General features: G+C 41.2%; 17 protein-coding genes and 1 non-coding gene across 27 annotated transcripts in view; 11 read left to right on the forward strand and 7 right to left on the reverse strand.

Moving 5' to 3' along the window:
- Positions 1-3,989: 3,989 nt before the first annotated feature.
- On the reverse strand, positions 3,990-5,355 carry LOC113499563 (beta-1,3-galactosyltransferase 4-like; the record flags this gene model as incomplete). Its single annotated transcript, XM_026880077.1, has 1 exon — positions 3,990-5,355. A coding segment is annotated over one exon (915 nt), but the record flags the coding sequence as incomplete, so codon positions are not given.
- A 10,947-nt stretch (positions 5,356-16,302) lies between these two features.
- Positions 16,303-19,783, forward strand: LOC113499564 (synaptic vesicular amine transporter-like). Its single transcript, XM_026880079.1, has 8 exons — positions 16,303-16,973; positions 17,056-17,208; positions 17,243-17,395; positions 17,892-18,074; positions 18,146-18,254; positions 18,796-19,009; positions 19,081-19,527; positions 19,600-19,783. Exons 1-8 carry the CDS (start codon positions 16,784-16,786, stop codon positions 19,690-19,692), a joined length of 1,542 nt encoding a protein of 513 aa, XP_026735880.1. The 5' UTR covers positions 16,303-16,783; the 3' UTR covers positions 19,693-19,783.
- A 148-nt stretch (positions 19,784-19,931) lies between these two features.
- Positions 19,932-21,834, forward strand: LOC113499198 (outer dense fiber protein 3-like). Its single transcript, XM_026879572.1, has 4 exons — positions 19,932-20,104; positions 20,401-20,881; positions 20,953-21,055; positions 21,252-21,834. The coding sequence occupies exons 1-4, from the start codon at positions 20,086-20,088 to the stop codon at positions 21,336-21,338; spliced, it is 690 nt and encodes a 229-aa protein (XP_026735373.1). The 5' UTR covers positions 19,932-20,085; the 3' UTR covers positions 21,339-21,834.
- On the reverse strand, positions 21,825-23,126 carry LOC113499201 (39S ribosomal protein L54, mitochondrial). Its single transcript, XM_026879577.1, has 3 exons — positions 22,913-23,126; positions 22,605-22,750; positions 21,825-22,079 (listed from the first exon to the last, which is right to left on the reverse strand). Exons 1-3 carry the CDS (start codon positions 23,031-23,033, stop codon positions 21,918-21,920), a joined length of 429 nt encoding a protein of 142 aa, XP_026735378.1. The 5' UTR covers positions 23,034-23,126; the 3' UTR covers positions 21,825-21,917.
- A 506-nt stretch (positions 23,127-23,632) lies between these two features.
- LOC113499199 (classical arabinogalactan protein 7-like) lies at positions 23,633-30,244 on the forward strand. Of its 4 annotated transcripts, none has more exons than XM_026879575.1 (5): positions 23,633-23,723; positions 25,203-25,350; positions 25,438-25,506; positions 25,944-26,183; positions 29,257-30,244. In XM_026879575.1, exons 2-5 carry the CDS (start codon positions 25,245-25,247, stop codon positions 29,325-29,327), a joined length of 486 nt encoding a protein of 161 aa, XP_026735376.1. In that variant the 5' UTR covers positions 23,633-23,723; positions 25,203-25,244; the 3' UTR covers positions 29,328-30,244. The 4 variants fall into 4 exon arrangements, with proteins under 4 accessions (XP_026735376.1, XP_026735375.1, XP_026735374.1 ...); XM_026879573.1 differs by lacking the exon at positions 23,633-23,723 and adding an exon at positions 23,746-24,105; XM_026879576.1 differs by lacking the exon at positions 23,633-23,723 and adding an exon at positions 24,123-24,378.
- Positions 30,245-30,719: 475 nt separating this feature from the next.
- Positions 30,720-34,093, forward strand: LOC113499566 (WW domain-binding protein 11-like). Its single transcript, XM_026880081.1, has 3 exons — positions 30,720-33,244; positions 33,596-33,676; positions 33,789-34,093. Exons 1-3 carry the CDS (start codon positions 33,106-33,108, stop codon positions 34,091-34,093), a joined length of 525 nt encoding a protein of 174 aa, XP_026735882.1. The 5' UTR covers positions 30,720-33,105.
- A 4,128-nt stretch (positions 34,094-38,221) lies between these two features.
- Positions 38,222-40,344, reverse strand: LOC113499567 (the record flags this gene model as incomplete). The annotated part of the gene is made up of 3 exons (XM_026880082.1): positions 39,979-40,344; positions 38,629-39,318; positions 38,222-38,355 (listed from the first exon to the last, which is right to left on the reverse strand). Coding segments are annotated over exons 1-3 (882 nt in total), but the record flags the coding sequence as incomplete, so codon positions are not given.
- A 2,790-nt stretch (positions 40,345-43,134) lies between these two features.
- LOC113499568 lies at positions 43,135-51,798 on the forward strand. The gene is made up of 8 exons (XM_026880083.1): positions 43,135-43,563; positions 48,647-48,854; positions 48,994-49,105; positions 49,254-49,316; positions 49,410-49,515; positions 49,882-49,947; positions 50,139-50,192; positions 50,273-51,798. Exons 2-8 carry the CDS (start codon positions 48,658-48,660, stop codon positions 50,854-50,856), a joined length of 1,182 nt encoding a protein of 393 aa, XP_026735884.1. The 5' UTR covers positions 43,135-43,563; positions 48,647-48,657; the 3' UTR covers positions 50,857-51,798.
- An 869-nt stretch (positions 51,799-52,667) lies between these two features.
- LOC113499191 lies at positions 52,668-75,090 on the reverse strand. Its single transcript, XM_026879563.1, has 10 exons — positions 74,078-75,090; positions 64,385-64,539; positions 61,955-62,113; positions 61,475-61,612; positions 60,730-60,858; positions 54,968-55,085; positions 54,719-54,852; positions 54,525-54,639; positions 54,209-54,298; positions 52,668-53,908 (listed from the first exon to the last, which is right to left on the reverse strand). Exons 1-10 carry the CDS (start codon positions 74,102-74,104, stop codon positions 53,804-53,806), a joined length of 1,170 nt encoding a protein of 389 aa, XP_026735364.1. The 5' UTR covers positions 74,105-75,090; the 3' UTR covers positions 52,668-53,803.
- LOC113499192 (nicotinamide riboside kinase 2) lies at positions 58,160-60,244 on the forward strand. The gene is made up of 4 exons (XM_026879564.1): positions 58,160-58,370; positions 58,471-59,063; positions 59,137-59,263; positions 59,404-60,244. The coding sequence occupies exons 2-4, from the start codon at positions 58,609-58,611 to the stop codon at positions 59,497-59,499; spliced, it is 678 nt and encodes a 225-aa protein (XP_026735365.1). The 5' UTR covers positions 58,160-58,370; positions 58,471-58,608; the 3' UTR covers positions 59,500-60,244.
- Positions 75,091-76,915: 1,825 nt separating the features above from the next.
- LOC113499569 lies at positions 76,916-90,679 on the forward strand. Its single transcript, XM_026880084.1, has 22 exons — positions 76,916-77,094; positions 77,389-77,540; positions 77,726-77,868; positions 78,230-78,372; positions 78,803-78,988; positions 79,581-79,771; positions 80,016-80,184; positions 80,630-80,852; positions 81,034-81,143; positions 81,540-81,675; positions 82,057-82,240; positions 85,312-85,444; positions 85,906-86,075; positions 86,925-87,064; positions 87,430-87,572; positions 87,724-87,909; positions 88,107-88,297; positions 88,575-88,746; positions 89,101-89,317; positions 89,506-89,612; positions 89,798-89,930; positions 90,373-90,679. The coding sequence occupies exons 1-22, from the start codon at positions 77,010-77,012 to the stop codon at positions 90,539-90,541; spliced, it is 3,483 nt and encodes a 1,160-aa protein (XP_026735885.1). The 5' UTR covers positions 76,916-77,009; the 3' UTR covers positions 90,542-90,679.
- Positions 79,258-79,329, reverse strand: Trnad-guc. The gene has a single exon. It is a non-coding gene; the product is annotated as a tRNA-Asp (tRNA).
- A 6,094-nt stretch (positions 90,680-96,773) lies between the features above and the next one.
- Positions 96,774-102,474, forward strand: LOC113499325 (venom carboxylesterase-6-like). 3 transcript variants are annotated; one of them, XM_026879754.1, is made up of 11 exons: positions 96,774-96,868; positions 97,166-97,320; positions 97,606-97,745; positions 98,102-98,247; positions 98,488-98,673; positions 98,960-99,150; positions 99,433-99,601; positions 99,929-100,145; positions 100,484-100,593; positions 100,724-100,859; positions 101,523-102,474. In XM_026879754.1, the coding sequence occupies exons 1-11, from the start codon at positions 96,811-96,813 to the stop codon at positions 101,689-101,691; spliced, it is 1,677 nt and encodes a 558-aa protein (XP_026735555.1). In that variant the 5' UTR covers positions 96,774-96,810; the 3' UTR covers positions 101,692-102,474. The 3 variants fall into 3 exon arrangements, with proteins under 3 accessions (XP_026735555.1, XP_026735556.1, XP_026735557.1); XM_026879755.1 differs by having other exon boundaries at positions 98,105-98,247; XM_026879756.1 differs by having other exon boundaries at positions 97,169-97,320.
- A 284-nt stretch (positions 102,475-102,758) lies between these two features.
- Positions 102,759-107,500, forward strand: LOC113499326. Of its 3 annotated transcripts, none has more exons than XM_026879757.1 (6): positions 102,759-102,967; positions 103,410-103,482; positions 104,516-104,697; positions 105,170-105,316; positions 105,597-106,433; positions 106,555-107,500. In XM_026879757.1, exons 2-6 carry the CDS (start codon positions 103,476-103,478, stop codon positions 106,690-106,692), a joined length of 1,311 nt encoding a protein of 436 aa, XP_026735558.1. In that variant the 5' UTR covers positions 102,759-102,967; positions 103,410-103,475; the 3' UTR covers positions 106,693-107,500. The 3 variants fall into 3 exon arrangements, with proteins under 3 accessions (XP_026735558.1, XP_026735559.1, XP_026735560.1); XM_026879758.1 differs by lacking the exon at positions 102,759-102,967 and adding an exon at positions 103,036-103,169; XM_026879759.1 differs by lacking the exons at positions 102,759-102,967; positions 103,410-103,482 and adding an exon at positions 103,515-103,996.
- Positions 107,501-110,417: 2,917 nt separating this feature from the next.
- Positions 110,418-115,422, forward strand: LOC113499212 (RNA-binding protein 5-like). 2 transcript variants are annotated; one of them, XR_003401087.1, is made up of 4 exons: positions 110,418-110,586; positions 110,718-112,916; positions 113,340-113,400; positions 114,088-115,422. XR_003401087.1 is itself a non-coding variant. In XM_026879600.1 (2 exons), exon 2 carries the CDS (start codon positions 110,727-110,729, stop codon positions 112,914-112,916), a length of 2,190 nt encoding a protein of 729 aa, XP_026735401.1. In that variant the 5' UTR covers positions 110,418-110,586; positions 110,718-110,726; the 3' UTR covers positions 112,917-115,422. The 2 variants fall into 2 exon arrangements, 1 of the variants encoding a protein (XP_026735401.1); XM_026879600.1 differs by having other exon boundaries at positions 110,718-115,422.
- A 50-nt stretch (positions 115,423-115,472) lies between these two features.
- Positions 115,473-116,751, reverse strand: LOC113499214 (5-hydroxyisourate hydrolase). Its single transcript, XM_026879603.1, has 2 exons — positions 116,387-116,751; positions 115,473-115,629 (listed from the first exon to the last, which is right to left on the reverse strand). The coding sequence occupies exons 1-2, from the start codon at positions 116,639-116,641 to the stop codon at positions 115,543-115,545; spliced, it is 342 nt and encodes a 113-aa protein (XP_026735404.1). The 5' UTR covers positions 116,642-116,751; the 3' UTR covers positions 115,473-115,542.
- A 1,009-nt stretch (positions 116,752-117,760) lies between these two features.
- Positions 117,761-119,581, reverse strand: LOC113499213. 2 transcript variants are annotated; one of them, XM_026879601.1, is made up of 3 exons: positions 119,495-119,581; positions 118,952-119,054; positions 117,761-118,776 (listed from the first exon to the last, which is right to left on the reverse strand). In XM_026879601.1, the coding sequence occupies exon 3, from the start codon at positions 118,764-118,766 to the stop codon at positions 117,801-117,803; it is 966 nt and encodes a 321-aa protein (XP_026735402.1). In that variant the 5' UTR covers positions 118,767-118,776; positions 118,952-119,054; positions 119,495-119,581; the 3' UTR covers positions 117,761-117,800. The 2 variants fall into 2 exon arrangements, with proteins under 2 accessions (XP_026735402.1, XP_026735403.1); XM_026879602.1 differs by lacking the exon at positions 118,952-119,054 and having other exon boundaries at positions 119,495-119,578.
- Positions 119,582-126,791: 7,210 nt separating this feature from the next.
- Positions 126,792-140,248, forward strand: part of LOC113499460 (doublesex- and mab-3-related transcription factor A2) — a 21,398-nt gene continuing 7,941 nt past the window's right edge. Inside the window, exons 1-3 of the mRNA XM_026879945.1 lie at positions 126,792-128,003; positions 130,881-131,021; positions 131,458-131,575. Of these exons, the coding sequence (XP_026735746.1) occupies positions 127,899-128,003; positions 130,881-131,021; positions 131,458-131,575 (364 nt within the window). The 5' untranslated portion in view covers positions 126,792-127,898. The remainder of the gene's footprint in view (positions 128,004-130,880; positions 131,022-131,457; positions 131,576-140,248) is intronic.

Raw genomic sequence — 140,248 nt, forward strand, 5'->3', positions numbered from 1 at the left:
CTGACTATTTTTCGTTCTGTTTTTTTTATATCACTCCTACATATCTGTATCATCAGAACAGCATCAAATTTTTTTAATACAATCTAAGATAACTTGGAAAAAAATAATTTTTCTCAATTTTTAATATTTTTTCTTAAGAATTATGGAATTTCGGGCCACTGTATCGAAAAAAAATGTTCTACTCTGTGGTAGCCCATTATCTTTAAAACTTGCCCATTTAATGCAGATTCTAAAATGGTATAATAATCACCAGTATCTTTACAAAGCACCAAGTTATTGCTGTTCGAATCTAAAAAGAGAATTGTCATACAAAATTGATTTTTAAATTAATTTTTTTAACACTGCTGTAACTAATTTTAAACTCAAAGGGAATGCAATTTTCCTTAAAATTTGATCGTTATGGGTTGGTTGACACAATAAAATACATTAATATTTAATAACATTTATTTTAAAAATTTACACAAGATGTTCAAAATGGGCTCCTTCAGCTGCTATGCAAGCTCTACATCTTCTTATAAACGACCGTTTTAATCGATTCGCAAATCTTGCTGACGATATATCGTCAGCAGCCGAACGTATGCTTTGTCGTAGCTGTTCAATTGAAGTTATTTCTTTTTTGTAAATCTTCTCCTTCAAGCAGCCCCAGTAAAAGAAATCGAGTGGGTTTAAATCTGGCGACCTAGGTGGCCATAGTATTGGCCCTAGACGTCCTATCCACCTCTCTGGATAGGTCTCGTTTAAATATTGCCGTACTCTTACCGCATAATGTGCGGGGCAACCGTCGTTTTGAAACCACATGAAAATGGTACGGGTATAATTCGAGCCGTTTTAATATGCGATGTACCGTCCTGGTTGACATGCCAGCACGACGAGATAACACACGAACTGATATGCTGGGATCTTCGTTCACTATGTTCAAAACTGCTTCATCGTTGCTGATACGCGGTCTTCCTTCACTCGCACCGCCCACACCGCTGCCAGGTATTCTGCCTTCAGAGTATGCATTGTGTACTCGAATAAAAACTCTGTAATCGGGGTGGCGATTGTTTGGATATCTCTCCCGATAAAGTGCAGCTGCTTGGTTAGCATTACCTCTATATTCACCATAAATGTAGTGCATATTGGCATATTCTAACGGTGTGTAACGTTGAGGCATTGTCGCCGAGCGCCAAGTCGTCAGTAACAATATCACAGGTTAAAACTGTCTAAATCACTGAGCAAATCACAGTCCAGATGGAAACAGCAATGTCGTCGAGATCACTCAAAAAACAAGTCCAATACACGGGCAAAACGGAGTCCAGTAAGAAAAGCAGTAAGTCACAAATAAACAATAATAACAGCGAGGAACGAGATACGGGTGCGTGCGTCTAAGTCCGAGAATGTTAGTGCACTGAAGGTCGCATTTGCATAAAATCATAGACCGTCTCTTTCTTTCTTACAAAAAAATGTAATCTGTCCACTAGCATTGTAATAATAACTCTTTTGTTTATTGAATACGACTAGGATTCCAGGTAGTCGTCCATTAAAAAATAGGTATTTGGGTTGGGTGCGGTGAGTTTTTTATTACCTGAATCGAGTTTTTGCACCTCCATAACGCCCATAACATGATTTTAGATAATGACATTACTGTTTTTTGTAAGTAATAACAGAAGCAAGAGAATAATTTTAATATCGTTATTTTCAAAATTAAGACCCATGTAGATTCAAAACACTATAATATGGTGCTTTGTTAAGATACTGGTTATTATTATACCATTTCAGAATCTGCATTAAATGGGCAAGTTTTAAAGATAATGGGCTACCACAGGGTAGAACATTTTTTTTCGATACATGGGCCCGAAATTCCATAATTCTTAAGAAAAAAAATTTTAAATATGAGAATAAGTATTTTTTTCCAAGTTATCTTAGATTTTAATAAAAAATCTTGATGCTGGTCTGATGATACAGATATGTAGGAGTGATATACAAAAAACAGAACGAAAAATAGTCAGCAATAGTAGAAATGGCAGCTGATTTTGTATAAGCAAGTACGAGTTTTATTGAAAATATCAAAAATATCAATAATTTGGTCATCCATGGGCATAATCTGATATAAGTTGGGGAAATGATAGATGACTATCTGGCCAGTCGACACTTTCGGGGTTATCCATTATTTACGCCACACCCTGTATATATGTTTGTACGTAATCTGTATGATAAGTATTAATATTTACTAAAACGTATATTTGTGTTGTTTCAGGTAAAAAAGAAACAAAATATTAAAGGAAACTGTCCCAGTAAATAATTACAAATTACCCACGTGCTATCACTACACGACACTGGCAGAAATTGATGTAAAGAACAGCAGATAGCCATAAAAAAAAATTGCTTTGTTATGTTTATATCTTCCAAAATGTTGTTGAGTTATTGCTTTGTGTGTTTAAATTTTCCAGAATTGCTGTTCGTTAGTCTCGCTAAAACTCGAGAACGGCTTACCGATTTGGATAATTTTAGTCTTGAATTATTGGAAGCAATCCAGAGAAGGCTTAAACGGTAAAAAAAAATCAAATAATAAAATTGCCGGGAAAGCCTTAAAACAGTCCTTTTCTTTCTCCCTTCTGTAAGGTTTTATTAATTTTAATCTTAAGTTTATTGCTTTAATAACCGGCCGAGACGGCCTAATAGAACATCTTATTGTATGTGTAAAAAATAAATAAAATGATGAATTAGACTCACACATGTCATTTAAATTTATGTGCTTAAATTGAAAAAAAATTGGTAATTTTTTAAAAAAAGTAAAAAATTGAATATCTCGAAAACCGTTGAGCTTAGTATAGGGTATTTCATAGTAAAATCAGCAGAAACGTTGCAAACTACACGCCCTTAGCGGATCTAGGTCGACTTTTCCTGTAACCTTGTATATGTTGATGCACATTACACACGAGAGAGTAAATTTAATAAAATATGTATTAGTTATATTTTTAATAAATTATGTATGGTTGGCATCAGAATTATAGCAACAATTATTATCAGGGACAGTTTACTTTCAAAATCATTTAATAAGCTAAGCTAAGCTAATATTGATATTATGGAGAATACGAAATTGTTTTTCCGGTGACAAGTTGGCAACATTATATAAACGCATACATTCATGTCTTATACTACGTTGTTGTTGTCTCTCTTCCATCTTTTCGCCCACCAATATAATGTTCGTAGAACAAAGTTGACAGACCCTGGTCACTACTACGAATAGTTTTATTCATTTTAAATAGTTACTTATGCACAAAAAGTTGGTAAAATCTATGAAAAACGAGTAGAATACACACTGTTGACTAATGTTGACAGTGTTGACACAAAATGTACTATGAGTTGACAAGTGACCCAATTTTGCCACATTGATTGCGATATTTTCGATTTATAGTTTCAGCTGTCACGCGTCATTTCAATTTTAATGTTGTTGTTTTGCTAGACATATACGGCATACAAATAGAACTTGAGAAAACATAATTTTGTAGTGTAATAGAACTCTACTGCGATTCTGAATTGTATTTCAGAGTCACAGTAATCAGAATGCTATACAATGATAGGTACATTAACTTTTTGACAATATGGGTTTTTTTATTTTAGATTATTACAATTTTATTTTGGTTATTTACAGCTTGTCCTTTACTGTAGACTACTCTGTACTGTAGTCGCGCTATATTCTTTAAAGCATCGCATACCTCACTGGAGGCAAGTCTAGGGACAGTGGTGAAAGGTGTGAATCCAGATGGTGTCCATTGTAATTTGTCATTCAAAAGGTGCTTACTTGGTAGACAACTGTGTAAAACAATCACTTTTCATTTTCATTTTGAAATTACTTATAGCGGGCAGCGCGAATGTTGTTGTCCCTCGCGCGCTGTAGATAGATAACTACTAGAATAGGACCAAGTCAGAAATTTGTTTGGATCCCATACTACTGTTGTTAGTTCAACAAGGATTAAGGAGGAGGGGACAATAAAACAAATACCTTACAACGTACATACATACTACAGTATATTTACATCTGGCACAACCTGCACGCACAGTTAATCCGAATAAAATACTTGTTCAAGGTTTATCGATCATAATGGCGTCGCCCCCGCGCGCGGAGCGGGACGCTCAGGCGGGGCCGCGGGGCCGAGGGACCCGGGGCCGCGGGCCTGGGGTCGCGGCGCGGGGCCCGGGTCGCCCGCAGGCCGCGCGCCGGGCGAGGCGGCGACTTCCTGCTCAGGCTACCCCTTTGTACTTTATATACAAAACAAATCGATAAGTACACCTACCGAAGCGGGAGTCCGCCGTGAGCGATCACGTCTCTCAGTATGGCACGCGGCTCGCAGCACGCACGCAATAGCGTGGCCCGCCGGGGACCGAATATAAAAAATATAGTTCCGTAAAAAAAACGTAATAGAAAAATAATATCAGTATGGTAAGTCGGGGCGGCTAGCTGGCGCACTTGGTCTTGCCGTCCAGCAGCTTGCGCCAGAGGTCGAACTGCTCGTGGTAGCGCACCATGTGGATGGCCAGGCCTCGCTGCACGGCGCAAGGGTGCGCGGCCACCTTCTTGTTGTAGAACTCGGGCGCGTGCAGCCGCCGCAGGCCCAGGCGCGCCGCCAACACGCCCGTCACGAACACGTCCTCCAGCCGCACGTAGGGCTCGCCCGGCGCCGCCTGCAGCAGCGGCCGCACGCAGTCCGCCGTCAGCAGGTAGGCGGGGCCCGTCGCGAAGTCCGGGAACACGCGTCCTGGGAACTGCAGCGGCGACACGTAGTACTTGGACTTGGTGGTGCGCTTGGGCAGCGAGCGCCTCACCACCTTGCCCCAGATGGTGCGCGTGGCGTTGACGCGCGACGGTGCCGCCGCGAACTCCAGCAGCCGCGGCACGTTGATAAACATGTCGTCATCCGTCTTGAGCAGGCGCGGCGCGCGCGGGCAGTACGTGTCCGCCCACTCCAGCATGGACAGCGTCTTCAGCGTCAGGTTGGAGTAGGTGTCGAGCGAGCGGCCGACGATGACGTCACCGTAGAGCGCGTCCTCGGCGGCGATGGCGGGGCGCAGCGCGGCGGGCGGCGCGCCCAGCACGAAGGCGAGCGCCACGTCCGCGCGCGCCGCGTAGTGTCCCCACGTGAGGCGCACGGCGTCGCGCGCGGCCGCGTGGCCCGGCGCCGACGTCACCAGCACCAGCAGGCGCAGGCGCGCGCCCAGCGCCGGGCACAGCTCGGGGTGCGGCCGCTCGTGGCCCGCCTCGTACACGTCGCGCGTCAGCAGCACGCGCGGGTCCCGCCGCGCAGTGGGCGCCGCCGCCGGGGACGCGGGCGCCGCGGCCGCCGCCGGGGCGGGACCGGGGGGCGCCGCCGGGGCCGCGGCCGCGGGCGCCGCGGTGGACTCTGCTGCGGCCGGCTTGGCGGCGAGCGCCGCCTCGGGCGCGGCGGGTGCGGCGGCGGGGGCGGCGGGCGCGGCGGGTGCGACGACGGCGGCCGGCGAGCTGGTGTTGGTGTGAGGGGGCGCGGTGTGCGGGTGCGAGGTGTGCGGGGGCGCGGGCAGGGGCGCGGGGGGCGCGGCAGGCGGCAGGCGCGCCAGTAGCAGCAGCAGCAGCGCGCCGAGCGCCGCCAGCGCCGCGCAGTGTGAGCGCCGCACGTGGCCCATGTCGCCCAGTTTACCGCCGCGCCGCACCACACAGCTCCTGCAATGTTACAACGAGTTCGTTAGTCGACCAGCAGAGAATTGTCATCACGAAAACTGTTAATGGTCCAATAAAAAAGATAAAATAACAAGTAGGCAGAGGACATCATTAAAGAGTATAACCTGATTTATATTTTCAGGCATCGACGGCCCATGGCGTGTAAGTAATCACTGCAAACATAAAAACTGTTAGTAGTAACACTCAGACGCACAAGTGAACTAAGAACAGCAAATAATAGAGGAAAACTGATCAAGTCCCATATCTAACAAGCAGCTTGATAAATCCATCCACAATGGGTGACCCTTCTAGCGTTTCCGCAAACACCTTCAGAGTGCTATTGCTACTTCCCCTCAACATGCGTACCACTGCAGGCGCTTTCTTGCGCATGATCGTGATATAATGGTCAGAGTGCGCAATCGCGAACATCCAGACGCAGTGTGGTGGAAGCCACACTACCACCACTGTAGTAGTACTGTGGACAGCACCCTGAAGGCGTTATTATATTGAATGCGCAGTGCGCTGTCTGCCTTTTGGGTACGATTAGCCACCCATAGCGTGTGTACTGAGGTACCCGTACTTATAAAAATATCTACATGACAAGGGCGTACTTGTGACATTGAGCCATAGAAATCTGCTGGCTTTTATATTCTTATAAAAAAAAGACTCCCTCACTAAGGAATTTAATCCTTGTGTCGCGGGGTGTTTCACAAACATACAATTCACATGTTCTAAGACACCCAGACTCGGAACAAGCATTTGTGGATCACACAAATGTTTGTCCTACGCGGGGATCGAACCCGCGACACGTCGCGCACAGTGGGTTTGGCGTAGTGACCTCAACCACTTGGCTATCCGTGCAGTGCTCGTTGCTTATCAGGCTTAGTATTAAAACGAAAAGTGGCCTCCACACATTATAACGTACAGAGAGATACGCAGTTCGCCGATACTCTAGCATTTGAATTATGCCACACATATTTGAAACGAGATTGAAAACGCTGTTCTGTTACGAGAGGTCCATATTGTAGATAAGTATGACGTTATGCAATGACCAAATACTCGTGGTTAGTAAGTTCGCAGGCGGTGATAAGATTAACCACGGCACAATACGCGTGCGAGCTAATCAAACTAGGAAGTGGCGACTGTTGAAGTGCGCTGGTCTCCGCCGGCAGCTGGTCGCAACTACTTACTCGTACCGTACATGTACATACACGTAAAGCGCGGGGTCGCGGGGCCGCGGGGCCGCCTGAGGTCGGTGTTAATTGTCAACGTGATGTAAGCAGCGCCGCGCCATCACGAACTCGTTAAGTAAACCTCAAGTGAAGGTCTCTCGTGATGGAGATGCGCGCGTTGCGTCACCGCTCAGCCGCTGAGCCGTACCTGTGGGCTGTGCCCGTACCGACACTACTGACGACAGACGCGGGCGGCGAGGCGTGTCGCGAGATAGAGTTACAAGAGCATGCATCAGACGCAGCGGCGCAGCATCAGAGCATGCACTTGTACTTACACTCGCGATCGGGGCCCACCGTCAGCCGACACGGGCCCGTCGCCTGCTCTCTACGCCTGTAGCCTAGCGTAACACCGTCTGGACACCTGTGAGTGACTCCTCACGGAGTGTCACATTCGGCGTACGTTGCGTACTCAAATAAGTAAGACTAATGATTTTTGAATTGTAAACTAATTTAACTGGCCGTTAACGTTGTTATTGCATGCCTATGTAATATCGTATGTCATGACAGGCCATGGACAAATACAACATCAGTTTACCATATTATTTCAATATTTGTAGAAGTAAGGTGATCATAAAGAGTGTACTTGTACGCAGGCGCAGTGCGCGCACAATTTACACGATTATGTAAAACATGCGGCGACGTGCGCGCGTGTGAGTATGCGCGCCCGCGCCTGCACGAGTTTACTGTCGGTGCCTGCCACTGACACGTTCAACCTTAAAAGTCGATGACGTTGGCAACATCAACACTATCTGAATGAGTGTGACCTTTGTCCGGGTTCGCAAGAACCGCAGTCCCACGTGACGTCACGATACACGTCGGCCCAAGTAAAGGCCGCAACCTGCGAGATGTGGCCGTGGGCTGAGATAATCCACTCACAGTTACTCAAAGCACTACATATACGCCGAGAGCACACGCTTTAACACTACACTTAATTTCGACTGCTTTTAGATAAAATTATGGCAACTGTGAGTGGGATAGCACCACGAATACCACACATTAAATTAAATTCCTAACATTATACATAAAATACATATACATGGCCTGCATGTTGGGTTATGCCAGCAAGCCGCACAACGCAAGCGGATGCGCACGCGCACTCTAGTTCATAGTGCAGGGTGAACAGCCCCGCAAGGTCGAGCGCGCCGCCGACCTCACACTGATATACACAGACACTAGACTTACGAAAACTATCCTCATTTAATTATAGACGTTAGTAGTTAGCAGCCAGACGATGCTGTGTTGTAGGTACACTAGGTACCTATATAGAAATAGAAAACTCAAGTAATAGGTGAAGTGAAGCAGTGCCTCACCGACTCAGTTCCTAGGTATGCTGGCGGCGCGCGGGCGGAGTGGCGGCAGTGGCGGTGCGGAGGGGTCAGCGTGACTCACGTTGCACATTTTTTGTTTGGCGGCAGCCGCGGCGACGGTCGAGGTAAACGAAATACTCGAGATAGCATTGAATCGAACGAAACTGATGCCGTTACACACCGCTCGAACAATCAAACATCACTGAAGTTGTCGACTTTACCACTTCAGAATAAATACTTTATCCTTTTCATTTATATACCGGCTGTGACTTCTATTTCAAAATTGATTAAAAAAAATATAAGTTAGACGACTGACTGACTGCGTCCATTAAAAAATATGGGATCTACTTACTCCGTCTTTCAGCAAGCAAAATCAAAATACGATCAGTTCCACTTCATTGTTTCAATAAAGAGACATTAAACTTGATCAACTTAATAAAATAAAAACCGGAATTGCAAACGTCGTGTCAGACGTGGATACGAGTTCGTTTGTTAAGTCCGCTAATTACATAATCAGTTTTTACACAAATGCGTTGTGTTGACACACTGGCTGCAAGTGTTGCATATTGGTTCGCATGTTTCTCAATCCCCACTGATCCAATTTTTATTTAATGTTTTTATAATGGATCTTCATCCACATCCGGTGTCTTGTATAGCATTATAGATCTTATTATTTTATATTAAGTTCATTCTTAAATGATACAAGAGTATTATAACGGGTATTTATCAGGATGATGACTTGTGATTAAGGACTCCCTTTGGACCCGAAACTAGTGCTGCGTAAACCGTTGTATAGGTAGTGTCGGTGTCAGAGTGGTCGGTGCGGCGCGCGCATGTGTGCGTGCGCGACTGTCGCACACGCTCGGCCGGTTCTTCACCCCGTACACACACACAGGGGCCGCGTGCGTCACAACACAACTCCACAAGGCCGCGACCAGACACCAGATCCTCAACTGCAGACATATCGTAAAGCAAACTCTTCAGTACTTATATGGTAACTAACTTTTTTGTTGCTTTTAATAGACAAGTTTGTTTGCTGCCAAGTAAAATATAGCATGAGGGACGGGCCGTTGTGACTAGAGTTCCTGTATGGACGATAAATAACAAAAGCACGCCATGTTATGATCGGTAAAATCCTACCTATTGTATAACATACATACTAAAACCGGGCTGAAACTCAATCAAAACCTGCTTCGTAGCGGGCGATCATCATAAACTAACTAGTTTAGCGAGTTACTTGAAGCGCACGAGTTAGTCGACAGCCGCAGTGTTATGCAGTGACACGGAAAAAGCGCGCGGCGGCCGCGGCGTGCAGCATGGCGGCACTCGCAGGAGACCCACAACGGCCACAACCGAAGTCACACGAGATATCTAACAACAGTAGATACATCTCGTCTTACTACATTACAGGCGAATAGTAGAGCTCATTCCCTCGCCCGCACTCCGGTGACACTCATGACTTAGCTAGCACACCAGCTAATGTATTTGTCAACTGACTGCCTGCTGTTCAAGGCAAGCCCTGATCGTAATCATAAAATTGGAATGAAGTAGGGGAAAATGGCGTAGTCATGGACTCTGCCGAGTATGGTCAGTATGGGGCTGTTTTATCTCCTGTCTGCCCCAGTCGAAAGAGCGGCTCATCGCACAATCTTTTAGGAAAATTTGCAGTCTCCAGGTATGTGCAGCCTTGGTGATACACGGCACATTAAAAGCAAACAGTATCGAAGTGACGATTTTCCTGAATAATTTGTCAAGGATACCTTTACATACCAGTGTCCAGCTTTCACTGATAGTAAAAATTTCAGTATGTGAAGTCCTAGAATAGTGTCTCGGTCGTTGTGGTCTCTCTATTACAAATAATAAAAGACCGATTTTTACAGTTTTATGATGTATTGGACCCTTTTGCAGAGCAGAAAAGGTTTTTTTAGATAAATATATTTTGAAATTCAGTGATATAGGTATATTTATTGCATTGTAAAATAATACTGGTTTCTTGTCGATGTTGTTCCTTAACCGAAAAGCTAGCGAAAGTGACGTTGTGAAGTTTCCAATCCGCTTTAGCCGCGGGCTATAGCCCTTTTGGTCTCGCCCACGGAAGACTTCTCAGGGGTACGTTAATAGACAGGCATCTCGAATTTAGCAGCCTTGTGAAAACTACTCGCATTAAATAATAATGATTAGAAAACAAGCACACAAGACGTTAGCGCGGCATTACACCCTGTTAAGTAAGAACTCACTCAGATGTCATAACATAAGTAGAGTTGGCATTTTAGTCTGATGTTTGGAATGTGATGCAAACATGCAAAACAAAAAATGACATCTCAACAACACGAGAGCGGGTGATCACTATAATTATTGGTTTGAAGAAATATTCTAAGTTGAAGAGAAAGTTTAGATTTGTTGATTTTTATAAAAAAAAACAGTTGTAGTTTATACTGTAGTGAACTTTGACATTTTTTTTTTAATCAACTTGTATTACGTATGGTCGATATTTATCGGCCTCAGACGGCGAGCTCAGCTAGTTCTGCACGCGCTGACACGCTGTCACGCTACCCTCGCATGCTACCGAATACATCACATGTGCACTTCCCGCGGCCTCGGTCGCAGTGCTGCCGAAACGCGACACGCACGACGCCAGCACAGCTGATTGTGACACATTTACAATGACTGACAACTTTGGAGGATGCATTACACGAATATTAAAATACAGGTGTCGGAAAAATATGCAGATACAGGACACTCAGAAAATCCGAATCACTTCTGTGTAATGTTTGTTCTGCCATGTTTTTGTATTTTTAAGCAATATCTGCCTTGTATTACATTTTTTCTAAGACTGTCGTGCTTAGTTAACATAACTTAGTTAATATTAGATGTTATTTTTTTTAAACTCCGACTCAAAAGTAGGGATGTTATAAGTAAGTTTCACGTGTCTATCTGTCTGTGGCGACATAGCTACCGAATGGATTTAACGATATTAATTGAGTTTATTTTGTATTAAAGGTAAATTATGTGGGAGTTTTCTTATACATGTTTGACAAAAACAGTAGAGCCGTTGTAAAGATGTGGAGGTGTACCTAAGTGGGGTGGAATAACTGAATGTCTGCAGGTATACTCGAGCGGGGTCTCAATTGAGAGCTGACTGAGGTAGAATATGGATGACTTAGTCCAGGGAGTTCTTAGCTTCATGTGATAACAAATTTTGTGGTGGGAATATGGAATATGCAGCCGAAGATAATATTTAATAGTGGACGAATACGGGCTGATGATGATGAATATGGAATACAGTGTGGAGTGACAGTATCAATTAGGTATCTACTACAGTTATCTCAGTCTTTCAATTCTGCTAATGATTATTTGTGACGTGGGTTACTGTCGGTTAGTTAAAATTGTTAATAGTTATTTAAGTAGCATGGATTGAAAACAACTTGGTAACAGCTTATATAATTACTTGTTTTTGAGAAAAACTGGATGATCGTGAACTTGCTTCTATAGATGAGGGTGCTGTTGTAAGTTGCACACTACAAACACACACACACACACCAGCAGTCTGTGCAGCTGACCAGGTGGCCTTACACAGGAAAGGGTATAATACCAAACATTACTAACACATCATTACGTCTTAACAATCCGTCAATATGTAGTTATTCATGCTACAATCCAAATATAAATAGTAAATAATTTTTCAACAATAATAAACACTTAATGTAAAACATTGAGAACCACTTCCATATGTGTCAGTAACAATGTAAATACATTCCGAGGGATGTCCGCTGCCTGCTGTACACTGCATACCCACCGGTACGCACAGAGCGCGCGAACCTTAGGAGAAGTCGAGAGCAGCTGTTTATTTGTATGTGACCAGCCCTGAATGGATCAACATTGAAACTGTCTAAATTCTATTAAATATAATAATGTCCTAATCTCACACTTGTAATAAAAATAGTTTCACCTTACCATAACAACTTAAACACGGATGACCTCGACCTCATTGTGTGGTGTCGCTAACACTAGTCCGTGTCCAACATTAATGTCATTATTGAAGCAACTGTTACTATATGATGCATATGTTTGGGAACAGTCCGAAGCCGCGGCGCTCGCAGCTGCTACTTAATTATCATGTAATTCACACCAAATGTCACATGTGCGGTGATGTTAACAAATAGATACAAGCATAATTTAATTTTAGACATTTGCAAAAATGTCACCTACTTTGTGGCACACTATAAACTATAGTTCCAGGTAAACAGGTGTTTGCACAGTACAACACAAGACTGACACACATCATGTTCACTCCAGCACTAGGCTGCCCCCACACCGTGGCACATGTCTCTGCGAGCAGAGTGGGCACACTACTGGTTCACTGTGTTGTGTAAATGTCCTGTGTGCCTGAATCACGAACAGGAAAAAGATGATAACTGAACCAATAAAACTAAACACTTATCAGCACATGCTATTCAAATTTAAATATTTACCTCATAGGGATGGATTTATTCTATTTAGAATCTAATTGGACTGCTGGACGGGGGCAGGTTTCGTCAGTGGCAGGTGAATATATACCTGTGCCAGGTATATTATATGAACTATGTTTTTTCTAGTTTCTTTTTTACAACCTTCACACACCACAATCTAGTCTCAAACCAAGTAAAGCTTGTATTATGAGTACTAGACAAATGATAAACTTTCTTATATATTTTTAAATACATACACAATATAGATAAATTACACCCAGACACCAAACAAATGGTCATGCTCATCACACAAACCTCTAGGAATAGAGTCAGGGCCACTAACCACTACACCAACAGGCCAGCCTAAAGTGTAGTGTGTAGAGTACAAAATTTATTTTTATTATGACTGGTGCAGAAATGCTTGAGTAAGTATGAGTTTTATAACATTAGCACACAATGGGCACACAAAGTGCGCAGTCAGGTGCATGTTTAGGAGAAGCATTGTATCAAAATATAAGTACAATGTTATGATATGATATACACCCCCTTAATGGCTCCTAGTGCATGTGTGGCATACTGCATACTGTACTTACATCAATATAACATATTTATTAATATTAAGCCATTCTGGAAACATACACTTGAGCGCTTTAATCTATACTCTGTTTGCTTAATGCGTAAAGAATATTAATCTAAATAAATGACTGATTTATTCCAGTGGTATATTAAATTTAGTAATCATTATTACATTAACAATTATTACATTTTATTTTAAAATGAAGTTTAGTAAAAAAAGTCACACCAAGAATGTTTACCTTTCTTATGAAAGTTAACAAATGGAATCAATTATTTCTGTAGTAATTAAGTCTATAACACCCAAACATTTATCAAGAGCGACAGTGTAGTTGGTCATGTTATATCATTTCAACAGCAACCAGAACAGAGCAAAGTAGATGAGAGGCGGGCTCCCACGGTGGCGGGCATCAGTAAACACAGGCATTGTGGTGATCTCACCTGCACTGAGACGAACTCCCACTGATTGTGGCACACACTCACACTGGCTTCTGTTCTATAATACTATGTCATCAGACACAAACAACACTCTACTGTTTGACTAAAAAGTATTAAATCAAGTTTAATAACCATTTCAACAACAAACAATTACTAATTCAAATAAGTAAGATTGTTAATTCGCATTTATTGATTTTAAATGACCTACTGAAAACACAATTGTTGTGTAAACACAATAGTGGGTTGACAGGTATTACAACACTGACAGAAGCGGCTGTGCCTGACCCGCCACACTGCACACTAACAACACTCATAGGTTGAGTGGCCCTGCAGGGTGTTGCAAACTACTGCTGGCCTCACTGGCATAAGAAACTCGAACTTCACAATAGTGCATCAATATAAAATTTATTACAGTTTTTAATTACCAAGTCGACAATTCAATTAACGCCAGTTGGGTCAACACGGCGGCGCATTAATGTTTTGTAAATTAAATGAAAACAGTGAGAAAGGCACGACCACTGTGTAACCGGGACATGATGACTGAGACTCACCATGGTAGTATGCAGGACGGGCGGTAGGCGATCGTCAGCTAGCGCGGCGGCCGGGCAGGGCGGGGGCTCGGGGCGACTCCGCCGCGGGCGTGCGCGCCGCTGACACGGGCGCCGGGCCACGCCACTGTGCTGTCCTTAACGCTCACACACGATCAACGGAGCAGGTCTGACTGATGGACCTACTACACAATACCACCGACCGATGACGATGACATGACTGACTGTCCGACTGGGGCAGCTTCCCACCTAACTAATTTATATCTAGTGACGATACACGCAGTGTACGTCAATCATCGCTGAAATCGATTTCGTAATCGATTCAAACTATGCAATATATTTCGGTGGTCATTTGTGTTATTGTTGTTACTATCGTAATGACAAAATTAACTAATTTATTTATTACTAAGTTCTGAAATGGGTATTTTCTAAAATTATTGTAGAAAGAAAAGTAAATAAAAAAAGGTTCGACTTCTATTGAGAAATGCTAATGTGTCAAGTGTTTTTTTTTTTAATAGAAAAGTACAGCTAAATAAGAATATTAATAATGCGTCACAAATAATTCGGAGTAATCGATTAGCTTATAATAACGTTTATGTCCTTTGGAATTTAAAATTGTGTTTAATTAAAATTGCAACTCGATTTTTCAATTACTTGTGTTGCACATCTCTTTTTCAAGGCTAGTGATGACATCTGACAGTTAACTTTGCGTTTTAAATTTCCGTAAGCTTAAATTTTGCCATAAAAAAAGCTTAAATTTAAGTTTTAACTGATATGAGTTCTTTAATAATTTACTAATACACCCTCATACACCCCTTTTAGTATTGTATGTTTTACTCAAATATTAAGTTCATAGTTCTCTATAATTACCTATGGTTTAAATTTAAGATACGAGTTCAAGGAAAATCTTTTTATAGTAATAGTCTAGTAAGAAACGAGATTATCGACGAAAACATTGAAATCTCTCGTATAATTAAGTCAGTTCCTGGCTCTAGCTTGAACTCTTGACGCTAAGGCATAAACAATACATATAATACTGGCGCTAAGGTGTCTGTTTATCCTGTTATTAGTGTCGCTGATTTCAACAAATGAAGCTTTTGAAATAAATATAGTAAAGTCTACCTGCTGCCTGTCAACTAGACGCATCTTGTTGTCCTCCGCATCACTGAGACTTTACCAAAGTGGTCAACGGCCTCGGAAACCGCGGTATATTGCAGTCGTAGTACATTTCTCTTCGCGCGAGCATTATTGACATTATCCATCGAGCTCTTGTTGCTGTCGGGTTAAGCTGTCTTAGAACCCTAAGGCCTAGCACTTGACAATGACAATAGACCGGACGGTTTGTCTTTGTTGCCTGAGAAAAGCGTAGACATCTAAACCTACTTATATTATGGAACGGTCATGTTGCAGGCATGAAAAATAAAAATCTAAGCATATAAATCTGTAAGTTAGACGGATTGCGGATTGCGTAGACAGTAGTTAAATACCTACGTATTTAACTTGAACAGTTCGAGTTCGTTTTGCAAAAAAATTAAAAACGTAGTAATGCCTTGCTTTTCCACCTGTGGACTAGTGTGGACACGACGGTTGTCACGGCGCGTGGCGCACGGTCGCAGCTGCTCATCTGAAAAAATCTTTTGGAAACTTGAAGTGGCCCAAAAACAATCCATACGAATGTCATAAATGCGAAAATATCTGCCTGTCTCGCTTTCAGGCCAATATTACCTACTGAACCGATTCAACTGAAATTTGGTACAGTCGCCATCAGATATAGGTACTGTAGCAAACAAGGTGACCAAATTCTTCTGAACAATTTCAAATGTCAATAAGTTCTATACGCTACAAGTTACCATAAATATCTGAACATTTATTACCTCACTAGCTGTAGCCCGCGACTTCGTCCCCGTGGGTAGAAGATATAAGTTATGATTTATACCTGCCTTGTATTTTTCACATTTTCCATTGTATCTTCGCTCGTATTAGTCGCAGCTTGATGGTATATAGCCTAAAACCATCCTCGATGAATGGTCTATTCAACACAAAAATATTTTTTCAATTTGAACCAGTAGTTCCTGAGATTAGCGCGTTCAAACAAACAAACAAACTTTTCAGCTATAAATATTAGTATAGATTAACAAATGAGCAAATACTTTCTATACAAACTACAAACCAAAAATAACTGAACACTTACAACGTTGTCGTACGAGCCTGAGAAAGGATATATATAGACTATTTCTAACTGAAAGGAGGGTTGTAATTGGGATATAACAGGATTATGTATGCAGGGGCGCCGGTCGCCCTGGCTCCTATAATCGAACAGCACCTCAGTCAGGTGGATACATTGGCCATGTATTGTGTGTCAACGCTGTCATGTGAGTACTAATCCATCGCTAGAACATCGAGCCACCAGAGGGGAGCAGGGTGTGGATCGGAAGCACGAGCCAGAAAATTGAATCAGGAAGTGCACACGCGCCGCCGGGCGCTGATTGGAAATGTATCGAATCTATTATCTGTTGAGAACAGACGCGACTTATGGAACTAAATTGCGGGCGAGCCGGCGATGCGGTATTCGCAAGCCGGGCCCTCTGGGAAGCAGACGTGTCTGTGTGCATACTGTCACTTTATAACTTCATACTTGAGTGTCCCCAGCACCACAATGCAGGACGACGAGGCATCGTCAAGCGGCGCCATCGCCTTCGCTCTTATATATTTTACCTTTTTTCTGGATAACGTCTTACTCACTGTATTAGGTCTGTTTTACCATTTAAGCCCAGTTTTAAGTACAAAGGCGTAATTACGACGGGGTCTCCTACATGTGTGGTGTTTGTGCAGTTCCGATAATCCCGGACTGGGTCCGCGGCGAGTCGCTGGAGCTATGGACGAAGCAGGACGGGCCGCTGGCCAGCATGCTGAACCACACGGTGCAGCACATCGCAGATGAGGACGCAGGTAGCCAGGTGCGGCGGGCGCGCGAGCAGCGGGGCCCTCACTAGCGGAGTGTGTGTGTGTGTGTGTGCAGGCGGCGCGTCGCAGGCGGTGGTGGGCGCGGTGCTGGGCGCGAAGGCGGCGGCGCAGCTGCTGGTGGCGCCGCTGGCGGGCGCGGCCGTGTGCCGCCGCGGGCCCGCGCCCGTGCTGCGCGCCGCCACGGCCACTCTCGCCTTCGCCGCCCTCGGTACTTATACTGCACACTCCTGTCCCAAATTGGGACAGTGGGACTAGCTCCAGTTACCAGTCAGTTGAATCGTCTGGCCATGTTTTATTAATCTGAGTTTAAAAAGAAGTACTCTCATCGCTGTTTCATATCATCTACCCGCTAACGTTTGTGCCTTGGAGCTGACAGTAGTCGTGACAAATGATGGCTTTCTGAGATCACCAAAATAACATACGATATAAAAGAATAGCGACCTCGGATTCGAGGTTTAATCATGTATGTTATTATTAAGCCAACAATTAAATAATTAAGCGACCTCTCTGTTCAAGGATAGTCAGTATAATTAAGCAAGACAAATAATATCTCGCTTACTGGGATCGAAAATCAACAAACGTACAAAATTAAATCCTTGACAAAGAACACCAATACCTTTACCACGTCATGGTCAATTGCCGTTCATACTGATACCGGGAACTGCTAGCGCGCCAGTTGCTGTAAGAGTATGTGATGGGTGCAGTGTTCGTGGTGTCGTGCGGCGGGCGCGGCTGGCGCGCGGCGCTGTGCGTGTCGCTGGGGCGCGCGGCGCAGGGCGCGGGCGCGGCGCTGGCGGGCGTGGCGGGGCTGGCGCTGGCCGCGCGCTCGCTGCCGCCGCCGCACGCCGACCGCGCCATCGGGGCGCTGCTGGGCGCCGTCGCGCTCGGTACGCACATCCCGCTAGCACACACACACACACACACGCACACATACACTGAGCATCTCGCCTGGTCGCAGGCGTGCTGGTGGGCTACCCGTTCGGCGGCGCCACGTCGGCGCTGTGGAGCCGCGGCGCGCCCTTCCTCGTCATCGCCGCGGCGCTGCTCGCCGACCTCGGTGAGCTCTAGCTCTATTCTCTCCGCACATCTACTCCACGAAGTAACTTGTTTCTGAACTATTGTCTTTGTCTTCTAGCCCTACAGTATATATTCTTGGATAAAGAGGAATTCAACAGAGTGAGTTTTGCATTGTATGAATTTGAAGTGGATTTTGTTTCAATTGGGTATATTTCTTAGTTTTTATCTTAAATTGAAAAGTGTATATTGCATCTTTTTAACTTAGCACATTATTAGATTCATTAGACCACTGTCGTGCTATCTGACTGAGAGATGCTTGAGAGAATTGAACAGAAATTAATTTATTGAAAAAAGAACAAGTGCAAGCCGTCCCGGGACTTCTAGCAGGTATGAAATATAGGAAAAAATAACTAAAGATAAACCAACGAAATTAACAAAGTTGTTACGCTACGCAAAGCAGTTACGCATGGCGATTCGCCTTCATCGTCATCTGAACCGATGCATACGTATGCATCGGTCCAGATGTTTTACGTCCACAAAAAAGTTGCTGCAATGTCTAGATATATAGTGGTGTAACACGCGGCTCAGTAGTTCGGCTGGTGTGTGGTGTAGTAGCGTGTGTCGGCAGGGGATCGGGCCGGCGAGCGGCGGCGGGGCGGGGGGCGCGGGGGCGCGCGCCCTGCTGGCCCTGGCGAGGCGCGGGTCCGTGGGCGCGTGCGCCGGCGCCGTGCTGCTCACCACTTGTGTCATGGCGTCGCTGGAGCCCTGCTTGCCGCTCTGGATCATGCATAAGTTCCATCCACAGGTACCACTCCGCCTCGCTCCGTGTTACAGGCATCGAGTGAACTGTTTGGAGAGATGTGCGTTGTTGTGTAGCGCTGGGTGACGGGCGCGGTGTTCATCCCGGACAGCGCGGGCTACCTGCTGGCGGCAAGCCTGCTGGGCGGCGCGGCGCGGCGGCTGGGCGCCGAGCGCGTGGCGCTGGCGGGGCAGCTGTGCGTGGCGCTGGCGGCGCTGGGCGTGCCGCTGGCGCGCAGCGTGGCGGGGCTGGCGCTGCCGCACGCGGCGCTGGGCGCGGGGCTGGGCGCGGCCGACGCGGCGCTGGTGCCGGCGCTGCTGGCCCGCCAGCGGCCGCACGCGCCGCACGTGGCCGCGCTGCTGCAGGCCGCCTCCAGCGCGGCCTACGCGCTGGGCCCAGCGCTGGGCGGCCTGGTGGCCTGGTGGCTGGGCTTCGAGACGGCCATGCGCGCGCTGGGCGTGCTCAACCTGCTGTACGCCGCGTACCTGTACCGAGCGCTGGCCGCGCACCCTCTGTCCGAGCAGGTCTGCCGCACGCCTGCCTCCTGACCCTGACTCCTTGCGGGGTCTACGTCTACAGTCACTTGTGTTCCGCAGTGGGGCGCCGGCAGCGTGGAGGAGGACAGCGACGCCGAGACGGAGGGCGCCCCGCTGGCCGCCGTCACCCCGCACTACGCCGCGCTGCAGTAGCCGGTTCGCCTACTACCTCCACTAGAGATCAGTTACTACCCTGTTTTGGAAAATTATTCCGATCTAAAATACATGAATTGAAATGAACTTATTTGCTGTTTGTATTGTAGACACTCAACTCCCTTGCCCTCGACACACTTCACCCTGTACCATGAGCTCGCCCCCCCCGACCACGGACTCCCGTACTCTTTCATACCTACGCGTCCTTGTTGCTGTCTGGGTGACGCGAGTTTCGACGTTTGAAAGTTCATTTGTTTATAACACAACTGGTCATGGCCGACGGATCCATGTCAAAATTACCGTAGTTAGTTATTTTACAAAGCAAACCACCAAATTCAATGTGATCAAATTTTTGTGTTACAAACTCAAACAATAAGGAAATAACTCCACACAATGTCCAAAAAACCGTTGGGTAAGTAATGCAGAACATGACTAGCCAGTCTCCTAGCGCAGTAACCTAGTACCCAGAGAGTATGTGAGCGCGTCTGCGCGATGAAATGCCTTGCTAACAGTCCGGTCGCTGCGTATATAGTCCCAGCACCACGTAGTTATTCAGGGGGTTGCCAAAGGCCTATTGTCGCACGTCGGTGATGTGACGTGATGTCGACTAAGAAATCTTGATACAACTTGCAACCCTTACTCCTGCCTGCTATGACTACATCGACACACTAACCATTCAGACAAGTCAGTTAGCTAGTGTGTGTGCAGGCCCCGGCCCGGGCGCCTACCAGCTGCCGACGACGGTGGGCTTCACGCAGCACGACCCGTCGCGCTACCGCAACCCCATGTACTCGTTCGGCACGAACGCCGGCTACCGCGTGAAGGGGCTCGGCCCGGGGCCCGCGTACCGCATCGAGCGCGTGACCCGCGACGGCCTCATGTCGTCGCCGGCGTGGAGCTTCGGCGCGCGCTTCGCCACGCGCTCGACGCTGCGCACGCCGGGGCCCGGCGCGCACGCGCCCGAGCGCTGCCCGCCCATGCGCGAGCCACGCGCTCCCGTCTACTCCATGGGCGCGCGCCTGGGCTTCGGCCTCAAGCGCGTGGGGCCCGCGCCCAACGCCTACGCGCTGCGCCTGGGGCCCGGCACGCCCGCCTACACCATGGGCGCGCGCGTCGGCTTCATGCCCAAGGCCAAGTCGCCCGGGCCCGCCGTCTACTTCCAGCGCGACACCAACGTCTACAAGTGCAAGTGAGTACCGCAGCCTGCTGCACACACAAAGCTATCGCCACACACACTGACCGACGACCTCTGACCCGCAGGCAGCCGGTGTTCTCGCTGGGCGCACGGCTAGAGGGCGCCGGCAAGGCCACGCGCACACCGGGCCCCGCCGCCTACCCGCCCAACCTCTACAACACTAAGAAGGTAGCCCCTCGCCTGAGCGCTTATACACCTTATTATAAGCTTTAAATTTATCCAGTCGGAACATGGTGGCCAAAATTACCAAATGCCTTAACGCCAGCACTGGTTTCGGTCGTTGCCGATTAGAACGCAATCCACGACGATGTGAATTAAATTAAGTCAGGTCATTTCATTTTCATAAGTGTCGGTAATGTTTCAGAACCCGTACTCGTACTCGTTCGGCACGAAACACGGCGACTACGCGCCGCCCATGATCATCAAGGAGGACACGATGGACTGCCTGTAGCGAGCCCGCAGTCCGCAGCTATTGGCTACTAAGTCGACAACAATGATTTACATCAACTTGGTGAAATTGTTTGACTATATTGGAAGCCAGTGCTGCCATCTGCCGTAGCAGACGCGCCGCCCACATCACGGTACACTGCTGCACTTGTGAGTGATGTCAATGTATACGTCCAAACGTTTACGCCAAAAAAATCGTATGGTCCAGTCCACGTGCTGTTGCTGGTGTCGTGTTGTATCGCGTGACCTCCGCACGTCGCGGAGTGCAACTAGTCCAGTTTTGTAATCGAATTGATTTTAAAATTCGAGTGTGTTTTTATCATCTGCGGTTGATATTGTTTTAGCTATTTTTGTATTCTAATGCTGTTTATGAAAGTTATTAATTGTAAATCATGTTGTAGTTTCTTACATTGTCTACAAATTTTCTAGCCTTGTAAATTGTTTTGTGAACAGTTTTGATTTGTAATCTTGTCAATTAATATAAATCATATTTTTGAAAATGTGTTTATTCACTAACACTAACTTTATACACTAGTTAGACGCCTATAGATACAAAGTCCTTGCTCCTCCACTCCAGTCCACACTAGAACTTCCTCATGGAGCGCAGCTTGTTGGTGCGGCGGATGCCGGCGGCCCGCACACGCAGCCAGTAGGACTTGCTGGCCGGGTCCAGCTCCTCCAGTGCCGGCGCACGCCCCGTGTTGAGGCTCCACAGCCACTCGGGGTATGCACTGTCCTCTTGAATCTACAAGTTGCCAGACACAAACACAGAAATACCCTCACATTAAATACTACCTTTGAACTTGTATGGTGCATCAGATATTTCTCAACCTCATTGATGCGGAGCATGTTGATTGGTATGAGTGATTCATGTTTTAGCCAAATCCGAACATTTTTGTCTGATTATTTGACTAATGCAATTTACATTTTAATGAAACTAAAGAATGAAATTATTTCACAAGTTGATAAAATATGGAGTTGTCAATTATCTCATGATATAAAATTAATAAATAAAAATTGATTACATGGCAGTCTACTCAAAACAACAATTAAATCCTTATTTCATTTATGTCTAAAGTTTAGCTAAGACTTATTGGTGTTCCTCAAGGCAAGCCTTACCTGAAGGTGGACTTAATGGTTGAAGCTCTACTTTGGGCTTTACCACACCAATGGTTTTGTGCCATGAGTGAGTGAACAGATATATATTATAATAGAACCACTGAACCACTGATAACTAGGCTGATTGTATGTCCTGGACAGTTGTACCAACCTTGACATCTTCCCCGGTAGTGTAAATGTTGGAGCCACACACATACTTCACCAGCTTCTCTGGGTCCGTTTCCACCGGCATCTCTTTCTTCTCCATGGTGCTGAGCTTACCCGCCTTCTTCTTACCCTTACCCAAACCCATCACACCTACAAATCAGGGTAAATGTATTTTGAGAATCCTTTTGTAGTGGAAAACAATCGAGAATAGTATTATATAATCACAGTAGAGAACACAACTGTGAAGACAAATCGTCGTACTTGTAAGAACAAGATCAAAACAACGACAAAAACTAGCGAATCAGGCAATACCTCCTGCAGCAGACGTAGTTCTTTTTATGGCGGCATAACTAGTAGCTGTCGTGTGCAACTGAGATGATTGAACAAAGAGTCGAAAAGGTATTAAGGCTCGATTTAAAATTTCTAAATACATAATCGCCTTTTTATAGTTAATAATTCGGTGACTCTTATTTACAGGTTATGAGGTTAAGTTTTAGTCAAGTCAATTTGACAGTTTGCTTTTGACAGCCAGAAACAGAATACAAATTAACCTTACATTCCTTACTGACAGAAAGCACTCACGGACAGAGTTATTTATTTCAAATTAAAATCAAATATATTTTTTTGCTGACTTAAATATTTAGTTTATTTCTTTGCGTTTCGAAATCTATTTGACGGACTAAAAACTGGTTGAGATTTTTTTTGTCAAATATCACATTCTTTCAATTCTTTTTTTTACGTTTAATCTAAAGTGATAATATTTAATATGTATATTAATTAAAAACTACACTAAGACTTAGGTCGCGATTGAAAGGCCAATATTGCCAATAATCATCTAGCGAGAAATGTAAACAAATATCGAAAACATGGCGGCTCACGCTACTGTGACTTAGAATCAGGTATTTAATAACTAAAAACGATATGGGCAGGGAAGTATATGAGAACGAATAAATTTTCGAATTAAAAATGTATAAAAAAATTTACTTCTCATCACTTCATGAACAATAAATTTGACAACCTGTCAAGAACTTAGCGCGGGGCCTTGGCGCGGGGAGAGTATTTCTTTCTTTATAGTCTGTGTGTGTGGTTGTAGTTTGTGATCGATAGACTCCTGTATACATAGGTATGTCAATATATAATGTTTTTACGTATTCTTTACAAATTCTCTTGATTTGCAATATTACCCAAATTATACATTCCTCAAATATGCTTGATTATACACATTGGTTTAAAATCTAATCGTAATATATAAAATATTTTTTGTTTTCTTTGTAAAGTTGGGAAAATCCAAATACAATGAACTCAATGATGTGTGTTATGATGTCGTGAGTCATTAGAGATAAGGATTCCAATATTTGTCAAAACCAGTCGACTGGCGAGTGGCTGTGCGAGTCAGTCGAGAAGTGTCTTTAGAGCAAAGTCTTTAGTGCGGCGCAGTGAGTTAATGTAAAATTAAGTGATCAGTGATGTTCAACCCGAATGATTTTAATGAGGACGAGTTCAAGGTAGGTGTAGAGTGCAGGCGGGCTGAGGCCGCAGTTGACCAGTGCGTCACACTCGGACAGCCCCATCAGGTTATGTCTGTTCTGTGCCCCGCGGTTGACGCTGTATTGTTATCTTGTTAGTCCAACAAATTTATAAAGTACACTTTTTGATGAGGAAGTGTGACAATCACAAAAATAATTCATAACTTATTTATTGCTAACATGTTGTGTCCGTGGTGGTGTATGGTTTAGAAATACAGTGGTGTAGTGTCGTGCAGCAGCCAGTGAGCCTTAGTTAGTCCCATATTCTGTAAATTAATGATAAACCCGTTTTTGCATGATTGAAATTCTGCCCCCTACTGAATTTCCAATAAAATTATTGTGTTGGCCAAAATGCATGAGAGAATATGAACAGTGTCAATTGAATCCAATTTCCATTCCTTCATTGGACATTGTAAATAGCAGAATTGGGCCCTGGTATATATCAGCAATAAATAAGGCTGGGTAAGAAGAAGAAGGTGGAACCAAAAAATGGACAAATGCCAAAAAAAACCACTTTACTGTTGAACCCTTGAAGCTCTACTCACACTGTTTTATGGTAGTTTAATGCAGATTACCAGCTGTGGGTTGGTTACAGTTATTGTTTAGGTTACATTTTTCTTTGAAACTGGTTTACTGTGTGCATTACAAATGTATGGTTCTTACATACATTCAATAACTTATGAATGTGGGTAGACTTTCTGACCGGGACTTTTAATTATAGTGTCACATGTCATCAGAAATATTATCTCTGAGCGCACCTCATATTTATTGACAATATGCAATCTCTAACTGCTGCATAACATCAACAAAGTAGATAATGGGTTTTATAGATTTAGATCTGGCTATTTAATTTTCATAAAACATAATGCAGGGGAATGATGTCTATTAATTATTATATATCAAATCAGAAAAAATAATATGAATCTTTTCATTGAAACTCAATCCTTTATTGCATGCAGGACCTCAATGTAACCTACTCTTCATCATCATTTGCTTAAAACTCAAGTGCCAACTATACACAAGGGCCTGATTAATGTTTTGTCTATTCTGGTGTTAAATAGTTGTGTGTCATGTAGGAGCACGAGTTCGTGGCGGTGACGCACAGGCCGATTTGGATAATGCAGCTGGTGGTGGGGCTGGTGGTGCTGGTGGGCGTGCTGGTGGTGCTGGCGCTCATCTGTCGCTGCTGCTGCCGGAGCGGCTCGCGCGGCCGCGTCATTGCGCGTGAGTAGCATGTGTACGATATAGTAACGAGTAGTGTACAGTACAGTGCAGTAGGCCGCGTACTGAGCGTGTGTTGTGTGTCCGCAGCGCCGCCGCTCAACGAGGACGGCACCGCGCCTTACCCGCAGCAGCAGTACACCGCCGCGCTCTACCCCGGTCAGTGCACACACACACCCACACATCACACACAACACCCATCTAAAAACATAGATAGCCAATAGAGTAGGGATTTGTTTTATAATATAAGAATACTTACTTCAATACTCATCAGATTGGAGATGTAGCCCTCAAAATTATATTAATAAGGCCTGTGATAAGGCCATGGCATACAAACAGATTCCAATGTGCATCTGATTTTTGTACCTAACTCATATTATGGGTAAGCCGTTGTTAGTGCATGCCTCCTTGTTCAAGGATGACTCATAGTAGGTATACATATAATGTATGATAATGTTATCGGTATCAATATCTCATTGATCAATTACTAATTATCAAAGTCTCATTAATATGATTAGGACGATATTAATACGATATAGAGTGCTATTATGTGTCATCAATGTACCTAATTGTGATGTGTTTTCATGTACGTACAGCACAAACGGTGACAGTATTACACACGGGCACGGCGGCCTACCCGGCGGCTGGCGCGGCCCCGTACCCCAGCGCGGCCCCTTACCCCAGCGCGGCCCCGTACCCGAGCGCGGCCCCGTACCCCGCGGCAGCCCCGTACCCCGCGGCGGCCCCCTACCCCGCCGGAGCGCCCTACCCGACGGGGGCGCCCTACCCGACGTCGTCGCCCTACCCGCCTGCGCCGAGCGCGCCCGACGCTAACGGTATGTATGCTGTCAAGTTGTTGCACTATCATCGTGACAATGACCCGACGTGCTTCGGGACTTATATTGCTTCTTGAGACTTCATTGACAGTGTGTGGAGTGGCGGCGGCACCACTCTGCTGTTGCACAATTTCCTCGTAAATGTCGTCACCGCGGCCATTCTGTCTATTGATAGCACTCCCGTCACCGCGGGGGCTTTAATCTTATGAATCACCTTTTATAAACGTAGGACTTTATCTTGATAATAAGGATTACAGCATTTCTTTCTTTACATAGTTTTCTTAAAATTAAGCGTAACTACATTGCATACATAACTGTTAATCGTAATATTCGTAAGTCATAAACATTCTGGTCGGTATGCTAAAGCTAAACCTTAGGGATAATTATTTGTATATTTGAACCACACATTTAACCTACATAGAACATCCTGTAAGGCTGCCGTACACCGTTAGCTCTCATAATGTCTCATATCCCAAACGGTTCAGACGGATGTGTAGTATTGTCTCGAATAGCTTAATGAAATACATACACACAATGAGACATTTAGGTGCGTTTGTTTGTTTCGCTAGAGGCAAACAATATTTATGCGCAAAGTTTGTCAGTATTTAAATATCAAGAGATTAGTATGAGCTGTAGCGCCGGTAACGTGACATGTCCGCGGGTCTGTGCTATCTCGCTGTGTTATCACATCCGGCAGAACGCAGTTTAATTAAAGATAGCAAGTACCAACACTGGGGCACGTGGGTGGAGCCTCAGGTACCTACTGCTCATGAATGACGAGAGCACAAAACAGACTCACTTGCCACCACAGCCTTGAGGGAGGTCAGCCCTCATTATATGTCGGTGTCGAGAAGATACCACCTATCCAATAAGGTCACATGACGTCATGCCCGAGCACAACAATAAATGATTTAGTGACAGTAGAGTGTCGATTACATACCACAATATATTATTATTGTAGGCGCGTTTTATAGCCCCAGTTGTATCGGTATTTCCGGCGCATAAGGAAAACCCCAGTGCGTTGCATGAGCAAGCCGGCCCGACGCTTCCAGCGCGACCAGTCGCCACTCGGACACTACTGATGTGTGATGACATCACAAACCTGTTGCGGGATGAAACACTCACTGATTGAGTGTTGACTGGGTGAAACAGACGCACCAGCCTGCCTTGTGACCATCAGATAGTCCCTTGCTAGTCTCTTTTGATTTGCTTTATATATCACAAACAATTTACCTCGAGTACCTGGTGGGAGGATGTATTTGATCACTTTTATAAATATAAAAAAATTTGCTAGTCTTCAGTGACTACGCGACAATTTTACATAGAGACACTTGGATTGAGGACTGCAGGCTATGGGTCAACAATCAACATGCGAAACATCAACACGCCGGTAACGTTATCATAATCGATTAGTTACTTGGTGCTTATATCTACGTATTGTACAAATTGATAATGATGAACGTCACCCAGTATCCGGTACAGAGACATTAGAGTATGTCATCATGCACTAATAGCATATTAATAGTGTCACTCTCGAGATCGTTCTAGATGCCACTATACGGTAGAGGGTATAGAATAGATAGTAAAACATGAGGCCAAGTTGTGTATAGGTCCAGCGAACCCGCGGCCAGCCAAACCTGACTGAGTGTAAGGTTCTGCTTAGGTTTCCTTATTGCAAAACTGAATTATGTTTAAAAAAATACGACTCCTGCAGTAAGGAATTTAATCCTTATGTCGCGTTTACAAACATACAAATCCAGACTCAGAACAAGCATTCGTGATTCACACAAATGATTGTCCTACGCGGGGATCGAACCCGCGACACGTCGCGCACTGTGAGTTTTAAGGTAGCGCTGTTGATATAGTCTGAAATTATACACGTGCATCACATGAAGTGGACAACGGCGTAAAACATTAGTAGAGAACTTTGACGCAAGCCGTTACTGCCATCTCTGTACGTAGCGTTGCCAGGCGTCCGGATAAAGCTGGACATAGTTAGGCTTTTTGATTGCATGTCCGGCTAAAATAAACGGTGTCCGTCTTGTCCGGCTTATGTTAGGCTTTTTACGATAAGTAAAATGATGAAGTTATTTTTTTTTAGTTAAAAATGTCTTATTTGTTCATAAATGTTTAATTATCTTGAATTTAATTTTATTGTTCAACTCAAAGAGAAAAAGTTTTTTATTTTTTTAATAAATCTGATTTTACATAAAAAAATGGTCGTACCTAAATCCTCAATAATATAGGGTGTCCGGCTTTTTTAACCAAATGTCCGGCCAAACTGGCTGGTCTGTCCGGCTACTAGGTTTGGCGACCTGGCAACGCTATCTGTACGGTAGACGATAACAGGTCTAGGTAAATATTTGAATCTTCCAACGAACAGTTCCGTAGAGTCAGCGCTCACTGGATGTTTGTGTCTGGATTAGTAGTCGCGGCTAATAACAGGTGTATGTAGTTCGTGATAACACTGATAGTCCATGTAGCAACTTGCAGCAGTAACGAAGCTTTCTGTATATAAATACGATTAATGGTCTAGAAACTAGGTCCTAAAATAGTTGATAATCTGTATCTACGTTAAGTAGTGATCTTCAATTGCACTCGGGCAAATTTTGTATATAATTTAATTGATGTGTTTGTATATATTTTGTAACGTGGGTTTGCTTGTGTGTGAAGCTTTCCTTGGGATCGCGCCGCCCGGCTGGAGCGCGCAAGGTGGGTGCCGCGCCTCTCTCGCCACACGCTAGCTCATATACCATACAATTTGAAATAGTCTGCCTTTGCGCTATAATAGTGTGTGTGCGGCGACAGTTGTACGTAACGATGTGCGAGTGTCCGTAGCTCGCAGCCCCCGTGTTTTTAGCCTGCATGACTCCCAACTCCAAACTAGATATTACCTTTATCCGACTGTACTTGTTGTTAGCATGGCTTCACGTTTAGTAGTTTTAGTACGTATGCCCTTTCCTTGTAGATGTGACATCATTGTGGTGTGACCATCCTTGACCTTGTAGGTGTGAAAGTAGATGTATAATGGGTGTAGTGTTGTAGTATTGACTTGACTTGCGTGATGTTACAGCGTGCCCGCCGTCCTACGACCAGGTGATGGGCACCAAGCAGCCGCCGTACAACCCGCACGCGCCGCAGTAAGCTGTCTCTCTCGCACACTACGAGAGCTCCCTATGAGAGAGACACAACACATGTCGGTCGGGACCCTCCACGCGCGTGACGTCACTCTGGAACCGTGTCGGACATGAGTGACGTGTGACACAGAGTGCTAGTCGGGAGGGCCCATTACTGTGTGAAGACATACTCCTATTGTTTTATACGAATTTATGATTTATCAATTTGCTTACGAAACAAAGTATTTCCGAATTGTTTTTTGCGGGACCTGACCCCGTCAACTATCAATACAGATTTATATTTTTTTGATAATTTATCATAATCAATGTAATAAGTGATATAGATCTCAAAGTTTAATTCTTATTGTTATAATTTTATCTACATACAATGTAATTCATGTGTTAGAAAATTAAATCAATTATTTCCGCTGAAGCTGCACCAACTCGAGTCAGTGTTTTTCCGATACTCTGAACTAGAATTAATAAAACCGACTGATTGCCTCGCAGTTGGTGCAACTCTAGTGAATAGTTGTAATTTACGAGTACATACTTGATACATAGCTGTACCTGGCAGTGTTTGAGAGTCGATCAGATTCCACGTGAGTAGTGCTGTCCCACGTGACTGTAACTGTAAGGTTGTCAGACATGCTCAGTTTTGTGTAGACTCCCGAGAGTAGCGCGAGCCTGGCGAGTGACTGTACCTGTACTTAACTAGTGTAGTATCATCTGTTACGTACTGTAGTGTGTGCGACTGTGCGACTGTGCGACTGCTGTTGTCTTCCCTGTTCCGCATGTATGCAGTACTTTACAACGCCCTCGAGGCATTTCTTAAACAATTTATATTTACATCTGAGTGTCTATAATATTCAAGTATAATAGGTTATCGAAATGAATGGAAACTATAAAAGACAAAATTGGGAAAGACGAGTCGCGTGTACTGAACCGGATTCTGAATGTACATAGTAAACACGCGGCTGTGTGTGTCTGTGAGAGATTAGTGTTAAGTATACAATGTGATATGAGAGCCGGAGAGATGTAGTACATTATATTATAACGTGTAATAGATAGATGAAATATTTAAATATATTAAATATTACCTTCCTCGTTCGAGATTTTAACAGATTACTATTATTTACATCAGATACCTAATTATATTGTAAGAATACTGTATTTACTCCGTATAAGTTGAGCTTTATTCTGTAAGTGCTGAGGTGCATTTCGTCAATGATAAATATTTTTTATTAAGTTTGTAAGTGTTCACCAATTATATTTAATTTTCTTACAAATAAAATGCGTTACGCATGTGTTTGGCTTTTACTTCAGTATTCCTTAATATTATTTAATAGTTGTGGATTGGATACGTTGGCCTCTCTAGGCCTATGAAACGGGCCGCATCCCGACGTGTCTCTAGCCCCTGTAGTGCCGGGTGCGGTCCGTGCGGTATTACCCTAGAACCCCTAGACTGCCTAGACCATCGACAGCTTTACATTTTAAATTCAACCGACCTCAAATCTTGAACTACTTCCCTCACTATGGATAAAATTCCACTTTCGTTGGATATGTGTCGGGTAAGGTACCTATACTGTCAAGTTGGTGCCATCTGGACAGATGGGGTCACTGAAGGGTCACTGTGACTTACTTGTCATACAATGACATGTAGTGTTCGGAAAATGTAACTAGTCTTCAACCTAGACTATAAAAACTAGGATCTTCTGGTCTTTAACGTATGTCCTAGTGTGCCACAAAAGTATAATGTGTTATCTGTTGCATTGCCTGAGGGGGCAGTGCCTGCAAAATAGTAACATTTTCATGTCTCTTTGAAGTTCGATATCTTAACGTCAACCCGCAGCAAATGCACAAAGATAAATCCAGAAGTCACGGGATATGGAATGTTACGTTGGATTATGATTAAAATTTTCCGCCTCCTTAATTTACTTAACACGAAAATGGAATTCTTTAAAAGGAAAGCGGGAGTTCGACTTTACATACTGTGGTTCGCCTGCTGAGTCAGAGGGTCAGTCAACCAGTGTTAATTGTTTACCCTGCCCTAAGACCCCTCCCATGCCTAGTTCGAGTTGGTCCGAAACGGAAAACTTGTAATGAAACAAACCTCGGGACTCAAACCCCGCAGGGTTCGTCCATAGCAAATGGTGCCAAAACGTAGATATATTTTATATTGCTCGGGCTGAAGGCTTGTAAAGTGCGCTCAGGGTAACCGTAGATACCATTAAAAACAACTGCTCATACAATAGCTCCTTTCAAGACTTTTGAGGCTGTGCCAGGTGTTAGGCTTCTGATGAGGTCACGCCGCGCGCGTGGTGCCTATGTCGTGTTGTGTAAAGTCCTCGCGCATGTGCAGTGCGAGCCGCCCGCGCGACGCCGCGCCGCCGTCTGTGAGCCAGGGCTGCCCGCACACTGAACTGAACAACCCAATATCAAAACAAATGGATTTAAAGAAAGGCACTCATAGAGTGCCACTCCCATTAATTGGGTAAGTATAATCATAATTATGGTCTAAGTAGATTAAAATTTTGGTATTACGAAGAGAAAGCCAACAAAAAATCATGTTTTGTCAGACCTACCTGACTACCTGTTTCAATATACTTCAAACCCAAAACTGGATAGATGAGTGCAGATTACCTATTATTATTATTATAAGGGATGTGTGACCTGTGAGGTCACTCGCCCTGGCCGGCGAGTCCGCGGGAGCCGGGCAGCCCTGCGGAGGGAGTCCGCAGGCGCCGGAGTGTCGCGCACTTGTTGCGACGGCGCGACTCTCATCTCCGACACCATTACTGCTGTGTTCCAACTACCGACACACACCGTGTAGTAATATGTACAACCTATACACTGTACAAAAATAAAAGCTACATATCAATATATTTGTTACCTCCTTATCCATTGATGATATGATTTTCGGAAGAGTTGTAGCTAAAATTAGTATAACATGAAAGAAAAATACAATTAACGAGTTTGATAACAATAATTAGCTGTTGTCAAATTTAGATTTTGTCTTAACGCTGGTCGGATTACTTGGGCATAGCTTAGTACCTACATGAACAGTTGCGAAAGTTTCGTGGTCGCTTAGACTGTCACTACTGCGTAGCACACAGCCCGACACAGTGTGGCAGCGTGTCACGCGTGTCGGCGAGACAGGCGGCGGCACGTTAGCGAGATGTCCGCGCGACAAACGCGAGTGCGACCACGCCGGGCCCGCACTCCACACTTGTAGTTACCATATGAGTGACGCGGAGCATGCTGGCAAGGCGGGCGCCATCTCTCACTAGCTGAGGGCTCACGTGGCGGGCTGCACGAGCTTCACACAGACCCCAGGGTGAGTCGGGGACTATTCTACAATATTAACACTCTCCTGCACCTCTGAGAGAAACGTTTGTACTCGTATTTGTATTTATGGAGGTTCGAAATAGTGGTTACGTCGGTAAATCCTGTGGACTGGATTATTCAGAGTATTAGATCGATTGAAGCTCCCAGTCGGAGCAGCACCGTCCATGTAATTAAATTATTGTCACTGGTAGTCAAAGCGCAAATCACTAGTGTGTTAGATGATAGCTGACCACATCGAAGTGGTTTGTACGGTCTAGGTGTGGTGGAACCACCGCATTGAATAGTTTTCTAAATAAAGAATCGTTTTCTGCAATCCTCAGGCGCACGTTTCTTGTTTCGATGAATGACTCATTGCAAGTACAGAAGAGCGCAATGAACTTTCAACTTGAAATAGCTCCGGTTGTAATAGTTAGTGTCCTGAGCACGTACACATCCTGAGTTGTCCCCGTCAGCGCGGCGCTATGGGAGTGCCGGCGGGCCCGCCGAAGGGCGTGCGGCGCCCGAGCCACGCCGCCTACTACGTGGCGCTGGTGGGCGTGTTGTCGCTGCTGCTGCTGCTCTGCCTCTACTTCTTTTACTACTTCATCAAGAAGGTCAAAGGTGGGCTCACCTCGGCATACCATTTCCCTATGTCATTAATTTGACTTTGTTAGCTTTGCTTGCAATCTCTGTCCAAAGTGGTGCCTTGTATTTTTACCACTGTCTGTGGCATCGTAGTCGTCAAAGATCAAATCGAGAACTAAAGAAGAATAAACTGATAATTTTTTTACTGTTTGTAATGTAAATTAGTCGGATATTTTTTAGCTACCTACGCTTGATAAAAACCATCCACAAAGTGGACTGTACTCCACTTTGTGGATGGTTTTTTACACCCTAATATATAGGTATTATGTAGCAAATAAAGCCTAGTAGAGTACCTACCATACAGAATGCCGCACCGTATGCTTTCAGAGCTGAGTTCTGCGGAGTCGCTGTCTCTGCCGGGCACGTCGTGCCGCCCGCCCGCAACCACCACATACCCCGTGCAGCCAGGTACGATCGCCGCTTGGTACACAGATTATAAGCAGCCATAAAGCAAGTATTTCTCTGTGAAGCCCGCGTGAGGACATGGAAGTGTGTTGATGTTTGTGTGATGTGGTTGCAGTGGTCCGCGACAGTGCGACGGCGATGGCGAAGCTGTGCCGCGCCGTGCCCGCGGCCGGCAAGGGCGACACCGTGTTCCCCACGTCCACCTCGCCCGCCGCGCTGCGCACCGACACCGGCGCCCCGGCCGGGCCTCCCTCCGGCCTGCCCCCGGGCCTGCCCGCCGGCCTGCCCGCCGGCCCGCCTGCCGCCCCGCCTGCCGGACCGCCGGAGCCGGCTCCCGCGGGCGCGGACCCCCCGCCGGACAAGCCGCCACCCGCGCCGGTCGTGCCGGTGGCCGCGACGGTTGAGGTCGCCGCACGGTAAACCTCGCTCGCAGTTTTCTTGTGTAGGGTTGACTGGCTTGGGATCAAGGTAATAATATCCCTAAAAGTCTGAATGCGAAGAGTAAATGGCGGAACTTAAAACTTTTATACAAGTATATTTAAACTTCATGTCGGCATTCCTCGAATATTTTTAATCTAGGCATGACCAATTTCCACTAAATGTAATATTCGAGAGAGCCGAACTCGTGGGAAGCTGCATTTATAGGCCGGTGCTTCAAATGTTAATATTTTTCTTCATTAATGTCTGAATACCTCTTGATACATATAAAGTAATATAAGCAAACTTTTGATAATGCCTTGTTACGTGTTTACAGCCTTGTTGTCTATACATACATATATGTCTATTACTATGTCTGTAGATATGCTATATAGCTAGTTATATCAATTTACTATATCAATATCTCCTTTTACAATGTGTATCCCCTTTTATAAGAATACTTACACTTATAGAATTTTTCTACGATTGTTATTTAACCTATTTGCGAAAATGTGATTGTGCCTCGTAATCCAATATTTTCATATTTCTATGTCGATAAATTTGACCAATAATATAAGTACCTACCCAAAATAACTTGTCAGGAACTTTAACATTTTACCCGTCTTTATTCAGACTTTTTAATGAAATGAACAGTTTTTAAATAAAAGAAGGTCTAAAAATTTGTAAAGAAGGTATTCGTTTCGTACGTATTTTTGTTTATAACTTATAAAGTAACCGTCATGAGAAGCTATAAATTTTGTAAACAAGTGTTCAGGAGTTCACAACATTTGGACCAACAAAAAAAATGAATTTGTTTAAGATTTAATAAATTATTAAGTAACAAATATTAATTAACATAAATATTATTTAAGAATAATTATTCGTCAGATTCAGATGTTTCCATTTCTGTGTCAGAATCAGTGACATGTATCACGAAGCTGTCTACAGTTTTATCAATCATCTCATCGATTTTGGAATAAAAATTATCTTCTTCCTTGATAACATGCTCCACACAACGCTTCCAATTTTCCGAAGTAATCTGCTGCAGTCCCTCTTGTAATAATTGTTTTACCTCGTCAAATTTAAAATTTGTATTTTTGCATACATGGGAATTGTTGGTAATTGGCCATTTAAAAAGAAACTGTGAATTTTTTTCCTAATTACGGATTTATCAAAATCGTCTACTTTCTGATAAAATTTAGGCCTGTCTTTAGACTTGATAGGTGATTTTATTCCCTCTTCTGATTTATATTCTTTTAATATATTATACACAGATGCTATGCCAATTCCCAAAATCGATGCTGTTTTTTTATTTATTTCGGTTTTGTAGGGATATTCATTCGATGGCCAATTTTCTTTCACGTACTTATATACGTTGATCACCATATTTTTCTCATTAACCGTAAAGCTCGTCACCTGTAAAAATCACCGGTAGTCACTTGTCACACGAAGCTCAAGCTATATCTCCAGGTATACCAATTAACCTAACCAATTACTTCACAATTTAAAACCTACTTCTAATATTAACCTTAAGTTTCCAAAGATTAGCGCGTTTGAACAAACAACTCTTTCTTTTTACTTATTATATATTTTAGATAAATTGTATTACGCACCTTTTGACGTTTTTTTCGTGGCGAATTTATTTCCTTAGATGTACTGGCTACTGGCTCCATTATACGTAATAACAAATAAAATTAACGCAACAATTAAAGTAACAACAATAAAAAAGTGATAACGAAACAATAACAAAATTAACAATAACAACCAGATCCGCGATATATGCAAAGCAATGAAACAAACTCGTACGCATTCGAAACTCGAATGATGCGTTTATTTCAAAATGGCGTCCCGATAGTTCACAATCCCTGCGACGGACGCGTTCCGGTACCAAGAAACACAAACGATAGCGCTTTGCGTCGTTAAAATATGATCCGACTAAATTAAATAGGTTGTTACTTTCATATAACCCGTCTATATTTCATGTCGATTGAATATGGTCAATTTATTATTATCTCGCAGTATAAAATGTTTACTTAGTAAAAGATGTTTGTTTACATAATTTATAGCTTCTCGTGACGGGTACTTTAGATGTAGTAAGTTACTGTGTAGTAGCAGCTCGCGGCGCCGAGCGGGGACCGTCCAACACGTGCTGTCGATGTCGTTGTGATCTATTCGGTACATTTTGTTACAGTATTATGATAATATATGTTAGTACATTATGTAAGACGTGTTAAATTGTTTATGTCTGTATCCCTTATATTTATAAAAATGTAACAACTAGCTGTAAGTAAATGTAATTCAGATAACTCTACATTTTATAACGTTTGCATTGGTAATGTGTACGGATGTCGCATTTCATATTTTTATACATTTGTATGGCTTGATATAACATCGTGTCTTACAATGGGTATATAGGGTACTGCCGGGCGCCTAGTAGTGAGTCTTGAAGGAAAGTTGGTGTCGCAGAGTTGCGGTTCTCTTCCACAAGTGAGATAGTAAAATGTGCCAAAAGTACGTATCGTACATTGCTTATTGACCAAGCTTGGTGTCTGTATCAATTTTTACTGTTGTTAATAAATCAAAACTTAAAACTAATATTGTTTCTGTTCTTTTACCAACAATGTTCCTACATTTGCACCAATAGTACTTTTGATCAATAAAATAAGGTTGGGGAATTGTAACAAAAACAATAATACTAATATAATAACTAAGAAAATATATTGTGTAGGTATTAAGTATAATCTCCACTCGCAGATCACAAAATCTCTCTTTACTATGGACATTTGTGACAACAAAAAAATAATTTATGTTAAAAATGATAGGTACCAGGGAAGGAAAGGATGAAAACAAACTCCACAGAAATCGGTAACATATGAGTTTATTAACACGAAACGATTGTCTAGAGATAATAATTGTTTAAGTAACAATAACAGAGTACCTACACAGTATGTACACGTAAAGCTGTCGGCGAGACCCGCGGGCCGCGAGCCGCGTGGCAGCGGGTAGCGGATGACAGCTAATTGACAGTAACTAATAGAGGTAAGTATTTGTTCTACACTTTATTCTTTGGCCCACCAACACATGCACCCGTTAAAACACATGTCCATATAAAAGAAATAAAATACTTTCGTAGATAATTGTTGTATTAATTTGACCACTGCAGTCATTTAGTTAGGCAGTTACCGGGACTGCTTGCACCCACATAAAAGGTACTTTTAGGTACCTACTTATAATTACTCTCACTTCACGTCACATATTATTATATACAAATAGAATTCTGTTATATTTATTTTTACCGAATCAAGTCAATAGCGCCTTTCATACATAGCTATTAAAATATATTGGAAACAACATTTTTATGAAATTCCTTGTCTTACGAATACATAATCTCATACATTATTAACTATTTAGGTAATTGATCTTAACTGTAAATATAACATCGCGGCACACGGTCTGAGTCACTGGCTCTCAACCGCAAGCTTAACATTTTATAGACGCAAAGCTTAAACAGACAAGTATCATAAACATGTGTTTATTATAGTTTAAGTGACGACTAATTTTCGCGTCACTTTCTTTAAGTTTGGAAATATTTGTCAATTTTATACATTTATATAGATCATCACGTCTGCGATCGCAGGCTCATAAAGTGAAACCGTTCAGAGACCCCGTTAATCAATTGTTTTTCATTTCTATTACACGCCTGCTTGTATCTTTGCCAGTAGTTCGGTGGTGCCGATTGGACAACAACTATCCATTGGTGTCATGTCTTCACTCTATGGCAGCACTAGACATGAAGCCCGGGCGTGTGACGCGTCCCTGGCGTCTATATGGCGGTCTCCTTGCGGTCGTGCGCGGCGTAGTGCTGCACATCTTCGTAAGGAGGCGGCCGCTCCTCCGCCTCCTCCAGCTCCAAGTCCAGGTCGCTCTCTGCAACGTGAAGATAATACAATCGGATGGAAAACATTAAACTGTACTTCAGATAGTATGCTGGAAAATAGTTTGACGAGATTTAAATGATAAGCGTTCTCTTTCGCGTCATGCACTTTGCCACAGCTCACCTGAGAAGGCACCCGACTCGGGCCTGAGCGTGGGCGCTAGTATGTCGCCGTCGCTGGCGAAGCGCGGGCGGCCGGGCCCCGCCAGCGCAGACCCGGGCAGCGCGCGCCCCCGGCCCCCGGGGCCCGCGGGGCCCGCGTGCGAGCGCAGCTCGGACAGCGTGCCCTCCTCGGCGAGATAGCATGCACCGCCGTCGTAGCCCACGGGCTCTAAACCCACACACACATGCCAACATATACACACACGGTAGCAGGAAGCATGCTTCAACATGGCTCTTATGAGAAGCTTTCTGTTGAAAATAATGCGGAATATAGGCTTCACGATTTTTAAAGTCACAAAGCGTTATAATTTCATTGTTATCTGTAGTGAATGCATCATTCGTTGCGATTTTTTGATCATTAATAGGTATTTAGGGAATTTGCAAGTATAGAGAGATATAGCACACATAAAGGAATTAATTCAACCATAAGAGAAGTACGTACCCACAGAGGGTGGCGGGAACACGGGTCGGGCGGCGAGGCTGGCGCGGGACTCCATGGTATGGTGCGTGGCGCCGGAGCGGTCGAGCTGCTCGAGGCGGTCCAGCTGCTCGATGACGTCATCCATGCAGAAGCCGAGCGCGCGCGGGTGCGGCTCGTCCAGCAACACGCGCGGTACCTCGCGGCTGCGGATGGATTCGTTGATGCTCTGCTTGTCGTCCTTGGCCTTGTACACGACTGATGATTTCGCGTGGAGGTCGTGTTCTATCTCCTCCTCGTCGTGACCCTCGCCGATATAGAAGTTGGAGGCTTCGGTGGCGTCGTCGTCCTTGATGTCGGTGGTCTCGTTCTCCTTTTTCCCGCGCGAAGACTTGATGTTGGAGTGGTGTTTCTTGCAGGGCGCAGTGCTGGCGCTGGCGCAGTGCTCGTCGCTCTTGTCGTCGAGGGAGGAAGACTCGGGCGTGGCGTGCGGCGCCTCGGGGCTCTCGCTGGAGAGCGAGTGGCGCTCACGCTGCGGCTTGAGCGGGATGTACAGGTCCTTGCTGGAGCGCTCCCAGTCACGCCGGTGGATCACCTCGTCGATGACGGACGGCGCGGAGTGGTAGCGCGCGTCCAGTTCGCTGCTGTCGTGATTGGACTTCCGACGCACTATCTCCTCGTGGCTGCGGTGAGCCGACAGGGGTTTCTTGTATCCTAACAATGGGACCAGATAGTTACTATATGAAATTATGAAGAATTGTGAAAAAAGTTAACTTAAAATAATTTATTGCAGAACATTAGAGGTCATCGTACTAAATGAATCAATAACAAAGTCAGTTCTCATCCTGACGATATGGTAATAATTCTCGTAAACTTTTGGCTGAGTTTCAAAATGACGTATCAAGTAGGTCAGTCAATGTAATGCTTCAATCCTCTACACTCTACCCGGTCAGTAGCTTTACTGATTGCCAAGATATGGCAAAAGGCAAAATTTATTACCCCTAAGTGTTCAGACAGGGGGCGAAGACGGGCCGGCTGCTTAAATAAATTAAATGTTAGGAGTTCAGATAAGATGATATAGTAATATTGCAGCAGTTTACCAGTGTTTTACAAGGACAAGGACAAGGATAAGGACCCTACCCACCATTTAACGTGCCTTCGATCACACAGAGGAAATGGTTATGACAGATGACCCATTCACACGGACCGACCGTATCAAGCGTAGCTTAACCTGTGATCGATAAACTTGTCAAGTACAGTAGTAGTTTAGCCAATAGCTTTGCTCTTAGAATAAACATATAATGTAGCTGGTACAGCAGACTGTAGGTTCAGTTGTTTAGTTTGTTATGTTAAGTTATGGGAGACGCATGTTACCGGAGGTGCTGGGCAGGTGCAGGGACACGGCGCTACTGCCGATGCGGCGCCCGAACATGTCGCTGGAGCGGCGCCGCGACCCCGACTCTGCAACATGTCTGGGCTACAGCCAGCTGTCATGGTATTGGTCCCACGTCGGGTGCCAGTTAATATAAAAACATGTCTGTAACTTGGGAAAATTGTATATGTGTAAGACGCCGCTCTAGCCTGGGTAAAGCGCCCTCTCATCTCCCACAAAAACACCAGAACGGCTTCAAGTTCACATTCCAAATACTTTTGAATTGTATTACAAACTATGTTATGTGCGTACTGACCGTGCACATGAGCGAGGACAGGCCGCTGCGGGTGCTTTCCGGACGCGCTATCTGTAACAAAATCATCACTTAAACAATAAAAACGTATTCCAAACCAAGTTTGAATGAAATAAGAAATTATGTGTGTGAGGGAAACAGTTTTCGTTCATTTATTTTCCCCGACAGCAGAAACATGGTAGGATCGTACCCGTGTCACATGATGTACACTGGCCATCACCATGGTGCACTAAGAGCACGATGAGATTTGTACTCCGCAGGGTTTGGACATGAGAGTTATTTAAAAGAGCTATTTATCAAGACAGGTACAATGATTTTTCAAGGGCCTGTGCAGCTTGAACGTGATGCTGTATGGGTACTGTACGTGTGTGTGTGCGCGTCAGACCTGAGCTGGCGTCGTCGTTCCAGCAGCAGAGCCAGCACAGCAGCAGCAGCGGCGCGCACAGCTCGGCCGCCAGCACGCCGCCCGCCGCCGCACCCGCGCCCGCGCCCGCCATGCCACGCGCTCTAGCTTCAACACCTGGTAAACAACTGACTCTTGGAGGAACCCGCATCGCTTCGACCACGGAAAGATCATTGGACGTGCTTGATGCCTCTTAATTTGGTCTATTACTTTGTCAATTATCTATTGTAGAAGCTTTCCTTCCGACTTCCAGAGAGTATGCAAAACTCATATGCAACTAATTTGGAAATCACTCCAGATACTGAATGTTTCTGTTTTAAGTGCAATTGGGCCATTTATTTTTTCAACTTACTAACTTGAACTAATTAATTGGTCTGGTCGTCATGAAAATTTCAAATTTAATACACGATGTATGTAGGTATTTTTCGTATAAAATAATGAACACAATACGTACCTGAATTATTCTCAAGGAAGTCTATGAAGAATGTGACATTATTCAAGACATCAGCTGATGTGAGCCTGGCTGTCGACGATAATTTCCTTCCAAAAAATAACTCCAAAAATTTTGCGAAGCTTTTTGTGAGTAAAAGCTGACCGTATGATGGAGACCCGGTATTTGTAAGTGGAGATGTTGAGTGTGCCCCGCGTGGTGTGTGTGCGTGAGAGGCGAGCACTGGCGGAGTCTGCGAGCGCGGGATGTTTACCACAGCGCCGCGCGCCGAGCGGCGACAGCGCGCTGCCAAACTCTCGCTGCGACGAGAGTAAAACCCAGGCCGGCGACACACCGGGACCAATCTGTTGAGTATTGGCAACCTTCTTTTTTCAATCAAAACCTTTGTATGGATTTTTTTTTTCTTTTGCAGAAAAAATGGAGGAAAATTTATTTTATTTGCAAAGTTACAAAGAGATGGTAGGACAAATACTTTTGTTTTTATTAGAATTAGATATAGGGCAAAAATAATTAACAACTTGTTAATTAATAACTTGTTAATTATTTTTCCCCGGTATCAACGATTTCTCTTTCAGATCACTGTAAGGTGTGTGTGGTTGCTCCCGGTGCGGCCCGGGTGGCGGCCGCTGGCGCCGGAGTGTCGCGCGGCATCGATCCCGCGCGCCATCGATTGTCGCCGGCTCCCGCACATCTGATCACGTACCGACCCGGTACTCCACGCTACACACTCATAATAATACAGTCGAGATTGACCACGACTCTTCTTTATTGTAAATTGCAAAAATATTTTTTCCGTGTTTCAAAGATACTTAATTTCTGATTATTTCATTTAAATATGAAAAAGGGTATATAGATAAGTCGTATTATACTTCATATGACCGTTTCCTTTTTCATTTCTGAAAGATTTAGTGAAAAAAATTGATGTAAGAAAGAATTAATCGAAAAGGGACGAGTGAAGAGTCGTAGCATTACCGTAGCACTACAGGCGTAGCCAATCGTGGGGAAAAGTTACGAGTGCTACGAACATGAACATTTCGTAGCTGTATTAACACGGGAGTAAACCTGAGTCAATTCAATTCAAATTCTTTATTTCTCTCATATTATTACATTACATAACTAAATTACATGCCCCGCAAAACAGTTTACACGGTTTGACTGCGGTTACACGGTTTGACTATCCCATTGTATTGTATCCTATTAGATTGTAGCCTATTAAGGATTTATTAGTACACTTGTAAGATCGCAGCTTGTCTGAGCATGTAGCAGGCCTATCTATACATGCACGGGGCATATGCGATGCTCGGCTGTGAGGATGACATCAGCTAGCCCGCTATCGATGAGCGGAATATCCCACATCGCGTGGCTGCCTGTCGATAAGACTTGGAAAGGGAAACGTGAGGGGAGAGCTGAGAAAGGGCTAATTGGTTATGAACTTATGATTTTAACTGTGTTTACAATACGAAACCGAATTATTAAAATAATCCATGCTACTCCAATGCAAGCTGTCCACATGGTAGTTAAGAGTTCCACAGTATTAATCGTCAGTCCTCTGGATGCTAGCGTGTAGCTCATCGTCAGCATAGCGTCGTTCACATTATTAATAATATAATCTGACAGCTATTTGCCCTCATTAGTGTGAATAGTGCGATTTATATCTGCTTCGTGATGTACCTACCTATTTACTCTGCTTTGGTAATTTTGCGCATTTCACCCATTTGCACAAATGGGGTATGAAATGTAGAGAAGTTTAAATAGTTATATTTTGAATATCCCGATGATTTAGATGTAATCTTGTATCGTGGTATTGTAGGGTGTTGTTTCGTCGCACTAATAATAAAGTCTGTAATTTCTTGCATTGGTAAATATTTACTACAGGTTTCCTATATTCCTATGAAAAGGAGGCAAATAGGTAAGTATGTCATGGACACAATCTTTTTTGGGATATCAAGGACCACAATGTAGAAATAATGAGACAATACTGTCTTCGTACATGTGTTGGATTGAACGGATCTTACAGTTATTGCTATGCCCTTGACCCATTGTGTGGTGCCTAGTGTCGTGCGGGCCGCCCTCAGGTCGCAGCTGCAGGGAGAGCATCTCATCAATGTGTGATGCGGACTGCGGTCCACTTTCTCCCGTGGTTCTGGCGCAGGCCACGCGGCGGCGGCGGCGCTAGTGTCGCGGTCGCTCCGCGCATGCGCCCGACACACCCTCCGCCGCTGTTTATTTATCCGCCGCCAGTCTCGGGCGCGCCGCGCGCCGCGCTCACATCGTCAGCTCTCACACATAACATCTAGCTCGATGTTCCACGCGATATGCTTCTGTGATTGCAGTGCGCTGTTCAGATATGTGATGTAAACACTCTGTATAGGTGTCGTGTGTGCTGCCGTGCTATACTCCTCTGTGGACAACTACCATTGGTGAGTGGCGTTGTGACTGTTGTGGCTTATTTATGAGAATTGATTGGGTGACCTTGACATGACAGCACCGAGTGCGGATGTCGCTGGAATCACAACATTGGTTCCTTAGTGCAAGATGCGACAGAACGATACTCCGCCGATTCCAGGAACGATTACCTTAAGAAAAGCAAGCCGAGTGACGAAACCATGGCTTCTGCAGAAACAGCTTAGCTATGTATAGGATAATAAAATAACATATGGTCAACAAATACACTCTTGGGGTATTCATACAAGCACCTATACGCACACACGAAAAAGAAAAATAAACCTCCTTGCAAATGCTTTGAGGAAAGTAAGTTTTAATGGTGTTTACATACTACAAAGAGGTAGGCACATGCAGTAACTCTTATGGTAATTAAACACACATACGGAATGAGGGTGAAAAGATGTTGCTTGCTCATGGTAGCCACACTGGGCAATATGAGTGGGAACTGTAAACCTGACCTCTACAAGCTAAAGGCAGGATACTTTTTAACAAGGTGATTACTCCCAAGTCCTGAAATCTAGCCTCATTGTATATCGATCGAGACGAAAGCTAACCATACGTGAATTAAATAACTTGTTCATCTTATTGTTAAAAACTTCTTTTTGATGATCTTTTCTTCTTGATTTTGAGTTATCCTCAATGAAACAAAACTTGACAATTGAACTAGTTTCGAGTCGTTAACAAATTCAGCTATCTGTTGTTGTTTACGTATATTGTAAGACAACATGAGAGAGTAACACGCGTACGGTAATCTGGCTCGTTTAGTAATGAATCACGCAGTTATGCAACCCGCGAGCCGCGAGCCCGCGCTGCGCCGCTGCGCTTGTTGCCATGCGGCCGGCGCGCGGCGCCCACGCGGGGGCTACTGCTTTGTAAACGGTACCACAACAATACGACCAGTTCGCTCGCCGACTAGCCGGTCCACTTACTACTGCAATACTTGTCTCAGATATTGCAATATGTCAATCAATATACATACATTTCATACGACAGGTATTATTTTAGTCCAGTCAAAATAGGCATTCCGATTTTCATAAATTCACATAGAGCTGAGAATTGTTGCGGGTCTCATATACCACAAGTTATGAGAAAAACAAAAAACCCACGATGGTTAAATTTTCAACCCCCACAACTTTTAAATGGAAGAAGGAATTTCAACATCGCTTTGATTGGTGAACAAAAATAGTTAGGTACTGTGATGAATTTTCAATCCTTTAATGGTCAAATTCATGCAGATTTCAGTAGCAATCTAGAGTCTTATAGTTTAAGACTGAGTTAGAAGGGTCTCCGGTAACATCTGTAAGTTGGATTCTCAATAGGTTTTAACATGGTCAAGTAGTAAACGGAATCTCTCACGATGCGAAGTGCCGAATATTTATTATGTATTTTTGACGATATAGTCGATCACGACTAAGCCGGTAAAATCTTTCCACATTCCCAAACAGGAGACCGATTAGAAATCCTGATAACCTCCTTTTTAGTTAACAAACTATTCCGCATAGAGCACATAACGAGCTTTTAATTATGAACACATTGATGAAGCGCGGCGCTGAGCTTGCATAAAGCGCCGCCTAGTTAGCCTCGGTCGCGTCACCCTCCCTCCATCTAGTATTTGCGTTGCGGTTTCCATGGACACACCTGCCCTGGCGGACGCTTGTCGCCGTCGCATGCTCACACCTAATCATTACACTTACAATCTAAAAAAATAACTGTAGTGAGCATGATAATGAAAAACTATAAAAGTAGAGAAGCTTTAGAAGCTCCATGTCAGCAGTTCACATTAGGCTAATAGATTGTACCGACTCAGTCCATCTCACTTGCATATGGACTAATAAAGGAGCCCGATTAGTATCGTATGCTTCCGGGTACTGGAATTAGCGGCCGCGGTTCAAAGATTCCAACAACGTCGAGCTGAAACTGTGTACCTTTCATGAGATACTAGCTGTGCCTCGCGAACCACTAATAGCAAAACAAGTCAAGTCAAGTCGAGTCTCAATATACGATGTCCTGATACCGCCCTCGTGTACTACTGCTATTGCCTGTTCTCCTGGTGCACCCTAATGTACTTATTTCTACCTCCTCCTACCTACTACCTCCTACACCTACCTGCCAGTTACGTTTTTTTTAAGCCAAAATGTAAAAAAAAAATACTTAGTAAGAAAATTTCGCAAATGTTTCTAAAATTCTACTGATTGTATTACAATTTGCTTAACTTGTATGATGTTTACTTATCAGAATTTCTTTTATTTTCGTATTTGTTCATGTAATCCGAAATACTTAATAACAAACCTATTACTTAGTTACAAAATGTAAAGTTAAACATACGCGAACAATTTGGAAGGAAGAATTCCTGTTGCTTGTGGAGCGACTCAAGCGAGTTACACTTCTCGGTAAAGTTATTTAACTAATTACTGTTCATTATAATACACACTTGAGTTTCTGCATTCATCAGATTCTCCTAATATTTGCATAATTACATTACAATTAGATCTCTTAATATTAATTGCTGGTAAGAGGCGTCATTTCTTAGAACGCCTTCCGTTGAAAATTTAATGAAATGAATAAACATTTCGTAACTATAGTATCGCGTTCATTAACGGCTGAGTCGTCGGGCAGCTAATGACGGTTCGTTACTTAATGTTGTGTTAGCCACAGCCAACAATATCAGTTTTCATAATCACCCATTAAGGTGACAGACGTGGTTTGCTGCACTTCATGTGTACACCAAATCTTTTGCTCTTTTACAATCAATCATTAAGTAGTGTTGTACGAGTGCGATTAGAAATCGGCGTATGTGTGGAGGAAGCCACCTCGTTATCCTGTTGTTCCGATACAAGCCGTCACGCGTCTAGTTAACTATTGTGCATTTGTTCAGTTGTGCTTTATTTGGAATCGTGTACGAGCCGAAATTGTAGTGTCAGAAGAAACGTTCTGAACAGCGGGATCGAAATAATCTGGAGCGTAAATTGTACCTACCATAGGAAGATGGTAACGCGTCGGGGTAAGTAAAGAAGATTTAAAAGTATGTGATTTGAAAAGTTGGGGAGAAGAGACGCTGTAACCTGGAGGTTCTGAGCCCGAACAACCCGAATCTAGCATTTCGAATTAACATTTTTTGTCCATAAATATCGTTATATAAAGTAAACACGTGGACTTTAGTATAATGGCGCCATAATACGTTATCCTATGTGAACTTTTGGGATTCTTTATTACAACCAACTTAGTCGTAAAGTTCTTCTAGACCTCCAGAAAATATTATTTGGATTGGTATTCATGCACGCATGTGTATAGAAGATACGAGAAGACTGTTTACAAACACAGACGATCAGAGCAAACTACGTAGTATCAAGAAGGCTGCTGTAATAACTTGAAAACCATCTTCGCATTAATGCCAATCAGAGGGATACGTTACAGTAGTAAAGTATTTAAGTATGCCGATATATTAGTATCGGCAGTCTGACACATTAAGTCACCGAGCGTGCCCTGTCGCCGACGTAACACCGCGTAATGGTGAAGTGGACCAAGTGATGCGATGTGTTACACCACTCACGCGGAACATGAGGGCAGCAATGAGCGCGCGCCGCGACCGCTCTGGCATGGTGTTCATGAAACAATAGATAGAAATAATAGGGCAACAAGGTATATAATTACCTAATTTAGGATTCATAATTTCGCGACCGAACATATTTATGTTCGGAAACTCATAACTTATTTGAAATAAATAAATTGAAATTTCTGGTGAAGTGTTTCTTGTTCACTAGCAGAACAATGGGTATCGGTTTTCTTTGGGATAGTTACTTGTTTGAATGTAGGCAAACACGCAGCTGGCGGTGGCCAGCGTGTACGAAGGGCAAGCGGTAATGAGATTACATCTGCCCTATATATCTTAAGCTTGAGTCGCAAGGCTGCACTACAGTTGCAGCACTCAACGACAAAATGTACTTAATATAGACCGAACCTCGTGCACAACGTCTGTTTGTTTTTTTTCGGCCAGATCGCAGGCGTTGATTGCAAGAGGACTTTTAAGCGACACTTTACAATCCTAAAGCTACAGCAAGTATTTCTAAAAAGCTAACTACGTTAGCAACAGAAGAGCTTTGCTTACGGTCTTGTAACAGCAAACAGCAACTGCTTTGTTTATCACATTTTTTTTGCCAGTAGTTTGGCACATTCGTACCACCTTGAACTAGGAACGGGCAGGCCAATTTTACTTTACTACCATTTACGATGTTTTGTATTGCTTCTGCTCGCTGAATCAAACGCTCCTTGGAGAAGAGCAAATTATAATTATTGAAATTGACACCACTTCATGTGCGAACCATCGTGTCATCGTTTAACGAGCTCTAATTCAGGATATCGTTTTATGTTATTTAGGAATTGGGAAAATACTTGACTACTCAGCACATTTGTCCTTATTTATGTTGTTAACAATGTGCTGGATTTCTAATGCAATTGATAGCCCCGAGCTTCTTGCAAAACTTGGATTTAATACCCCCGTAAAGGCTATGCGGCATCATACACCTCTGAACTTACCACTTGTGCCATCAAATTACCGGCAGAATACTTTTCTCTGGCGATGAAGCAAGACTTTAAACTTGGTTTATAAATCGCATGACTTTGATATTTTCAACGCGAATTTGACATCAATGAGACGGTTGCTAAGCTGAGATTTTTTTCTTAAATATCAAGATTAATTTAACCTGGTAGTATTGTACTTTCTCTTGCGTTTCTTTGTAATATGAATTGTTTATTTTGCTGTCCACATTAATCTAATAATGTTATACAATAGTTTAATAGCGAAGACCTATAATTGGCTGTATTCCGCCAAACTTGCTTTTTATGTTCTTTTGTAAATGCTGTTGGTCTTCCAAAACAAAATAAATAAATAAATCTCTACCAGTGCTATAGATGTAACTGCTTAAATATAGATGGTAAATCTAAAAGCATTGATGGACATAGGATGCTTTTGCTCAGGACTAGAGCAGACCGGCAAGAGAGAAGTTTTAATTTGTATCTGTTGTTGTGACAGAGCTGTAACGAAAACGTTTGTTGTCACAGCAAGTGTGGGCATGCAGCCGACAGTGCCGCCGTGGGCGTGGGTGACGTGGGAGCGGCGCAGCCGCGCGCGCGCGTCCCCGCCCGACTACCGCAGCCACGTGCGCCTGCTGCCGCGCGCGCACGACGACAACTTCCCCTTCTACGGCCTGCGCAAGGACAGCAGGCACTTCATCAGGTCACACGTCTTGTACACTTACCAGAGCCGACTGTGAGTCCTACGACATAACCTGGTTGTAGCTGAACTTCCGACTTGTAGAACATTGTAGAATGGCGTAATGCTTAGGCATGCCAGTGGGGAGGTACGGTGTTAGAGAAACGTTATGTGAGTATATATGTTCTGTTTGCAGACTGGATTCGCTGGGGAAGCTGCTAAACCGACCGTGGGCGGCGAGCAGTGCGCCCGTCACGTGGCGCATCGACCACTACCACGACGGCGACGCCTGGCGGGGTGACCTCAAGGTAACTGACTATAGCAGGCTTATCAAGACTACAAAAAGGTCTTAACAAAGCCTTAAACTCTTTGTGAACAGTTCATTTCACTTCAGTACCTAACGTCAAAGCGTTCTCTTTTTTCAAGTGTAGTTAATAATGTTGTCATATTCACTAGAGCTACCGTCCATATGAGCCGGTGTCGATAGTGCTGCCGGCGAGCGGGGGCGCGGTGGGGCAGGTGGCGGGCGCCGGGGGCGCGGCGGGCGCGGGCGAGGGCGCGGGGGGCGCGGCGGAGGGCGCGGGGGGCGCGGGCTGGGGGCAGGCGGCGCGCGGCTGGGCGGCGGGCGCGCTGCTGCTGGCGCTGCTCGTCATGCTAGTGCGCGCGGCTGAGAACTGTCTGCACAAGAAGCTCTTCAAGGCCATCTATTTGCACACCAGTTAGTATCAATTTCCTCCTTGTTTCTGTATGTTAGGTTATTACAGAAAGTAAGATTAACGTTTAATCACGAGAACAATATACTTAGCGCCCGTTTCACAGTCACTGATAATCCGCTATCTGGCAGATAGTTTGAAAAAATTGACATACTTTGTATGAAAAAATCTGTCACGTAATTTACCGGGAACTTATGTGGCGGTGGTGAAACAGGCCCTTAGAATCTTAACGTTCCTAAACAGTTAATAATACATTTTACAACAGACTTAAAGCATTCAAACATATGGTTCATATTTCATAAAATGACACCTATCATCAGTAGGTAGACTACTACATTCAGTAGGCCTGACTCGCAGCGTTCTGTTTGCAGACGTGGGCGCCGGCATCCACCAGCAGGAGACCATGCAGGGACAGTACATATACACCGCCAACGGAGGTGTGTGCGCACTACTCATTCATATCTACTGTATAGACTACATTTAAGCATCGTGTAAACTAGATTATAATGAGGTTTTATAGGAAAATACGTCCCAAATATATTTGCCAGAAGTGAAAAAAATATCAAAAAGTCAACGTTCGACGTTGTATTTAATATAATATCTTAAACGGTACATTTCATTATTTCAGTGAGAAGACAAGAGTCTGATGAGTGGTCCACGCCGAATGTAACAGCGACTAGTTGTAAGTGTCATTAAACTTTTAGAATATTTTTTACCCTTATTTTTTCCACGAAACTTATAATTATTGTTCTTTTTTTCCAGTACAAAATCAAGTGGTATCACTGGGGTCGCTGTCTCACCTGACAGCCGCGACTATATTCGCAGAGTCGAACTTGGACCTCCCGCCGCCGTACTCGGCGTGCGCGGGCGAGGGCGCGGGCGGGGGCGCAGGCGGGGGCGCGGGGGGCGCGGGCGAGGAGTCCTACAAGCACGAGGAGCCGCCGCCGCCGTACTCGGCGTGCGTGGTGAGCTACTCGCGCGCGCCGCCCGGGGAGCCCGCCGTCAGGATCCACCACCCGCGCCCGCGCGCGCGACACCAGCGCGCCAGCCAGCCGCGGACCAGCATCGATATCGATAACGCGCAAAACGATTTCATCGAGAGTGGACACCGATCTGTCATACTGGTGACAGATTCTCTCGATACAGGAGGCGATTCAGCGACGAGGACCGAACTAGTATTCGATAATGGAAGAATCATTGAACGGGTGTCTTCTGATAACAATACTGATGATGAGAGCAATCATGAGAGAGATGTCGATCACTCGGGCGAGGCCGGCAAGGACTACGTCGTGTACGTCAATGAAGAGGTTTCCACAGGCGCCGCGCCCAGAACGTTGCTTGTGTAAACAGCAGGAGCAGGCACGGGGACAACACAGACTGTCATTATTTTTGTATGATACTATGTAGTATAATGAATACTCATTAGAAACTAGGATAGAAACATTGACAGAAGAAATTAAATCTTAGTTGAAATTATCAGAATTGCTCAAAGGAGTAATAATAGAGATATTTTTTGATATAGTACAGTCGCTTGTAATTTTGTATAGGATCTCAATAGTAGGGTCTAAGTTTAATGTATCGACTATCGACTCTTTTAAATTGTTTAGCTGTATATCGATGTTAATCAAAATCCGTATTCGATAGCACACATAAGTTACTTGTTAACCAATTGTTAGTAAGTTATCTTTATTGATATAGCATTTGAAATAATATTTTTCTCAAATACGACTTAGAATAGAAGGCATTGTATAAATGCATCCATCAACAAGTAGGTACTAGGTAGGTAGGTGTATGTAACCTCTGTGTAGGTATAGGTTCTTGTATAATACTGTAATGACTTACCAAAGATACCTGAACTTCAGTGTAGATACACAGACCTGACGAACAAGGTAGACGGGGCTTCACGTTACCAGAATGACAAGATAACATAATTGGGTATTTGAGTAAAAAATATATACCTGTTAGACAGATTTCCAAAAAATATTGGATAGGAAAGAATTTTTCTATTATCTCATGAACGTAATTAATTAAAAAGTAATTAATTAAATTTGTTATTAAATTAAGTAATAATTAAGTTAAAAACATTGATTTAAAATCTCGTTTGACGTCACTTACAAGTAGTAAGTGACGTATACCTTCCTACTGTCAACTATGACCTACCTACTATTATACATTTTATCACCATATTTTCTTAACTGTCTAATAATGACAAAACGAAAAGTACTTATTCAATATTTTTTGGAAACTTGATTGAAGGACTAAACAGTTTTTTTGCCAATTACCTATACACATACGTATCGCTACAAAATCCAACAAGAAAAATGAATCGTTTTCTCAGTATAGTCAGTATTTCTTGTAAACAACTGTCGTGTTCTCCGTCTACCTCGTTCGTGGTCTATGTTTATTGTATACTTGTAAGATATTTTGTAATTTTGTAGTGTCCGAGGCTCACCAGATTAACACGTAGACTAGTGGGTACTACGTAGTAACGTAGGCGTCACGTAGATACGTAGCCGGTGTGTAGTAGTCTCTCAATCAATAACTTTTAATAAATCTTTGTTTAATTAATCGTTTGTTATTTTTTTCCATAATTAAGATGTGACGTAGTATTCCCTGAAAAATATAAAACTACAAAATAATAAAATATTAGGTAGAATTAATTGTATTTTGATTTTTACTCTAAGGTCCGATTTTTCAATTGTCAGATAACTTTTATCTGACTAATAAATATGGCCGTTTGACATATTATCTATATTCAACATCTGTCAAAACGTCAAATACATATATTCGTTGAATAAAAGTTATCTGGCGATTGAAAAAACGGCCTTAAATGATGCACTGCCAACGACTGAATGGCAACTAATTAGTTATTTGCGGAACAAACCATATTGATTTATTTATTAGTGATTTTCATGTTATGGATTCTGACATTGTATATCAAGAATGAAGAAGGAAACGCATCGCATCTTGTTGTCTGGTAAAACGCAGGAGCAGATATAAAATACCTTCTTTCTAGAATACATTATTTATCTTCAGGGCATTTTTTTGTTTTTCTATAGTTCAGGTTAATGCTACAAAACAACTGGGTCACATAATATATTATTATCCAACACTTGATCGTAGAATTTATCAATATCCTTGAAAAGAAAAAGCGTTCTTTAATCCAGTTCTTTATTAATACATTTACAACGATGCTTAATCTAATATATAAATAAGATTATACTAGCTTATCTTACTAACAAATATCAAAACCATGCTCCCTTACACTACACGAGAGTGCGATGTCGGGCGTCCACCACTAGCTCTTAAAGAACGGCACTCGGAGTTGTGGGAGTAAGACGGCGCGCTACGCATTGTATAGCGCCATCTCTCTTCTATAACCACCTCACCGTGGTAAGTTAAAGTGCGAATACAACTACACACATGAGTTGAAGGGAGCATGGTTGTGTAAATTTTTACAATAGTTACAAATTATAAATGCAGTTTGAGCTTTAATACAATTATTGTTCTAACACTAAGCAACTATAATAATATGTAACGAGTATTTCTACAGAACAAGCTTAGCTTATTACTCTAAACTAAGTAAGTACATAATCCATTAAATAAGGAGGAGGGATTCGGTGTTGCATTGCTAAAATTATTATTGCATAAAAAAAGTTTCAGAGAAATTTAAAATATGTAACAATCTGTACTTGATGTTTTAGAATTGAATTCTTATGTATTGGAATTCTAACTAATGATATTAAATACTAAGTCGTTAAGAGATCTCGCCTCCGTCCATATATTTTGGTACGAACATACCTAAGTACTTACTTTATTAAAAGATACAGTCTTAATGTCACAACGATTAGTAGCAGTAGCACCAAAATCTTACTCGCAAGCGATAGGAAATCATTCTTTTGTTCAAAAGCCTTTTTTCATAAGACACCTAAACGGAGGTACGATAGAGCAAGTTTAAATTTTAACTTGAACGAGTAGGTACCGCAAGATATTTCTTGGGTCAAAAAATGAAATACACATTAAATAAAGATGTAAGATGATTTATCATGTCATGTGTGCGATTCCGGGTACACCCCGATGTATAAATAATACCTCACTATCTTGTGTCGAAACTCTTAAAGCAGGACTTGCTAATATGAGAACTAGACGGCAATACCGAGTGCCTTTCATTTAAATAGCTTAAAGCAAGCTTTTGAGAGCTGTTGCAAGAAGAGAGGAATATGGAACTTAAGAAACTCTATGAAATGAGTAGATGTGAGGTGTGTGTGTGTGTGTGTGTGTGTCCCCTCGTGATTAGAGCTCAGTGTTCTGCCGGCGGCGCACGTAGCGCGCGAAGTAGTCGGGGCGCCAACACTTACACGAGCCCGGCACCAGGAACCAGTCGTAGTACAGCCGCACCTGCACACCGATATACTATAGTAACCATAGGAAGGTAAGGAAGGGCCAAACCCAACGAAATGCACGTTAGTTGAGAGGGATAACTTACTGCATGGAGACTATTCCCGAATGGAATGGGTCGCCAATGACGACAAAGATTTACATAGGGTCGACCAAATCGGAAAATCTTGGATTAATTTATCTTACACTTTCCAACAGTATTAAAGGCAAACGTTAAAAATAATCCTTAGACACAGATTTGAAATAGAGCAGAATTAGGTAGTGAATGTGAACAGTTGACTATAGTTGTGTGTTTAGTACCTGGTAGCAGCCCATCTCGTCGTGTCCGTCGCAGTGCGGCGGCTTGTCGGTGCTGGGCTCGGGCTCGGCCGCGCCGTACTGCTCGTACTCCTGCACACCCACACATAATAATATGGTTAGATAAGAAAATGAACACGCCATCTGCAGGCCCACCACTTGTGAGACTGTTGCAGTTTTAGAAGCGAGACGCTTCTTACAGAGCGTAGTGCAGGATTCTCTCATACGTAAATGTTGCAGTATTCGGGCCGGGCCGGGTTAGACTCCGCGTGTGTTTTGGGCGGAGAAAGTGAATGAGTCAGGAGGTATAGCTACATACGGGAGTGTGCTTGTTATGCCGGGGCGGGTAGTGCAGCTCGGCCACCAGCAGCGACACCCAGCGGGGCGAGCTCAGGCAGCCGCCGTCCAGGTAGTGGCAGCGGGACTGCATGCATCTGCAAACACACACACGTTAGAGCACTCAGTACGGAGAGAACATTGTGTATGTGCTGGGATGTAGATGTGAGAGCTGACCTGGTGACCTCGACGGTTTGTGTGAAGTACCCTTCGTAGGGGATCTGCACGACGTAGCGCCACACGCCCTGGTAGTTGCGCGCGAACACTGGCGTCGCGTACTCCACACGCGCCGGACAGGGTGTGGGCGGGCCCTAAGTGGTTATGCCATACAGTTAATCGATACAAACAGATAAACCTCACAAGAGGCACAACCGTCTTAAAATTTCACAAATATAAGGTATTATCACTTTAATTATTTAAACTTACCTCGTATCTATGATGAGGTGCGTTCGGTGCGTGCGCCTGTGGGCCAGGGTCCTCACGCCTCTCTACACTAGCGCTTGACTCGCTGTCGCCGTTGATGGCACGATAAAGCATGCAAAACCTAGGGATAGAAACCAAAATTTAGATGGGCTGAAGAAAACTCCTAATAATCCCAGAAATAAAATGCTTAAATATATTGTTATTGAGATAGATCAGGGATATTTTTCTGACTATTACATTTTTTTGATTCGATTCGATTAAAATACCATCTTTATTTTGTTAAAATAAACTTACTAAATAATCAATAAAATATGTGTGAACCGGAACGTATCAAAGTTTGACAATGACATTTGATAACTTGTCATTTTTGACGTTTATTTTAAAGGTTAAAGTGGTGTTATCGTGTATTTAATTACACTTATGTTTTCTCAACGAATTTTTGTATTAAAATGTCGTCAGCATTAGTGCGACAGGCTCTTGAACTCGTTGATCCGGAAGGTACGTCACAAGGCGCGGTTAAGCAACTTCCTGGCAGTAATTTATAATGAGTATGTGTTGTTAAAGTGGTATGTTGTGTGGTTACAGACAGCGTGGGTGCTAAGCGTGGAGGCCGGAGAGCTCGGCAGCGGCCGGTGGGTCAAGGTAGGTCACTGCTGCACCACGAACTATTGATAATCTAGTGTTACGTCACGCCGATGCCGGCAATTACGCGACTTTATTGCTCATATCACTGGATTAGAGTCGCTGCTTTTATTGGCAGTCTTATTATTACACAGAAGTACATAGTTCTTTTGCTTACATAATACGCAGTGTCACGATATATTCTTTTCCGTGTTATAATTTAATACAGTTTTGTTGGCAGATCACAAACATCAATTTAAGAGTAAGACTAAGAGACCTAAAGGGCCGACCAAGTCTAAAGAGGTTGTGACCGAGGAGAATATCAAGAAGTTGCTGGCTCTGTCAGCTCAGACGGTGGACACTGCGGTCGCTGACAAGGTATCCAACTAAATTCAATTATTTCACTTGATTATAAGTACCTGATAAGGTAAAATGTCATGTTTAAAACAGATCGCGGGTTGACTTTAGAAACGGGCTGCACGAATTACTGGGTGTTTTTGGTTTTAATAGATCGGCAATGATGCCCCGAGTTATAATATAACGTGTTTTTGTGCGGAAATGTGTAGTTTTTGAGAAATCTTAAATTAAAGTTTTGAGGTTAATTCTCAAAAATGAAACAGAAAATTTTATAATGTATGGCAAAAACTAGTGTTTTCTCACTCTAACCGTCATATTGAAGTGTCACTCAACTGTCAAAGAGTGTAATTACATTCCAATAGTTCATTTAGTTCATTCGCTTTTCGTTCGCGATTGTTTATGTTCCGTGTTTTCGTATTTTGATTTTTCTAAATTGTTATGATGATTATCATATAAATCGAAATTTATGTAAAATGTTGAAATGTATAAAACTAAATCTAGAACCATCATCATAGTTAACACCCCGACTCGGAGCACCCCGACATGGACAGGTTAGGTTAGAAGTGGTTGGCGGGGTCGTTGAGCGAGCGAAGCGAGCGAATAGACCCCGCCAACCACTTCGTGGTTATTTATTTTTAAACCACCCAGAAGTAGGAGCCCCGCGAAGCGGGGCTCCGTCGACCAAGCCAATAACACCGTTTTGACACTCCTAACCTCAAAACTAAATTTCAAAAAATCTCAAAAAATATACGTTTCCGCATCTTTTCCCTTTAGGGGGTATATCCTGGGCACCACCCCTCCCCCCTCCCCCCATCCCCACACTCCTATGAATGCAGCCGATTACTAAAGAATACCCGGTTACTTGATCCAGCAAACATTGCCTGTTACATATGCACACTACATAATAGGCTACACACAGACCTGTCTGTCTGAGCAGTAGGAGTCACATGTACAGCTACATTGTTAGCTTGTTCAGATTGTTCCACTTCATTATGTAAAGTGATGCATAACAATTGGATAGTGTGTCTGTGTGTGTGACAAACTGTCATAAATTGCTTCTTTGTGTTATTCCGTCAGTGAGGCTCAGTGTTATATCACCTAGTGATTTACTTTTTATCTGTAAGTTTGGTTTAATATTACTGATAAAATCACATGTTACTTGTTCCTGTGGTTTTGGTTTGGAATATAGGAACAGTGATTTATAACAAAAATGTCAAGAAAAGTGGGTATGTGCAATAATAAATATGATGGTGCTGCAGACTTAAATTTTGTACTTTGATTTGTTACTCAATAGTAAATTAGTGTAAATTATTGATGATGTCTAATAAACTATGTCAGCTTATCTGATTTTGCACTACTGTGACCTACAAATGAGTGACATTATCAGTATAACTATTTGGTTTGAGTAAAGAGGCAACAAGAGCAAGGATTTGTCAAATCATTGTTTGTTACATGATAAGATATTATTGCTGTTTATTTACACATTTACTGATGACATCAAGTCTAACAATGTTTCATCATCATGGTAATGTTTTATTATAATTTGTGAATACTTTATGATCATATTCATTGTCAGTGTAGCTGTGCATGGGAGACATTTGTTAATTTGTTACTGAAGAATGATAAGAATCATAGCTTTATGGTGGGTTGTGTCCACCGGTTTAGGACCAGAAATAGAAACAACATGGTGTGCTTATCATAACTCTTTGTTAGTTGGCTTACATCATTGCATTGATGTCGCATATAATTATAGGGATAATGAATAATAATATTATCACATTGCTTGTGTATCGTAAACATAAATTGATTTAAGGTAAATGGAACTCACGCTTGTCGTCAGTTTTAAATTTGACGAATTAGTTACGACACAAGTTCTCATAACGTTTATAGAGTTCAAAAAAATACGCGTCTTAATATTTGTGATGGTCTATCTGACGGACTAGACAGATTTTTATACTGATATTCAGTCATCATCCCAATTGAATAATTCATATGAGAGACTAAACAATTGATAATATCTGTATCTGTTGGTCAATATTTACAATTATGTACCTATAATTAGAATACAATCAGTTAAACAGACTTCAGTGTTGTGGCTGAATACATATTAATTAACAATACTGTTTGGTTTCAGATAGTGCAACGCGCGGTGAAGCGCAAGCCGCTGGCCGACACGGTCGAGGAGAAGAAGGACGATCACAAGTCCATCCTGTTCCCTGACGAAGAATCCTTCGGAAACTTTGAAAGACAACTGTTCTGCAGCTAAAACTATGGCTTATGTCTCGTGAATAAGGTTTATTGTTTAATGAAGTGTGTACATATATGGACATACCTGATGCGGTGCTCGGCAAACTGATTCTGGTGACCACCAGTACGGTTTGTGTGTTGTTAGCTTTCTGGGTCAACACTTATCCTTTTATTGACGAAGGTTAGTTTATCATAAATATTTATGTTTGACTTTATCACTTTATGTCGACATCGCCAAGCATAGTTTGTTAGAGTATGATAATTGTTGGTATTCGTTCCAGAGTCCCCTCTGTACTGGGTGGTCCCGGACCCGCAGTGGTTCCTGGTGTCGTGCGGCGCGTGGGGGCTGGTGTTCGTGGGCGGGCTCATGTGCTTCACGCTGCAGCAGCTGCGCGCTAACGTGTAGGTCGCCCTTACTCATGGGCCTGTCGCAGCGCAAGCCCAGCCCCGGGGCGGGCAGTGCGGCCGGGTCCCGCTGGGTCGTGCTGGGCATCTCGGGCGTGACGTGCGGCGGCAAGACGTCGCTGGCCAACCGCCTGCGCGCGAGCCTGGCGCCCGTGTTCGTGCTGCACCAGGACAAATACTTCTTCCCGGACGACTCGCCGCGCCACGTGGCCGTGCCCGGGCTCAGCCCGCCGCACAACAACTACGACATCCTCAGCGCGCTCGACATGGACGCCATGCTGCGGGACGCGCGCGACACGCTGGCGGGACGCGACCGCTCGCACGAGCACGACGCCGCGTCCGCGTCCGCCTCCGCCCCCGCCTCCGCGCCCGCGTCCGCCCCGCTGCGGCTGCCCGACACCAACTTCCTCATCCTCGAGGGCTTCACCATCCTCAACTACCCGCCCATCATGGAGCTCTGTGACCTCAGGTACCGCGTCACTGCCACAGACATTGCGCTCCATTCTCTTCACGACGCTCATTATAACCAGCATGTATCGCAGGTACTACTTCACGCTGGAGTACAGCGAGTGCGTGGCCCGGCGCGTGTTCCGCCTCTACGACCCGCCCGACGTGGACGGCTACTTCGACAAGTGCGTGTGGCCCGAGCATCTCAAGTACCGCGCACAGGTTAGCATTCAGTATTACTTAAACTCCCACTGTGTGACGTGCCACCAGTTTAATTGAACAAAAACTGGACCCTTTTTTCCGTTCGTTTTCTTGCTGAACCAGTAACTCTGCTTAACTTAAGCGTTGTTGTTCCCCGGCAGTTGGAGCAGGACGAGCGCGTGTGCATGTTGGACGGCACACGACAGGACGCCTTCGACATCGTCATGAACGACATACGAGCGTTCGCCGAGCGGTAACACACACAACACACACTCACACAGACATACACTCTACAGCTGAACACCCAGGCCTTGTGCACAGTGTTGATTAAATCGTTCTCGGATTATTATTAATTATTCTTACTATGATAAGTTTCTCTGACATAAGTCAAATTAGATTCGCACCATAACCCCCTTGTTAGGCGAATGTAAAAGTAATCTGTCAAATTGTATGCGAGTCGGGACTGATAACACTCATGGTTATCAATAGACCGATGGCGCATATTATTATGACGTCACACAAGTTTATCTACTGATGGTAAACGATGGTCGTATTAACATTTTGATGGACGTAGGTACGCATGCATGGAGGCAATGTATGTGAAGAATACAACGCCATCTATTATACAGTGCCTTAAACATGTTTAATATATTTTTTGTCTGTGGCGTTCCATTACAAATCAATGGTTGTATTTAGGCACTGTTTCTGTACGAATGCTTTTCTGTCGTGTTAAACAAATCAAGAGCTTTCGAAGCAAATAGTGTTTATCTTAATGTAAATTGATATTTAGATAACCTTATTTCGATATAATTTTGTATATGAACGATTTTTAAATTTGAGTCTTACTGGTGTAGATTTAACATACAAAATACAATAACTAAAATTTGTAAAAGTTATTTATCAATCATAGTTTAAAACACTCAGAACTATCGTCAACGGCACTAGATTTATATCTAAGTATTGTTAAGTTATTTACTACGAATAAATTTTGATCTATTGTAATGTGTTTACTTATTTCCCTCTTAGGAGAGCCCTTGTATCATTTACTGTTGAAATAACTAACTTACTAAAAATAATGTATTTGCGACTTTCACCGATGACTGTGTTCCTGGCTAAGCTCATCAAATCCCAGTACGGGTCAACAGATGGAATATTGTCGAGACGAAATACTTTCATATCGAGTGCGAGTGTTACAGTGTAGTACTCTGCCGTCATAACTAGAATGCGGTAGTCAACATTTTTGTGATTTTCTTTTTTTTTCAGAAATGGCATCCTAAGAGTTATATGAAAAAAAAATATTTTCAGAACAAAAAAATCACTCGAAGTATGTTATTTATGTAATGATTTCCGCATTACTTGCACTAAAACGGCTTAAATTGTGTTTATCTTCAAACGGCCATTTTGCGATTTTTGCATTCTTAGTTATGACGTCAGTACTGTTGACGCGTATGTAGGTGTTGTACATGTGTAGTAGTGCGTGTACTCACACGCCGCCGTTGTCGCAGAACTTGCGCGAGTCCCGCGCGGGCTCGGGCGCGGCGCGGTGTTGCGCGCGCGTGACGTCACCGTCCTCGCCGCTCGCCTCCTGCAGCGAGCGCTTGCTGCGCTCCTCCAGCCTGATAACACCCATGCGTACTATATTAGCAACAGCTTAACTGGTCGACGGAGATCCGTAGACAAGCCACTTTCTGAGGGATGATTTTTAGGGAGTTTCTTGCCGGTTCTTCGCCATCGGAATGACATTTCGGAACCGTGCATCTATAGTCATTACTGTAAATTTGATCGAATTGCTTATGAATTGCTTATTACATTTCGACTAGGCCTGTAGACTTCTCTTTTTCTCCAAACGGTTAACGGACAGACTTATCTGAAATGTATTGTAATGACAAATTATAGCCATTTTCATCGTCTGAAGCATTCGACGGTAAGCATTTTATTAGGTCTCCATCGCAATTCGACGAATGGAGCGATAGAGATTCGACTTGCGTTAGAAATATGAAAATGTCACTTGTACAAAAGGGTTAGACAAAAATTTGCCCAAGCCTATAAGAGCAAACTAGTGATTACACTCAGGAAGCGGTAAAGGGTAGGCGAAACTGGGTGCTGTCCAATATAATTTGACCTTCACAAAGTGCTATTTAGTAGCCTAATTTGAATAAATGACTTTTGATTTTAATTATAATTATTTTCATTCGTTGTGTTGTATAAGCTCGTGTGTGAGGTATGAGGTACCGGTTGTGTTGCAGGTCGTTGGCGTCGCGCTCGTAGTGCGGCGGCGGCAGGTGCGCCACGCGCGGCAGCGTGTCGTCCGCGCGCAGCACCGGCAGCGTGCGCGACAGGAAGCGCAGCGTCTGGTTGCGGATCACCTCGCTGGAGGGGGGACAACAACAAGAATGATAATAATATTCCACATCTCTCACACAACGCCATCTAGTCTCAAACTAAGCAGAGGTTGTATTCTGAGTAGACAACTGATAAACATATATTTCTAAATACATACATAATATAGATAAATTATACCCAGACACAGAAAAAATGATAGTGTTCATCATGCAAACCTTTGTCCTGAGTGGGAATCGAACCCAAGACCTCCGGTATAGCAGTCTGGATGACTAACGACTAGACCAACAGGCCAGTCAAAAGATGAAGTTAATCATAAAAGACATGTTGTCCAATAGATGGCGTTAGTAGTCTCGTATGTGTGGTACTGACAAGGGGTAGGGCTCGCCGTTGGGGTTCTGCCCCATGGGGTTCCGCGGGATGATGCCGCGGTTGAGGTCCCCGCACAAGTTGGCGGCCGACACATGCGGCCGCGCCGCCTCCGCCTCGGGACACGGCGACGACACCTGTCGGTAAGGTGGTGGACGGACTCTGCAACGAGATACAAGCATTTCTTTATGAAACGTAAAGTATGTCCTTAAACAAGGCCTTACCGGAGTATATGAAGGATTGCAACGCATTGCCTTACACCGACACAAAAACGCGGATGACGTAGCACGGCGGTTCAGGTTTAGTCAGTAAGAGTCTGACATTACCCGCTCCCTCCCTCCGAGAATAAAAAAGGTAGTTTCCGGATACAAAATGTCTTATACTAAATCCTATCCTAATTCTAAAATAACTACTAGCCAATACGAATTTGCATTAAAAATTTAAATAGTTATAGACTGAGATGTTTGTTATTAAAGTTCAGGTCGCTACGGCTGATCGATGTTAGCCCGATAACCTCCATCCTCCATAACAAAGTTCGTTAAATTCCACTCTATTCATGGAGAGACATCTATCAAAACAACTTTTGTATGCCGTCAATCATCTGGAAAATATTGTAAGGATACCTTCTTGTGCATGGGTCAAGTCACAGGAAACAACGATATGTGAATCTATCATCTAAATTTATTGACAGTTTTCCGGCAATCCCCACGCCGCGGCTGTCAGTGAAAGTGTAAGCACACCGCGGACTGACACGAGAGATATCCCAGAATTATCTAACAGTTGATAAGCTTTTACAGAAACGAACGTGTACATATCGATGAAGCGGTTCTGGTCTTGTAAATCTAACCAGTTGCTATTCACGGTATACAACATTCATAAAAAAATATCCTAAATGGATTTGAATTTTTATCAAAATTACATTACTTTTACGTATATTGAGTGCTAAAGTCGCTGGCCAAATAACCGGAAACCAGAGATAAGCGGTTAAAGTCTATAAGCTTACATTATGCAGACATTGTTGATGGTACGTGCACTAACGTTCAGATGACATGTGCTACAAAACCAACGCACCTCGCTGTTCATCAATGACTCCGTATTTAATGGCGGTCGTTATATGTCGTGAAAGCGTAAATCATTTAGATTAAACCTATATTAAGAAGCAATCTTTATCCCTAAGTATTTATGTTGAAGTAAGCTTGAATTACTAGAGTCTTTTGTTTTATTAATATTTCACTTATAGCATACGCGTCAGCGCTGGAAGAGCTAAGGAGAACGTCCTGGGCCCCAAGTCTGTTATTTACAATGGCCGATGAATTAATTCAAGTTGGATGAAAATGATACATTTCAGAGAGCCTGCCACCACCGCTCAAAGATTTATTATTGCAGATGTGAAAGACAGACTCCGCCCTAAGTTGTATGCGGCCTCATCTTCCACGACTACCAAAAGATCATCAAGATTTGATGAAAGGCTCAGCGCTTTTTCCTGCTGTGTAGGTTTCAGGCAACCATCACATTTAATATGTTTGTCATCATTACGAGTCGGCTTCGAGAAAGTCTTCGATCAGAATGAACTTGGCGGAAGTCATAAACATATTTATGAAATTAGTTTTCCGTGAACAAGCTGCAGTTGAAAGTTGATGCTATTGTTTTATTTTGTCTGTTGTTTATGTAAGCTAGGCCAGGCACGTCGTATAACACGAGGTGTGAGCTAGCTTATTGGTCTTTCTGAATTCCTATACGTTTGGCAGTCGTTATTATTGATTTTATAACTAAAGATCTAACTATTTCCTTAAGGAACTAACTACTTCAAGTAGAGTACTTGTGGACATGGCATCTCGTTAAACGCAATATTATATTGATATTGAAAGAGGCCTCTTACCTGACCTGAATATGGATAGTAATAAGACCTCCTTGCACTAGTTCCTAGGCTCCAAGTATTCTAGTTGCAACTTTCATCGTCCTACACCGGCACGCCCACATCTCGCGCGGAGCATTTTGATTCACAGTTTATATATGCATTCAGACCTTCACAGTATTTATTACTAGGTATATTATACTCGATACTATATGTGCAGTGCTGTATCAGTGGAAAGAACTAGAGCTCGTAATAACATTGGTGTATTTGGAAGGCAGTTATATTCCTTAACGAGTTCCATCAGTGTCAACGTGACAGTAAAATTGCTAGTGCAAAAGCTCTGCAGCAAGATGGTCATAATATTTTCTTCTCAGGGTAGTCAGATAAGAAATGTCGACTCCAGTGTTCTCAAAAAAGACATGTAAAAGTAATGAATTAATATCCTATTTTCAAAATAAATGATTTCATTTCATTTCATAATTGTGAAACATAGGCGACTACACTGTGCGTAGCTACACCTCTACAAAAACCCATGGTCAGGATATAGAACTGCATGTTATTGTTCCGTGGCAGTTTACCTGGGTGGTGTGGCGTTTGGAGACTCGACGAAGGCGTAGTACCCCTCGGGAGGCTCCTCCTCCGTGAGCGTCTCGTCGCGCGGCTCGGCCGGCGCGTCCGTCGGCGGCGCCAGCGTCGGCTCCGGCAGCACGAAGCGAGCTGATATGCATAGGACCTGTAATAAACAATACAAGTTAAGGAATATTCAGAGACTAGATCATAACCCGTATTGAGTTGAAGTCACCCGTTTACGTGGAGATAGGGTGTACCTAAATCCAGTAGAAGGATGTATACCTAGTTAAAAATAGCTGCCCGGTGTCGTTAGATAGTCAACAACTTGTATAACCCTTTTGGACAGATATTTACTTCTCTCTTTATAAGTAGGTACTGAGACGGTTCGTTCACACAATGCTCTATGATACGCCAGTACCGGCTGGTGACACATAGCTACGACTTGATTAACGCAGAGTCGTCACGCCATCAGGCACGCTAACGGGAACGTTCCGATGGTTCACAGCTTTTTGTTCACTCTATTATATCTTGATTCTCACAAGTTTGGTTTCCGCAGTCATCAATATTGGTGACATGCTTTTTTTATCGTAAGCCTTTTTTTCCTAACACCCCTTTCCTAGAACCTTACTGTTGGAAACTTAAAGTCTGACATAATCGCCAACTGGAAAACAAGGCCGTATCAATCACGTCACCTCATTGAGAATTGATGGCCGTGATCGTAAGGAACGTGTCAGAATCCTAAAGTGTATCCCTTCCGTCTGTAATGAGTAAGTAGATAAGTATGTGTGAGACAAAGCAAGCGCATTGTCAGTAACAAGTGCAGCGGCGAAGTGTGCCGCTCGGAACAGGGGCAGTGGCACGCGCCGCGAGCTCCAGATACCCGCGGCCGGCGCGTGCCACACGAATTACTGATGTTCTGCCATTAACGTGCGTTACCAATGCTTGAGTAAAGCGAAGTAGCAAGAAAAAACCCTTCGATTTTTAGCGAAGCTATGGAGTGCGAAGTCAGCTAAAGAATAAATAAAAATGTTAGCCAGCTAAGAGAAGTAGCGACAGCGACAGGGTGTATTCCTATGTGTTCCATATTCCTGTATGTTTCCAAATTTCTATCCATCAATAAGAATGCAAAGAAGATATTGTAATGGCTTAAAGGTATATTGATTGGGTCACTATAACTGCAGAACTGTTGTAGATTTATTAGTATCATGCCATTGCCATATTCCAAAAAGCAAGCATGTTAATCATTTTCTTCTTGACTTGCACGGTGCACCTTCCTACGGAGACCTACTTGGATCAGCTGTATTCCGTTCAACAGCAACGTCTTAGGTAAGTAGTACGCAGTAGTGTCATTTATATAACGAAGCTGATAGTGATGAGTGGTGGCGAGCGTGACGAGCGTGTCGGAGCATCTAACAGCACCGCAACAATGTCAGCGGTCACATTCCTCGGTGGCGCTCCACTTTTGGTGGACTGGGGAGTGCGGCGCGTGCCGGCCTCAGGGGAGACTCCCTGATGCCGGCCGCGGAAAGACGTTACTGAAAGCTAATATCTAATGTCATTGAGTAATATTCATGTATATGCTGCTTGGCTTTCTTGAAACGATTTAATAACATCATTGTGTAAGGAAATGTTTATTTCTAAAACAATTTAGTTAGGACTCTTGTGTGAATTTCACTGAAAGCTGTACCTATTTTAATCAAAATAGAGGTATTTACATTCTCAGATTATCGAAACACGAAAGGTTTAGATTGGTGCAATTCTCGAAAACATTACGTTTTGACAAAGGGAGAAACATACATTTCGTATGCCATGTGTGTTTCCCTTCCGTACGTAAGAACAGCTACTTACTCAATAGATCAAGTGTTAAGCTAATGAACTTGGTGGTAACAATAGTATCGTTTAGTTAAGCCGCCGTTAAAACCGATTCGTGCTACTTTCGTAGTGAATGTGTTGTGCGTAGGGAGTGCGTCCACCGTAGGCAGCACGCCGGCACCGTTACCGCGCTGACCCGCATACCCGCGCCGCCGCGCCGCGGTACATTTGCACGATACCAAACACTCATGTATCGATAAGACCTTATACCAATTATATCACTACTGATATATGGGGAGTATACCTTAATCTGATTTCCGAAAAGAGGATTTTTTAATAATAAGTAGTAGAGTCGTTCACGTTCATATTGCGGTGTAATTTCATAGATAATTAGTAACATATTTAAATATCATTCTAAACTTTTAGTCGTGTCTGTTAACAATATACTTCCTGGACCCCAATTCTGCTATTTAAAATGGCCGGGTAGCGTTTCTTATAAGTATTTTTATTTATAACTAACTGTACGGTCCTCACATTATAACGTCTATACTTGTGTGCTTTTAGTCATTGTTATTGTGCAGGTCAGTAACGCATACCGAAGTCCTAAATACTCGGATGCATAAATATACCGACAAACTAAACTGATTTTCCTCAAAGTTCTGAGAAAGGATTGTACAAGTTATAGAAAGTTAAATATTGAAATTGGTGTTAATAAAAACCTTTTTATAAGAAAAAGACGAAGAACTGAAATTCATAGGCCCAATGGTCGGAATAATAACAAACAATTTTTACTTTCATACTAATTTTATAGGCGTGAAAGTGGGTTTTCTTATATTTCATAAATTTTGTTGTAACTAACAGTAGCGCAAATAATAAATATAAAAATGATTGCTCATTCGCTGTTGGTGCCCATTTTTACGATTCACCTATTCGGATACGCGTTAATTAAGAAAAGTGGAGCGGACGCTGACAAAAATTCATTACCATTGCAAATGAAGTAAACGAATCCATTAAGAAGAAAAATATTTGTCTTAAAATGTTTGAGAGTACTTTGTTATGGAACATTAAACTCTGTTTGGATGTGTTTGTGTATGAGCAGGCGCGCACTCACTATATTCAGAGAGCTATAAAACGTGAAACTTGGAATAAAACTCGTTAATTTCTAAGTGAAACTTGTCGCTGACGCTGTTTCTGTATGAGGTTATTAAACTCTAACTATTTAGGTGGCTATTCCTATCCTCCTATCTACTGTGTATATTTTAAAGTGGACAATATGTAGCCAGTCAGAAAACAATACTAAAGTTTGTCATTGAAATAAAAAAAAATATTTATTCCTTTTTTTTAAACGGCTCCTGCAGTAAGGAGTTTAATCCTTGTGTTGCGGAGTGATTCACAAACATACAACTCACGTGTACATTACAAATGCACGTGCACACAATTAAAATAAGTTTAAAAACACGCGCACAATGTATTTTATTTTTTGTAAATTTCGTCCATATTTGCCCAATGGGAAATGACTGGAATAATTCCTGAATTATATGCAAATACCGACATATGAGATTCATTTGTAACGTTAATCTCTATCTCTCTATCAGCAAAGTCTTATAGAACTTGCCTAACCTACATACGCAGACTACGCAGTCAGTTGGAAGAAGTCGCTTGCAAAAGGATGAGACGCCCAGTGTTGCCTCATAACTGTCACACGCAGTTGCCTGCGGTTGCCATGACAACCACATAATTATCGAAAGCAGTGCCACTTTGTTATTTTGAGTCTCATATTTTGGTCGCAATAAGGTTTATATTCGTTTGATGTTCCAGATATGTGTGTCATCTTCAAGTGAGTATGATTAGCGAGATTTGCCAAGCATGGTTTGTGTAACGCCACTCTCCGGGGCAGGTGGACGACCACCGCCATTACTGCATAATGACTGGTACTTAGTCATATGTTTTCACTGCTCGTTACTCATGTCGATCACTTATGTTCAGAGTTTCTAATTAGTTCATACAAAAAAGTGGTAGAAACGCACATACGTTTGAATTAGAAAAGCAAGAGTTTGCCAAGACGAATCCAGATTTGAACTTCAATTTGAGATGAATTTACACTGCTGTTGTAGTCATAATGATCTTAAGAAATCAGTAACTCTACTATAAGAGTTGTGCTACTTCTTTACTATGAGGAGTTGAGGAACAATCCGTCAATTCAAAGTTTAAATTATTGACTTTTTGAACTGATCTTGATTTGAAACTGAAATTCATGATCAGTTATCTGAGTAGCCCGATGTCCAGTAATCAGTTCAGCCCCACATCCCACGCGGCCGGCCCGCTGCCGCGCGATTCCCTTTCATTTCGACATCACATCACTCGCCGCAACATATTATATTGTGGCCCACATTTTTTGCTCGCTGCCGACAAATTGCACTTTCATGCGGTAGGTACAATTTACGAACAAATTATTTGTGTACGCGTGTGTAATTTAAAGCCGGTTATTACCTACTCAACGATAATAAACTGAACTCAAAAGCATTGGAAATTGTCTTCAATTGTTTCTTTTTTGGTACAGAGCTTGGTTATTACTTCAATTTACAACTTTCTTAAGCGATAATGATCTCGTAATTAGAAATGATTACGTAGGCCTTGACATTGTTCACGACTGTAGCTAACGCGTTACTAATATGGGAAGCAAATTGAAGTGAAACAGAACAATCGATATTAGTAATCAATTACTCTACATTTTTGCAAAATTCGGATCTGCACAAAAAAATTCAAATATTTTTGGCATCAGAACCTGTAAGACCTGCTTACTAAAACTTTGAGTAAACTACTCGAATAAGAATGATGCCCGAACAGTTATCGAATCTTCTAATTTCCACTACTCATCTTCTAACACATATTTTGTTTGTGATCACATTAGCACCATACATGTAGAGCATTAGCAGGCAGGCGTGAAGTGTGCTGGCACCATGATACTACGTCAGCAGAACAGTTTGCATGGGATACACAGTGTAGGTGATGCACAGCCGATGCCGTTAGCTCGGCGCGTGTGGAGCGGTGTGCGGTGTGCCGGGTAAACAGAGCGAGACCGATGAGACGCCGAGCCGCGGACGACAACCGGATCTCTCACCCTAATGCCCCCTACATAAGTTACTCGTATGTTATTGTTTTGAAACTTAGCATTGTTAAGTAAAAATATAAGGGAAGAATAGAGATAGCCCCGATACAAGTGCTCTATGTAAGGTTACATTGTAAGAGTTGAAAAAGAAATGTATTTTGAGGAAAAAGTTCAACTTCTTCAAAATACATTTCATTTTGGTTTTCACCGTCTACAAATATTTGTTTATCTGGTGCAGTAACTTATTAAATTATTATAAACGTTCGTATTATTCTTCTCTCGCAGCGAAAGCACTTAGGAAGCAGCGAAGGCTGGGCAAATCTGGGTGCTGTCCAATGTAATATGATATTCAAAAATTAGATTTTGATTTTAGCAACTTTATAAAAATACTTGATTTAATATTACTTCTTTTAAGTAATATTCCCATTTCTTTTGATTTAAATACGTCACAAGTTATACGTGAATTTTACACATACTCGTAAACGCAACAAAGGATTGCTTTTTATGTTCACTTTTAACTTGCTCGCGTGCTGTTTTATATATTTTTACAATAGTTTAACATAGGTTTCACATGAAGTCACCACATAATGTGTTATTACCGACAGTTATGTTGTGTTATGAAGGAGATGTGAAGATAACACGCTTTACGAGCTCTGCAGCACACAACACTACGCGATGTGCTCACTCATCTTTATTCGTAATGCCATATACCAAATAATAAATCTATTCAGTTGTAGAAAGTCTTTTAAAGTACTTATTATTAACAAATTTTGTTTCACCCTGTCTTCCTTTTTTTTTAATCTACTTGTTGATAAAACTATAGAAAATACTTAAATGAGTAAATTGAAACAATTGACAATCAGTCAGTCCTTGAGTCCAGTATACTGTATATTGTAGTGTATTTCCTTCTGCATGTGTTTGTGATGTGGTCAGCCGTCAGGCGGTGGTCATCGACCGCGGCGCTCGTATCTGGGTGAAGGTCACGCGAGTAACGGTGCCTGAGGTAACGTCACGAGACCTATATACACGGGAACAGGTTCAGAATGATGGAAGGTACCTGTGCTAGTGGATGACCCGTACACTGCATGTTCAGTGGTAATGAAGGAGTGGGATTTCGGCCATAGCAGGAATATGGAGTAGGGAAATATGCGAAGATAGCAATGATTTTTTTTTTGTAAAAATAGTACAATTTGTTGTCAAGTTCTTAACTATAGTTGATGGCGTTGATGCGCCTATCTAATCTATCAATCCGATTTCATTTCCTTTATGAACTAATTCGATATTGTTTGACTTCACTACGATTGGCAATTTTTGCCTGTTTTTGCATATCTTAGCTAACTGAAGTATTCGATTGAAATCCTTACAACGCGGACGCGTCACACAATGTATCAGAAAAAAACATCCTATAGCCTCAATATGTGAGTAAATACCGTAATCGCGTTTGTTGTGAACCATCGAATGCTTCCACATTCTCGGGGTATCGGAATGCGCACACGACGCGCGCCGGCGCCGCTCCGCGAGCGTTGACCCACTGCTCGAGAGGTGAAGGTCGCGCGACCTCGGCAGCGGGACGCCTCGTCACTACATAACACCGACATCACGCCCAGCAGAGTAATGGACACCTATCATCGTCGACGGTAACAAGATAATTATCAATCTCTCTAAGGCTCGTAGCTTCGGCTGAAGATTCATCGCTAGAGCTTTTCCTCTTGTTTCAGATGGGATCGCACTTGCCAATACTCAGACAAATCGATTTGTTTTTTAATCATTCAATATTATAAAACAATTATTTTGATAGCTTGACAAAGATTTGTCGAGATATCTCTATGATATAATTGAATGATTGGCAGGGAGCAAATGTCAGAGCCATTAAAAAAAAAAAAATAAAATTAAAATTAAAAATGTTTTATTATTATCTTAAACATTGAAACTATTAACTAAACTATTAACGACAAGACGTGTATTCGACATTCCATGTTTATATGTCAGGTATTTAGTTGTTGCCTATGTTAGATAGTTAACTTGACAGTTACCTTCACCCTGACATGTAATCAATCTGACAGAGGCTTTTGCTTGTTCAACTTAATCACAAAAAATGCCAGTTGTTCCTGGGAATTGGGATTCCAGAGAACCGGCCGGCAACAACTTTGGCCTAACTACAAAAGTGTGCTTGCATTGCCGGTTTTATTCAGATTACATTTCTAAATGTTTGAATCTGAAAGTTTAATGATCAAATTAAGTTGAGGTTTGAATTTAGTACTTCTGTGAGCTTATCAGACCAATGAACTCATTTTGTTTTGTAAATTAATAGTGTTAAGTGCTTGTGACATATCGTTTATCACACTTAACGCATTACTTGTTTCAACTGTTAAACTATAAACTGAAGTCAACGTCCAGTCAATATATGCTCCTTCCTTATTTAAGCACTGCCCTAGCCTTAATAACTGGTAAAATAGACATTGTTTTTTTGGCTGGCTAAGCTTTACTTTTTCCTCATTAATCTCGAATTAAGAATGGCCTTAATTCTCGATGACGGTTTAGGAATCGTCCATACGTGTCGCGAGAAAGCTTAACGGGACCTGTGGTATCCTCCGAGTGGAGTGTATGTGTGTGTGTGTGTGTGTGGGCAGACTCACCGATATGTGGAGCGCTATGCCATGCCACGGCACACATACCATAATAGAAGATTATTAACAAAAATACCGAAAATTAACAGTTATTAGCGCCATTCATCACTGTCATTCGACATTCCTAAATTAAATCTAAACGGTCACGTTTCTGAATAATTTCCTTAAATTCGTATATGTTTATTAATTTAAAAAAATGTTGCTCAAAACTTCTGACCGGTTTAAATTAGTCTCCTGTAGGTATGCGTGCGTGACTAATTGGCGCATACAATCCAAACTTACAATGCGGACAGATTTCTGAATTTGAATAATACGATCGTCTCCATTTTACTAGGTTTGTGGAGCAACCAGAAACAATAGACAATGATGACATCGCTATGGCACGCAGAGCTGGAGCTTTCAAGGTTTGAGGAACCTTATACCATCAAATACCTTTTGTGTTACCACGGAGGACATAAACTACCGAATTATTGTTATGAGTAAGACGAGTTGTGGCCTTAATTTCACAAAGCCAGCAATAATCGCAGACTCCTTACTGACGTTACAAGTATTCAATTTAAAACGGTCGGCACCATAAAAGATGATAAAAAGCTTTCGATGCTGAACAAAACTGGAGTGCAACTTTCGATTGTGTCTTTGATACAAAAACTGTCTTTCATTCCAACTTCTAAATACCGTAGCGTAAATAATTTCGCAAGTATAGTTTCACCTCGACCGCTACAGCTAAACATAGTTGAGTGCAGGTCTGGGCAACAGTACTGCATTCTGCTAGGAATATAAATCAGCTGTGAGCTGTCTCCACACGCGTCCACACAAACAAAACTTTCTCTCTCAGACAATTGGTCCAGTTGAGCGGCCGCGAGGTATCAGCACCGCAACTGCGGATAAGCGCATCTCATTGTCTTCACTTCCACTTTTTTCAACAAATGATTGAGATTGGGGTCTTCCGCAAATTTTGTAAGTTGTAGAGCTAAAACTTTTTAGTATTTTTTTTATGCTGTGGGTTCTATGGTTTCTAAAATACCAATGTAACTTGCGTATGGCATCCGAAATAATGGTGAATACAATTTCTGCAAGGTCTATCTAAGTCGCTCATACTCCTACTCATTTATTGGGCTTAAAACCAAAACGGAGGGGTGGCGATTGGAAGGTTAATAGCATCTTGCGTTTTAATTTGAGTACATTATCAATTTCATAGTCAGACTATAAAATATTCAACATAAACATAAGATTGCGGTGATTGCATCAAGTTAAGGCAATTTCAATGTAAACATGGTTTAAAGCGGCACTAGCAGCGAGCACAAATGGGCCAATAAGGTAATTATTGATTTCCATAGCGGCTTCTCAATGTATGTAAGTGGGATGACACACATGGTGTACAGTTACGAAATTCCTGTTTATGTAACCAGCTGGGGCCAGGTATGTTGGGGGCCAAGTGGAAAACAACGACATCGGATGTCGTAAATCTGAACTAGAGATTATGTAAAAATAATACGTTAGGGAAATCTTTCAGTATGTAACGTGACATGTAGGAAAAGGCCCAAAGGTTGAAAGACTGAAAATCAATAGGTCCTGGTCTTGTGGGACGATATAGGTTGAATCAAGTCAACGTATCTGTGATTTTAACGTAGTTGCTGATAAAGCAAAGATCTTTAAAAAGTATATTTTCGCCTTTGGAATTGATATTACTATTTATGTATTCCATAAGAAAATATGTATGATGAATCTTAACGAGGTAAATACTAGCACACTACAGAACCACTCTAGTTCATCTAAATCAGCGCAGCACCAGCGGAGCGGAGACGCACAATGTCGAGTCCGCGCGCTGTCAGATGTAGAGCACTTGTTATTTGTATTGCTCCTTTTGTAATCGCACAATTTCTCCTCAATCGTATCTGGTAAACGGTCGCTTTCTCGTAATGTCTTCCACTTATTTATGAGAGCATTTTCATATCAAGTGAGTTTCTTTCTAGGAATCGTTACCGAGATAGATTCCTATGTGTGTACCTCGCGTTTATTCCCCCATTTCAATTAATCAAAAGCGCTTAAATCCGGTAAAGTTTCTTTTTAAGGAATGGAGAAAATTATCGCTCCTTTCGAACTATTATTTAAAATAAAATTATATAAAAAATGGTTAATATACTTATGCTTACCAAAAATATGAGCGTGTGTCGCGCCATTTTCAGCCTGATGAAACCGTTTAAATAAATCACAACACAAGATGAAAGTAGCACAGTTCACCTGGACATTTATAATACCTACTAAAGTTCGCTCTACTGTAAAAATAATTACAAAAAGAGTTTTTCATAAAATATTAAACAACTTTCGAATTGGCGCGCTCGCGTGCGCGTCCGGCGACACTTTTTAAATATATTTTTTTTGTTGCGGTCTAGGCGCGGATGCGTTCGGCCAGCGCGTTCGGAAGTGATGTTACACTGGCACTGGCTGTATGCCGAGCTCTCGTAGCGGGACGCTGCGCACTGCCGAGAGAACGGGACATTCAAACTGCTTGGAGAGAGGATCTCCTATAGAGCTGTGGAAGCCATTAGAAGTTGAGTGTGTCAGTATGCTTGTAGTACACGTATGAAGGTGCTAGTACATTAACAGTTTAGTAAAACTATTGATTCCATGTTCATGCCTGGAATTAGGAATAGTTTGTCATAATTGTTAAGTCAGTTGTTACCTGTAAAAATCTCGTATTTCGAATCTACTTAACACTGCCATCAATTGGATATTATGCCATCTCTACTTTTATTATGAGGACCAAAGAATTAGTTTTAAATTAACAGAAAAACTATACCCGTACTAAAGAAAATATTCGAAAAATAAATAAAATTTATTTCCTTTAAAGTTGTTAGTAATTTTATGTTTTTTGTGACTTTTCGAGTAGTGATTCAATGTCATAAGCGAATTTTCAGCTACATCATTCTAACTGCTCTATATAGTTCCGTGGGTCGCGTGTGCTTGACAAGCGGCGCCTCATGCGTCCGCGCCAGTCCGCGGCCTAGCCGACCATTACCCGCACTGGAACACGGCACTACACATGTTAGGAAAATTAAACTCTATTTGTTTAAGTAGGTACTTGAAAAATCACCTGTTACAATCGAGAACCTTGGTATAGAGTCTGATTTATTTCAGTGATACATATACTTGATTTGACAATCTTCGTTGTTGTTTTATATTTGTTTAAAGTTTAATTTTATTTTTTAATTGAGTTTTTAGACTAACATAATTTTGAACCATTTCTAAGTACCTAAATAAATGGAGTATTTATTTAGTATAGTAACAAGGCGTGTCTCTTATGAACGGTTTTATATTGCTGCTGATTCAATTGATTGTTGTTACTAGTACCTATTATAATATTATTGGTCTACAAAGAGTTTTATCTTGTATTAAAAAGAGAATATGATTACTTATATCACTTAATATGTCCTTAGTCCTCATATAAAACATTTGTTTTCAGAATATGGCGTCTACTAAACTTAATTTGTTTATTAAGGCATTCAAATTTTACAGCATACATGATAATTTTCTAAATGTTTAGAGATAAATATTCTGACCGTTTTCATACGGTTTTCTAATAAGAGGCCAGCAATCTGTAATTACGTCGATTTAAGTTAATCACTAAGAGATTTAGCTTTTGTAGTGATGCCTGCGGATCTTGAGTTAGCAAATGTTGCGCCTGAAGTTTCTTTATGAGCAAAACTACTTTTCAATTACTGCCGAAGATAAATTTTCTACGTGGACGCAGATCAAGGTTTTTTTTTTAAAAAAAAATGCGTAACTGTGTTTACAGTACCTGTTTACATCTGGTGCACAGAAAAAACAAATAACACTAGGATTGTTATTCTGTATACTGAAGATAGGATCCAATCAAACAATCACTGGTGGACATATGCTAAAACGGCCATCCGAGAGAATTGCTTGTTAAAATGAATCCGTAAAAGGAACCAGCGCTACCACAATTAAATACCTTTTCTTTGAAGGATTAACGGTAACTAGCTCATAAGTTATTTTAATGATTTAATTAATCTCGTAACATAGTAAACATCTCATATGTCACTTGTCCACACGCGTCCACATCACATTACTCGCTCGTACAAGCTCGCTGGGAATACCCGCCCGTTACACACTTAACATTTTCCTTAAACCTTTATTAATCCACAATTTTGCTTAACATTGGCATTATTTGAAATAAACTTAAGTAGTCAGGCACATGCAACGGTTAAGTCTTTAATTTACTTCAAATATATGTATGTTTTGGTGAATATTATGTACTTGTTATTATGGGTGGAGCTAAACTTAAGGTTTGCTGACATGGAGGTAGTTTTTATTCGTATGGGATCTGAAAAAGATAGAGATACAATTATTTGTCCATGTTTTCTGCAAGTAATATTATCTATTTTACTTGTGCCAAAACACTCGGCGAGATAGCGCGGTGCCGGCGCTTAATTGTTTGTTATTTTCCTTATTTATGTGAGACACACTTTCATTATGAATACCTACCGATGTAAAATCAGTACTCTGATAGCACGTACCAACGAATGCGCTTTTATTTCTTTCACAAATGATATGTTTTCAGTTACTCGTCTGTTGTTATTGAGAGAACAAAGGAGCGATATTAGACCTCCCGGAGGAGAATGATTCACATCAAGGAAAATCACTACACAAGTATAAGTATAGAAGATCTATATGCTTGTATCGGTCAATAAGTTCAGGGTTTAATTTAATTTGAAAAATAAGAAGACGACTTCTTGTTTTCAAATAAAACTTAATTTTATCAAAATCTGTCATTCTCCTTAGGTCGCTACCGTCGCTACAGTCGATATCCTGAAAGTGGCTCAGAGTGACAGTCATCAAAAGATTTGATGACGCCTTATTGATATTAAAAAATTAAATAAATAAATACATCCATTGAGACGTCGACAGATCATTTATTAAATATAAGACTTGTGTAAGATGAAAACAAACAACAATACGAAAAACATTTCCTTATAAACGAGGAGAATAACCCGCCAGTACTTGCTTCCCATATAAGCTAGGCGCACTGGCTGGACGTGCCAGTACCACCTCACAGCTGACGGGATGAAGTTGTGCGCAGTGCTGGTGTGCGCGTTCGCGGCCGTCGCGGCGCATCATCATAAAGATCACAACAGTCGTGGTGAAACAGGTACAGCTTATTTTTATACTATGCTAAACAACTGGCATCTTTGAGATCTAATATCTCTATTAAGTTAATAAGACAGTGGTATTGCTTTGAAAACCCTTAAGAAAATAGTGATAAAAAAAATACAGAATTGACTCCGAAAATTATTTTTTCTGCAAAATTAGGTTAAACAAAATGTTGTTTTTGGAACACAACTGCTGGTTTGCGTTACTGAGTCAAAAAATATTTTTCCTAGGTGATTGGAATATGTATAACTATTCTGGTCTGAGTTACTGAGTCAAAGATTCTTTTTCCTAGGGTCCCCGAATACCAGGACTTCAGAGCCGCTGACGGTGGCTCCAGCTGGTCAGTTCCGCGGCTCGTGGATGGAGTCGCGGCGCGGGCGACGCTTCCAGGCTTACCGCGGGATACGATACGCCGAGCCGCCTGTTGGAGAGCTCAGGTTCCAGGTAATACCCTAAATATAGCCTACACACCCAATACAAGAATAACTGGTTTTAATCTAGTGTACTGTATGCGCTGCTTTTATTATTTTTTTACGATGTGCTTATTAAATATACCCACTCCATATCCAACCACTTTTTTAAGATTATTTTTTCGCCTGGTCTATGTAACTTAAGGTCCAATCTAACAGCCTCCCAAGATGATCACGAAGCACACTGGCGAGGTGGACGCCACGCAGGACGGCCCCGCCTGCCCTCAGCCCGTCCTCAACAAGGACTACCCCGTGCACGAAGACTGCCTCAGGCTCAACGTGTACCGACCTGATGGAAAAGAGTGTGTATACTACTACTTACTACTTAAATAATCCTCAAATTTTATTTCTGCTGAGTGAAACTGTACCAGAAATTGTCAAATTGCATTTCATTCAAAACCAGCACTAACCGAAAAAAATATCGAAAACTGGTCCATCGATACTCAGGAAGTCCTCAGACACAGTTACTTTAATTTTACTTCCTTATTTCTGTTCACATTTTTCTTTTAAAGATTCAGGCACCTATATGTAGCTCACAAAATATCACATCTTCCCATTATTTCTCTTCTTTAACATTACATCTATCACCACCTTCTATGGTAGTTCACCTGAATGATGGCTGGCCATGTATACGTCACTCACTTTGTGCTGTTTGTATGTCAGCGTGTCGAAGCTGCCGGTGGTGGTGTTCATGCACGCGGGCGGGTTCTACTCGGTGTCGGGGCGCAGCGACGTGGCCGGCCCGCACTACCTGCTCGACAGGGACATCGTGCTCGTCACCATCAACTACCGCCTCGGCACACTCGGTAAACATCATGTTACTCTACATAAAGGGCATTATCCTTTATGAATCGATTTTATTCGTTTTCGGCCATCAGTTGGCTTCAAACACTACAGACAAACGGTGAAGAGAGATACGATTAGATAATTTCGCTTGTGCCTTTTTAACTTGAGAAGAGGGTTTTGGCTGGCAATAATTTTTTGATGTCTGAAACTTTTCATTATTAAGGCGAGATATAAAAGCAAGTCTACCTGTTTAATGTTGACGTTTTGGTAAAGCCATTCACAACTTGTCCTAAACGATTAACAAAATAATATTTGTTAACGCTATACCCATATTTCTAACCCTACACAATGAAATACAACTGTTGAAGTTTGTAAAAGAGAAGTGACATAACTCTACAACTGTAGCGTTTTGTCTCACTTTTACATTCCAAGTGATTATTTCATTGGCAGGTTTCCTGAGCACGGGTGACAAGTTAGCTCCCGGTAACAACGGCTTCAAGGACCAGGTGATGGCACTCCGCTGGGTGCAGCGCAACATCGCCTCGTTCGGGGGAGACCCGCACCTCGTCACCATCGCGGGGTACAGCGCCGGCTCCTTCAGCGTCATGCTGCACACAATCTCGCCCATGTCTAAAGGTAGATACGAAGACAGGTTAGACTTAGGTGTAGGTTTGTTAGGTAACATAGATAACGTATACAGAAGAACACATTGTTGACTCTAGTCTGTGTTGAATTTAATATTGTCCTATTATCAAATTACAATGAATTTAATTTACCTAATTGAAAAATAAGATTACTCATAAAATAAAATCATATTATGAATATTTAATTTATTTATCTTACCACGTATTTTAAATCATTTTTTATCTTTGAATTTGGGTATCATAAAAACATGCAAAAAGTTTCTCTCCGGCGGGGAATCGAACCCCGGTCTCCCGCGTGACAGGCGGGGATACTTACCACTATACTACCGAAGATATACTGATGATAGCGAAATTACCAAAACACTTGTACTATTACACTGCTACATACGATAAACATGATTGTACATACTGTGTAGTGTATTAATTGCTTATTGTTATCAAAAATGTTTGTTTTAATTATTTGTACAGCTAATATTGTTAAACAATTCTTTAGGTATGCGTAACAGATATTTGACTAACATTACATTATTATTTTGTAGATATTAGTCAAACTCTCTATTATTAAAATAAAACCTTCTCCCTAGGGTTATTCCACCGTGCGATCAGTATGAGTGGGTCCCCAATATCCCAGATCGAGATCCCTCGCCATCAGCGCCACCTGGCGGTCAAACAGGCCGAGCTGCTGAACTGCACCACCGAGAGCTCGGAGGCGCTCATCGACTGCCTCAAAACGAAGACTTACAAGGAGATTGGAAACTCCCTGGATAACATGTTTGTGAGTATATTGCTCATAACAATACTTAGATTCAAACTTGGTAGTACAGATCAACTGTTACTAAGCAAATATAGCAAAAACGTATACAATAACAGATGAACCAGCTTGCAATGAACGTTTTAATAAGCAAATAGGCTACACACTACTTACTTGGTTTACTACAATTAATATCTCTCGCCCTATTATAAGTTTTTATTTTTACCTGCACTATTTCCGTTTCCAACACTTGGTCATGTCTGTTCAGGAGTACAACTACGACCCGGTGCTGCTGTGGATGCCGGTGCAGGAGCTGGACTTCGGGCAGGAGCGGTTCCTGCCGCGCCAGCCGCTGGCCGCGCTCTGCGGCGGAGACCTGCAGCCCGTGCCTTACATCGTCAGCCAGACGCAGGACGAGTTCTTCTGGAAGGCATACGGTTAATAACCTCGAGATGTACTTTAACACCAGAAATATTCAAATCATCGCACAAGTCATCCAGACTCAAAACAACACACACAGTACACAGTGTATTTGGCGTGATGTATGTGTTTTGTAAAAAAGCGACAGCATGCTGAGTTGTGGAGTTTGTTGTGCCGTTTTTTCTTCACAACTTGAGCACTTATAGGAACCGGTGAACGGTGGGCGATACGGGGAGCTGACTGTGTAATTTTGACTTTCAATAAGTGCTACTTTGTAGCCTTTGTTGAATAAATGGATTTAGATTTTTTGATTTTTGATGACTTGTGCACTTGGCAAATACGAACATTATTTTTTTACTTACCTAATGAGAATTATCACTGCATTTTAGATCCTACTTTCAGACCGTTGAAATTTCTACATCAATGCGAAAATCCTCATTCTAAAACTACCTCTCTATCCAGGTGTTCTCAACAACAACGGTGCCCTCTTAGGCTGGAACATTGACTTCCCGAGCTTCGCGAACACCGCGTTCTACCTCGGGGACGACACGTCGGGCCGGCTCGCCACGCGCCTCAAGGGGGCCTACTTCCCCTCCTCCGACTCCAAGCTGCTCAACGACAGCGCCACCGTCGACGCCCTCGGGAAAATGTACTCCGATGCCATTATTGGTTTTGGAGCCCACAGGTGGGTTTGGACGATATGTTTTGATCTTCACAGAACCCTTGCCATCCTACTGGATAGCTAATGTCCTTTCTTAGCACTATACTCGCCAGAACCTTTACTGTTAACCCTTCTATGGAGATATTCTCTGTCTAAGTTGTTATTCCTGTTGTTTGAAATATATTTGTTATGATGTTGTCTGTAGGCTTGTGAACCTGCTGTCTCGTCACTCCAAGCAGCCGGTCTACTACTACGAGTTCGGGTACATCGGCAACAGCAGCCACTACGTCGACCCCATCACCAATGAACCAACAGGTAGTGGGACAATACTATTTCTTCTCCATATACTTACTTGCCATGTTTGCTCACCGACCCTAATTGTATCTTGGCCTCTGATACGAGAGAGCGCCACTTTACCCGATCCTTGGCCCCTTCTCACCAGTCATCGGGATGAGGCGCCCAAAGATCCGCCTCAACTGTGTCACTCCATCGATACCTGGGTCGTCTACCTGTACCTTCTTCTCTATATACTTGCTAATTTGTTAAAGGTTTCGTAATACCCTGTTTTGCACTGCTCTGAAGGTTTGAAGAAGTATTCGTTTTTGAAACTTTGGCCTGTTCACAAAAGGTTTTCAGAATGTTAGTATATTATCTTTAGGCCGTCCTTCCTTCCTAGTCCACTCTTACCTCATGACGTCACTCTGTCTGCAGCGGCGGCGCATCACGACGACCTGCTGTACCTGTTCAACGTGAGCGCTTCGTTCCCGGCGATCCCTGCCGGAGACACGCACGACTCGCGCATGGTCGACAAGATGACAGCTCTCGTCTACAACTTCGCAAGATATGGGTGAGGGTACAAACTGGTCTTGAAAAAATGAGAGGATTAATTGCGAGGATATCTAAAATTTTTGTTTGTCTATTTTCCCAACAGTAGATTATCAATAAAAAAAAGATTTAAAAAATCTAAATATCCACGTTTTTAAATGGCACTCCACGTAATTAAAGTTTTATCAAAATCGGTCCAGACGTTTTTATAAATGTAAATTGCATTTTCATCCGGTTTGAAGCTACCCTGAAAATTTCAGCCTGCTAGCTTATCAGGAAGTGCCTCAAAGTTGAGTTGCAAAAATGCAAACGGAACGACAAACAAACATACAAACAAGAAAGTGAGTGTATAAAGACATGGGAAAATTAGAGTGACGGTCTTACTAAAAGTTTTTCTGCCCAGGGACCCGAACCCCGTCAGCGACACTCCAGAGCTGGCCGGTCTGAAGTGGCCGCAGTACAAGCCGGCCGAGCGTCAGTACCTGCGCATCGACCAGCCCTTCTCCATTGACCAGAGGCTCTTCGAAGACCGCTTCAAGGTGTGGGAGGAACTCTTCCCAATCGACTACCAGACCTGCAAACAAAAATAGAGATATTAAGGACGTCATACAAAAACTTAATTTTAAAATTATTTCTTAGCTTGAAACTGCCAACTACACGTTTTCATGTAAATTGGCACGCATCATAAATGTTCTGTTTTCATAAAATGTACTCTTATAATTTTGTCGCTTTCACTAAAACTTTAAACTATGTCTGTTTTAAAATTTATAAGTTAAGTTTAGGAAGCTAAGCAATTTCTTGTAAAATATTAAGATTAATAAAAAAATAATTTAATTTGTTTATTTTAATTGTAAACCTATTTAAAGACTTTCTTATAGTTATAGTGAGCTCTTCACATGCACTATAAACCATTTAAAGTACCTAATTAATAAGAAAAGATAAACTAACAAGCAAAAAGGTTAAAGCAGTCCAAAAGGGAATTTGATCCATGACTGTAATATACGATATGGGAATATCTACTTACCTATTCAGAGGTAATAAAACCCATCTAAAAAGCTTAGGACTAGGTGTCTAGCTAGATGAGACGGAAAAGTCACGCTATCACCTTCTGTTCCTGAGATCGCTTTACGGTTCCTAGTCGTTATCTTGAGGTAACATCAACATTATTACATAAATACACAGGAGCTATGGCTCATGCAGTCGCCATTATCAGTACCTTTAAACTTGAGTTACGGAAACGTATTAAGGAAAACCACAGTGTGCTGAAAGGTAGGAGAGGAGGAGGTACTTAAAGTTTCGGACAAAATACTCATCATTGGCATCGTCATGACCCTCGTTATAGAGAAAATCCCAATGAGTAGTGTCAAATAGTCAGCTGCGGCCTCAGGTTACGGAAAGGCTGTGGCTTATTAGTCAGTTGTGAATAGGAAATCTTTTATGTTCTGAGTAATTTCAATTTAGATGGTTGTAACTTACTTTATTCAGATTTTTAAAAGACTTCAAAAGACAAGAGTTTCTTAATTCATCTGCAATTGTTCTTTAAGTTTGCTACCTCAGAAATAAGTACGGACTGAAAGTGATTTTGATGAGTCTTCTGTTATTGGAAGGTAGCTGTTATTTGATCCCATAAAATTTTCGAATTTGGTTATTTGCTTGAATCCTTTTTATTTGAAGTCTGTATGTTTTACTATTAAATAAGTTCCGTTCGTGACACATTCATTTATTTACCTTGGAAATATTTACATTGGATTCATCATTATTTAGTTTATTTACTTATAGTACCTACTGTGGAAGACTTAAAAGATAAAAGTTAGTAAATAAACAACCATAGTTGACAAAAAGCCAATTACAAGTCCTCACGTGTAGAATTATTCTAAATTTTGAGACGAGAACCCAAGAACACTTACAGACTTTGTTAACAGCTATAATCAAAATCTCCCCTACCTACAACTAATGCCTGTGTTTCATAAACAAAGGATATACATATTTATAGTCGACAATATTGGATTGAAACATCATTTTGTTGATCCCGAAAGCAGTCATAGAATTACACACGTCATTGTAATGTCAACCATTCAGCTTATTTTAGACTATTCTTAAAGTTAATTCTAAGAAGGATTACAAGCGGGTTTTTCAATTATCCTATATGTCATGCAAAGAAGTCTACGAAACATTTTTCCTAACTGTTACAATTGTAACCTATTTAGCGGGTTTTCCCACACATCTTTATTATACGACCGCGTTGAGACGATGTTTAAACTTATCCTTATAACCATATCTACGTACACAGAATAGATAACTATTGCCTATTTTTAAGAAGATTTTTTTGAATATTGCTATATTTATTTATATTACGGTTGGCGCAATTACTACACGGATAGCCGAGTGGCTGAAGCCACTGGGCGCGGCTTCGATCCCCGCGTAGGACAAGCATTTGTGTGATGTTCTGAGTCTTAAAGCCCCCTTAACACTAGGATTAAATTTATTACTGCGGGAGCTGTTTCCTAAAAAAGATAAAGATAAATTAATAAGATTCTTTTTCCCCGTTTTTTTTTGGTTTTTCAGTAACATGCAAGTGACATGCACTCACAATCATGCTGAAAAATGAGAAATGGTGCGAGAAAGAAAATTCTGCAAGCTCACAATCTTTCCCCAGTACTCATACAGATGTTTATATAAAACACGTTATTTTCTCTCCTCACGACAAACGTGATCGTAACGAATCAAAGGTGACAGATAAACTAGAAAGATCAAGTTGTTATTGATAAGGTTTTTATAATGTTTTCTATAACAATAAGGTAACTGTTGGGTTACATTATTTGAGTTACCTATAGCTGACTGCATAAAAAGATATTAAATGTCTAGCTTGTCGATATGAATCCTAGTTACTCTAATTATACTAATATACACGGTGATTTTTTAGTCGTCTTAAAAAAGCAGCCCAGTTCATGTATCCGACGTAAAATACCCCTAGGCGCGATTATTATTTCTTTATCATCAACTAAGATAGTAAGTACGAAGAAAAATTAAACAAGAGAAATCTGAAATATACTCTTAAAAATGATAAAACGCCCGCGCCCCTCACCATTGTTACAAGGCTCGGACCGCGCTCGCAACAGAGCTGTGTTTCTAAAAAGTTACGAATTGCATCATAATATTGAATACAAATTGCATTTTAAATTTATTCAAATCTCATAAATACTTATTTTTTTATCATGGACGTGTTCTAGTCATTGGATACATGAACAGGGCTGCTTCTGTAAGACGACTAAAAAATCACGGTGTATAAAGCTGAAGAGTTTGTTTGTTTGTTTGAACGCGATAATCTCAGGAACTACTGGTTCAAATTGAAAAAATATTTTTGTGTTGAATAGACCATTCATCGAGAAAGGTTTTAGGCTATAAACCATCACGCTGCGACTAATAGGAGCGAAGATACAACGAAAAATCTGGAAAAACAGGGCAGGTATTGATCATAACTTATATCTTCTAACAATACGGATGAAGTCGCGGGCAACAGCTAGTCAAATAATAAATATCGTTAAACGTATTTTGTTCCCTTTAGTCTCAAATCTCAAATATTTTTCACAAATAAATCAATATAATAAATAAATCGTTATAATCGTTGCAGAATATCCCAGCTGTGTTCATATAAAAGCAGTATTTTCCTTGTTTCGAGACAGTTGTGTCTCCTCCGTTGGCCGCCATGTTTCCCCGCGCATGCGTTCTGCTCGCGCTGTGCGCCGCCGTGTGCGTGCACGCACACCAACACAAGCATCAACACACAACAGGTTTGTTTGTAAACAACGTTTTGTATGTTTTATATTTTGGATTCATAAATTAAAAAAATAACAAGGTAAACGTAAGTATAAATAAGAATGTGTAACTTTTTTGTTGTGTGATTCTGATATAGAAATTTGTGTGGCTGTTCTTTATTCTTCTTTTATGCAAAATAACTCCCTCATAAAGGAACTTAATCTGTGTCGCGAAGGGTTTCAAAAATTCAAATTCTCAAGGACACCCAGACTCAGGACAAGCATTCGTGGATCACACAAATTCTTGTCCTACGCGGGGTTCGAACTAGCGACCACTCACGCTCAGTGGGTTTGTCGTGGTGACCTTAACCACTCGGCTATTCGTGCTGTTTTGTTGACCTGATTTTGATGACCAAATTCGGTATCAACTCGCTTTATATCAATCATAACAAATTATTATCATCATTATACCCACTAGCAACCATCCTTTCCCCCAGAGCCAGCCAGAGCGACGTCCACGTCGCCCCCGACTGCGGCAGGTCCCGTGGTGCGCAGTGTGAGCGGCGTGTTCCGTGGCTCGTGGATGGAGTCGCGGCGCGGGCGACGCTTCCAGGCTTACCGCGGGATACGATACGCCGAGCCGCCTGTGGGAGAGCTCAGGTTCCAGGTAACATAATATACATCAATATTTAGACCATTCAGCAAATAGATCTTTATTAGCATGTCATTTAAGTAAACTTATGATATGATTCAAGTTTTACTTGTAGACCGGTCTGGGTACCTTCTAATTATTTGCAAAGAGAAAACACGTCGATTACATAAAAAAGTGAATTATGTCCATTTTTTATGTTTCTTTTTAATAGCAAGACAAAAGCATCAATTGACTTTTACATTATCGCTTTTCTCTTTGTAGAAAACAAAAAAATATTACAAATGAATAATTAACCGTAAAATGGAATAAAGAAAGGCAATGATTCAATGAATGACGTGTGTGTATAATATATTGTTGATGAATAGCAAACAAATTAGTAAATACAACCTACGATGTGAACCTACAAATGCTTTAATAAAATCATTTGGATACAACAGGAAAATATATTCGACTTCACAACCTTGGGAAGTCGAAGCAGCCAAAATATGTACTGCAATCTACATTCATAAATAATGATCCAATTACGTGCAGTTTACGAACACAAATTAACCAATAAGCATTAATTACAATCCAGTAACTTCGTTGTCACAAGGCTGTAAAATTTCAGATAAGTCCACATCCAGTCCGGTGGTTTTGATTCCTTAGATCAAGAAAAAGTACTGTCTTAGATTAAGCTCTCCCCACTTCAAAAATAGAGTCTATGAGGTTATAAATAATTCATTTTCAATCTCGTCCATAAATGCCTATATTGGAGACCTTACAATGCTTACACTGAAGCTTAAACTTTGCTGAAGAATATAAGTCTACGCCAGGTAGTCCAGGTACCTTCTGTTCGGTTTTGGGAATGTTGTTCTCCTGTCCTAGCCGCCGAAGCTAAAGCTGCAGTACTCGGGCGAGGTGGACGCGAGCGCGGAGGGGCCGGCGTGCCCGCTGCCCGTACCGCCCACCTACTACGTGGACGAGGACTGCCTCACCGTCAATGTGTACACGCCACGTACTAACAGGTGAACGACATTTACATATCTGTGAGATACTTAGTCAACATACACTTAGCCCGATTTCCGCACATGTTTTCCAGGGTGTAACGATAGTGACTTCAACATACGCCGACGACACGGTGGAGGAATATGTCGGATTTCTTGCAACCAAAGTCACTCCACTCCCGTAACTTATCTAAGCCAAAGCTTTTAACAATAGCCTGACTCTTAAATACAACATTTGTTTTCAGAACATAATTGTGGTCGTTGGTAATCACACTTAACCTACCTACTCCATTGCATTCCATTCAAGTAAAAAGTCATGGTGAACTCCTCACTACTCTCCATTTTTTCCGAATCTTTGAATACTAATAGTCTCTATCTTTCTCCAGCTCGAAGCCCCTGCCGGTGATCTTCTTCATCCACGCGGGAGGGTTCTACTCCATGACAGGACGCAGTGACCTCGCCGGGCCGCACTACCTGCTGGACAGAGATGTAGTCCTTGTCACCATCAACTACAGAATAGGATCCTTAGGTAAATCTTCTGGACAATGTCTTCATCAAGGGGAAATCAATAATATTATGGCACAATATGTAACCATAGTTTGTGACCTTGCATATAATGCCTATACAATACCAAAAACATTTATTTCCATGGAGGTTGCTTGTATTCGCTAATATTTCAGGTTTCATGAGTACTGGTGACGCATACGCCCCCGGCAACAACGGCATGAAGGACCAGGTCGCAGCTTTGAAGTGGGTTCAGCGAAACATCGCGGCATTCGGTGGTGATCCCAACTCGGTGACGATCACCGGTTGCAGCGCCGGCTCTATTAGTGTCATGCTGCACATGATCTCACCGATGGCTAAAGGTAGGTGAAATATCCATCAACTAAACAAAAAGCATTTCTAGTACTTAAGTCCTATGCCTACCAACTCTTGAAGTAAGCCTGCTGAAATTGTGGAAACAGCGCTCCACTGCATAGAGTAGAGCAGAGACTCGCTCGGACAACCGCAACAATCTTACTTTGAATGTTGATCATGATCTCATTACTATAATAATTCTCAGGTTTATTTCACCGCGCTATATCGATGAGCGCGTCGCCCATCAACAAGGGTCCGATGGTGACGCACCAGCGCCACCTGGCCGTGCTCCAGGCGCAGATCCTCAAGTGCCCCACGAACAACACCTCCGTCATCTACGACTGCCTCATGAAGAAACCCTGGAGGGAGATCGGAGACTCGCTGCCTCAGTTCTGGGTAAGGCTCGTTCTGGGTATGGACATTCGCGTCGCGACATCTTTAAGATATTTATAGCGAATTAAGGTATTTTTTTATGAATACTGATAAGTAGCACTATATCGTTTTTTAACGGTGATGATTTAGTACCATCAGATTGATTTTTTCTGTGCCATGTTTATTTTACTTTACGTTTTGATCAAATATGGAATTGAAAACTAAGGAAAACATTAAAAATCATACCACTCTATCAAATGGTACATTCCCAGAAGCTCTAAACCTCTTTACCCCTCCCCAGTCCTTTGGCCCAGGAGACCCAGTGGGTCTGTGGGGGCCCGTGGTTGAGCCGGACTTCGGTCAGGAGCGATACCTCAGCGAGGACCCGCTGGACTCCATCAAGCACGGCAGGATGCACACCGTGCCCTACATCATCAGCCAAACCACTGACGAGTTCTTCTGGAAAGCTTTCCGTAAATATTACTACTATACTCTTACCTAATGACATGATGAAGTCATATCTAAATTGACTATTGTAACATAAGAAAACTCGAAAAGGTTTTTTGCTCTAATTTGCTTATTTGACAGACACCTACAGTATACCTACAACAGTTTAACTGCACGGATTGCCGACTGGTATAGGTGACGCGAGTTCGATCCCTGTGTATAACAAGCATTTCTGTAATCCACGAAAGCTTGCCCTGAGTCCTTGCGCATTTGACGTAGAAGTTTTTGAAAACCCCCGCAACACGAGTATTCCGTAATGTGGGAGTCGTTTATGTGATTCCCATTGCTGCGAACTTAATTTTCTGTGCATAATATTGTAGCGGTCCTACAAAACGCTACACTTCTAAAGACGATGAACGAAGAGTGGGAGCGTATCGCGCCGATCTCGTTCCTGCTGCCGGCGGAGAACCGCAGCGCAGCGGTGGCGCGGCTGCGGGAGGTGTACCTGAGGAACAAGCCGCTGGCTAATGACAGAGAGAGCGAGCTGGCGCTGGGGAGGCTGTACGGAGACTCCGTCATAGGGTTCGGAGTGCACAGGTAAAGGAAGTATTACGTCATATCCTCAATTACAAAGAAAACTTTAGTTTGACATACAATTCAGAGCATCGGTTCAAGAAGTTTCGTATTGTTTTATTTATCTACCTTGTCTCTTTGTTTTAATTAATAGTTTGTAGAGGACGTTTAACATTGTCATTGGGTTTGATTACCGATTGTTCTGTTACCAGACTAGCCAATCTAATGTGCCGCCATTCGAAGCACCCGGTGTGGTACTATGAGTTCGCATACATTGGAAACAATTCCCACTACCAGGACCCTGATGGAAAACCACGAGGTATGCTCCTTACTTTAAGAAAACACTACTTATCAAACTCACTGCCTCACTTCCTAAGTTTGGCTACACTAATATCTATACTCATGCACACCAAAATTTACATCAAACCATCAACTGCCTATTATAAGGCTCGACTACTGAGTATAAACTCTACGTAGCACTACAATAATTTTGTTTCCATCCAGGTGCGGCTCACCACGACGACCTGATCTACTTGTTCACGCTGAGCTACGCGTTCCCCACCATCCCGCTCTCCAGCCAGGACTCGCACGTCGTCGACGAGATGACCGCCATGTGGTACAACTTCGCCAGATACGGGTAACTATGCAAGCAATTATAATTCCTTCATTGAACGTTGCAAATCGATCAATAGCTGAAGTAAAGAGGTTGAATACATTCAACGAAAAGTAAAGCAAATTAGGACAATAAAGGAAAAATAATAAATATAATTAAGTTGTCTCTGAACATATTGTAAGATGATGTCAGATAGAAAGGTATGTAAGAAGAAAACATGTTGCGCCACTCCAAATAAAGGGGATAAGAGCAGGACATGATGAATTTAGTCGTCTTTTGTGAGTCTTCTCAGTGTATTTAGAGAATAGGCGAAGGCATTTTGCAATTTATACAAAAGGGTAATATCAGAAAAACAAAAGAAAATGCACATAATACAAGAATCCAATCAAGTTACTTTAGATAACCTACTTCTACTTCCAGTTAATTAGGATTATCATATAATATTAATAATGTTGTATTAACTCAGTGACCCGAACCCCCGCGGCGACACTCCGGAGCTGGCGGGGCTGGCGTGGCCCACCATGACGCCGCGCCAGAGGAACTATCTCCGGCGCGGAGACCAGCTCAGCGTGCACCAGAACATGTTCGAAGACCGCTTCAAAGTGTGGGACGACTTGTACCCCATTGAATACTGAACATAACAAAACTCCTTGTACATAATTGTATAATGTTTGAACTGAGAATTTAAGCTGTGAATATGACATTGCGGTTATGAAAGCTTGATGTGATAATGTTTTATACTCTGTACGTAAATAAATATGATTAAAATGATTGAACTTGTTTATTATTTTAGTAATTATCTACTTTCTGTCACCCGCGACATCGTCCACTGGTATACAAGATAGAGGTAATAATTTAAAGAATGTATTAAGTAACCTGGACCGCCACGCTCCTTATTGAAATAATTATTATGCTGTGATGTCTTTCAAGATATTAACTGAAATTAAATGACGCCCCAGCCCTATATGGCAACTTTTTTTGATAATGATTAACATTTAACACGAACATATTCGTCATATAGGTATGATTTTACGTAATACTACTAAATTGATGATTCTCCCCGTTTTGGTAACATTTTTCATTGCTGCTCCGCTCCCATTTGTGATAACGTAATAGTATTTAGCTCAATAAATGGGCTAAATAACGTTGAAAGGAAGAAAGAACAAACAAACTCTGCAGCTTTATAATATTGTCGTACAGATGATTACACGTTCAAGCTCATCAGTGACAATACTCCGCAAATCTAGGTATAGCTTGATTCTCGACATTTTTTTGTGTGCACAACAAGACAAAAGTTTCACAAAACAGTTAGATGTATTTATTTCACTTTAGGCAGTAAAGTTTTTACCCAATTATTTTTGTACCAAAATGAGTAAAAAAGCATTTTATTTCTTGTAGGAGAAGACAAAACTATAAATATTTATTGGACCATATTCATGTATATCAAGAGCATCTCCTTAGGCCTAGGTATTGCGACCTCCGCCGGATGGGCCAGTGTACATTGACAGGGAATCAGGGAAACTAGCTAAACTCCTAGCCTGTCTGAAGGAATTGTGAAGCCAAGAATGTTCAACTTCTTATATAAATAAAAAACAAAACAACAGCCTCATAGCAACAAAACCGTAGCAGCAACCCCCCTCCTCCTCACCTCCAACGCAGGCCACGACCAATTTGAAGTTTTACTAAGTACATGTAAATTATATGCAAGTAATAGGTAAACTCTATGATAGGTAATATGGCGGTCAGCCGGCGGCGGGTTTCCCTCTGAGAAGTAATTATGACATCCCTTTTCCTTGTTATTGACATCTGTGAGATGCGCAAGAGTCGACGCGGCGCATGCGGGAATGTATAATGATGCACTGTTTGTTTACTTAGTGTAATGGGAAATATGGAAGTGAATAATTTTGGTTACTCACTATTTACATGTTAGCGACTTTTTTAATATTAGTTTACTTGCGATTAATGTAGTTAATTAAATAACATAAATAACATTTTTGGACAGTTCTACCACCTAATAGTCGGAATTAAAAAAAAGAGGAAAATAAAAACAGATTTCCAATCTGAGTGCTTTGGCTTCCTAGTGGCCGCTTTATATATATGACGGCGCGCGGATTAATTGAGAATACTTTGTTTATTTAGACGATTTTAATTGATTGTGGAAATGTGTATTAAGATAGTCCATAATTATTATTATAATGAGTAAGTGGTAAATTATAAAAGGGAGCGGGTTACCCCGAATAGAGTAGTAGGTGGCGCTAGGTGCGACGACGTTCGTTTTGCTTGTCAAGACAGTTGTCATAAAAATAGCGAGCACGTACTAACCTATTGGCTCCAAATAATATTCCATCTCAACCGTCCTATTGTATTCTACTCCATAATGTTATAAGTTCACATTATACAATCTACAAGATAACATTGACGCTTTTATTTCGAACATCCCGTCGCTCATACGCCCAAGATGGAGGCCAACCTAGACTGTTCGGAAAATGTTCCTGACGCTCCCACATCAGAAGTGGGATTACCAGCGACGCATCGTAAAAGATAAATACAGGTCAGCATGAAAATATGTCCTCAGAAAATTATTGCGATTGTTGGAAATATCTTTTTGCAATGCAACTACGAAATACATTTGGTGAAGATAATATAGACCGTTTCCTGGAATAGCATGCCTGAATTGAAGACGTGTTTTGGCAACATTTGATCAATTGAAAAACCCCAGCTGCAAATTTATGGCGATTACTCAATAGAAGTCGATGATTGATATGAGTTATGAGCACCTGAACCGCACCGATGAAGTTCTTGTCAGTGGAGAAGACTGCTATTGCTTTTACATTGGCGCACGCAGCGATGATAGAACCACGATTGTACAGAATTGCATTTACCACAGATATTAAAAGTCGCAGTAGACTGCAACAAGAACTCGTCGCGCTTACTTTTAGAAAACAAAGCCTACTATGTATGAGTATACCATTTCGCCGATAGTGGCAATGAAGTCACGAGTAGAAGACGTTCCAAAGGCCTATAGTTGTGGCAAGCAGGATTACGTATCGAATGAGTGCCGCAACCGTATAAAGAAAACAATCAAGTTCCTGTATAAGCTTCTAGAAGACAGAAGTGAGGTTGTTCTGAAATCGGTATCGACGATAAAGCAGTTTGTACGAGAAAAAGCAGGTTGACAGATCAAGCATTTGGAAGAAAGCGGATTGATTTGGTTTGAAATCTAGATTTGAAAATGAAAATTGGCCAACTATATACTACGTTGCTGTCTTACAATGCGTACTAAATTGAAATTCGGCAAGACGTTTAAAGGTTTGATGGTTATTGTACTAAGTTAATAAAGAAAAGCAACGCACGTAAGTGAATTTGTCTTTGCTAAATGGAATGTAGCATCATCACTTCGAGTCAATTGTATGTGGTCAAGTCAGTTGTATGTCTTATGTTCGAAAAAAAGAAGTGAGTAAGTATAACGATTGTAGCCATTAGGCGAGGTATCGGAAGTTTAAGCAAAATGTCTTGAGTTTGATTTTTGTATGGTGCCAATATTGACAACTAATTATTGCTCTTATTACAGCTTGTCGTCTTATAATGTCGATTCAAAGAGACAGTTATTTGCGGAGGAGGAGCGACCTATGTCGACCGCTATGTCTGTACCTTAAAGTCATCGAGGGAAACTGGTGCGAAGTGCGGAGAGTGATCTGATCGTGTTGCGCTGTGTGAGCTCCAGCGAGTATCGAGTTAATTTGAACTGGGTGCTTATGGTCAAGCTTTCCTTAGGATCACTAACACAACGGTGGGTCGATTACAATTTATTTTTGATAAGGAGCGGCATATTTATCAGTATGAGTTGATGGCAGTTTCGTTAAGAAGTTGGTTATTTAAGATTTTAAAGTTATTGATTTACAAAAGGGGCTATGTATAGGACAAATAAAGTGTCAAATTGAAAGAACCAAGTTTAATGTTATTTTGATCAAGGTTTGAGAAAGTGAGGTTCTCTAGTAGTGGGTGTTGTGTTTGTAACCGGATGGAAGTTACGTGTGGTAGTGACTGCATAGAGGTTACCCGTTGTGATCGTTACCTAAGGAGGTTGCATGATCATGCCCGGAGGGAGGTCATTTTGGTTTGATGCTTATGATTGGATTAAGGTTATAAGTGTGATGATGAACATTTCCCAGGGTTAATCAAAGTTAAGCACTGATATGTTATAATAAGTTTCTTATTGTTTGAATGATAATAGGTGTTATTGCACATGTCATTGGCAGTTATGCGTTCTGAGTATAAGGCTGTTAACACTGTTGTTACCACTAGTAAAGATTTTATCCAAAGTGCCTATATCTTTAGTCCGAAAACTAAGTACCGTTCCAAATAAAAAACGAGGTCGAGAATGGTGATAGTATAGAATTTTAGGTCAATGGTCGGGATCGAAGCAGAGACCGTGTTAACTATGGCAGAGGTGGCCACTGAAGAGACTATGGTGACTCTGGCTGAGATTGGGTCTTGGAGAGGCCATGGAGTCGGGTGGACTCAGTATTCACATGGAATGCGTGCGGACTTTGTATGACTCAGATTCCTGCTTTGAGATTCGTGATTAGTTCCAGTAGTGAGTTGCTGGTGGCAACTGTAAGATTGTAGAGTTACTTGGTAGCTCTGACTTAATGAAAGGTTTCTGGTAAAGAAGATACAGATGTTAAGATAAAGTCAACTATTATAATCATGATAACGAATGACCGAGTGGTGAGTACTGCTGTGTTGTTCTTTGATGCATAATGATCTTTAATAAAGCAGACTTTAGCTGACAAGTTTCCAGGCTAACGTAATACAATGCTGTGCAATACGTAGCGATATTTTGGGTTGAGTCAACGCGGCCGTGGCCGTGCGGACTTAAATGACTTTGTCCTAAAAATTAGGATTTCATATTTTTCATAATTAAACATAAAGAAATATTCTTGGCTGAAAACAAATGTTGAATTTTGAGCTACGAGGTTTCCGTTGGTCAAATAAGACCCAATCCACGTAAATGTGGAGCCTGAATTTGGAACTTAACTGAGTGAATTTTTGTTCTTGGTTTCTTGTACTTTTGATAATTTGTCCCTGGGATACTTCATGAGTAGAATGTGCCGATGACGGCGCGGGTAAGTGAGTCCTACTTGTGTGGTTAGAGGAGATCACTACTTAGCAGTTGATTCAATTTATCAGTTGGACTGTGTGGCACCGATTGGACTGTGTGTTGGCCTGTGTGGCAAATAGCCTGTGTGGCAAATGGCCTGTGTGGCAAATAGCCTGTGTGGCAAATAGCCTGTGTGGCAAATAGCCTGTGTGGCAAATAGCCTGTGTGGCAAATAGCCTGTGTGGCAAGTCTGTGTGGCAAGTAGCCTGTGTGGCGAGCCTGTGTGGCAAGTAGCCTGTGTGGCAAGCCTGTGTGGCAAGTAGCCTGTGTGGCCAGCCTGTGTGGCCAGCCTGTGTGGCCAGCCTGTGTGGCAACGATTAGCCTGTGTGGCGACGATTAGCCTGTGTGGCGACAACTATCCAGTGTGGCACAAACTAGCCTGGGTGGCGAACCTGGTTGGCATTCAAGGGCCTATGTGGCATTGGTGAGCCGGTGTGTTTAATATTTGCTAATCTATAGCTATAGCTGTAGTTGGAGTATAGTTCGGAGATGGATTTTATAATTTTTAAGATAGATTTGTGGAAAATGTGTCTTATGAGAAATGATAAGTGATCAGCAGTCACCCAATTGGTCAGGAAGGCCAAGACGAGAGTGTAGTGTATCATTTTATCTAATGTTTGCAGACAACAACGATGCACATGAGACACACGAGGACGTGTGACGACGCAGGACGGCCGTGACGGCGCGCGGATTAATTGAGAATACTTTGTTTATTTAGACGATTTTAATTGATTGTGGAAATGTGTATTAAGATAGTCCATAATTATTATTATAATGAGTAAGTGGTAAATTATAAAAGGGAGCGGGTTACCCCGAATAGAGTAGTAGGTGGCGCTAGGTGCGACGACGTTCGTTTTGCTTGTCAAGACAGTTGTCATAAAAATAGCGAGCACGTACTAACCTATTGGCTCCAAATAATATTCCATCTCAACCGTCCTATTGTATTCTACTCCATAATGTTATAAGTTCACATTATACAATCTACAAGATAACATTGACGCTTTTATTTCGAACATCCCGTCGCTCATACGCCCAAGATGGAGGCCAACCTAGACTGTTCGGAAAATGTTCCTGACGCTCCCACATATATTTATTTTCTAGAGATATTATAAAATACCCAAAACAGTTTTATGAATAAAAAAAATAGCCCCACAACCCACATACATGAAAAATCATCTTTAGCAGACTTGTAAAGACTGAGATGTTAATTGATACTGTCTCTTAACAGGCAGATTTCTATGTCTCATTTTCCCAACAGGAAATTTCTCATCCAACGAAGCTAAGAACTCTTTTGATCAATATCGAAATCAGTGCGCTTTCATATAAGTAGGTACCTATATTTGCTGACATTCCGTTATTCTTCACCACTTACACCTACAACTTTTAAACAGCTCTTCCTATTTTCATCAAACAAGAAAACTCACACATAATTCACCTTTAACGTAAAACAAACTAAATTAAAATCGCTCAATCCGTTCGGGAGCTGTGATGCTACAGACTGACAGACAGACTCGTCAAACTTATAACATTTCTATTTTAGCGACGCGCGACGGGCTAAAGAAAAAGAAACTAACTATTAATAAGTCTTAAAAGAGAAGCATGAAATAATAAATAAGTTGCAGAATAACCCATCGTAGTCATTAGGACTTGCTACAGATGCAGGCTATACCTACAGGTGGTATATAACGAGCCGGTCTGTCTGCCTGCTCGCAGTGACGCGCGGCGGCTGCACCTCGCAACATGTTCACCGGTGCACTGCTCGCTTTTGTGTGTATCCTGGGAACCACGACAGTCGCAGGTCAGTGGCCAGAACTAAACTAGTATTACATTTAGCGTGTATAATGAGAGTGAGTTTCTATAAGTCCTAAGGTTGTAAAAACAGCACTCAAACAAGTGCGTGTCAGTGATGCTGCAGAGCTTGTTTGACTGTTCCTTCTCCATTGCGAGCTATGTATCGGATTTTGGAAGCGGTGAGGTAAAAAGGTGATACGGAAAAAAAGCAAATTTGTGTGCACTAAAAAAAAATAACCGATCTTTTTTGTGCTGCGGTGTTGAATATCTTTAATGTTAATAAAGTGTAATAAAATCATAAAAGCAGATGATGCTGTCAAGAAAAATGCTGGTCCGCTGACGGTGACTCCGTCTGGTCAGTTCCGCGGCTCGTGGATGGAGTCGCGGCGCGGACGACGCTTCCAGGCTTACCGCGGGATACGATACGCCGAGCCGCCCGTGGGAGAGCTCAGGTTCCAGGTAATATTTCTTAAAAGCAACTAACTGTTTAACCTGTTCAAAGAAACGTAAAAAGTTTAAGGAAAATGTTGGCAAAAGTTCGCAGGTTTGTCAAGGTTATATACGTTCATATAAAGACTCACACAAAAATCTTAAAGATTTACTTAAATAATTTACTATTTCTCGGAGACTCCTTCCGACCCCTATCCATCACCGCTTTTATAAGTACTCATCATCTTCCTATAAAATCATGAAGATTACATTTGTACTGAACGTCCAGAATGTTCTATCGTCTCGCTTCCACAGCCCCCGAAGCCGATCCTCACATACTCCGGCGAGGTGGACGCGACAGAGGACGGGCCGGCGTGCCCGCAGCACGCGCCACCCGGCTACCCAGTTGATGAAGACTGTCTCACTATCAACGTCTATACTCCTCATAATAACAGGTAACGTAATAGCTCTTAAACTAAAGAGGATTCACGTAGGATTTTAAAGTTTGTGAATCAGCGAAATAAAAGGACTAATTTTAAATAATACTGAAATCAAATCTGTTAAGAAATTAAAGGTAATTTCTTATCCATTCTTTGTATTTCTTAAAATACTTTCGTTTTGTGTTCATAAGTAAAAGCACACTAAATTATAAGGTCGAATCATAAGGCACCATAGTAAAATGCGTGAACAATGATGTTACAGGAAAAACTGTTACAGCAGTTTTCCTTTCTTTGGTTTCCTGTTCTCCACTTCTTATTGTCATGGATACCTCAGAAAGTCAACGAGTTTGACAGATATCACTTGTTTCCAGCAGCTCAAAGCCCCTGCCGGTGATCTTCTTCATCCACGCTGGAGGGTTCTATTCCATGTCGGGACGCAGCGACATCGCCGGGCCGCACTACTTGCTCGACAGAGATGTGGTGCTTGTCACCATCAACTATAGACTAGCTTCACTTGGTACGTTGAAGACACTAAGACTCCTTAAACAAAATACAAATATCAAATCGCTCGCAAGTCGATTACTTTCATTTTTGTACGCCGTCGGAGTTTCTACAACGGAATTCTAAGGACATATGTATCTAAGTTTAAAAAGGAGGTTTATTCGAACATACGACAATTTTTTTTTTATCACAAATTGGTTACAATGCGTTTAACATTAATTGAAGGAAAATTCACAGCCAACTGATTCCTTTTCAGGTTTCCTATCCCTGGGCAACAAGTTAGCTCCCGGTAACAACGGCTTCAAGGACCAGGTGATGGCACTCCGCTGGGTGCAGCGGAACATCGCCTCGTTCGGGGGAGACCCGCACCTCGTCACCATCGCGGGCTGCAGCGCTGGCTCGCTCAGTGTCATGCTGCACATGATATCCCCAATGACTAAAGGTAGGGTTAGATGGACGGTTCCAGGATGCAAACATCCTTATAAAATTGTAGTTCGTTGTAATCATAATCTATGTGTAGGTATACTTTACTGTAATTACCTATAGTTTATCATTGCAGGTAAATGTCGATTTAACGAAAAAAAGATTGTGTACACATTGTTCAGGGTACTGTTAAAAAAAGCTTTTGTTAAACACCAATAACTGAGACTGTTTGTCTTCTGTGACAAGTTTAGGCCATTGCTATTTGAAGATGAATATTGGAATTAACGGTTCTGGATTTGTGTAAGGCTTGTTCCACCGCGGCATATCTATGAGCGGCTCGCCGTTCGCTAAGGCGCTCATCCCGGCCGTCCAGTCGGACCTGGCACTGAAGCAGGCGCGCGTATCTCACTGCCCGGAGGACAACACCACCGCGCTCTACCACTGCCTCAAGCCGAAACCTTGGAAAGAAGTCTCTGGCTCACTGCTCGGATTCTATGTAAGTGTTACTGGCTTTTTGCCTTTACCCCTATCTCTAGCAAAGGCAAAAGTGTCTTCAGGTGGTTTAGTTTAAAAAGAAACTGTAAAACTTCTTTTTCACTGAGGCTGACAGACCCTATATGGTTATAATTATAACAACTTATCTTGATCTTGGGTAACTGGTCCTTATGTGATTGTTGTTGGTTGCAATACAATTACTATAGTCAGTAGGACACTACAGACATCTAAAAAAATTTCAGGATTCAACTAGAGCTATTCCATGATTCATAACGATTTTCAGGAGTTTGGCTACGACCCGCTCAGGCTCTGGCATCCCGTGATAGAGAAAGACTTCGGCCAAGAGCGGTACCTGGTCGAGGAGCCGATGGATTCGCTCCGGGAGGGCAGGGCGCGCACCGTGCCCTACATCGTTAGCCAGACCAGTGACGAATTCTTCTGGAAAGCATTCAGTAAGTTAAGTTACTAACTATTATATTCCGGCCCTTGATCATGTTTTCAAACTACGCGCAAAACTACATTGATAGGCTGATGGAACGTTGATCACACTAACTTTGTATTTGCCTAAGTTTTTGAGTTCCACATAAACTTACAAATTGTTTGTTTTCTACTTGAACTCCATCATATATCTGGACCAACTTTGTATTTTTTTGGTAGCGTTACTACTTACTTTGAATGTACTTTGCGATGCTATTTTTGCCACCTGTGTTCGGTGGTACAGTCCCGGCTACTTTTCGTCTTGTCCCTCTTCATCTCTCCCTCTTCTTCTTTCTGTACAGCGATCCTCAAAAACAAAACGCTGCTGGACCCGATGAACTCCGAATGGAATCGAATAGCCCCGATCTCGTTCATACTGCCGCGGAATGAGACGAGCGACAGACTAGCGAGAATAAAGCAGGCTTACCTCGGGGGCCACAAGTTGGTGAATGATGAGACCAGCACTCGCGGCTTGGGGAAGCTGTACGGAGATTCTATTACAGGTTTTCCTGTTCATAGGTGTGTATTACATTAAAAGATTGTCTTCGTCTAAGCAAAAGCGGCAGATCAAACTTGACTGCACGGATAGCCGAGTGGTTGAGGTCACCAAGCCAAACGCACTGTGCGCTTCGTGTCGCAGGTTCGATCCCCGCGTACGACAAGCATTTGTGTGATCCACGAATGCTTGTTCTGAGTCTGGGTGTCTTTGTGCATGTGAGTTGTATATTTGTAAAACCCCCCGCGACACAAGGATTAAATTCCATACAGCGGAGGTCGTTTTTTGTAAAAAAAAAAATTGCCTCTATTTGATACATTTTTAAGTAAGTATTTAACCTAAAATATTATATATTCCACAGGCTTGCTAACCTGATGTGCCGTCACTCGAAGCACCCTGTGTATTACTACGAGTTCGCGTACGTTGGAAACCACAGCCACTACGAAGACTCCACCACCAAGAAACCATTATGTAAGGCACTTTGATTAATATTCAGATGATTTTGTAGTAAAAGCTTTGAAGAATAAAGGAACAACAACTAGACATTTTATAAAACCCGCAAATAGAAAAGATCTTTATCAACCTAATTATTATTTTCCAGATGCAGCTCACCACGACGACCTCATTTACTTGTTCTCGTTGAGTTACCGCTACCCGATGATAGATGTCTCTGACTCACACGACTCTAAAATGGTTGACAAAATGACTGCGATCTGGTATAACTTCGCTAGATACGGGTAAGCTAATAATATACAAAAAATCGTAAGTATAATATATATATCAAGAAATGGGATTATTTATTTAAATATGTTATGTGTAATATAGATGTCGCTCACAAAAACAACTCTCGTAATGTCTATGAACAGACGATTATCTCGTAAAATATCGATCTACTCCTAAAGATACGTATTAGCAGATCTAGTCATAGTATCTCCAGCCCGCCGATAGCCGAATTAGGTCAGAGGTTTACCGCCTTTATTATTTGGCTCAACTCCAATTTTGGACTTTATTGGATAAGCTAGTCAGATTAAGCGGGCCTATTGATTTCTAAATTTTCCCGATTTCGTTCTAATAACTACGAAACCGCTCACTAAAATCATTACAATAGTTATTAACTACTAGTTTTTCGCCCGCGGCTTCGCCCGCGTCGATGTCGGTTATATCGCGTTTCCTAGAGAACTCTTCAAAAGTCCGGGATAAAAACTATCCGTGTTCTTTCTCAAGGTTAACTCTATGTCTGTACCATGTGTGTGTATGTCATTAAAATCAGTTCAGTGGCTTAGACGTGAAAGCGTAACAGACAGACAGAGTTACTTTCGCATTTATAATATTAGTAGGGATTTAAAAAATGTTAGAGCTAAATGTTACCAGTCTTCAATTTGCCATTGCTTTTCCTCCAGGGATCCAAACCCTCGCGATGACACTCCAGAGCTGTCCTCAGTGACGTGGCCCACCATGAAGCCAGGACAAAGGAACTACCTGCGACTCGGTCAGGAGTTTTCTGTTCATCAGAATTTGTCAGAAGACCGCTTTAAACTGTGGGACGAACTGTATCCAATAGTTTACTAAACATTGTATTTAGTGTGATTTAATTGACAATAAATACCTAATAAACCATTTAATTAATTAAAATAAGTTGTTTGATTAATTAATCAATTATGATCATTAAGATTTTTTGATCAATTAGATTTAGATTTGCTCGAGGAAGACTTCTTTTTAAGTGTACATGGTACAAAAGAGATTGAATGTAGCCAGCGATTTCGCCCACAAGAACATAAAATCAGAATAAAAACTGTCCTATGTCAATCCAGGTTATAAACATAAAGGTAACAAACTTCCTTACTATATGCAATACTACATACAAGCTTTCGATTTGATAACATAAGTCTTAAATGAATGAAATTAAATGGATGGTGGATTAAATGATTTTCAACAATCGAGTCAAATGTCAGACCGTATTCAGACACTTACAATTATGTCAGTATGCCAGTACTCAGTGGTAATGACCCGCGCCCTAATCCCGTCCCAGACGCCTGCAGCATATCGTATAGCAATCAAGTATATCTACGAATTCAAGTTCAGATCGCAAGTATGACTCATGTTATTGATCGCTGCTAATATAGACCTTATTTGGTCGCGATAAAACTCTTTATTGATTATCTTGCTTTTCAGCACCAAGAATAACTATCCAAATCAAACTTTATTCTTTCTTACGTAGGGTTGAAAATGGTCGGAACAAAGTTTGAGGTTTAAGAGGCCTTCGAGAGCAATCGCGCATGCGTTTTGCCTCCTTTATTCCCTACCCCTGGCAAAATAGTGTTGGGAATGATTTAAAACATAAAACATCGAAATTGTAAAGTAACTTCTTATTCCTCACTTAGAAATAATTGTTCTAGTCACGTAGAATAAACCTGTTCAATAATCAATATCTCCTTAATTTAAATTCAATAAAAAAAGTTAAAATTCTAATAATTTATAAAGCTTCAAGTAAGAAACAGAATCCGTGTGAGTACGCGATGAACTCCAACGCCGGAATGAAACAAGCGACGATGCAATTTCACATTATAAATCGGTCATTGACCGAAACAACGTGCTCATTGAAACAGTATCGCGTTCGCAGAGAAAACAATCGCGCATATTATGAACTCACAGCGCGCAGTGCCGTGATGCCGCGATGCCGTGCGGACACCATCGATTGTCGATGTGTAGTGCGCCGCCGAGGCACCTCCCTCGGCCCGCCATGACACATCGCGAGCGCGCCCTACGCGCCAGCCACACGTACCAAAATAGATTATACGATTTAAAAGTTTAAATATTCCAGCCAGGAATATACACAATTTTTCATGTAAGTCGATTTTTAATCTGTTTTAAGCTTGTGCAACATCACTATTGATCGACATGTTTTCATAGATTTGCGGTTTTTATTTTTTATGTCAAATACTGAATTACTATACTAATAAAAATGAAGAAGGTCAACCACATTCAGCCCGCTCTACATGTTTTCGATGTAGATTTAACATCCATAAAGATCGTTGATAAACAACAAAGTAATTTCAATATTATTGTTTTCCTTACTAAGACTTGGTTATCGTACAATGTTTATTACAACGAGTTTTACGAAACCGTTAGATAATAGTCTTACATTCAAAGTTTAAATGTGTTTTTTTTATATGAATCTGTCATAGAATAATGCATCTCGTAGAAGTGGCAACATTGAGAATTTTTGCATATTTGAATGAATCAATATAAATTCAGTGACGATAAATTCAGTAAATTCAATTTTTCAGTGACGGTGAAGGCCACACGGCCTTAAAACCGGCAAGCTGGCGGTCAACTGGTGGAAGGAGCCCGACATGGGCGGTAAGAGACTATCGTACTTTATACTTCGTTGTTCAACAGAAGGGTATGAGAGGCGAGACACATTATCGTTGCTATGCAAGCCGCAGACACTGCTGTTATTTACATTTTTAGAGAAACTACCGTTATGACAACTGCGAGGACGCACACTTATAATTTAAAATCGTTTTCTCAGAACATTGGGTAAATATAAGTGAAAATAAATATGAATGTAAATAAACCCAAAGATGTAAGTAGAGCACATACCTACTCAGCAAATAATAGTACATTTGTTATGACAGTCAGCTGACAAATGAGGGTATATTAGAAACATTTTGTATTGACTGTCAGTTGGGCAATAAAAGATTATGGTATACACTGCACAGTGGGTACGCATGCATTGCACTGCGTGAGATAGTTCTAAAAATAGTACTGGGTCCATTTATCTTTCGTTTCAGTTAGTTGATAAATGAAGTGTGTGAAAATGAGTTTGTAATTACTTAATAGTGCGAATTGAGTAGCGGCTAGTTTTAAAAAGGTCTCATCTCACCTGGTTAAGTATTTGAACCTTCAATTTATGTAATTCGTGCGTGAATAGATACCGTTAATATTTAATAATTACATGTTTAGCCTACATACTTCTCCGTCTACCTTTATTATTATTTGATTGAACGCTGATATCTATACCTAAGTATAATTTCTGATTACGCTCATACATATTTGTTTGGCGTATCTGTTGATAAAGACTATTTACTTCATATTTGGCAAGTCTGTTTGGTCATTAGGTCAAACGACATTTTTTTGTATTTTTTCAGTCAATGCTAATGGTAAGGTAATTATGCATTTAACTTTAATATCAGATAGGCTTAGCGTTTATGTCTGAGTGTAAAAATAATCATCAGTCTGGTTAGCGACCGTGTTGATTACTATAATCAGCGATTGATTTCTAGCTTCTTGTTTACGCAAGTTTGTAAACATTAGCCGGTTTGTTTCAACAACATCGACAACTGATCACCGTCTCTCAAAGCGTCTTGTTAGCATGTGTTGTGATGTGCAGCGATGGCGTGGCCGCTGCCACCGTCCGGTCTGCACGAGACGGGCTGCGCGGCGCGGCGCATGTGGCGCAACGCCTGCAACACGCTGGTGGCGCCCGACGCCGACGACGCCTGGCAGCGGGTCGTCGACAACTCGCCGCCCGACAGCCTCTGGCACTCGCTCAGGAACTGCGTTGCATACCAGGTACGAGAGTAACAACCGTTCTTACTTGGAAATTCATGGAAGTGAGCAATGCAATAATGAACGCTCTCTTAAAATTCGTATTTGAGCGGCAAGCTAATAAGTGAGAGTGCTATTGAAAAAACAGACGAAAGACGTTCGAGATCCTCTTTTGTCTATCTTGCCCATCTCGTCATCTACACACATAGTACACTTCAACACTATTAAGTCTGGAGTTCTGAAGAGATCTTATATTTCACAAATTATTAGATATTATTTCCATGGGTTAGGCTTGCATAATGGATATACTTGCAGACATTGTTGTTCAAATAATCGTTTTACAAAACTCTCACCTCTCATATTTCAAGTATTATTGAACCCCTGTCTAGCAACAATATCAGAATCTCTGCATGCTCGTGTAACGAGCTCACCTTGACCATAATCTGCAGTATCACTCGGCAACAAACATAAGTTCGATGTGCATTGCTTGTTTCAGGCGGGCGTGTGGCAGAACTTGCTAAACAAAGGGATCGACGATGTGATACAACCGGCCGCGTTCAAATTAGCAATCGTCTTGAGGCACACCCCGTCCGAGGTCACCGTGAAACTGCTCGCAGACTTGCTACGTCAACATCCGCAGTCTGTAAGTGTACACAAAGAAGTCAGTAAAAAAAACTAAATACAATACGCGTCACACGATATCAAAGACAGGCAAACATTTAAACATCTATAGAGCACACTATCTGTATAGATATGCCAAAAGTAATAAATGTAGCATAATCACTTCCTATTATGAGTAAGTATTTGCTACACGACATAATTGACACCAGCCAGTTTAACTTTCTAAGTAAACTCTTCCAATGCTTAATTTTGCTACATTTTTATTACTTAAACGACTAACACTTCCTTAACTGTCTCTTCAGCAAGATCTGACATCTTACATATTGGCGCTACTGACTGACGATGAGGCGATGTGGTGTGGAGCCAGTAGCTCGTCCATATCCCCCTCCCCGACCGCCAGCGGGGTCAGCACCAGCGGGGACGGCGGCGAGAGCGCGGACGGCGGCGAGAGCGGCGAGGGCGGCGACAGCGCGGACGGCGGCGACAGCCCCGACAGCGGCGACAGCGGGGACAGCGCCGACAGCGGGGACAGCGCCGACAGCGCGGACAGCCCCGACAGCCCGCACAGCGTGGAGGAGGCCGAGGCCAAGGCGCAAGAGCCGGTACAGCCGAGCTCAACACAACACAGAGACGATATCCCGGACAGCTCGATGGTTCCCGACAGCACGACAGGCGCTGATAGCACAACATATCCAGAGATCGATGATTGCGCAGTCGGAAGCAGCGGCATGGCGATGGACGCCGGAGAGATCGCCGACTCGGAAGTGACCGAGGGTAAGGCCGCCTCCGAGGCGGAAGCCGCGGACAGCACGGAGAACGCCGAGGCCGCGGCCCTGGAACTGGCACTGAGCGACGGCGGGCTCGGCGAAGCGCTGGGTGAGGCGTTAGGGGAGGCGCTGGGCGAGGCGCTGGCGCAGGGCTTCGGCGAGGTCGTGGGGGAGGCGCTGGCGGCCAGCGGCAGCTCGGCGGGCGCGCTGACGCCGGCCGGGCCCGCGCCGCTGCGCGACCTGCAGCTGTTCGGCGACTGCGAGCTGGCCGTGCTGGCCGCCTCGCGCGAGGAGTACGACGCGCACGCCAAGCTCGTCCGCGCCGAGTACTCCAAGCTCACCAACCAGAACTACGTCGAGTTGAGGATCAAGGTATCATCAGGAATGAGTACTCGATCTAACCACTAGGCTTTAATATCAAAGGAAAGACAGGCCAAATTATGAGTCTTTGAGAGTTTCAAGTGAAGTTTTTAAAGTAACCCACTTGTTCCAGGTGCTGAACCAATTCGCCAAGATACCAAAGCTGTATCACACGCCCGAGTTCGAGTGCTTCGAGTCGGCGGCGCGCGAGAACATTGAGCGTGAGATCGGCACGCTGCGGGAACATTTGCTCACCGGGAGAAAAGACTAGTGTTACGCCTACCAGGAATTTGACTTTCCTGAACAAGCCGATGATGAAGACAGCGCTGATGATGATACCAATTAAACGGTTACTTGCTTAAATTTATTATATTACCTGACCGCGTATTTGCACTACCTTATAACACCAAGAGTTCGGAACGCTTTCCAAATATTTGTTCCAAGCCTCACAATTTGGTAACGCATAGCGTAGAAACTGCCAAGCAAATTTGAGTAAATGCGTGGCAAAGTAAACAATTTACAAGGTAATCTAATAAATAATTGAGTATACCTAATAGGTACACATCAGATCTGGCATCACTTGTTCGTGAACGTCATTTTCCTGGCAAGTCCAGAAGGCGCTTGAATTTATCCTGTGTTATGCTTACACCCGCACGTATCATGCTTACGTCACGTACATGACACATGAGAGGTTCTCTCGTCTGTAAGACTTGCATATTACAATCACTGATTGTAATCACACAAAGGACACTTCCATTTTAGCGTTATTAGAGTGTTTATTAAACAGATGTAATTTTAAAGTGAGCCTCGAAAAGGCTAAGCTAGATTAGATGGTTTCATTGAATGTATACTAAATTAAGGATGTACTTGAAATGTAACTGTAACGTATGCCGATGTAATTATAGTTAGTTTGTATGGACGCCTTACTAATAACTAAAGCATAAATCTGAAATATTGCATGCATTCCATAGTCTACTAAACCTTGAAATACTGCGTACAGTTATTTAATATACAGGGTGTAAGGAACACCGTACCACCAAAGTCGCATAATGACTTTAAAATAACGTGTTAATTAATATTAAAGAAGTCGCTACCGTCGGAGATTAATATTTATAGATTTAGTCATTTTTGAGCACGCAATGAATTGGTTACCGCGCGATCCTTACGCTCAGCGTACGTACTTACACGAACTGCAATGTGGTAGGAGGGCGACACTCGGCGACACGATCGAAACATTCGAAACGCGCGCGCATTTTATAAAAATGTTGTGATGTAACGAAAAACAATCACAAAAAAATACCAATCAATTTACACTATTCTGACTTCAATCTGTGTCTTGTGTATTATTAAATCAAACCTACTCTTACCTTAATCTCGCTCACTTCTAACCAGATAAGGTTCGCAAATTTCGAAATGTCCGCCATCTACGTGCACACAAATTTTGGCGCGGCGAAAAATCTGCTGCTGAACCCGGGGCAAAAAGTACCGCGTCCAGTAAATGTTCATCGCGAGACTTGCATTGCCACGTGCTTCGCCATAACACATTAGCATGTTGCCATTTTCCCGGGCGGTAAAATAACCTATCGAGCTACTAGGATCGTAATTTAAATAATACACACACAACAAACGCACTTATATCACTTAACACAATAAAATTGTCTGCCTACACGATAATTAGTCCGCGAATTACCCGATTGCACATGCACATTCGATTAGCGTAAGGAACAAACTGAGTAAAAATAGGTACTATTTTGAAAAAAGCCGAACTTTCGGTTTTACCTTTGAGTAGTGTTGGACCTAGGTACCTATGATTCTTTATCGATAAATTACATGAGGTCGAAGTGAATATCGTAAAATTATTCTTGACAATAAAGTACTTAACTTAAACCTTTAAAATTGATAAATCACAAAATGTACTTTTGTGTAAGAACATAATTATTAAATGATGTAACGGTTTACTCACGCGTATTTATCGGGGTAGCCCGACAACTGACGACGTTCGACTCGCGATCCCGCCGCGTCTGCTCATGATTAAGGACTCCGGTTGGGTCCGAAACTAGTCGGGCTACCCCGATAAATACGCGTGAGTAAACCGTTACATCATTTAATAATGAATCAGTCTCACGATAGTTATTATAAAGAACATAATTGTTTTATGTGACTGGAATAATTATTCAGCAGTTCGTAGGAAAAAAAATGATAAAAATTTTTAGGCAGGAATTTCATTAGTAGATGATGGATATTAGTAACAAAACAGAGTTTAATTTTAGAAAAAATAAATTATTGTTTATAACAACATGTTTTAGAACTACAGAATTCTAAACAATAACAAACTGTTAATAATAAAAGGTTTTAATAAATTTCGTAGGACGATAAGTTGATAAACGCTGAGAAGGTGATTTTCTATTTTATAACATGGAACCCGTGTAACAAAAATCGATGTACTATTTTATCCAGTGTCACAGGTACGTCACTCGCCGATACCGCTGTAGGTGTCGGCGACGCGCTGGCGGTGTCGACAAAGGCGGCTAGCGGTGCCTACAAAGCGCGCGGCTTTTTTTAAAGGAATAGTAGGCAGGATTACGAATAATGCGTGCGAGTGCGCGCGCAATAGTTGCGCTATCTCTTACGCTTGTCGCTCATGAGTATTGGTTCGGTTTTGACGTCACTTTCGGTTAGATTTGCAAGAGAGCGATGACCGACGAGTACCTTTACGAATCAGCTGATCGGGAGCAGTTTTTAGTGTTTCATTTACATTGCCTTTTTTTGTGAAAACGGCTTAATAATGATTTTGTTTATGAAAATATTATTGAAATACGTAGGAAAAATGATTTTATGACACATAAAATTAAAAAAACGCGAAAAAAAACTGCAATTTTCATGAAAAGACCGATGAAAAATTCCAACGCAGTGGGGTCTGGAATCATGTCTAGAACTCAGGTCCCACGGAAAAGTCACGGTGTTCCTTACACCCTGTATATCATGAAAGGTTTGTCGTTATTGAAAAAACTGTGAAATAAAGCCATTAGATTAAAAAAAGTTGAATATCGTATAATACCTGATACTGTATGACTGAACATCTTTAATTTTATTGGTGTAACAAAACAGTTTTGCTAATGAAATTAAAAAAGTAAGCTTCTTGTCTTATCTGTTTATTGTTAAGTCTATGTAGCTTGACGTATGCTAGCTAGGGGTCAATATTTAGCAATGGCAACTGTAGTTGACATAATATATGTTTATGTCAGAGAGGGATGACGCTTCATGATATTCATATGCAAGAAAGAGAAGTCTGTATTCGGCTGATTGATACTGCAATAGCTATGGTGCCCTTGCTAAATTATTTTTAAATGTATATGCTGTGGATAGTAATTCAAGTAATTATTTAACAAAAATTGCGCTTATTTGCAAATAGTCAATCGCAATAGTTAGCTGGGTACTTTTGTGTCCCTGATAAGTTTCAACCATTAATGTTAAATTTACAATTGACATGGTCATAAAATAAATAATTTTAAATAATGTCATTTGTGTATTTATATTTCTTAAACTAAAAAACCCAACGTTTTCTAATTCATCCCTTCATTCCATTCAAATTTTTTAACAGCAGCTTTTAATTAAATTGACTGACGTGAGTACGGACGTGAGAGTAGTTTCACTGCCATCTGCCGGAAAGATAAAGACTATGGCCTTGGCACCGCTGAGATAAGACTTCCTCATACGTCTCGATAACAGATCAACATTCGAATTTAGTCGATTTATGGCTTCTTCTTTTTAATCTATTTAATTTGATATTCAGTTCTAAAAATATTTATAGATTTTTTGTTATATGTAATTTCGCATTAATTCATCACTAATAAAGTTTTTATTAGTCGGAAAGTAAATTTTAATTTGTGACAAGACATTGCAAACGCTTGAATAGTCTACTAACGCTGACTTAACTATTTAGTCGATTTCGGGAAACAGCTGATTAACTATCGGTTAGCATCTCTAAACCTCTTATGTTATACATTCGATAAAAACATGGCGTCATATACGCAGAATATGTGATTTTTTGTGCTCTGATAAAAATTAAAATTCTTTTGCATTTGTAAAGTTAAAAGTTTCATGTAAAGTGTCAGAAGTGTGTTGTTAAAGGCTCATATTATCTTCCCTGTGACTGCTACAGCAGGTAAACAATAGAACGGCGAGGAAAAGGTTATTGAACGGCGATTATAGGCCAACCAACATGGAGGAAACTGGACTACGGCATCGAACGGTTTGTGAGTACAGTCGCTTTATTCGTACGGATGATGTTCACAGGCGTGTGCGATGTCGTGGCGAGGCCGTGACGAGAGGAACACGAGGTGGGGCGAGGACGAGCGCTGGGCCGAGCCCCGGCCGCGTACTCCCGTGTGGGAGCCGCGCCGGAGCGCCAGTCCCGAGCGCCGCGCCGAGCGCCACCACCACGATCGGTTCGACCGCGAGCGCGAGCGCTACGACCGCGATAGGGACGACGACCGCGATCGCCGCGACCGCTACCGCCGCGAGCGCTACGACCGGCCGCGGGACCGAGACCGCCGCCGCTCGCCCAAGCGCTACGACGAGCGCGACCGCGACGTGCCCGCGCCGCCCTCGCCGCCCAACATCAGCGACGCCGACCGCAAGCCCACTTCGCGCTCCAGCAGCCGCTCGGGCAGCCGCGACCGAATGGACTTAGACTACGACAACAAGTACGACGCCCGGGACAAGCACGATGACAATCAGACCATCAACGCCTCCCCAGGGGATTGGTTCTGCAAGTGCGGCCTCTACAACTTCAAGCGGCGCCAAGTGTGCTACAGGCGCAACTGCCAGGGCAAGAGGTCGGAAGGCATAGTCTATGGTGGCGACAATGAGAGAAACAGCTTGTCAGAAAATGCTGGCATAACAAAGCGCTTGTTATTCCGAAGACTAGACGCATTGACTACTGAAGAAAAAATATTAGAGGCTATTAAAGAAAGATGCTCAAAAACAATTTTAGACTCCATAGCTGGCATCACCATTGGCAGAGAAACTTTGACTGGTGCATCAAAATGTTTAGCTTACATAAATTTTAACTCCATTGCTGATTCAACGGCTGCTCACTCTGAGTTAGCATCATTACAACCACCACTGGAAATCGATGGCAGAGAGGTTCTTATTAGTTTTTACAATGAACCAAAAAAAATTCAGAAGCCCCCTAGTACTGACTATTCTTCCTATTATGCTCAAATGTCTACTTATAATCCTCCTTCTCAGGCCATGTCCGAGGCAGACCGGGTGAATGCAGCTGCTGCTGTTGCACAGTCGGCTATATCTGCTGCTCATGCACGTCACATGGCCTGGACCCCTGTTAGTGTTCCAGCATTTGTGTCTTCCAATTCTCAGGCTACCCCTACTAGCAAGGCACCTATTGGTGATGGTAAAACAGTGTACCCTGCACCTGATGTTAGGACTTTTATGTATGATGAAACTTCTGGCTATTATTATGATCCCAGCACAGGTCTGTACTATGACGGCACCAGTCAATACTTTTTCAACAGTCAAACACACCAGTACTTATACTGGGATGTCCACACCTCTACCTATGTTGTCGCTACTCAAGCGCATCAGAATACTGAACAGCCAAAATTGCCAAACCCACCGACAGCCACCACAGAGAATACTATTGCCAAAGAGCCTGAAGAAAAAAAGAAGAGAGATAAAGAAGATAAAGTCAAAGTTGCGAAAAAAATAGCCAAAGACATGGAACGATGGGCACGTACATTAAACCAAAAGAAAGAAAATGCAAGAAGCAATATTGTTATGGAGCAGCCCTTGGATATGGGAGCGAGCAAAGGCTCTGCTGACATTGGCTTTTCTGTGTTAGGTTCTGGGCCATCCTTGACACATGTCAGGGAATTATCTCCACCACCTACCACTGGAGATGATTTCTTAATGAAGAGGGTGGCTGAGACGGAACATGCCTTTGACAGTGACGAGGGTATCATAGATTGGTCGAAACTGACTTGCCTCATCTGCAAACGACGCTTCCCATCCGCGGAGGTGTTGAACAAACACAAGTCCCTATCAGATTTGCATAAACAAAACTTGGCCGATTTTCGTAAAAAGAATGAACTTATTCCCCAAACGAATGGGTATAGAGACAGAGCAGCCGAGAGGCGGATGAAGTTTGGCGAAGACGAGCTGCCGGTGAGGAAGCGCTACGACCCCCCTGACGCCATGCCGCCACCCATCGCCCCGCACCCACCGCCTTCAGTCGTAGACACGATCGGAGGGAAAATGCTGCAGAAGATGGGTTGGTCAGAAGGCAGGGGCTTGGGAAAAGAAGAACAGGGTAGGATTGCACCCATAGAAGCAGAACAACGACCCAGCTTAGCTGGACTTGGTCAAAAAAGAGGCATTTATACACCAACCCCTGGGGAAACCTACAGAGATACTGTTAAAAAGCTCATGATTGCAAGATACAAAGAGGTAGTCGGCCAGGAGGAAGGAAAATAGGTGGGTACTCATTTTATTATCACTTACATTGTTACTAATACCTTTTTTTTCACAGATTGGATTTCAGGTCAGTTAAACCGAATCAAAAAGATTGAAAGTACAGATCATCTGCTAAGTGTTATCAAGTTAATTAGGTTGAATAGCATTCTTTTATATAAGACTGATTTAGAACTAGGCTGTTATGAACAATTGAGATCTTTAGTCCATGATCTAGACAAGATTGTGAAAGCCTGAAATATGTGAAATATATGAACATAAGTGTAATAATAACTTATAAAGTGTCACGACTTTCTCATTGTGAATCCATGAAGAACGCATGCGAAAAATGACTTTATGTTCCCGTAATAAAGTCCAAGGTTGTGGTAATCATTGGTAAACAACTATCCTGATTCTAATGGTTTGATTCTGATTTTACTACAATAGATGTTGGCGGTACAATGCTTCTTCTGAGGGTCGCCACTCAGAAATCTCGATGTCCATCCTGGTAAGTATTGATTCAGACTGAATCAGATTACATCTGCACCCTAATGCTATTGTATTCACAGCCTCACAGGTAAATGTATTATTGATGAAGCAAGCCGGAGAGTTGTTACATTCATTATGTTTCTGCCCTAGATGTGCAAAAGGTTTGGCTTCCCCGACAGAACTTCAGCTTTTGCAAATTTTGTTCCTTTGGCATAATGTTAACATTTTTAGAATTTTATTTTTTTAGTTTCTGAAGTTGTAGTGTAGGCTTTTTATAAAAGGGTTATTTATGTGGACTTCGTCTGTCAATATGCAGTATAATTAAAAACAATATTTAGGTCAAAGACATAGACATAAAAAATAATTTTGCTATAACGTGACTAGTCTTCTTGAAAGCAAAGCAAGTTATAGTTACTAGTTTTCTTTGTGAGGGTTATTACAGTTGAAGGTTTGACATTAATTAGTTTGTACATAAAGAAGACTTGTTTATCTATTTCTGCAACAATAACCAGTTACAGTCGACAATAAATTGCTAAGAATGTTAACGCCAATATCGTATAGGCATGTACAAGTCGAAGCAAGGAAGACAACTGGACATGTGGACAGAAATGTGATAGACTGAGACTGTAGTGATGTGTGTTGAGAAGAAACGGTGTGTAGACAAGCCACGGCCTGTTACTGATGAGTGTGACCATTTACCTTACAGAGTCTACATGCCTGATGCCGCTGCGCGTTGCCAAACATTGTTACAAAATCCCGTACTCGTATAGGTACTCGTACTAAGACAACCCTAGAACACATCGTGAGATTATATAACTTAAAGCAATTTACTGTAGTGAACAGCGTTCCAATCTAGCTCTTAGATATGTACTAGACATAGATGTTACTTCAATAATACTATTTTTAATATACATTTTTAATGATTCAAAGTATCTGTTATTTCTTGGTGTTCGTAGATAGTCCAATTGTTAAGATTTAAAGTACTTCTATACTAATACTATCTCAATTTTTATAAAGACAATGAAACATGCATTGCATTTATTTTTTGTTTCTAAGATTTTGTCGTTCATATAGTTATGTTAGGGGATTGGTAAAATAATTACATTTATAGATTGGAAATTAAATTAAATTTGTAGGAAATACTTATAGACGTTTAGGTTACTCAGTTACATAAATTATGTAAAAGTGTATTTAATTAGTTTCAATAAAATATAGGTGTTGTAGAGTACTTCAGTAATGATCAACGAAAGAACGCATTAATATTAGAATTTTATTAACTCAATACGAAATAGCTGTTTGCCTGGTCCATAAATATATGTTTATTTTTCTTATAGAAACTAGAATTAAGAAATTTCCATATTTAGACATATTATGAATTCTATTTAATATTAATTATAGGTATTTAATATGTTATTGTTTATCACTTTATTATAGACTTAAGACCATATAGAAACTCCATTTATTCCTAATACTTGTATTGTACTGTAACAGAGACTTCCAACACTGCTCCATACTCCAGTCTGTGACTATATTGTGTCAAGCCACATAGCTCCCCCTAGTTTACCCGAGAAGGCTGTTATCGACAATTATTTACAATCGTAATAAATAGTGTTTTCCGAGTCTTGTTTCCTATTTGCTGATTTTCAGTTAACAATCTCATTAATTATGGAACCGTGTACCAATTTTATGGTTGAGCGGCATAAGTTTGCTCGTGCATTCATTTGATGAAAAACTTGTAATGTGGGAGTAATCAATTACTTTACGCTTTGTTTGAGCTCCTTGTTATGTAAGCGTCATACTATGCAATTCATTAATGAGTGCGCATTGTGCATATTAAATACCTTTTGTGAACGAGTTTTCAAATGTTCGCGTACTTTCTGTAGAACAAACTAACAGAACGTAATGTAATTGTATTAAATAAATGTGTCAATCATGTAGTAGGGTAACTACCGAACAGGCCGAGAGATAAAATGAGTAATTTTCAGGTTTCATAGATTGCTTAAGTTTTTATTGAGCATTGAAATAAATTGTGTAAAGTGAATTGTGTTGTTTAATTTATAATTAAATGTTGGGAGGTAAATAAAAGGTAAGTTCAAATAAAACAGTGCCTTCATAAAAAATCAAAACATTCTGTCGGGTATGGTGTCGCTAGCCTCTATTCTTAACTGCCCCTGTAGGTTGAGTATCCATAGGGAGTCAGCAGTAGGGGGATGTGGTAGTGCTCGCCATCTTTGGTGTTGAAAGCAATCTGAAAAACAAAAGAGGAAATGATGTAAAACAACGTGAGTTGAGAGCACAAAGTCATTGCCGGGGTACACGCTGGGAATTGGTAAGTTTCATTCATTTAGTAGCTGTATTACAAAAGTTAAGTTTAAAGATATGGTAATTGTTCAGAAATGAACAAAAATGTCCCAACTACATTCAGTTAGAATTTCAATATTTCGCAAATGGTAACGCCATCTAGTGCGCGTTTTGAGAGATAGGTATTAGTAGTTATTTCTCTATTGATCGACAGAGGGCGCTGTTACTTTCGTATTATTGTGACCAGTAACCCTCCATATTATCATTACTTTGTGATTGGTAGGCAAACGCTTGAATAATACATTTAAAAGATTCAATTAATTTACGCTCTTGCTCAGCGCTCAAGATATTGTGCTAGATTGGGTCGACGACCTTTGACTGACACATCGGACGGTTATTAAATCTACATATTTACGTAAACAATAACTTAATTCAGATGAAACAGTTTAACAACCGGTTATGTAAAACATGGACGGCTACATAATGTTAAATAGGTTGTTGATTGTTAAATATTTTTTAATTCATAAATTAGATTTTCATATTTTTATGTAAGCAGCCAAGTTTTGTCCAAATTCCTATTTATTAAGACCTGATAAGGATTAGACCGACTGGTATATTATTTAACCAAAACTAAGCTAGACTGCCCGTTTTTATTCGAAAATAAAGTAGGCCGCAAAATGCATAATAAATAAAAGCGCACATACCTCTACGTATGGGTACAGCGTCTCCTTATCATGCATTTTGTAATAATCCCCGACTTTAAACAACAGTTTGTACGTTCCCTCTGGCATCGAATCTCTCGTGAATGGGAATTGTATCCTCCCGTCACTGTTTGTCATAGAGTTGTGCCACGACGTCCATGTGTTATCCCTTTTTTTAAACAATTCGACGAAGACCGCCGACGCCGGCTTTCCCGTCGACGTATCTAATACGTGCGTCGATAAAACTGGCCGAGACATTGTTTACGCGCTCTCTCCACGACAGTTGGAACACAACTGTTTGTTTGTGCTCACCAAACAATATATAAATACTAAGTAGGAAGCTAGCAAACCGCGATAAAGATGTTCTCTCAACAGTTAGTTTTAATTATGTGTAACAGAGTTCAATTCTAATCGCGGTAGATAAGTTGTTATAGATAGTGTCGTATGCCTGTTGTAAAATGTTTAGATATCAATTTTGGCAGCAGTTTTATTGTATGTCTTATAATACTATATTTTCTGACTGATATCAATGACAATATGCAATATATCATACCCCTCGGATCGTATTTAGAGATTAATTAGCATGCGGGGGATTAGGTTTGCTGCCTAGTTGAGAAAAACCGACAGTTTATGAGCTGCATCATATATGCCTTTGATATCTACCAATTCAGTATAAGGAGTAAACCGTCGCTTCTTCTGGTTACTTGTACTATGTTTAAAAGGTAACTGATTAATTTCGTTGTACCTATGTGACAACACAGTCTATCGTTTCTCTCACAACGAGCTTAAGGGCCGTGTAGTAAACTACTTGGAACGAGGGTCAGCGTTTATAACCAGGGAACCTAAACCTTGTTTATGATTATTTATTTATTTACTCAAAAAAAAAAACACAAATTTGACAAAAAATTGAAAAGATCGCCAGGTTGTAAAACAGTTTGGCGAGCAATTGTGGATCCTGGACGGATCAAAGACAGTATGAACTCTGAATGTATTAATCAATTAAATTAATTCTTGAGATTGCGAATTCGTAGTGTCACTGCGATTTTGACGATTATTAAATTAAAACAAAAGAGGTACCTACAAAACTAATGTGTTCCTGAAAGATATGTTAGGTATAGTTTTTTGCCGAATTCTGCCCGCATAACACTGGCGCGATAAGATACCTAATTCAATGATAAGTGAACCCGCAATGAGGTCAAGCCACCCACCGCAGGGGACCAATATCGAATGCGAGAGAGTATTCCATATCGACGTTGCCTAATAGTTGTTTAAAAAAAATATGTAAAATAAAGACACCGTTATAAACGATTTATATTGGAGTGACTCGTATCGACTCGAACTGATCGTAAAGGTATTGGATAAAATGAAATCATACAATACCCTAGAACTAAAAGGTTTAATCAAGAACAGTGATGGTCTAGTCGATGGCGCCAGAGTTCATTTCCAGAGCATTTTTCCTGATGAAGTTCTTCTTGATGTAGACGTCGGGGTGCAGCACGTCCTTGCGCGAGGCCTGCTCCAGGATGCTCTCGGAGACCATGACGCTGGGCCCGGACTTGACCAGCTTCTCCTTGAGGCGGTCGGGCTCGTAGCCGAACATGTTGAGGCTGGGCTCGCCGTGCTTCATGTAGTCTATCCGCCACACGGGCGGGTCCGCGGGCTCCACCTTGAAGTTGATGCGCTTCCTGCCGCCCACGTTCATGTCGGGCACCTCCACGGACATCGACAGCTTTTCTTCCGAATAGTCGCCGAAATCCTTCCTGCCCTTCATCTTGTCTTTGTACTTTATCTTGTGAGGGTAAAACTTTCTGATCTTCTTGCGGCCGTTGTACAGTGTTGTTCTGGAGCTTTCTTTCTTTCCTTTTCCTTTTTTCTTGGTCTCGCCGTCCTGTGTTTGCTCCAGGTTAATCTTCGCGAGCCGTTTCTTGTGTTTTCTGACTCTGGATTTTTCTGGCTTTGTTTTGGTGTAGTACCCGGTGTCGCTAACCTGAAGAAAATTTGACAGATCTTCGCTGTTTATGGTGGGGAATAAAGTTAGATGGTATCCTGGCATGGGCGTGGTTTTCTCCATGGATAACTTCTTGTACTTGAGCTGTTGAATGGACCTCTCGATGAGTTTCCTGAGCGTTTCGTCTTCCACTATCATGTCACAGGGAATGGAGGGGAAGTTCTTGCACAAGACGTTCTGCATGAGGGTGAGCACGTTCTTGGGCTGCGGCTGCGAGGGCGGCTGCTCGGGCCGCGGCGCGTTGGACGCCATTGTGTTGTCCTTCTGGAAGTCTGACACCATCTTGGAGATGAGCGCGTCGTTTCTGATCATCATCGAGTGCGACCGGCTCAAGCAGAGAGTAAGGAACAAGAGCTCGAAGAACAGGCGTGACATTGTGATGAATCTGGAAGCAGAAGACTGGTTAGTATCACTCTTGTTGTTCATAAAACTATGATGAATGGTATGCACACTTCCAAATGAAGAGAATCCCGAATTAACTTTCTGTTTTGTATATTATAGTGAGGTCTTAGTACTTAAGTGTTTATGTGACTGTGCCGTAACTGTAAGCTGGTACTTACATAGGTGTTACTGAACCTCATGCATATTGTAAGCTGTGTTTATGGTTTTTAGCTCTCTCTGATGACTACGAGGCGACACCACAGTTCCCGATGGTGGCAAGATCTATAAACAGGCATCGTATGCTACAGCACGGTCTCATTTAGCACAATACAATTAATATACGAGATACAGCTAGGCCTTATAGACTTAAACTGTTAAGTAACTTTAAATATTTATTACTTAATTAGTTGCTTTTAGCAGTTTCAACAAAACTTATTTAGTTAGGCTGATTCTTTTATGTCTTAATACCATTTTCAGTCATATTCTTAAACTACTTAGGCAATATTGAAAGATTTTTGCAAAATTTAAAAGGCCTATTGTGAGGACCTTTTGTTTCGAGAATGGTGTGATCAATCTTCTTATAAAGGGACTTGTTATTTTCGAGCAGTGTTGCATGTATAGGTTGACATTATTTTACGGAAATAAAACCCATAGAGTAAACAAATGTTACTTTGTTTAGAATGAGGTGCTAACTTAGGATTGTAAAATGATTTTTCACTTACTTTTAAACAGCGTCCTAGCCTACAAAGGTTTCTTATCCGCGGTGCGAGTTGTAATGAGAGTTTTGTTAGTTTGTGTTCACAGGATGTAGCAAAAAAGGCAATGTTTGTAAACCTGCGCGTGTTGTGCACAGGCGTCCTGTGTTTACTAAATATTTAACTCGCCGCACGTGACAAATGTTTGCTAAAATGTGGAATTAGTGCGAAGTCGGTACTGGCCATTGTGAGCTGCCATATTGTTCGATAATCAAATTTATTAAAAGAAAAAAGTGAATTACTGGTTTTATTACAATAGGTAATGGAATTTGCATTAGAACTCTTTTTATTTAATTTTGATTATATCTACAAATTATTGTTAAGAAACTTCAAGTAACAGCCAAGTAAGAGAATAATTGGCTATCATATTAGTTTAATCCTGTAAGAGAATATAGGTCAATAAATTCCCATTTCATTAAAAGAAGTTACGCTAGCCATTGTAAAATATTCGAAGGTAATGTTGTTGGCACGACGATGATTTCATAGTTAGTACTTATTTTAATAGCCATGTTTATGTTGATATATGGTAAAAAATAATTAGGGATACATTTACCATGTTTACCAACCCTAAAAGGAAGGTAGCAAAATGGTATGACGAGGATAGAACCTTACTAAAACTACAACATTTTCTGCCATCTAGTGTCGAGTAGCACTAACAACTACTGCCTCAAAAGCATAGAACTTGTACGACTTCTCGATCACAGATGTCGCCCTGTGTTCAAATGTGTGTGTATTTAGCTCAGTATCGGTAAAATTCATTTTATTTCATTAAAGAAGATCGATTTAAATAGAACCGGAGAGCGAATTACCACATAATATGACGAGTGTAAAGTATCAAGTTAAAATTTTATTGTATTTTAGTTATTGCAATACATTCCAAGTACCTACCTAAAATTCTTCTTTATGACAAAATATTGACCGGTTTCATGCTGAGGGGTGTGTTGACATTAGTATTATTTTAATTGTAATTTTGGAAAATTTACTCTGCTCATATTTATTCGTGGTAAGTATATCATAATACATCGCTTCACAATATATTATATTTTAACGTACCTACCGCCCAGCCTGCGCTACCGTTTGCAGGTAGGTATATATGAATATTAAAAATATGAAATGAGTAATTAATGTAATAGTAATTTCATAACATTAAATAGCTTAGCATAGCTTCCACCGAAATAAACCAATTAGCTACCTAAAATTGACCGCTTGTAAAGTTGTTCATCTAAAAACCTGCAAAACGTAGAGAAATGAAGTAGAGCGTGAACAAGACTCAAACAAAGCGTTTGAGATTTACTTTCGGGCATTAGAGTTGTCCGGGCGGCGCACGCGACTTTACCGCCACAAAAAGACCTACTTAACTAAACGGGAAAGGGTTGAAAAAACGTTTCGTGAGTGCCGACGTAGGCTCTCGATCAAACTCACTTACAGACGAGTAAAAAATACGAGGAGCGGCCAGCGGTCGCGTGGCTGTGTGCGGCTGTGTGCGGCTGTGTGTGGCTGTGTGTGGCTGTGTGTGGCTGTGTGTGGCTGTGTGTGGCCGTGTGTGGCTGTGTGTGGCGGTGCGGCCCGCGCCGGACGCTGAGCGAGAGCTTTCTGTTTTTGTTGGTCAGCTTGGTAGGAGACGAAATGTTAACGTGGACTTCAGGTCCACTCTTTGTTCTTACAGTATGTACTGACTCACTGTAATTTTATAAGTTGGTAATTTTTGATTTCCTGTAGGCAGTATTTAGAGGAATTTAATTGAAAATGCACAGCAGCGTACCATGAAGTAAAGTATCGCTCTATAATTGATCATTTATAACTTCTTAGATGTTAGAAGATTCATCGTTTGTCATTCATCACTCCGCTGCAAAATTATTACGTATTGTTTTCAAAAGTACCTATGCTGTACAGGATCCATCCTGATATTTTAACTTCGTTTTTCTTACTCTCTAAATATTAACTGTCTTATGCAACGTACATACTTAAAACGCATTACTTTCTTAACGGAAGTCATCAGCAGGACTGAAAATTGGCACAAAACTTATTTCCAAGCTTCTTTTCTAAACATGCGATCCTTGTTATTCTCTCTCGGGCGGTAGTCGGCGCCGCGTCAGCACGGTGACACAGCGCCGTCATTTGTGGCTCCGACCTGCCTCTGTGTGCACTACACCTACACCGCCCTGTGCATGTGTGCGTGCAGGATTTACAAACGGTCCAGTTGTGCAGACGTCCAGGCTCGGGGGATAATGTCTTCCTGCTCACGATAAATGGCTCGGTATCGCTGAATCAACCCTTTTATTTCCAGTTATTGGTTTATAAGGAGATCTTAAAACATAGCGTTACTTGCAGGCACTTCTTGAGTTTCGATAGGGGGGTGTGAAGAAAAATGTTTTTAGTTAGTTGAAGCTTCTATTTTGTCTTGATAACAAACGAATCTTCCAAGGAATTATTGTAGAGGAATTTACATTACATTGAACAATCATACCTTGTGCCAATCACACATACCTATTCTTGTTCCAGCGAGTATAGAAACCGCATCACATCGCCCATAGCGGTCATTAGCTGAGTGACCTATAGGTACTATGCTATCCGTGCATTTACAAACCTTAATAACTTTCTTCTCTCTCTTAATAACTTCATGGTAACAGACCCTATCCCTTTTCAAGGTGTATATCCTTAAGAATCGGACACAGATCCAACATGCAGGGGCCTGGTTGAGATCTTTAATCTAAAACGTAATGTGGCCTCCACCAAGGATCATTCGCCGAAGCTCTATGAGAGAACAGACATAAAGAATTCAAAGTAGAATCACTATTACTACTACTAAGAGAGCAAAAAAGAATGACATTGTTATGCTATAGGATAATAATAGTTGTTTGTGATTGTTTGAATGATTCAAACTCTTTTGAGCACACTCTGATGCTATATTTTTTTCAGCCTTTCCTGTCCCACTGCACTGCTTCGGTTACCGAGAGAATTTTCGACAATTAGTCTTCTCCATATTCTCGTTATTCAAAGTCAAAGTATCTTTATTGTGTTGATTGAGTAGGTTACAGGTGTTAAATAATAATATTACAGTACTACAATCAGCATATTTAGGCATACAATAATTAAATCATAGTCGGGCAGGAATATAATTACAAACTTATGCTACATATATTAAAAGGTGTACATGTTTACATTTACATAAATATATGCTTGCTTGCTACCCAATAACGAGAATATTGCAATAACAAACGGTGACTAATACAGTTAGGTGTAAGTAATTGAAGTTGGACAAAATTAATTTATTAATTCCTTGTAATTTTTTTATTAATCAAAGTTTTTTGGTATTTATGAAGTTATTATTGGAAGTATGGATATTGCTTGAGTTTGCGTTACGAATAAAGTTAATTTCTTTTTAACTGTTATGCTCTTCTTTTTACGTAGATCAACTAAAAAAGGTCCTAACTGTATTCAACAAACTACTTAGGTTTCCTGAAACAAAAACAGATTGTAACTTCTCCATATTCATGCTACATACTACTACTATACACACTTGATGCTACGAAGCAGCTTGTTAAGAAGATGAATAAAACACTAACACTTAGTAATTTCCGATGAAGATAAAGATGGATTATAACTTACTGATGGGTAAAAATGTAACGTCAATTAGAATAGGTCATTGTTAAGACCTAAACAAAGAAATCTACTTCCAGTCTCCTAATTATGATCAATCTAAATTCAGTAACTAATCAATTAAACATCTATAATTTAGAACAAATTTTAGTTTTTGTGTAGGTTATGTCTCATTTTATGGTACCTAAATTTATGTCGATCATACTATAGTGTATCTATGCTATAGCATATAGCAATGGGAGGGCTCGCAAAGCCTCCGCAGGCAAAACCTCTATTGGATACAAAACCTTCTAACTTCAAACACCACTGGCACCGCAGTTGCTACAGTATCGCTACAGTGTCCGCCAATGGGGGCGCTGGCAACAGTTTCAAGCGCTGCTATTGGTCGGCGCGGAGTGGCGCGCGGGGGCGGGTCGCACTTCATTAAGGCGAATGTCGCGAAATGTTCACTTTTTCTGGTGTGGTACGAGCGAGCGAGGGGCGACTGGGATACTAACATACACTGGGATTGGAGGCCTCGCAGCTGCGTTAAGTTGGACCTATAATTATGATGTGTACTCACTGTAGGTAATTGGAATCTAATCACAGTCATAACGAAGATGCTTGCCAGGAACGTCTTCGTGTACAATATTTTATTTATTTCTGCGTAAAGTACCTTTAAGCTTATAACTATGCCTAAGTATACTGCTACCAAGTAATTTGGAAAGTAGTAGCTATCACTCTATGTAATATTATGTCGTGTTAAGCACTGAACCCAAGTAATCAACATAGCTTGAAAAAAAAAAATCTTCCTTTGAGGTGTGAACCAAGTCATAACTTACCACCTATGAAACATTATGCTATGCAATAAAGAATTGAATTGAATCTATGGAGTAGTGTATAAAATGCTTCAGTTTATATTTTTCACCAGTATTCATTAACACAGAAAGCTTAATTCAAACTGACACAAACGTCAGTGATCTGTAAAATGAACTATTGCACTAACACAAACCTAAAAAAGTATGTTCCTTTCCATATCTACAATTTATTCATCCAAATATATATCTTTATCTCCCGCGTCTATCGCTGTAAAGAATAATCCTGCTTTTTAGGTTGATATAAACAAAGCCTATGTTACTCTTAATCTCTCCAAAGACCTGTGCAGTTTCATAAATATCAGATAAGAATTTTTCTCCTGAAAGCGTAACAAACAAACTAACATTCACCTTTATAATATTAGTAGGGACAGTACTTATCTATACGTACAAGTAATGTCAAACACAAATGGCACAGACTGAGACTACATAAAGGAGCCTACACAATATATCAAGGCGCTCTCGAGACGCTAAATTACTTGCTCAACACAATATCCGGGAGTCGCACGACCCGCGCGGCTCGTACGACCACAATATAATGTGTGGAGAGCTCGGGAGAGACATTGTTGTTGGGACTATAAAACTATGGAGGACAATATTTATTATTATTTTAATTTAAACTTGAAGCAATACTGGGGTTATATTACTCCTACCGTATAATTGTTATGACAATTATACCGTAATAGAACATAAGGCAAATGTAGCCGACGCCCTCAGGCACGGTGGAGTGATGACGATGGCTGGATGCGCGCAGCCGAAGAAATATCTCTATGGCGTGCAATTGGAGAGGCCTATATCCAGCAGTGGACGACTATGGGCTGATGATGATGATAATTTGCATAGATTTGTGGTATCATACTTACGCAAGTCATGGTGAGGTTCATAGTTCATAGATCTAAAAACGAGGACTCGCTATCAATATGACCAGTCGGTGGAGATCAGTTGCGTTAGTTAAGTGTGGAAGAAAGTTTTCATTCTATGAAGTGTATTACACTTCGATAACCATAGTAATATTTATTGCTTTAAAGTCGTAGATACTAAAAGATGGGAAAAAACAATGCTCAATACTAATCATTGTTTTCATGTTATTAACAAAAGTCTAAATCTTCATTTCTCATATTAAGTTACAATGGATACAAGCCTGTGTGGAAGAACACTCAAAAACCCAAACAGTTGGGAAAATAATGAATTATATACAACCAAAACACATTCATATACAAAGTAAAAGCAATTTAAAATAGAACTAGTTCATGTAATATCTTCCGGGTGTCGCAGGGTGGAGGGGGGGGGGGCGTGTTGAGCAGGCGGGGGAGGGGGGAGGTGCGGCAGAAGGATATTCAAATTGCGAACATTTCATTTTAACGCTTGCGAAGATATTCGCGCGCTCCCACGCTCACCTAGGGATGGGGGCGTAAATGTCATATCGATAAAATATGACTATTAATATAAACACCTGGAATCATACATACAGATTGACATACATAACGTTTTAACTTACATAACAGGTCATTAGCTAAATGGTTGCTTTCTAATTGATTCTAATTTGCAAACTCTTAAGAGAACATGACTGTCTGAATTCAGTCAATTGAGTACAATGTAAAATATGATGTGTCATATACAAAAGGTTTTCATTAAAGATTTTAGTCTTCAATCTGAAGAAACAGTGTGAAGGCACGATGATTTACTTTTAACTAAAACAAAGGTAACTCAGTAAAGAATAATTATCTATCTGGTTTTCATCCTGCACGCGGCCATCCGCATATATGTATGCAATGCATGTGTTTTTTTTCTAAGTGTATCCTGAAACACAAAAGTGAAAACTGAAACTCAGGAGCAGTAATAAAAAAAGTCCCTTATACTTAATACTAAACAGTTGTATTATAATTACGTTAATCCAACGCCAAAATTTTAAAATCAACTCGACACATCCCCATCCCTATTCCAACTTGAGACGTTTGCGAAATGTTCACATTTCGCGAATTGATCGTTGCTCTGCGGAATTCTCATTTGCGCCTCGTCGTGCCCCCCCCCGGCCCCCGTACCCCGCCGCCCCCTCCCGCCAACACCCCCCCCCCTCGTGCGGCCACACCTGTATCTGTTCTCTATAGGGGATGAGCGTGGGATGCAGGGAGTGCCGCTGTTCAGGAATGTAGGGATACTTACTACTAAGGGGAAATAGTTACACTGTTAATAAATATTGCAAGGATTTGATGGATGAGTTAAGGTGAAGAAAGTGAAGTGAAAGGTTAATAAGGGAGGGTAGGAAGGAATATTATTAATAATAGATCTTTTATTGAGAGCTTCACATGAAAAGCTCTGAACAGAGGTAAAGTGAAGGTAAATTTACGAAAGAAAACATCACCAAATACAATTACTTTCTCTTCGAAATTTCTTATTTGACTAAAATCCAAAAATATAAAACAATCAGCCTGTAATGAAAGTTACCCGCACGTACATCATTAACATTCTATCCAGCGAACTCGATCCCTGAGAACAACTACAACACCCCGTACAAAAATTCCCGATCGGCTTTAAACACAAAACGCGCAGATATTCAGTTATACATTGATAATTACTTCTCGACCTCCCCCCCGCCCCTCTCCGCGACCCCACCCCCTCTCCCGGCCCTCTCATTGTAATTTAAATCGAATTCCCGCCGACAAGTAAATTGAAATATTTCAATTTGAACGCACCTTCCGCTCTGACGTTCGATATTTGAATTTAGAATTAAGATGGCGACGGTTGCCGTTAAGTTTGAATATATTTAAGTGGGATTTGAATGGAATTTTAATTTGTTTACTATTGTTTAGTAATATTGTTATGATGACATTAATGTGTCGAAGATAGAGCTGTCTAGAGGCAGCATATGAAGTAGGTGGATGGATGGAGCGAGCCTTTGTCAGCGGTGGTACCAAAATACATTTCAAAGAACCCTCAGAAATATAGGGGTTCAGCCTGTTTTTATAAAAATATACTAATCCACATAGTAGGAACTCAAATCGTTTCCTACCGATAAACCTACTTAGTAAACAAAATTATCAGTTTAACTCCATGACAATGGATGCTAAAAAACTTCACACAGTAAATATACCTATCTGTGCATACTCCTCTAAACAAATTGAAACGAGGATCAAATATTCAAATACGTTTATTGTATTCAAACATTGTAAGTGGAACATAATGTTGATGACAAGATATGACCGAAAACAAGAGATCCCAGAGAAACACGTCAGCATGCATCACACGGCGAGCGCCTGCAATGTGAGCGACAAAGTAATCGCGGCCAGCTCATCGCAGAGCATATTCCAACATTACGACCAGAATAACTAAACAATTAAACAAAAAACTTCAGAACAATAAAGAAATAAAAACGAAACGGAATCCACGACGCGAATAACAAACATAATTGTGTTTTTTGTGCTTCATTCAATACACTCTTTGTCCGTACAAAAAAACTGGTTCTCAAAAAAGTCACCTTTATAAATTAAGTTTCAGCATTCCCTAACCAATCAATTGGCAGAGGCGGGGTCTCGCGGCGCTGTCATTGGCGGAGCCGAGCCTCTCATCTTACAACATTTTATATAACCGGATGATACAACATATACAGTTAACACTACAGTGGGACAGGGACGGCGATATACGTTTGAATACAGTGTGTCGTTTCGCTCTCGTTCCGTCTCTGTCGCGCGTCGCGGCAGCAACTGTTCGGTTCAAAATGAATCAACAGTGTTCGAAACAACTCGGCGGAGTGCGTCGCTTTAACTGTAACGTTCGCGTTCCAAATTCGGAGAGAGCTTTTTTGAAATTTTGAATTTTGAATTTGGATTTGATTTAAAATTCGAGTGTTTTGTTTTTAAAGAATGTTAGTGTTGTGTTGTTAGGGTTGGGACTTTGTTTTCGGGCACTCAGTGAAGTTGATGGAGATGTCCCTGCCCAACGGCGTGGACGTGTCGCAGCTGGTGCAGCACCCCGTGCTGGCCGCGCTGCCGCCCTTCTTCCTCAGGGCCTCCGAGCGATACCAGGTAGATACACTACTCATATTCAATTATCAGAATGAAACTTTAACTGAAAGTTGACAATATGAGCTCCGGTTTTTAATCCTCTTTAAGGTTTTGTAACCTCTTTGGTTTAGAACTTATTATTGTCTTTGATCTAAAGGACTGTGGTTTGATGCGAATTACTGGTGGATTTGTTATCATTCGTTTTACTCGCTCTTATTATTTTTATTCGATTGATAGTTGTTAAATATTATTAGTTTCTATAAAAAATAGAATTTGAAAAAACACTTAATTAAATTACAACAGGCTTCTTACTTCATTTTCCACTTAGTTAGCGTCAATTATCACACCAGCTAATATTAACATTTAGAAAAGAAAACATTGTATTTATAGAAAATATATACAATCTAAAATAAACGATCATCTTATCTGCTTATTGTGATTAAATTGATATCTTCAGATTGTTTCATTTTTATCGCGATACAGGAACAGTATGCAATTGCTTTAAAATCCTTTTTGTGTAGCAAGAGGACCGTAGCATCTTAAACGTAATTAGGAAAACTTTGTCGCGTTGTTTAATTTAAGAAAGTGGTTGTATTAAATATATAATTCAAGATTCAAAGGTAGGTTGTTACGAGTAGTAGTAAGAAGAAAAATTAAGAGGAGTTATTTATTTTCGTGGTGTAATATTACCGTCGGTCGAAGGTAGCGTCGGCTAAATACTACAGCCTGCAAAACTAACTCTACAATTAAGTATTTTTTATAAATTTATACATATATTATATTGGAGAGTTCACATCGACAGAAGTTTCTTGTAGAACCTAGTATTCAGTTGATGATCTCAGGTTATACTTGGGACAAAGAAACATAATATTCGAAAAGATCTTTGTGAGAGTTTCTTCTAAGGTTTGTTAAGCTTTTATCATTGATTGGATAGTCACTTGTCAGAAGAGAGGACAAAATAGAATTGACTTGCAGATTTTAAGACTAACAAGATAGTTATTTTGTGACTCGTATTAAAAACATTTAACATAGCTTTTGTCTCGTTAATTGTGATCTCGTTAATTCTTGTTTGATTCTTATTAAAACGAATTGCAAGTCTTTTATCTTTCTTTCGTTTGACTGAGCGTATTTTTAGGAACTTTTACAAATTCCTTGTCTTTGCCTGCATACCATTACCTCTTGACTATTTCGATTCTCAGATTGAATATCATATTGTGTATTATGTAACAAGTTTCTCATTAATTCGTATTGTAATGGTTGTTTTCCATCGACAGTTGCAGCCAGGCTACCGAGTGAGTAATGAACAATTATCTGTACGGTAGCTCTAGTTTCTTATGAACATCGGAAGGTATACGAGGCGAAGTGTCTGAGGTTCACATATTTTTTAGGCGGTATGCGGTTTAAAATGGAAAGAGTATTGTTATTAGACTACCTGAATTATCGAGATCGGTATTTTATGTTGTTCAATCTCTTCATTGCAAGTATTGTTCTATTATAATTTTTTGAGGTTGAGTCCTACGCCAAAGAGGAATGATTATGATTTATTCAATTGGCCCATCCATTGCAAATGTCTTGTGCAATTGTGTATCTTTCTTCTTTCTTAGGTAGACTCTCTCCGTTAACTACGCGTGAGACGAAGCGGTTATTTAGTACCCCATTTTCTTAATAAGGGTTTAATAACTAAACACGCTTCATTCATAAACTAATAGAAATATTAAACTAATTGTGTTATAACATTACAAAAAATATCAGTTACGTATACTTCCTGTAACATTGCTCAAAAAATTACAATCTTATTACAAAAGCTTGCAATATGTCTAATTATAATGTGTCGAGTTCCCCCACAGTTGTTATGGACCATGTAACAATGTAACATAACACTATAACCATAACATGTTATAAAGTATAATGCAATTAGTGTAAGGTGATACTTTGTAATGTTTATTGAGTGTGATATGCAGTGTGTGTGGTAAAATACAGGGGTTGTATCCGGGATCGTAAGTCGTAATTGTAGGTTGTTAGTTACTACTTGTGAGGTCAGATTTTGGTTGATTAAAGGTGTTAGGCGAGGTAATCGGTCGGGATTGTGAAGGCGACATATGCGAGGGTTTGCCTCAAATATAAATCATTTGGTGTTCATTTAGCGCTATATTCGAAGCGCATTAGATGTCAAAGTCATTTGATAGAGTTATGGTCAGATTTAATGACAGTTGTCGACTCATGACGACCGTGTATGGCTGTATGAAAAAGAACTGATGCGTTAATTTATTCTTTTCAAACAGTCTATCGATTCTTTATAAATTCGTTCGAATGTTGACTAGGGTTATTCGATTCTGTTTGTTTGGATTAAACTTGTCTCCTTTACTTTTGTTACAATCAATGCAACAATTTATTTTTGATACAAAAATGTATTTTTTCAAGGTATACGTTCTTTTGGTTTCGCTTTGAATATTACATTCATAAAAACTTTGAGTTGATTATATTCGTAATCATCAGTTCAAGTTACTAGGTAGTAAAATGAGACACTTAGTTTGGCACTTATTGGAAATGATATATGAAGTTTCTATTTCTTTCGTAGAAATCAAATCATTAAATCATTCCCAACTGATCAAAATCACTTTTAGACTTAAAGAGTTGATGTACTAACAAACAAACAATCGATTTTTGATAAAGTCATATTAGTTCAACAATAAACGCAAAAAAGCTACGATTTTCATTTGAATTTTAGCACTAATGTTTTTGAGCGTATGCCAGATCCAGATAGATCCACCTATGCGTTTTCAGAAACGGTAGAGTCATTACCTTCTGATATTGTTACTATGTGTACCTATATTTACAACCACATACAATAATCCAAAGAAGTTGCTACATAATAACCAGTCGGGCTTGCCCCACCAGCGGACGCCGAAGTGCGCGCGCTGCCGCAACCACGGCGTGGTGTCCGCGCTGAAGGGCCACAAGCGGTACTGCCGCTGGCGGGACTGCGTCTGCGCCAAGTGCACGCTCATAGCAGAACGACAGCGGGTCATGGCTGCACAGGTGAGATACACGCCTTGTAATCACTTATGACTTTTTGAAACTTCACTTATGTAAAGAATATCCAAGTATAGAACAAGATATCACGCAGCTGCTTTCCCACTTTGAGATTGAATTCGCCTAATAGGTTAGTTTGCATAATAGGCTATGTCTACTTCTTAAAACGATACAAAGCAGCGTAGGCTTCCATTTGCTATTGGCGCGGTGGACTCTCATCATTGCATACAAGTACAGTTTAAAGGCAACAATTCATTCAAAGAAAGAGGCTATTTAAATGCTTGTTCCATAGTCCTTGAAAGGAAACTTTGAGAAATCTCCGTATTTTTTCAAAACTGATGATATCTTGGCCTAGTAGTCTTAACAGTACTTTAACATCCAACCAATCACGTTTGATATAGTGCTATGCCGTGCATAGTTCCTACAAGCTATCCCCGCGCAGGTGGCGCTGCGGCGGCAGCAGGCGCAGGAGGAGAACGAGGCGCGCGAGCTGAACCTGCTGTACGCGAGCCAGACGCCCGCGCCGCACCACTACTCCGACATGAACGATGACGCGCCAGGTATGAGACGCAATATACCTACATTTATATTACTATTGATTACTACTAGAAAGATTTGCCTACGGATTCTTATATGTTATCGCTGTAATGAGTAGCGTATATCTTGTTTGCGGTTCAAGCTATTCTCTTGTCAAACTCACTCTCATTAGAATTGACTAAGCGTTTACTTCGATGAGGTTATACCTTCAGATAAAATGACGGAAGATAAGATACTTTGATTACAGTTTCAGAAAACGTGAAGCTTGGCCCATAAATCCGTTCAAGGAGGTTACAATCTTGCTCTACAAAAATAGTTTCGTTTAGGGTTTTTATGTTTTTATTTTGAAGTGTTATTTTAACTTCTAACCATTTATTTGTTTTCGATTTAAAAGGGTGACTACTGTGTCCTAGTAATGAGATAAAAAGTAGATTCTAATGAATGTCTAGAATCAGATATGCGTCCGAGCAACTTGATTTAATGTTTTTTGTCAGTTTTAAAAGGTATGAGTTATAAAAATAAGTAATTACAGCGATCAGTAGAAGAGTAAATTAGAATGCACTAAACAGTTATACGCCAAGTAAGAAATTAAACATCTTTCTCTTTCCTTTTCACTACCCGATCTGAATTCTCAAAACCACATTTTGCCTCCACTTGGGCCCAGCAATTACATTTTCTTCGTCACTCTTACTATCTTAGCTTTGAACTATAATAGTCCTACAAGCGCCTGCACCCGGCGCAGCCCGAGGCCGACTCTTGAACAGACTGTCACCAAGAATCTAATCTTCCTTGACCCGCGGCGACACGCAACACACCACATACTATAGGATAGAGCACCCCTGTCAGTGTCACTAACATGTATTGATACTGTGAAAACGTTTGTGCTTAATTAAACATGTACATTATGGACATGATAAGAAGAAGAAAATGCAAGGTGTAGCATTTGTGATGCTGAACTGTCTTCCAGGATGGAGAGGAAAGGTTATTGACATGATTCTAAAAGAATATTTAAAAAGTTACCGAATGTATTCTGAGAGGATATCGTTCCTTTCTTGAAAAATAATAAACGGAAAAGAACAGTTAGTTAAAAATAGAATTATCATTAAGATACAGGGACTATTTAAAGTAACATGTTTAAAAAAAACGACTTGAGTAAACCAGTAAACTTCTTCATAATTACACCGAACCGCTAAAAATCGATCGCAACCCTCCTTACAATTTACCTCCGCGTTAAAACAAATTCTACAAAAATTACAAAAGCTCCGAGCGAACTGAAAACTCCCCTTAAACGGGGGAAAAATACAGTTTAAGAAAATAAAAAGCGCAGTGGTACCAATTAAGGCACAACAGTGTTAAGTGTTGCCACTCTCGGCGCGACTGCAGAGTGGGGAAAAAGTTAAAAACGACGCATTGTTGCAGCGACGGGTTAGAACACAGCTCTGTTGCAGCCACGGTTTAATTTGAATTTCTTTTTCACTGTTGTTAGAAAAACGTTTTACACTACTTTATATTTTCAATTAATTTCACAGGCATTAGGCATTAACTGAGCCTATAATGTTTTTAAATTATGAGAAAGGGTTGTAATTTAATAACAACGATTAAATACATTGGTAATCAAATAGTAGCTTTTCATAGCACTTGCTACGAAAGCGTAGCGGATGTAGCACTTAGGTCATGTAGCAATTTTATTTAGTTTTGGCCTTTATACATTCAAAAGCTGATGCCAATGATACCATAACTAGACAACTTACCAGTGTTTCAATAAGAAAGCATGTTTATAAATATTAAGGAAGCGTCGATACGCAGGTACTGTCAAGTACAGCTTACAATCACATTCGTAATTGAACTTTTATTCCGATTTCAAATGCAACCCTAGGAGGTTCTCCGTCGTCAAGTACAATCACACACACAAGTGCGTCACGTCTCGCCGTCAGCGTCACTCGATACAGTCGCGCTCAAAACGTAATTACTCGGGCGACGCGTTCGCTTGCACTTTTGTCACCGAATCCGCGCTGCTAAGATGTGTGGCACAAGACACAAGATTTTTACGAACTATTAAAAAACTTGAATTGATACCATTTAGGAGTTTTTATTACCTACAATAATAAAAATATTTGCGACGGGTTAGGCCTTTCTTTTAGGACTGGAAGCTAAATGAAAAGGTGTCTATACCTAGAAAAAGCAGCACATTTTTATTTCGTTGTTATTAATGTATCCTATAATGTTTACCCTATTTTCAACAAAATCTTCAAAAATACTGATTGAAAAGTAATTACTTGCTTACGAAATAACCATTCAGTATTTCACCTCCCTAATTTTATAAACCCCAGAAACCACTAAGTTATTTGGGCTTCCTCACACGAACCCCTACTCAGTGCTCAGTCCGTCGGCGCTTGTTTCACTTGCCGCTGAATGCAGCACTTTTGATTCACTCGTGTTAATTGCGGCATTGCGCCGTTTCACAGCTTTCTTCATACAAATGTTTATAATTCGTTCGCTTGTGAATCATTTGTGCAACATCAAAGTGCAGCCCCTACGCTCGGTGCGAGGTGAAGACGGCTACTGTGGTGTGATGGCAAAAGCATTAGTCTTACTAACGTACTATTGGATAAGGTATTAAACCTTAAGAATTAAACCTTTGGGCGTAATTTTATTGTTATTTCTCTAAATGTGATAGAAATTTGGAATTGATTGAAACGTAGGGTTTATGTTGAGACATTTTAGAAAAAAAAATGTTTTCATGTGTATTTAAATTTCTAACCTTAAATAAGACTTTTTACGAATTAACTCTATTACTATGTTATTCATAAGCCTTCAATTTGTAATGAAGTGACTTACTGTAATTCAAAAATCTGCCTTAAAAATAAAGTACTCATTTCAAATGAAAAAGTTTATCACACACGATTCGTGAGACATAAAAGTGAGTTGAGTTACGTTGGTAGCGGCAGTTGGTTATTAAATTCGTTTCACAGACTTGTGTTTCTCTTTACACTTTCTAAATTAATGGCACTGGATTATGAATTAATGTGAAACTAGCTGCAAACTGTACACTCACTGTGCGGTGCACTGTACGCCGCAGTGTGCGGCGGTAACCGGTGGAAACGTTAGGTTGTGCCTCTTAGAACATGCCGCGAAATAATTAACGTTTTCAAAGAAAAGTATTGAATGTTGTTATATTAATGTTTATTAGAAATATAAGGGATTCTAAAACGAGGTGGTATGATATATAGATGGAGAACGCCTTTTGGTACTTGACCAATGAGACTGTTTTCTTCGAGACTGAGGTTTTGATAAGAAAATTCGATGGTTTACTAAGATTTTTGGCTGGCTGACTGGTTATTTTATACGTACATATTTGAATGACCCAGGTAGATGCGTAGACCACAGATAATTTATTTCCAAAACCAACTATCTTTAAAAGGTTGCAAGATACACAAGCGTAAAGTAAAATTTTGTTCTGGGCTTTCTTTTTCTTCTTTACTATCGAATAGACTCGGAGCGCGACGGCAGAAAGAGACAAAAAAACTGTAAAATAATAAAATTCATTACAATACAATTGAAGCCTTAGTATCTACATTTAATAAACGGGTGCGGGAGGTTTAAGTATGAGGTGCAATATGAGAGAGTAATGTTTATTACAGTGATATAAGTATTGTACGAGGGGACGCCAACAGTCGCGTGCCGACGTGCGCGGTGTGGGAGCGGCGCGAGCCACGAGCGGAGCGGGGAGAGGGACGGGGGTCTGTCGGAAATAATGTGTTAATAGAGATACATCTCTAAAACAATAACAGTCTATGTCGATGAAAAGTTTGTTTGATAAGCAGAGCCGAGGAATTATCCACAAAAAGAAAAATATAAAATATTTTACAAAATATACAAAATTTTGTTAACTTTCATATAAAAAGCGATATTTTAGATGTGACCGTGGTCTTTTCGCAGTTTCTATCAAATATCAAATTGTATCAACAGAAGATAGGGGTTAAGCGCAAATATTTTTATAAATCGATTGAATTCAAAAACATGAAACCCACTTGTCACACAGAGTCTCTGTTTATCTACTTTGTTTCAACCATATCGCTTCAGCGTTTGCCTTGTCCAGTATAAGCAATACATTGCTACGATATTGCGGTCCGCGTCGGAATGCGCGCTATATAGTGCTGACACAGTGTATTAATACTTTATGCGTCATATATTTTATATCTCTCTCTTTGTATGATGTTGTGTAGTGTGGCGTAATCTAATCTGTAATGATTAATTGTTTCACTGGGGAATCAATTATGAACAAATGTAAGCTTGAATTAAAATATGAAAGGAGTCTATTTTGAAATATTTAATGTCTAAAAATAACATTCTGACATACTTTTCCAGATTTTTTGTATTAATTGTTAGCGCTTTAAAAAGAGAATAAAAACCTATAATACGATTGGATACCCGTATTTTTTGTTGGGTAGAAAGAACAAAGTAACCTGTACTTCTTGTTTCTATGGAGCAAGCTTTGTTCTAGCTCGCTGTTCCCGCTCCCCGCCCCGCTGCCTCTTGTCACAAACACCTCGTCACTGGCGAGATATTCCCTCGCTCGCGCGGTTTATTGCCCAAACACTTTGTATTGTGTGCTATGTGACTTTATGCTGTGCATGTGTGTGTGAGGTGTGACCGTGTGGGCAGAGCGGAATGCAGAAAATGTTCTTTACTTCTTTTTGGGTTACAATATCGTCGCATCGTAATAAATGATTCATGGTGTGAATATTGTAAGGCAAATGAATTTTTAAAGTATATCGTGGTTTATCCCTCCAAAATGAAAACCAAAAATTTTAATTTTGAATAGGCGGCCTTCCACGTACTTTTAAAACATTATAAAAATGACATTAGGTGCTCTGCATAGATCTAGCGTTTTAGTTTTTATCTACAACTTGATTTTCGGTTACTACATGCAATTTGAATACAAAAAAAACAATATTTCTAAAACCCCGCGATAGAATGACTACTGACAAGAAAATTGATCACTGCAGGCGATAACTCAAAATACTAACATAATTTGTCTCCTTTCCACTAAAGCGTTAAGTTTCCCAATCGATTAACCTTCTTCATAATGGTTTAATTGTGAGCAATGTTTGAGTTGATCCGATCTTAATCACCGTCGTCACGCAACCGTCGCGCAAACAGAACCAGTTTACTTTTCAGATTGACGCCACAGTGAGGAACATTACCGAGTCGCTTCATTTGCGTTTGTTCTTATTACTCGAACTAATATTGTTTTAGATGAGTGGTGATTACTTTTTGTGATCTAGCTCTTGAGTAATTATGACTCATATATTCGACGAAATACAGTCTGACTGATTTTACGTAACGGAGATGTGAAATACTTGAGAGATAACGATGTAGGTTGACCAAACAAAGAATGAAAATCAATTTACGCCTAGAATTATAATGTAGCATTTAAACTCACAATAGTATTGCTTTTAAACATATGTAAGACATAAGACATACGTAAGGTAATCTTTCTTCTAAGGTAGACTTTCTTAAATGATTCCATTATCAACCGAAGAAACAGAAAAACAATAGGACAGAATTAAAGTTTAATGAAAACAAAAATAATTCTCATTGTTAACAAGCAGAAAAATATACAGATAATAGAAAAAATATTAAAAATAATGTGCATAAATGAAATTGAAATTATTGGATTGCATTTGAAATCAAATTCTATAAAATGTGTAAACGTGTTCGATTGAAAATAATCCGATGATTCTGTAACACCGATTTGATTATACCGATCAGTCTAATCGAGTGGAAACGCATTGTGCGTGTAATACGATTATTTTTAATACATATTGTGATGCATGGCTTTTTAAGGCAGCCGTATATCATCTACAAACAATGATAAAGTGATTTATTTTAAAGAAAAATACAATGTTTAAGTTTTCGTAGTCGTTAGTTCTACGGTGCTACGGCGTAGTCACTTTGCTACGAACTCGTAGAACTTGCGTCTAATCAGTTGAGAAATGATGTTGGACATAAATTGTGTTAACAGTAATATTTAATTTCTTCATTTAAAAAGACCACAATGTTCAAGTAACAAAATCCAATAATTTTTCAAATGTTTGTCTCAATGTTTGCTCAGTATTAGGTTCCGTAACAAATGTTGGACAGTAAATGCGTATGGTGACGTAATATGATATGTTGGAACAAATGTTGGTGACCGTCGCATGTTTTTGTGGTATTGTACTGATTCGATAATGATAGGAAACGAATTAGGGGAGCTTTTTGTCACCGATTTACTTTTTTTCTGCAATTTTTTTTTTGTACTAGAATTATTTAGTTCATTTATCGCAAAAAAAACTGCAGAGAATAGACAGTAATTATGCACATTAAAGAGTATTCATGTTATCTCATTGGTACAATACTAATTTGATCTAGATGGACATAACACTTGAATTATTGAAAGCGTATAGAAAATTAATTAATGACGCTTTGGACATAGTTGGTTCACAAAACATTTTCCAGTAATAAACTTTAATGATAATGGCCATCCGTCACAGCGCTTGATTTCTCAAGTTAACGGTAAAACAACAGCCATTAAATCCAATACATTTGTTTACATTCAAACCAGAACCGAGTACATTTCCAACTAATATGAACCACTCCACACATCTTTATACCAATACAAGTACTGTCCACTCAAGCGCATTGCACGATACTGCCCTCTCGCTCACACGCACACAAAACTGCTATCTACGTCTCATTCCTCACCAATCCGATACCATTTATACTTGAAGTGCTACTTGAAACATATAGCTGTCTCACTCGCTCGTGTTTGGGCTGTATGTGTCTGTCTCGCGTCCACTCCGGTCAGCGTGGGATGAAACCTGAGTTTTCATTGTATAAAATGGGATAATGAGAGCTCAATTTGTAAGGGAATGAAAGGGTTGGCTTTTGATGCGAATATTTATTTTGTGTTTTATTCGTTTAAGGGAAACGCTTTGGTTAGAGTTTGTTTTTTTATATTTTCTGTTAATGGTTAATCGTATGAAATGAATGAGGGAATGATGAAGCATAATATTTTTCTGATGTTAGACTAGAGTGGGCTTATTGAAGTAATTTATTTTTAATGCATTTTGGTTTTACTAACAAGATCTACGTTTCATTTTTTTAATTTTGCTAGTCAGTGCTTGGAATAAACCTTAGTTAAGTCATATGAAAATATTTATTGTTTTATGTTTTTATAAACAGGTTTTTTGTTTCTAGCTATTTTATACATTTCAACTGTTTCTTTGTTCAGTTTGATTTTTAAACATACCATTTTATTAAAGCTTCATTAATAGGTTTTCCTAACTCATACTATATCAACAATACAAGGTATCTATAAGTTCCAATTAACTTAACGCTATTAGTAACCAGTGAATCGTGAACAAGGTACTTAGTACGGTCCCACACAGACCCACAACAATTATCAAGAACTCTTCAAAAGTATAGAATAACTCAATAATGAGATCTTTTTCAACAAACCTCTCCAACCACTGACCGGTTATTGAAACCTTTTTATTCCGAGAAAAAAAAACTCAATTGGAATCACTACTAGATCCTTTCGTCTTAACTGCATTTAGTATCGCAATATCTACTTTACGTCTACAACATAGTGTCGAAATCATGTTTGGAATTTACGTGTTTAAACGAGCAAAAAGCTAAACATCTTCGTGACATTTACCATTCCAATTTCAATCTTACTACTTTTACAATAAGATTACAAATGGATGCTCCAATTTATTGATCTGTTAGCCGTATCTCGAGAAAGGATTGTGAATTCTACGTGATGTGTGTAAGGTGTATTTTCGTTTGTGTGTTTGTTGTCTATTTGAGTGAAGTGGTGCTAGAGAAAGGTTAATGGTTGAGTAATCGACAGCCGTGGGGTTGGGATCGGATCCGAGTGTGTTTGATATGTTTGTACTTACGATCCGCGAAACTATTTATTTTGAGAACTGTTTTTGTTGTTGTTTATCACTGTTTTTATAACAGAGTCTCTGAACTAGGTTTGGATTGGAAAGTATTTATTTGTATTAAATTGCCTCATGAGTAGCGGAAACGTACTTAAGGTGCAAATAAATGAAGTTGATATATATTTTTTATTTAAAAGGTATTTAAGCTATATACCTTTTAAATTAAGTAATATGAATACTAGTAATGTAAAAGGCTTTGTATATAAAGATTTGGTTTTAATTTATGTGATTTTTAAGTTGCTTATTATTGGACTTAGTCACAGAAACTGCTGGCTCAGAGTGAAATATAACCAAACAGAGAAAGCTTTTTTATTTTTTTAAAGAATGGTTCCTTTTTTAGATTTTGCCTAGGGCTTCGTTCGCCTGGTTGTCATGATATGTCAAAAAATCTATCTATTTCGCGGAAACTCACCTTTACTTTAATAAAATCCTCCTCATTGGAAGTAATAGATCTAATCATTTCTCACTACTCTCTCTTACTCGTACTCCTCTTTAAATAGACGATGTTTGGACTATACGAGCTGTTTTGGATACTGTCTATTTTTATTTGCGAACGTAACTGATACACAACACGATTGATTTGTATTTGTTACGCGGAGGGCGGGTGCACAGGCGAGCGGAGCTGAGCGAGCCCGTAAGAGGTTTCTTTTAATCTATGACATTATCAAAACGAGTGCAGTTTTTAATTTTGCAATTAAAATAATA

Source organism: Trichoplusia ni, chromosome 12 (genome assembly GCF_003590095.1).
Source record: "Trichoplusia ni isolate ovarian cell line Hi5 chromosome 12, tn1, whole genome shotgun sequence".
Classification (NCBI taxonomy): Eukaryota; Metazoa; Arthropoda; class Insecta; order Lepidoptera; family Noctuidae; genus Trichoplusia; species Trichoplusia ni.

Bases quoted from the DNA above. Each gene is read 5' to 3' on its own strand.
- LOC113499564 (XM_026880079.1), top strand. From the start codon at position 16,784: ATGCGGTATTCGCAAGCCGGGCCCTCTGGGAAGCAGACGTGTCTGTGT. The intron at 16,974-17,055 runs GTCTGTTTTACC...GTGTTTGTGCAG, and splicing joins CGTCTTACTCACTGTATTAG to TTCCGATAATCCCGGACTGG. The intron at 18,255-18,795 runs GCTCTATTCTCT...GCGGCTCAGTAG, and splicing joins GCCGACCTCGGTGAGCTCTA to TTCGGCTGGTGTGTGGTGTA.
- LOC113499198 (XM_026879572.1), top strand. The intron at 20,882-20,952 runs GTGAGTACCGCA...TCTGACCCGCAG, and splicing joins ACCAACGTCTACAAGTGCAA to GCAGCCGGTGTTCTCGCTGG. The intron at 21,056-21,251 runs GTAGCCCCTCGC...GTAATGTTTCAG, and splicing joins ACCTCTACAACACTAAGAAG to AACCCGTACTCGTACTCGTT.
- LOC113499201 (XM_026879577.1), bottom strand. From the start codon at position 23,033: ATGTATTTAGAAATTTTAAATCGAGCCTTAATACCTTTTCGACTCTTT. The intron at 22,751-22,912 runs GTATTGCCTGAT...CCTGATTTGTAG, and splicing joins AACTACGTCTGCTGCAGGAG to GTGTGATGGGTTTGGGTAAG. The intron at 22,080-22,604 runs GTTGGTACAACT...GGCAACTTGTAG, and splicing joins CTACCGGGGAAGATGTCAAG to ATTCAAGAGGACAGTGCATA.
- LOC113499199 (XM_026879573.1), top strand. From the start codon at position 24,067: ATGTTCAACCCGAATGATTTTAATGAGGACGAGTTCAAG. The intron at 25,351-25,437 runs GTGAGTAGCATG...GTGTGTCCGCAG, and splicing joins GCGCGGCCGCGTCATTGCGC to CGCCGCCGCTCAACGAGGAC. The intron at 25,507-25,943 runs GTCAGTGCACAC...ATGTACGTACAG, and splicing joins CACCGCCGCGCTCTACCCCG to CACAAACGGTGACAGTATTA.
- LOC113499566 (XM_026880081.1), top strand. From the start codon at position 33,106: ATGGGAGTGCCGGCGGGCCCGCCGAAGGGCGTGCGGCGCCCGAGCCAC. The intron at 33,245-33,595 runs GTGGGCTCACCT...GTATGCTTTCAG, and splicing joins CTTCATCAAGAAGGTCAAAG to AGCTGAGTTCTGCGGAGTCG. The intron at 33,677-33,788 runs GTACGATCGCCG...ATGTGGTTGCAG, and splicing joins CACATACCCCGTGCAGCCAG to TGGTCCGCGACAGTGCGACG.
- LOC113499568 (XM_026880083.1), top strand. From the start codon at position 48,658: ATGCAGCCGACAGTGCCGCCGTGGGCGTGGGTGACGTGGGAGCGGCGC. The intron at 48,855-48,993 runs GTGAGTCCTACG...TTCTGTTTGCAG, and splicing joins TACACTTACCAGAGCCGACT to ACTGGATTCGCTGGGGAAGC. The intron at 49,106-49,253 runs GTAACTGACTAT...CATATTCACTAG, and splicing joins CCTGGCGGGGTGACCTCAAG to AGCTACCGTCCATATGAGCC.
- LOC113499192 (XM_026879564.1), top strand. From the start codon at position 58,609: ATGGGCCTGTCGCAGCGCAAGCCCAGCCCCGGGGCGGGCAGTGCGGCC. The intron at 59,064-59,136 runs GTACCGCGTCAC...CATGTATCGCAG, and splicing joins ATGGAGCTCTGTGACCTCAG to GTACTACTTCACGCTGGAGT. The intron at 59,264-59,403 runs GTTAGCATTCAG...GTTCCCCGGCAG, and splicing joins ATCTCAAGTACCGCGCACAG to TTGGAGCAGGACGAGCGCGT.
- LOC113499191 (XM_026879563.1), bottom strand. From the start codon at position 74,104: ATGGCGCGACACACGCTCATATTTTTG. The intron at 54,853-54,967 runs GTAAGTTTAAAT...ATAACCACTTAG, and splicing joins CACCTCATCATAGATACGAG to GGCCCGCCCACACCCTGTCC. The intron at 54,299-54,524 runs GTATGTAGCTAT...GTGGGTGTGCAG, and splicing joins GGCATAACAAGCACACTCCC to GAGTACGAGCAGTACGGCGC.
- LOC113499569 (XM_026880084.1), top strand. From the start codon at position 77,010: ATGAAGTTGTGCGCAGTGCTGGTGTGCGCGTTCGCGGCCGTCGCGGCG. The intron at 77,869-78,229 runs GTGTGTATACTA...TTTGTATGTCAG, and splicing joins TACCGACCTGATGGAAAAGA to CGTGTCGAAGCTGCCGGTGG. The intron at 80,185-80,629 runs GTTAATAACCTC...CTCTCTATCCAG, and splicing joins GTTCTTCTGGAAGGCATACG to GTGTTCTCAACAACAACGGT.
- LOC113499325 (XM_026879754.1), top strand. From the start codon at position 96,811: ATGTTCACCGGTGCACTGCTCGCTTTTGTGTGTATCCTGGGAACCACG. The intron at 96,869-97,165 runs GTCAGTGGCCAG...AAATCATAAAAG, and splicing joins GGGAACCACGACAGTCGCAG to CAGATGATGCTGTCAAGAAA. The intron at 100,146-100,483 runs GTGTGTATTACA...TATATTCCACAG, and splicing joins ACAGGTTTTCCTGTTCATAG to GCTTGCTAACCTGATGTGCC.
- LOC113499326 (XM_026879757.1), top strand. The intron at 104,698-105,169 runs GTACGAGAGTAA...TGCTTGTTTCAG, and splicing joins GGAACTGCGTTGCATACCAG to GCGGGCGTGTGGCAGAACTT. The intron at 106,434-106,554 runs GTATCATCAGGA...CACTTGTTCCAG, and splicing joins ACGTCGAGTTGAGGATCAAG to GTGCTGAACCAATTCGCCAA.
- LOC113499212 (XM_026879600.1), top strand. From the start codon at position 110,727: ATGTCGTGGCGAGGCCGTGACGAGAGGAACACGAGGTGGGGCGAGGAC.
- LOC113499214 (XM_026879603.1), bottom strand. From the start codon at position 116,641: ATGTCTCGGCCAGTTTTATCGACGCACGTATTAGATACGTCGACGGGA. The intron at 115,630-116,386 runs GTATGTGCGCTT...TTTGTTTTTCAG, and splicing joins CGCTGTACCCATACGTAGAG to ATTGCTTTCAACACCAAAGA.
- LOC113499213 (XM_026879601.1), bottom strand. From the start codon at position 118,766: ATGTCACGCCTGTTCTTCGAGCTCTTGTTCCTTACTCTCTGCTTGAGC.